The sequence below is a fragment of the Pinus tabuliformis genome, chromosome 8 (genome assembly GCF_031772625.1).
Source record: "Pinus tabuliformis cultivar Carrire ecotype Pingquan chromosome 8, CPIR1, whole genome shotgun sequence".
In the NCBI taxonomy this organism is placed as follows: Eukaryota; Viridiplantae; Streptophyta; class Pinopsida; order Pinales; family Pinaceae; genus Pinus; species Pinus tabuliformis.
Window position 1 is genome coordinate 624,121,170 of NC_142294.1, and position 144,179 is coordinate 624,265,348.

The 144,179-nt window shown below is 36.1% G+C and overlaps 1 protein-coding gene across 1 annotated transcript; it reads right to left on the reverse strand.

The window, feature by feature from the left end:
* Positions 1-9,970: 9,970 nt before the first annotated feature.
* LOC149237044 (putative E3 ubiquitin-protein ligase LIN) lies at positions 9,971-110,393 on the reverse strand. Its single transcript, XM_089369125.1, has 12 exons — positions 108,896-110,393; positions 15,801-16,050; positions 14,770-15,072; positions 14,526-14,632; positions 13,164-14,447; positions 12,118-12,262; positions 11,680-11,931; positions 11,277-11,583; positions 11,013-11,134; positions 10,644-10,757; positions 10,305-10,436; positions 9,971-10,049 (listed from the first exon to the last, which is right to left on the reverse strand). Exons 1-12 carry the CDS (start codon positions 110,149-110,151, stop codon positions 10,044-10,046), a joined length of 4,278 nt encoding a protein of 1,425 aa, XP_089225251.1. The 5' UTR covers positions 110,152-110,393; the 3' UTR covers positions 9,971-10,043.
* Positions 110,394-144,179: the final 33,786 nt, after the last annotated feature.

The following is a 144,179-nucleotide window of genomic DNA, read 5'->3' on the forward strand; positions in this document are numbered from 1 at the left end:
GTGCTCATAAGGTTTTGATTTTGGTTGGGTGGTGGAATTATAGGAACAGATAGACAGAACAAGGCTTTCAAGCCATTGGGCTATGGAGTCAATCAAAGGATGGCTTAACTGGATCAGATCAATCACTAAAGGAAGAGTTCACAGGGCAGGCTAGCAAAGCAAAAGGCAAATCTTCAGGTTCCAATGGATGAGGTAGTCCTAACCAGGGTGAAAGGGCAATGAAGAATCCTTAGACCAAGATCAAGATGAAGAGCAGAAGGAGATCAATAGCAAAGGGCAACTAAGAATCCTTTACTATGGACCTAGGGGGGAACTACGGAAGTAAGGGAGCGATTAAGAATTCCGAGACTAAGATAGTTTAGCAGAAAACATAAAGAAAGTAAACAATCAAGACAGAGAGCATTAAAGCTAATTCTGAAATATCATTCCTTGTTTACCATTCAGATTTCATAGAGACATATGTGAATATTTATAAACATGAAGAGAAAATAGTAATAAACATGAGAGACAATACTTATTTGATTTCCGTTGTGCACAAAAATCATGTGAAATGTCTTTAACTTTATTCCATGATCCAGCAAGCCAATCCAGTCTTGATTACAATAGCTCCTTAACTTGATAAGAAAATGTCTATAGAAATGTCTTTGAATCCACCACAAATACTTCAAATGAAAAAATATTTATACAAATTCTAAACTGAAATATCTTGAAAAAATATCAAGATTGGTTTTACAAATATCTCAAACTGTTCTACATTAATAAAACTTAAATAAAGGACACTCAAAACTAATGAATCTATTTGGCACTATGTTTATGGATTTATGGTGACAAAGAAGAGAAATTCGAATTTGATAGCAACTCTTAAGTGATGATGAGGCTTCCAAGTCACTAACTGCCTCCTTCCTTTGTGCATTTTGCCCCATAAATTCTGCAAACTTAGGGTCCAATGATACGCTTGTATATCTCAATCTGAGATAGATATGTAAAAAGTGAAAGAGTTTATTGTAGATAAGTATGTTATTGAGATAAACCTCTCTCAGTTTCCCAAAATTAAGCTCCAGCTGTTCACAATATTCTCTGCAAAAATATGTCAAAAACAGGACTTTGCACAGTCCAAAAACTAGGCTCTGAAGATACGCACTTATCTCCCTTTTGGTAATACCTGTGTAAAAAGTGAGATAGGTTTTTGTAGATTGGCCTTTTAAGAACAAAAAACTCCTCCATTATCTCAAAATACATCTTGCATTGGTCACAATAGTTTTTGCAAAACTATGACTTAAACAGGAAATTTCTAAAGAATGTATCATTTCTGCTCTGATTTCATCTTTTAATTTTAAATTTCTTTTACTATTTTTCACTTTTACTTTGGATAAACTTCATTGTTTTTGGTGAAAGTGTTTTCATCTCTGTTTAACCCTTACTGCCTCCATGTTTACTTTTACTGTTTACTTTTACTGCTCTGTTTTTTTATTTGTCTTCACTTTGACATGAATCTGTATGCTTTGTAACTGCCATCCCTGCTGTTTATTTTCATGCTAGTTGATTTACTTGAGTTGGTCTTTAATCGGATACTCTTTAACCTTGATACACTTTGACTTTTCTTTACTGTGTCCTTTTACCTTCACTGTATATTTTAGGTTTTTTATTGTCTATTTCAACAATAAATCATTTAATTTCATGTTTCCTTTGCATGTCTTTTAACTGTATTTTTTATTTTCCTTCTCTGTTTGAATAAATTTGATAACAATCTCGGAGTATACAGGTCTTATGACTAGTATTAAGACTGTTTATCCAAGGTTGCGATATTTTGATCGCCTGTATAACAAAACAAACTGTTAGGAAAACGTTGGGTCGACAGGGGGGGTCATTAATGGCTTTATCGAGCTTTATAGGCATATGGAGTGAGTCCAAAGTGTTTTCGGGAGGTAAACCATGCTTGAATTGGTTAGCAGAGGCTTCAGGTGGCGCAGAAGGGTTACATAGGGTTTTACTGCACAAATAGGCAAGAACGAGCAAACCTGGGGTTTTTGGTTTATGCATGAAAGTCAAATTTTGGTGAGTGAGGTGAATAGTGGCCGTTTTAGCGGTATTGGAGGGAGGTCACCCGATGCCATTCATCGGGCGCCACGTAGCATTGGGGCCCAACAAGAAACCACCCATATCGGGGGGGGTAAACGTTGGTCTTCGAAGGCCTTGCGAAATCAACGAGGATTGTTAGATTTAACGGGGGAAGATCGGGCGGTGGTCGGTTCATGAAGATGCACGAACGGTAGTGGGGGGGCCCGGCGAGGGTTTAAAAGCGGCGAGTTTTAATTAATCACGGATTATGGTGGATTAAGGGCATCGAGGGTGATTTCATTGACAGATGGTTTGACTTGTAATTAACCACGGATCGATTAATTATGTCGGGTTTTATTCATAAAGTTTATATTTCAAACTTTCGGGGCGAGGTATTAATATAAGGGTTTTATTGATATATATACGGGAAGGGTTTATATTTCTTTTTGGATTTAATACATATATAAGTGTTAGAAATTAATTTGAAGATGGCAGAGAATGGATTTTTAGCGCTAAGTGTAATGTATTTAATTCATTTGCTTTTCATAAACACATTGTAACTTAGGCTAAAAAGGTAATTTTTGAGGGTTTTTTAAGAAAAAGGGTTTACATGGGAGTAATTGCTTTCTCTTAGGAAAATAGAGTTTAAACCTTAGGAAAAGGGGTTTTATGAGGGGAATGAAGGGGAGTGAAGAGGGGTAAATGTTTATGAGGGGATTTTTTGTACTTAAGGTCTATAAGTCATTAAGCCGAGGGTTCGGTCCCTCCAGAAGTCAGAGAAATACTCTGAGCCCCATTGACTTAAGATTTTAGGTACTTAAGACTTTTCTTGGAAATTAGTTAAGTGAAAAGAGTAATGAGTGAGGGAAGTTAATCAATTTGACTTTGTGGATTTGATACATGCCCAATTATTATCCATACTTGGAACTTTGATGATGAAGGTGATCAACATGCTTTTATCTAACAATCATCACAATTCTGCAACCATTCTTCTACTTACCCACCTACTCATCCTACCATTTTTACTTCTCTTTATTAGGGTGCACTTAAGCTCGGAAACCTTTTATCAAAACTATTCTTTCCTTTTACAATAGAAATCTATCTAAATCTAACCTTATTACATCCAAGGGCTCAGATTAAAAAGTTGAGCTCCTTTTATTTACTCTACCTATCTACTTATCACCCAAGATTAAACAGTTTGGTCAGATTTTATTCTCTATCTCTAAGCACAAAATTGAAAATATGAAATAGCCAAGTTTAAACATTTTGACTATCCATGGATTGTGGCAAAGGTAACAAGCTGCACACAATCTTTTATTCTGCATCAAAAGTAAATAGTAGTGGCATTTTGACTTGCACACTTTCATGGTCTTTTTCTTTCTTGAGGTTCATTTTTTCATCTTTTTTAATCTTTTTATTCTTTTTGTCCTTTGATTTTTCTTTTAGGACATACCCTCTTTACATTTTTTTAATTTTTTTGAGTTTTTGAATATGGAAAACATTTGCAGAAAACAAACGTATGTACATATTACAGTTTTAATCTCAGTCATTAAAAAATTATGACTCCTATTGGTATAGGAACCTAACAGTACAATTATAAGCATTGCATATGGCTAGCCTAGCATCCGTTGAGTATGGGGAGATATGGAAAATGTGTAAATTATAGCAAAGTGAAAGAAATATATATATATATGGAAGTCCAGAATCTTGTAGAAATGTTGTGGAGTTTATAAAGCACAAACAAGTTACTCGATTGCATGTTTGAGGGGAATGGTCGAAATAATGTTGTAATTTGTGTTCTAAAATTAGAGGAAACGTTGATCAAACATAATTTGAATAGGATTGAGACAATAGGTAAAATTATCTTACAATTTATAATTGTTATTTATTAATTGTCTTTGAATATGATTTGCAAATATTTTCTTGTTAGCCTTTTTTATCCCATCAACATATCAATGTTTATGTTGCAAGTGGATCATGGGAAACAAACTCATACGGAGAAGGTAATATAATAGAACTTTTTTTATGTTTTGAATAATGTTTATCATTATTCTAATCCATCTTATTTGTTGTTTATTTGTAGGATTCCACTTCACTTGGGGGTGATCATAAGGATGCCATTTTTATCATCTTGATCAACCATATAATATTAAAACATTATCAAGAAAATGGGTTAGAGAACACTTTAATTTGATGAAAAATAACTTTGAAGAAGGAATTGTTCAACAACAATAGTTGGTGGAAAAAATTAATGACTCTAAGGTAAGAAATCTGAGATTTAATCAACTTCTCAAATTTAATGTCTGCAATTTCTTATTTTTGTTGAATTATATTCAAGACAATATTGCTTTTCATAGAGATTTTTCAAAGAGGATGCCTTAGGCATTGAGAGTAGTGTCACCCCTCCTTTTGCTTGAAGCCTACAGTAGTGATTTTTTTACTACTCTTATGATATTCACTGTGAAGGTAGGTTTATAAGTTGATCTTTGGATGGCCTACAAGTTGTGCTTTCATTTCATGAGAATGTGTATAGCTTGATGATGTAGATGCTTTGGTTGTCTTGGTGATTGCCTTTCATTCATGCTAGTAGGCTTGGTTGTAGAGCCCCTATTATCATCTTGATTGTTGATCATACATGTTGATGTATGACTTCCTTGATGGAATGCTTCAGCACTTTTGGGTTGAGCAAATGTTGCATTGACATCTTCGTCTAGTTGGCTTCATGATGGTGTAGAACACTTGGCATTCTTCCCTTACAATTAATTGATTTGACATTTTTCTTAGGGTCATTTAATATGGTCTAACATGGTTTGTCGTTCGTGAGTTGAATTCCCTTGTTTATATCAAGGGATTATGAGCATATTATGGTCTATTATACTATAGAGTACATCTTCATGTGGAGCGCTCCCCTCTTGTACATATTTCTATGCACTATTTCTTTATGGGGGAGCCTACCATGGAGTGCCGTAGCCTTGTGGGATGCTTTCACACTTGTCATACTCTTCTATGAGGACATGGCTTACCTTAGGATGTTGATTGACGATAATACATGGCTTATTTTGACTCATTCTTCCTTACATCTGCCACTTCACACGTGTTGAGGGATGGTCTTATTTTAATGGTTGATGAGGGGTTTCCCCCTTCTTAATGGAGTTAGTAGAGCATTGATTCCACATGTGTTTTTCATGCACCTTGTTTCATTTACCCACTTGCTAGGTACCTTATTTGAGGAGGACGTCCACCTTGGAAGCTATGCTTCTAAACCATTACTAAGGACATCCACCTTAGAGATGCTATGAGCAATTTTACTTTATCTTTCGATTTAATTTCACGATTTCATAATAATATCTCATCTTGAAGAACTACATATCCACTATTGGAGGGTATTACTTGATCATTACACTATAATCTATGTCATTAAGGAGGATGTTTCACATAAGAGGAAATCGAGGGGGGCTCCAAATCATTGATCTAAGGTTTTCATTGTAAATTTTAGAGGTGGCCTAGCTTCAAGGGCAGTGATCTTTTGATAGAGCATCTGTATTTCCACTAAATCAATGTCAATATATGCAAAGTGGTCATGGGATTTCCAAATTGTGAACATTAAAGAAATTCAACAAAAAATGATTAAGTTACGGTGTTTTGAAAATATTTTGATGGAAAATTCTTGTTGCACTTTAAACACTAATTTTTTAGTAGCACTCTACCTTTATTACTTGAGTGCTTTGTCTCTTTTCAGAGATCATTATTTATGTATACCATGATGGAGAGCACCCAACTCCTAAGGCCATTTGCATGCATTATTGACAAGATGTTTCACCTTGGGGAACTTTATGGAGGTTGTTGCATAACCAACTCCTTTATTTTATTATTATTGGTTTGTCACATGGAGTTGGTTACATGAGAGCATTATTGTATTACTTTTACTAACATATTTTATTGGTTTTTCTTGGAGATACTGATCGTAGATTTAGATTATATTCCAAAGTTTTATGAGCATGATGATTACGAAATAATGGATTATGAAATGAGTTAACACTAGTACAAATGGTACTGCACAATGTGTTCAGCAAGAGCGACAAGAAAATTAGCTTGACACTAGATGTCAACTTTGATGGTGTGAATGATATGCTTTTTGTAATTTTACTCTTGAAATATTATGATGATCAAGAGGAAGCTTCCTTTACTTAAAACCAACTTTAACGATCAATTCTTGTAATTGATATTCTATTCTAGTAGTATATATATTTCTTGAAGGCAATTTCCTCATTATACATTCAAATCCAATTTTTATTGCATAACATTTATGGATAACCTACCTCATTCCAGAGCCAATAACTCTACATATGCAAGCATAACTAATCGTTGTGATTGAATAACCACAACAATCATTTGATTGCATTCCATCATCCAACATCTTGTTTAGGCATTATTTTGAACAATTTGTGGTCAATGCTAGAATCTACACATTTGACATACTTGTCTACAATGCATTGCCCCAAAGTATAAATGTATCTACTTAGCTTGTTATGGAGCCAATTCTATAATCAAATGTATTTCTTATCGGATAATTTCATGGATGCAATATTTCATGTCCATTAATTTAAGATCAAATATAGTGCAAGAATTTTGTTATGCCTTTGGAAGCATACATTTGATTCCTAATAAGGTTCTTGTCATTTACAATTTGAGGAACCTCACCATTCACCATGGATTAAACTCTTGCCATATTTCATTCCCAACATAGGTTTACTAATTCTACTCCAATTAAAGATTGTTGTGTTCCATTTTTAAAAGAAGATTACATTCAAATCCATTCTTTATCAAAAAAATCATGGATCCACAGAGCGCGGTATAAGGCCAATTAATTTGCGGATGTAGGTAGAACATTAATCACCATCACTGACTTGGGCTTTATGGCCAAGACAACTTGCATTTCACTAAGGAATGTCAAGGCTTCATAGGGATGGCAACCTATCATTTAAACATTCTTTTGAATAGCTTGTAGCTAAGTCACATGACACGAGACATGGAGGACACGTAAATACGAGTATTCAATACGAAACGCAACGACCTGGAAACAAGACACAGGGGACACGTTTTATATATATATATATATATACACACACCAAAATATAGTTTTTTATCCATATTAAATTGCATGTTGCAGCTTATTTAATCAAATTAAAATATAATTACTTCTGAAAGTTCATAGTTCACTTTAAAAAAAATAAATAGAATCAAAATTTACTATTTAGAAATTAGAATGTGATATGCTTGGTCTTGATTCTTGAATATTCAATGTTCATTGTTCATGTACAACTTACAAGCACATAAGAAAATAACTAAAGTCTAATCCTATTGATTTCCTCTACCCCTCTTGCGAGAAAATGCCACAGCTTTCCCTTTCCCTCTAGATGTAGATGCTGGTGCTGGTGGAGTTGACAGTGGAGTTTGCTATGCTCTAGAAGCTGAAGAACTAGAAGTAGGAGCTATAGGAGGTAGAGCACGTCCTCTACTGGTGGCAGGGGTAGCCCGGGCAGGTGGTGTCACCTGGAAACATTACAATCTCCCAATCCTGAAATCCTGAAAAACTGATAAGTCTGCTGGATTTTGAATGAAATCTAAAATTCTACTTTCTCCATATGAAATCCAATGAGGCTGGAACCACTCTCAAACATCCTGAGTCATTTCATGGTAATGTTAAAAATTTAAGTAAAAGGATGAAAATGAAGATTAAGGAGAATGTCACTTTTACTTTAAGAATTTAACATTACCATGAATAGCATATCAATACTAGGGCCTATACTTGATTATAAAGCTGCCCCACTCAAAAATTATTTGTTTCTTTCAAAAAAATTGCAGTGTATGCAGACAACGTTTTCTATCAGCGGAATACGCGTTTTCCAGATGCAGGACACGACGAAAACCGGCGATACATTTTACATTTTACAGGGCACAATGAAAAACGTTTTCGACACGTTTTAGGGCTGTTTTCGTGTCCGACACGTAAAATACGGGACACGGGTCCTTGGAGGACGTGTCCTATGACTTAGGCTTGTAGGCAACAAAAAATTCCACATTGAAAATACATGTATACAAATGCATTGCCAATGACAACATCATATTCAAATGCACTTCTCATTATATAATCATGGAGCCACTTACCTTGTTTCAAAGCCAATTCTATAAACAAATGTACTTCTTAGTTGCATAACCATGAATGCAAGTTCAATGACAATTAATTTAAATCAAATAAAATGCAAGAATTGTTATTGTGGTGCTTAAATTTTGCATTTGTTTCCTAACAAAGATCATGTCATTGACAATTTGAGAAAACTCATCAAACCATCATATACTAAGTTTTTGTCACATTTCATTCCCAAGAGAGATTTATTATTTTATCCCAACCACATATGATTAAGTTGTTATTATCTATATCTCTTGTAATGAATTTGGTTCTTACTATGATCTGGTATTCATGTTTCTATCCATGTACTCCATTTGACATTATCACCCGTATAGATCCATCATAACCACAAATATAGCAAGAATCGAGAGGGATCAAATCTTTTGAGATGCAAAGCCCATTTAGAGTGCAAAATTTGAACAAAATGTTTGCATTGTCATATATATATATATATATATTTCATTGTTTAAATTGGATTTTTAAATGTATAAATAGATTAGATATATACATTTTTTTAACCATATATAATATATGTGTAATTGACATTTAAATATTTTACTTAACATGAACATTAACATATTTTATTTATAAACCATATTTTTTACAATAAAATATTTTTTCTGGTATTAATATATTTTTGAATACTTAACCTTCCAAGTCAAAATTATTTTATCAATGCTTTACATTGAATTTTTTATTATTAATAGTATTTTTTGGCTTTTTCTTTTACTTTTTCTCAAAATATACTCATATAGGAAGATGAGATTAAATTAAATTAGTCAACATCCACAGCAGAATAGTTTATCTAATTCCTATACTGAAACATTTTTTATAAGTGAAATAATTATATAACTTCATTTTTTTAACTTTTAATTACTTTATTTATGTATAAAGTTGATACAAAATTACTTTATTTTTTTTTAATTTTAAGTACTTTATTTCTCTACAAAGTTGATACAAGATTATTTCATTTTTTAAAACTTTTAATTACTTTATTTTTTTATAAAGTTGATAAAAATTATGTGATTTGATATGCACATCAAAATATTTTATTTATGGTTGGGTGTAAGTGAAATATCTTTACCTTTTCATTCTTTAGATGGGTAGTAATATCAGCAAAGATTGAGTAAGCACATTAAAAAGTAATATCAACAAACACTGAGTAAGCACAGTGACAATGGAATTATTAATATTTTATAGTATTTTTAATTAAAACTACTTTTATATATATATATATATTCATTTTTGTTTTTTTATTCCATTATTTTGGATATTCATTTTTATTACATTATTTTTTGTTTTTTATTTAATGAACATTTTATTTTTGTTATTTTTATTTTTTTTAAATACATTTCTACTCCTCCTTGTCATACTAAGTCCTAAATAATAGAATAAGCTGGCTCAATCATACTGAACTGTGGAACGAGCCTCGGCTCAATGAAATAGATTATGCTGTGCTCTCTTTCCAGGAAAGTCGCATACACTTGCTAGTTATAAAGGTTTTAGCTTCGATGGGAAACATTTAAGCACTGTTGTCTATAATTTGTGTGCTAATAAACAAGAACAAGAATTGTATCCTTCACTGGTATGCTATAGCTTGCTAACTAAACTCATCAGCCTGATAACAGGAATACATACATAATTCGGATAGAACTCTTCTAATGCTCAGTTTTACGCACCTTTACTCCGTGCCCTTCTGAAATGATTAATGTCAGAAGAGCATTTGCAGAAATTATTTACACCACTTATTTTTTTGCGCAAACTGTATGCAAACAAGGCCTTCTGAATCGAGATTTCAGATCTGTAAATTGACAAAGATTGAGCGTTAGCACCTATGAAGTTTCAGAACTTTCTAGAAAAATGAAGGTTATGCTATTATACACCTAAAATGAAGAATTAGGTTTCTACGAAATAATAGCTGTTGAGTCAGCTAGGCACCAAAGCATGAGTTCCTATAGGCATGATCCTCTCAAGAATAGTTAACTACTTGTTTTGTTCATCACTAACTATACCGCGTCCTCACTGGAGTCACTGCCAGGGAAGAAAGTGTCCATACCTTGATAGACATGTCTACAGATGCACTGAAAAGTCTATCTAATGATTGCAAGAAAGCTAGGCACTTGACAGGACCATTGTGTCCTTTCACCTCAATATTCAACTTTGGCTTCTGAATACTGACATTCCAAACCTTCAGAAGAGAAAATTTGCAAAAAGAATGGATATTCAGGGATGCAGGAAATATCAAGAAGAAAATAAATCTTAGTATATGCCATTATATTCACGGCTAATTTGGACTACAAAGAAAACGAGACTTTCAAATTGCCTGACGAGTCAAGACAATAGATGACTAAGCTACATTTAGTGAAGTCTAAGAAACAAGAAAGCGTTGACAAACCTTGATTGTGCCATCTAAATGGCCACTAGATAGTTTTCTTTTGCCATACTTTAACACTTCAGTTCTTCCATTCACAGAAGCATCCACTTTAGCTACTTCAACATTTACAAAAATCTGTGCGTTAATATAATTCTATTCAACACTTCTCTGTAAGATTCATCATATTATTTCATTTTCTTTATAATGGTCTGAATGTCAGGGAGTACATACAAAGATAAATCCTGTATTTACCTTACAATTAAAAAATTATGAAATCAAAAAAGAAACTTGAAGACAATAAATGCAAGCAGTCATAGGTTCTGTCTGTCTTCTAGCTTCTAGAAAATTATATGTTGACTGCTAAATTCTGCTAAATGCGAAATGACATACTGATCTGAGAGAATCCTTTGTAACAATGTTAAGGACCTCCTTCGCTGTCCAAGTAATCCATTCGAGTCTTGCTAGAGGACCAATTATTTCTTGTGCAAAGTTTGAAAGCAGGGGAATGCATTCTGCAAATTTTTCCAGCATCAAAACAATCGTTAGAAATATCATGAAATTAATAGGGCAGTAAATCTATAAGCGAAATCCTACTGTGATCTAACAAGGGGTAGTTGTTATAACCTTCATAGTGCATTATAGGTGGGTACTCACCTGGGTTTTTCATATAGCTATGAAGTGAAAGGGAAGCAAGTACTCTTTCTTCAAGTTGATAGTCAGGCTGTAAGATTTTAACCAGCTGTGGAAGCAAAATTGAGCAAGCAACAAGTTGCATGCCGTTATCTGGCATTGATGCAAGTGCATCACTGAGCCATGTGGCAGTCACAAGACAGGGTTTTGCTAAATCTGGAATCCCAGACGATAAAGATTTAGCTAGAGCTTCAAATAATGACTTGCCCTTGGTCAATACAACGCCTGTAATTTTTTTCTCCCAGTCACCCGCTGCTTTTTTATCTTCATTCTGCATAATCAATTAACCAACAAATAAGGATTGAAGAAATACTTTATCAGATAACATGTTATGTTATCAAATAACAACGATGTTCCATGACCATACCCATCTCTCAACAGTATCTTCTAAAGTCCCCTGTTCTTCCTTCAAAGAATCTATAAAATCATCTTCGAGGCCAGCCTTTTTAAGCAAAAAAGCTTCTAACAGGTTTCGACCAAGATAGGAGAAGCGCCCTCCCAAAATTAAAAGAGCTTCTGCAGATTGCACTTGTGCCTTTGCATTAGTTTCACAATGCAGTGCAGCTACGATGGACTCTAGTGCCTCTTCTCTATATACACTGTATCGTCGAGGTTGTAACTGTAATCATTTTGTATTACATAGGGAAGACAAATATCAATATACTTCACAAGGAATACTACAGGTTCTTTACCTGAAAAAAATTCTCTATAAAGTTATATTCATTTGAACTTGAGAATGTACAAAATCCCACACATTTTAGAGAAATAATGAAGCATATCCTTCCCTACAAAGAATCATGTATACCAGAAGATCTAGCTGTAATAGCAAGCTTGCAGCCATCGGCTGCTCCTCAAGCAATGCTGTTTGAATGTACACCAAAAGAATGTGCATAGTATTTAGAAGCCCTTTATTTTGCAATTCTCTCAGCAGCTTGTTAATCAAAGCCCTCCTGTAAAGTGCAAAAAAGAAGCAGAGTAAATTAAAAAATCAGGTGGATGCATCCAGCAAAATAAAGCTCCTTTGACCGATACTAACCATATCCTAGGTTTAATAGATGGACTGGAAATTTGACAATAATATTAAAAATTGGGCAGCATGCACCAAGCATGGGCCTTAGAAACTGAAATATATAAATATACTTTCACTTGAAAATGGAAATCACATAGCCCCCCTGGAATAGCTCAATTGGCTATGGAAAACACATAGCTCCCTGGAATAGTTCAATTGGTGATGGACGTGAAAATGAAGTATTGTGTTTCAAGAGATTCTAGGTTCAAATCCCCTAAAATGGAAAACATATAGCTTCCTGGAATGGCTCAATTGGCGATGGACGTGAAAATGAAGTATTATGTTTCAAGAGATTCTAGGTTCAAATCCCCTAAGTTTACCCATGGACGGTGTGGTTCATCTAGAGCTTATAGTGGTAGTGACTGGAATTGATTCCATGTCACGCAAGTACGAGTCTGGCTACTAACTAGAACCGACCCCATATGACGTGAAAATGAAGTATTATGTTTCAAGAGATTCTAGGTTCAAATCCCCTAAATTTACCCATGGACGGTGTGGTTCATCTAGAACTTATAGTGGTAGTGATTGGAATTGACTCCATGTCACGCAAGTACGAGTCTGGCTACTAACTAGAACTGACCCATGTGATGTGATTAAGACTGGCCGAATTGCCAATTCCTCTACTATAAAAAATAAAGAAAGAAAGAGGAAGAAGAGGGAAAGCACATGTAATAGATGGCAGTTCTAAACTAATCCTAGGTATGTGTCCTTATTGCATCAATGAATTAAGATACTAAGAAAAACCAATATATCTCGCTGAGATATGGATAGCAGTCACATACCTTGGTAGACGAAGCAGCTCTGTGAGGAAAACAATTGCAACAGTTCTGGATATGCTTTGGTTATAGTGTAACAGCTGAACAATAGAAGCCCTTTTTATGTCATTCACCAGCATATACCTACATCTTCCATCCGCATGCATGCAGCAGGAGAGAACAGATGCTGCAGTAATCTTCTCATGGAGGTTTCCTAATTCCATTCTGCGTAAAAGAAATGGAATGCCTTCTAGAGCTATGACTTGCTTTGCATTCTCTAAATTTTTAGTATGATCAAAAACAGTAAGAAGTTGTTCTAGTAATGAAACTGCCGCTTCTTGAGGTGTGCAATGCGTAGGATTTAAGTGCTCTAGGTCGGAGGAGTTTTCTGGAACTCCAACGAGCATTGGTATCATGTCAAGCAAATCCAATTGTGGAATTGGAAGCTTCAAAAGATATACTAGGACCACTCCTTGCGGAAAAATGCTACTTTTGAGAATGCGCATGATAATTTCAAGGTCTCTGTCTGCCTTGAGAATTCTCTTCCGGTTTATTTCACTTTTAACTGCTAGCTCCGCCAAAATATAAACTGTATTTTTTAGAACCTCTTCATTCTCAGAAATTGACAGGACCTCCATAAGTTCAGCAATTATGGCAGCCTTCGAAAGGATTGCTTCTACTAAGGGATGACTATTTGACTCCAACCAAACACGGAAAACATTTAGAGCAGCATTTTCACATTCTATTAAATTTTTGGAAGTGCACAGGGTGGCAATAGCTTGCTTCATGTTACTCAGAAGAGAATGTGAAACTGAAAGGGTAGAATCAAATGATTTTCCTGTAATCTGGGTGAAATGTCTAGTCAATGGAAAACTTGGGCTTGAAGTTTCCATGTGGCTGTTTACATTGGGTTTACCTGAACATTGCCTAGGTGATCCCTTTGCAGGGCCACTTAAATCTACTTGGTTTTCAGTTCTAAATTCACATGAATTTGCATGTACCAGTCGTACATTGGAATGGCCATGACCTGTCAAAATTCCCGGATGCTCTGATTTCCAAGCATCCACGACTCGCTTGATCACAAAATTTGTTTTTGGCAGTGCCAAACTTTCCAGTGTATGCTGAGTTACAGGACATGTTGTATTGCCGCGATTCAGCCATTCCTGGATCGCTGCATACTCATAAGTTTGCCCAGTCTCTATTGTTACCGGATCCTCAAATACCTGATCTGTGAGAGGACATACAAAATCCTTGGGGCGTTTTACAAGAGATGATGGTCTGGAATATACAGCATTCTGTATAATTCCTGCGCTGTAATTAAAGGAAACTAAAAAATCAGAAGAAGTACCAGACAAAATGTACAGTGCTCAAAATGAAATGAAATAATACCGGGAAAGTGACTCGAGTGATATGGGATCGCTGCTTGTAGACAGTGAATCTTTCTCTCTTATAAATTCGTCCTCTTGTATTGTACTTCGGGGGAGCTCTGTTTCTCCCTGTTCCATTGACAGACGTAGAAAGAATTTACAGCGTGAGAGCAATGATGAAGAGTATAATGATAGAATATGTGCAATGGATTAATGGGTGTCATTACAGTCGACTATGTACATTCAAATATGGTATACAATTATACCTCTGAATCAGAATTTGGTTGATACATTTGTGTAGAGCATAATGGATTCAAAGGAGAGATGGAATTTTCAAATGTCCTAGTTCGTTGCAGGCGAGGAACAATTTCTGCGACCTTCTTCTGAGTCAATCCATTTCCTTTTCTGTCTGAAACTTTCCAGATAACAGAACAATTCTCTGCAAATTTGCTGCTGTTTGACATTAGTGCCCATGGTTGTAGCAAATGTTCTTTATGAAGGTATTTTCCTTCCAGCATTATACCAGTTGCCAATCCTCTTTCATCTTTCCCTTTTTCTTGGTACTCTGTCTGTACAAAGCATTTCAAAAAGGCCGTAAGTATTGTTTACGGTCTTATCTAACATAAAAAGCCTGGCTCTATATTCTTAATTTCAGTCAGTAAAGATGGTCATTGTATTTCAAATTGCAGAATTTCCAGATAGACAGCGTCAGATCCACAAAACTTACTAAGCTTAATTTTCTAAAGCATTTGCCATTAAGTGGATTTAAGCGTATTGTACTCTAGATTGCTCTTTTACATCTACACTGTGGGAGGTCTGCTTTTTCCATTTTAAAAGAGATAAAACTACATTGTTCCCATCATAACGTTAGAAGGATACATCATAACAAGAAACTGTTTATAATTTCTGTCAACAGCTTATAGCTCACAATACTAATTGTACCCTGGTCCCTCACTATGGATGTAGAAAACATCCATGTAAAGAAGTCAATTTTATAACTGTAGATAAACTAATTTAAGCAAGAACTCCCAACCCAGTGGGTATGACCACTTCAGTCATCTTTGTCCAATATTTACTTAAACGCAACCAAAGTCGACATATTTTGAACAAATTATGCAAAATAAAAGCATCTACTGATAGAAATGGCCATGCATGTACCTTGATTCTGGTGAAGCTATATTCAACCTTACATGAATTTATACAAATATACAATGGAATGATGTTGACTAGATATTACTGAATCGAGAAAATCATTGTAATACAGTCTAGTAAAGAGGGAATTCAATATTATGCTGACCCTTTCAGTGAAGTCTTCTTTCCTATAAGCTGCAATATTTTCCAGCTGGCAATGATCAGGACTTTTCTGCAGTTCTTCCAAGACATTAATGAACTGATTCTTGCGCGAGAATCCTTTTACGCTGGTTGGCACAACTGGAATATCCGGCATTGAAGAGATGGATTTGTTTCTCACTCCCCTGTTCAGTTTCCTTGGAGTTGTTTCATCAAGCATTCCCGTTCTTTCAGGCGTGCTAAAAACAGCTTCACACCTGCGATTGCAGAGCACTTTTTGATAAGGCAGTGCCTATCACTAACTGCAAACCTCACCTTATACTGTTAGTTTATTGTTCGCATTAAATTATTTCATAGAAAGCAGAAAATATATATTGTTCCAAGCATATCTTGGAAAACCAGCATCAAAGATTGATTTCAGGACATATTAACATTCATTAATACCAAGAATGATGCAGATTTCTAGAGAGACGTTGTAGGCTCATGCACTGCCATTACATGCACCAAATTGTGGAAGAAGTGGGGTCACCTTCCAGTTTTACGGAGCTACAGAGTAAAAGTGACATGACTGGGGATTTATCTCGTAGCAGCCAGACCTCGTTAAATTTATGTTTATGATTTTGATAGTATGTAATTAATTGAGAGTTTTTGGGACAGGTGGAGCAAGTTATATATTGTTGCTGAAAACAGATTTATTCTGCGACTGCTGAATGTTTACATTTTTTATGATGGCATGAGAAATGAGAGGGGGTTTCTAGGTCTCGGAGTCTTTTCCCCATAATGTGTTTGTCTATTTGTGGAATGAAATCCTCCCTGGTATGGAAATTTGTTATTTTCTGCTTTGTTGAGTCCTTTCACGTATTTTTGCTAGAGCTACAGTTGTGGGTGCAGAGCTGTCTACATCATATTTGTATCCGACCAACCTCAGAATAATGCAGAGAGGAGTCCATATGAACTGCGGTAGCAGAGGAAGGAAAAATGCAGGGAGCCAGTGGATTATTGGAGAAGAATTACTCAGAAGTTTAGAGACCTTAGGGTCCAGACAGCAACATGATGAACATAAGAACCTAAAAAGCCAGGTTGGTGTGATAGAACTGTTGTCAATCAAAAATGCATCACGGGACAGCAATGACTCCAAGCCTTGGAAATTTGAGCAATAATTAGTAAGCAATAAGCCCAAAGGTCACTAGCTCACTGCTTCTCTATTCATATTGATGTTTTTCCAATTTCAGGGGGGTGTTCCTAGTGTTTATGTGATTTCAGGGAGTGTTCGTAGTGTTTGTGATGGAAATCACTTAAAATATGTGTGTTAATATAAGTAATTTGTGTGTTAATATAAGTAGTCATCACATAGAAAATGGTCCTTGGGATGCATGCAGGCAAACCAAGATTAAGGAATATTGATATTTAAATAAAATGAGAGAATTTCAATTTGCAACAACAAAATATGAGAGGACAGAAAGAAAGCATATGCCCAAGGTGACTGATATAATCAATATAGAGATATGAAAACTGTCCACACCACTGCACAAGGCAAAAATTATTGCATCAAGTTAGAGACCTGCAAGAAAAACATATTCAAACTGTATCTTTGTATTGGTCAAGAGAATGGCTGCATCATGAAGACAAAATACAAGACTGATCACAATCTTATTCTCTGCTCAGAGTATAGACAGCAAGAAGAGAAGAATTTAACAATGACCCTGTGCCCTTCCTTTATAGATTTTTTGAGCTCACTAAGGAAGGTACCTAGCTCATGCAAGAGCTGGTCCAAAATTATCCTAACCATGCACTTCACTCAACCTCCATCATATGCCATCATTAACTCACTTTGAACTAAAGAAAACCCAAAAATAAAGTGCAGTCGTGTGGTCCAAAATTATCCCAATCTCATGCACTATCCATACGGTGTTGACTAGGTTGAAGATAAAATAAATTGGTTGTCTGAAAAAATAACTTCCTCATGCAAGATCCTCTTGTCTAAATATATAATTTTCCTTTTAATAATTTTCTATTTTATCCAAAGAGGTATCTAGAAGAAGGGCACCTCATTTTGCCAATAATCACTGATGAGTCATCCACCTAAAAATATAATTGAAACATGGAGCTAAAGATTAGGCCAGTAGTAAATTTACCAAGAAGGCACCTAGGTTTTCTCTCATGACATGGCACTAGCATTAGGTCAAAAAGCATTGCTACATTCATCCGCATGGTGCCTTCACATGCTACCACTTGAAATCCTGCCTGGCAACCATGCCTACTAATAATAGCACTGCTAAAAATAGTAGCCCCCTCAAAAAATTAGGAAAATACAAAAAAATTGCCAAGAACTACTTGGAGAACCCTGCCAAACATAGCATGCCTAAAGATAGGCACTGCTAAATAGACACTTCTGACATGTTAATGCAATCATGTTCATTTGATTCGTCTTTCGACAAGGAATCTGAATATATGCTCAGAATCATCATATGAGACATGACACTAAATGCTAAAAATAGCACTAGCTCGCATGTCGCCCGAAAAAAGGTTCATTAGCATCAAAAGCTCACAAGGATACCAAATATGTAACCATCTCTAATATGTGGACTTTCAAATTCTACCTCCTAAGAAGTAGGAAGAATACTAAAAATACCAATTTCCTCCAAAACCGATGAATATGCATGCGCTTGTGAAATGAACTCAACTTACTAAAAAACTTGTATCTGATCTCCATAAGAGCCATCCCTAACGTGTGAAAACTGACTTTGAATACTAACCTGATAAAAGTTAGTTGGATCTTAACTCTCCAGTTGCAATAGGCAAATCTGGGGATTAACAAGAACCCATGGAAAGATTAATTGATGTGGTGACATATCAAGGAGTAAGAACAGATGGTCACAAAATTTAGGGGATACTTGAATCCAGATTTGTTCCTAGATTGATGTGGTGACATATCAAGGAGTAAGAACAAAGAGTCACAAAATTTAGGGGATACTTGAATCCAGATTTTTTCCTAGATTAGATACAAGAATTTAAAAACTATTTTGATATGGAGAACATCAACAAGGATGACCCCAAAATAGTGTAAATTATAGCAACAAAAATGAAATCCCAAGCTTCTCTAGGGCAGGCTAATCTTCAGAAAGCAAGGAGAACAAAGGACAAAGAAAAGGTAGAACTTTTACCCAAGATATTGAATCATATGCAGGAAACATTTCTGCCCATAAATTATTTAAGTAATTCCAAAAACTTAGGTATCATCTATGTAAGAATAAATATAACAGTTCATGAAGTTGCAAATAAAGATGGATAAGAAAGAATATGAGAAGCAGATAGGAGCAATATATGTCAATGGGCTACATTTCCAGCTTCAAAATGATTTAGCTCCAATAAAAGTACACTCTATATGTCAATGGGCTACATTTCCAGCTTCAAAATGAGTTAGCTCCAATAAAATTACACTCTATATGCATTGAAGGCTAAAGAGAAATGTAATAGGGGTAAGAACGGAATGGTGGGAAAAGGAGATGGTAACGCTTGAGGAAGAAGAGGTTCTACTAAAGCTACATGTTACCACTTATTTTGGCATAGGGGTACTACTAATGAACTTCTTCACTACTCCTTGTGTTTTTTATGATCCTTGGATAGTTGGGGCAGTTATTTGGTTTCATCATCATGGCTTACGATGAGCTAGAGGGATTGATGACATACTGATGGATTATATGATGTGGCGTGGCTCTTCTTGAGCATTTGGCTTCATCCTAGTCTTTGGGCATCGTCATGACTCCCAAGGTAGTCCATATTCCCCAGGCATCTTCACATATCTCGAAGTAGTTCATGGTTCCCAAGGCATTGGTCAAAATAGTTTAGAATTATTCTTAATGTATCATGACTTCTCATGCCATGCCACATCCTAGATTTTGGAGATCTCACCTCGCTTGCACAGTTTGAGGCATGTGCCCTAATTTGAAAGGACATCCACCTTAGAGGATGCAATATTTAGTTATGAGGGCTTTTGTGTGGCACATGTGGATTTATTTGGTTCGTCGTTGACTTGATAGGGATGTTGGCATAATTTTAGGAGGACTGCTACACCTTTAAGACTTCACACATGTTCTTTGGAGTTGAAGACTTCACACATGTTCTTTGGAGTTGAGAGGCCATCACTTTTTGGTGGAGTTTACTCTTGATTTGTAGGACATTTCACTTTGGAGGCCCGCATATCCACTTTGGAGGAGACCTGAGAGAGTTCACTTGCATGCTTTGAGGGGTTTGTTGAGGATTTACCCCTTAGAGGGCTTTGGAGGCTAAACACTGCAACTTGGACTCACTTTCTTCCTTCATTAGTGGGGATGTCCCTCTCTTTTGGGATTATTTCACATGGATCATTATGCATGTGTGGCTTGACCACCCGAACTTTTAAGTATTTTGACTAAATAGATGGAAGAGTATTATTTTCCCTTTCCCTAGGCTAGATCTAAGGATCTCAAATGAGATATTATTTTATTGTAAAGGAAGTTGAGCAACTCTCCATATAAAGAGTTATCCTTCCTCATTAGCACTTGTGGTTAGATTTTTGAAGCGTTCACTCCTTGAGCTTAATTGACATATCTTTATTGGAGCATATGGTTAGGTAAAGGTTTCTTTCTTTGTAAATTATTGTTGTCAATTCTTGAAGCTTCTCTATCTTGGTTCTCATTTGGTGCATAAACATTCATGGTGAAAAGTTGAACTAGATTGATGCATTGAAGGGTAAATTCCACCACGTAGAAGGAAGACATTCTAAGGTAATTCCTCTCCTTCCTTTGTGGTTTGGTGATTATTTGGTGCCTTGCTTTGTTTATCAATATTGGAACCCTAGCAAGACGTATTAAGTAAGATTATCAAGCCACAATTGACTTTGTTGGTGAAGGTTGTTCCTTTGAGGATCTCTTCTTTTCAAGCCTTGATTTCCATTGTTGATCTTTGACTGGATGAGGAATTATTAACCCCCTACAAACCCCCTAAATGGGGGGCAATAGGATGCCCTCTGACCAACCCATTGTACCCTGCACAATGCACAATGTGTAGAACTAGTTGTGCAAAGAATATAACACATGCCCAATAACATTTCACGTGGACTTGGCTTGAAGTGACTTGAAATAATTTTAGATTCCTTGGGAGGCCCAACAACTTCCTTTCCTCACTCAATGTCTCTTGAAATGTCCCATGACTTGCCTTTTAAGGCTGAATTGGTCCTTTGATTTAATTAGAGATAGCCTCTTCCTTTTTCATGGGCAACTTGCCTTTCACTTTGCAGAAATTGACTTTTCTTGACATTCCAACCTTTCCTTAGTCAAAAAAATTCCTTTAGATTTGTTGGGAAGGCTCTCCTAGTCTCCACACGTGTTGTTAACTCCCTAGAAAAGTGATCCCAAGTGTAGATTGTCAATGCCCTTGCTGATATGAAGATTCTAGAACTTGAGTTCTCCTGCAAAAAATTTGTACATGCCTTTTGATTGCTCACTTGACCCATTTGACCAGGAACAACCTCCAAAAGCTTCTTTGAAGCTGACGTGCGCCACAAAAAGACAACATAACATCTCTCTGGATCATAATTTCTGAAAAGTTCCAAGGGGCACTGCAAGGAGAAATTTTGTTGAATAGTTTGAGCCTTTTGACCAATGACCACTTGGGAACTTGTGTATTGGGATCCACAAATTGCCTTGGAAACCACAAATTATTGGAAAATGTGAGACTTCCATGTTGAAGAACTATGACAAGATGAAGACTCCGAGACCAAGGAATGCTTATAGACTCAACAAGACAACCATGTGGGGAACAAATAGGTGCATAAGGGTCAAACGGATAATGAATGGAAAAGAACAGTAAGTGGTCACCTTTTTAAGGTTAGACATGGAATGTTCCTATAATTCATGAGTCTTACCGCCTCCATAATGCTAGGATAAGACCTCATCATATAAGAATACCTTTCAAGGCAGAGAGTTACCACCCACCAAGGGGATGTCAATAGTGGCATAAAACCAAGCACAATGAAGGTCAATAGTGGCATAAAACCAAGCACAATGAAGATGAAACTAAGAGGACTAGCCATGACTGTCCACCATCAGGAATCTAGGACATACTCTCACATAATCATCATCTCACAAGGATTTATAGGGTTTTAGACTTGCATTCCTTAGGCTTACAATGGTGCTATCAAAAGTGAATCTATGCATATACATATCCCTAGTGAAAGAGGGGTGACAAGGCCATTTTTCAAGCACAAACCCTTGAATAAAAATGTCTAAGAAATATAATAAACTATTAACTTTATACTAGGAGAAAAAAAAGGTTTCCTTTGATTTATAACTGTTGGATTATTTTATGAACAAAACAAAAAATGAAAGGATTTTGAGTTTTAAGGTTTTTGGTTGGGTACAGGGAGAAGACAAAGGTGTTTTCTCCGATTAGGGCTTGTGGGGTCAAGAAGTATGCATCCTTAAGAATTCTTCACTCCTATTTTAAGAATTAGTGGAAGAGATTGGAACTTTATGGTAGAACAATACATTATTTAATTAAGATTAAATATGATGACCAAGGTTGGCCCTACTAAAGGGATTTCTCAATGGAAAACTTTTACCAACAAGATCAGTTATGACTTACATAAACTACTTAAAGTCCTTGTGAAAGAACCAAAAGAAAAAAACAAAAGATTGCGCATTTACGAAACCAATAAAGGAAGATGGAAGAGAATACACTCTAAATATCTCGCCTCCAAGTGGTAGACTTACCCCTCAAGTGCTTGATCTTGAAAGCTAGTAGAAGTCATGAACTATTCTAATTTCTAACAAATATTTGATGCACCAAAAAAAAAACTAAAAAAACAAAGTTCCAAAAAATCAATTGTCTAAAATGACCTTTTTCGCCAATACAATTTCCAGCAATATTGTGATTTTTTTGCTGTTTAAAACACATTTTTGAATGTATAAATAGTTTCAGAACCGTGAAAAAACCCAAAACACTTAAATTTTACAAATTCAATAACTTAAACTCAGATTTTTAAAAATCTCTACTTGATTTTGGTTAAAATTAACCAAAAAAATACCCCAGAAAACAATTTCATCTTTTATTTAAACTACTCATTTCTTATTTAAACTACTCCATATGTGTAAAACATTACAGAGCAGACTGACCATTGCTAAAAAAGTTTTAAATTTAAATTTATATAATTTTAAATTAAAAACCTGTCAGCGATGGCCGGCCTTGTCTGTCATATAATTTGGGTGGATGCTCCACTGCGTAAAATTTGTAAGGTATCCACTATATCTTTCAAACCTAGTCGCGTAGGAACCCACACAAATATCGCGGCATCTGTGCATTGGAAAAAAACCATCGGTGACGCCTGGTCCTCCTCACTCTATAATTTGCGTCGATACTCTCTGTAATCTGAAAAACCATAACCACGCACGAACGTGCACATATATCGTGATATTAGAACATTGAAACTCGGTCAAAACTCTCTGACAGAGGTCGTGCGTGGATAGAATTAGTTTGGACTGCATATTCAGGTGTTGGCCCTCCCTGATTTGACAGTTACAGTGAGTGGCCATTTCCTCTCCGGATTCTCCCATTGAACACATGAAGAAATCAGATAGAAGTTTGCTGAATTTAAACATGGGGATTCAAATTTCAACCTTCAGATGCCGCGAACCTAGTGACTTAGATTTTACAAAGTTTTAAGATTGGGAGTGGGGAGATGCATATAGGGTTTGTTAAGGGAAAGTTAAGGAGGGGATTTGGATGGATTTATTTTAATTATTGATTTCCCAAGCGTTGAGAAAAAGGCATTCGAAAGATTATATATATAATTGAGATATTTCATTATAAATTATAGTATTTATATTAAAATATTATTTTTTTATTAATATATTTTTAAATATTTGTAAATAAATATTATTATAGTTTTTATATTAAAATATTTTTTTATCAATATGTTTTATATATGTATGTGAATAAATATTATTTAATTTTGTACAGCAAAATATTTTATTTATAATTTATATTAAATATTTTTATGGAGTAATTTTTAAGTGTATTTTTTTGGAGTTTATGGTGGATTTTAGTTGAATACAATTAAAAAAAATTGTGGTAAAATCTTGATTTGTGTTGTTTAAATTGATTTTTTGACTAAATATATGGATTCAGCACCCACAAAAATTCCTTGGGCACTTCTATTGTGAAGAGTTTCCCTGCAAGCTTATTATTTCATTGAATCCCTCTAGTTCCAAAAAATAGCCCTTAAAGACAACTCGATAATTTTATTATTAATAATATTTTTTAATCTCAAATATTAATTTTATATTAAAAAATGAATAAATTAAGCATTTTATATGTGTGAAGAAAAAAGTTTATATTGAAATATATTAGTTAACATAAATATTCAAACTTTTATTTAAGTCTTATAATGAAATATTCATAAGGTAAATATAAGATTTTTTTTAACTTTTAATTATTTTATCTCAGATATATGATAGATTTCTAAAAAAATTATTTATAGGAGAGCTAAGTCTTAGCGAGCACCCAACGGACCTTAAACATAGGAGAGCTAAGTCTTTAGCTTTAGCTGAACATGCTGAGAAAACCAATCATCATGTTTGTATTGAGTAGGCTAGTGTTATTGCTAACGTTTCGCATTTCCATCATCGAAAATTTAGGGAAGCTCTTGAGATTGAAAAGAGGCCTTGCAATCTCAATAGGGAGGATGGCTGGAAAATCAGTAGGTGTAGGCTATTATTATTATTATTATTATTATTATTATTTTATTTATTATTATTATTATTATTATTTATTTTTATTATTATTTTTATTTTTATTATTTTATTTTTATTTATTTATTTATTTTTATTTTTTATTTTTTTATTTTTTTTTATTAATTTATTTATTTATTTTTGTTTATTTATTTTATTTATTTATTTATTTATTATTATTATTATTATTATTTATTTTATTATTTTTATTTTTATTTTTTTTAAGGATGTTAACTTTCTTGTTTCCTTAGCGTCTTATTAAGGTCCATTATGACTATTTTCCTTTTGAATACTAATTAACTTATAACTTTAATAATACTTCAATTATTTTTATATATATTTTTATATTACTTCATTTATTTACATTTATGCATATAATTTATTCTTATATTATAAACTAATTTCCTTTAAACTCTAATCAGCTTATATTCTAACTAACCTAACATCTTTTTGATATTACTTTATTTTATTCAGGTCCCTTATTTAACTAATTTTCCATTTAATTATTAATTTACTTATAATTTTTAAAATTATTTTATATATTACTTTATTTATTTGTAGTTATTTAATTTATTCATATATTATAAGGTCTTTTATTTAACTAAATTTCTTTTTAAATACTAATTTACTTATAATTTTTATAATATTTTTTTATCTGAATACCCATTAAAAAATATTTTATATATTTTTAAGATATTGATCCTAGGTATTACTTACTATATTATTAAATAATTTTGACTCGGTCCTAGAGTCAAACTAGCCATTGGTCAAGTTAATCGTTGGAGGCTCTGCTCGGACTATTTAACATGCTAAGCTGGATCTGTTTCTTCAACTTGTCCTGACGATGAACCACACTAGTTGGTTCGAAAATGGTATTCCATGTGATTTTCGCCGAAAAATTTCTCACAAACTTGATATGGATCACAGAAGCCTGAACTCTTAAATTTATTTATAGCTTTGAGAGGGAAAGTGAAATATTTTTACCACATATCCTTCATATTGGGTTGTAATATTAGAAATGAATTGAAATAGCATAATAAGAGTGGGATTATTAATGTTTTATAACGTTTTTAACTAAATCTAACCAAATAGACATATTTATTTATGTTTTTATTATAGACGTTGTCTTTTTTTAGAGTTTTTCCTTTTTTTAAATAAAATGTGTAGCACTGACAAAATCACACAATCACCCTCATACTAGGTTATAGAATGCACATCTTAATGCAATACCCTGTATAGATCTATCTTAACCACAAATGATTAATAGGAAATTTAAAATTTTTTAATTGTTTTAAATAATATATACATATATGTATAGTTTACATTAAACTATTTTGCTTAACATGAACATTGAGATATTTCATTTATAAATTATATTGTATATATTAAAAAATTATTATTTTATTAATATATTTTTAAATATATGTAAATATTTTTTAACTTTGCATAGTGAAATATTTTATTTATGACCATATTGAAATATATTAATTAATATGAATATTCAAACGTTTATTTAAATCACGTATTGAAATATTTATAAGATAAATATAAGATTTTTTAATTATTATCTTATTTTCTAAAGTTGATCTAAAATATAGGCATCTAAATATTTTATTTATACCTTTGAGAGTGAAAGTGATATATTTTTACTACATTTCCTTCATACTGAACTAATATTAAAATGAATCTAGATAAGACAATAAGAGTGGGATTATTAATATTTCATAATGCTTTTAATTAAATCTAACCAAATATATATATCCACTTATGCTTTTATTATAGCTAACATTATTTTTATTTAGAGTTTTTTTTTTAAGAACACATCCTGAGATTATTAATGTTTCATAATGCTTTTAATTAAATCTAACCAAATATAAATATCTACTTATACTTTTATTATAGCCAACATTATTTTTTTATTTAGAGTTTTGTTTTTTTTTAAACATGTCATCACACGTCGCCCTTATATTAGGCTATAGAATGCCCTTCTCTACATAATCATATGGTTCTGTATCTTTAAAATATATAAAAATAATAAAAAAATATTGAAATTCTAAGTTGGTAATCAATTAGGAAAATAACAAAATGGTTTTCGAGAATGCTTTTCTCTAGCCGTTGCTTAATATTCAAGAATCCTTACAAGCATTTGAATGGACATCCTTTGCATATGGGATCAGAGAATTAAACTTAAAGGTTAATTCCCTCTGGAAAAAGGCCCTAGAGATTCTTGTGAAGACCTTCAGTATTTCTGAATTTCTAAATGCTAAAGAGGTTCATCAAATGGCCTTCCACTTCTAAATTTCCCTGTCTATTATCAAATTTCAGTTTTTCCTTGAGGTCTTTAATAGATTTTGTTATCGTGATAAAAAAGAAATTAAATTTCAAGTTGTCCATAAGGAAGGAATGTGTTTTTTTTATATTTTGAGACGTTATATGTTTGTCATAACTTATGAGAAATTTTGAGGTCTTTAACAGATTTTGTTATCATGATAAAAAAGAAATTAAATTTCAAGTTGTCCATAATGAAGGAATGTGTTTTTTCGCTACATGATATATTTTAAGACGTTATATGTTTGTCATAACTTATGAGAAATTCTGATAGAGGCATATTTATATATAAATTATACAAAAACATGTATATTCAAACCATTGAGTATAATTGTTTTTTTCTTATGGAAGAAAAGTAATGATAAAATCTCAATAATAATAATTCATCTCACATAAATTCATAAATTCATTATTGCACAATGTAAAAAACTAAACAGTAAATAGTAATAAATTCAATGTTATAAATAATATAACAATAATGAAATATATTGATTCATAAACCATAAATGAAATAAAAACAATAAAATATTGATACATTGATTTAGTAAAATATTGATATATTGATTTAAATTCATCATTATAAAATCTAAAGAGTACTAAGAAAAATAAAAGATATTGTGGTCTAAAATAGTAAAGAGTAACAAGTCAAACACTGTTTGAGATCATAAATATCTAGAGTCAAGATTTAAAAGTTAAAACTGAAAATTAACAATGAACACTGAAAATTAAATGAGCATCAAGGAGTGAAAGTGAATAAAAAGGTAAATAAAAGTGAAAGTGAGGTAATGTTTTTCTATATCTTGTTTTTGTTTTTTATTTTTTCATTTTTAAACCTTTATAGGAAAAAATTTAAGAGGGACACCAAGAAGCCCCTTTTGTGGGGAGATGCCCAGAAGCACCCCCTTTACAGAGGGGTCATCGAGAAACACCCCTTTTATACGGGGGGGTGCCTAAGAGTCCCATTCTCATTGGGGGGAGGGGGCAGTGCCTATAAGAACTCTTTTGTAGGGGGTGTCTGGAAGCACCCCTTTTTTTTTATGCCCAAAAGTCCCCCGTTTAGGGAAATACATCCCCCACTCTGGGGAAACATTCTCCATTGTGTTTCCTTACATCCCTCCCCAAAAGGGTGATGTGGGGAGCATAGGGAATAAGGGGGAGACACCCCCCACCCTGGGGAACATGTCCTTGTGGAACATTGCAAAAAATTGACACCAACACCTCCAATACATATATCTTTAACAATTGGTGTTCTCAAATGATATCCAAAAATTTAAAACAAATTAGAATGAGAGGAGAGTCGTTATTTATAGATGAGGCTTCTAACTGCTCCTCGTTCCTCATTATTTTCTTTCTCCCTGATATTAGCTTTGAAGAGTAACAAAAAATAACTTGTCATCCACGTAAACAAGAGACCCGGTCCAAATACTAGAAAATGATGCCACATATATGCATAATACCCTCCACGAGAAGGTATGTCTCACAAAAGGAGGGAATGAATTGGTGTAGGAGCCCAATGTTCCCTTGAAAAAGTATGGTCCAAGCCTCCAAACATGGTGTAGTAGCATCCCAAGCAAGCAAAGTTCCAATGTATAGTCTCCTTATGAGAAATGACCTCGTGAAATGGATGAATAAGGCCCTAAAATATGGACATGTCCTCAAATAATGGTCATAAACCCTCAAAATATGCCTCCAAAGTAAATTCATGTGCATATCTCAAGTAAATACATCTCCATGAAGCATGGAAATCACCCTCTAATTCAAAAAATGGGTCATAATACCGACAATAGCTAGTATGGTGCTCAAAAGAGTGTGTCATCTCTTGAATCAAGTGTAAAATAACTCAAAATATGACCAATGAGAAAGCATTCTAGGATCCTCAACATTCCATGTGTAGAGGATGTCTATGCATGCATAAATACCCCATCTATTCCTTGGAGGATGTGACGATTGCATAGAGAAATGTGAACTACCTTAAGATCTGTGAGATTACCTTGAGAAATGTGAAAATGCATCAGCAACTACAAAATCATCTCTAAGAGTATGTGGACAAAGTGTGACAATACATAGGATGGAAAGGTCCATCCTAGGGCACAAGATAACTACACTTCCAAATACTTTTTATGACCTTTACAACATGAGAAAAACTTTTACATAGAAAGAAAGGAAGCGAATGAAACTAGAGGTTCCCCTAGATCAAGTGTCCTAATATATCCATTCCAAGGCAGTTTCTTATCTAGATCATAAATGACTGCAATCATTGTGAGTTACTACCATCAAGAAATAGTTAGCTAGATCCATAAAAGCAATGCATATATTGAAGTGGGAACTAAAGGGAATGCGGACCACAAAGAAGTCATGGATCCCACCCAGGCCAAACACTTTTACATAAATCATCTCAACATGGTCCAATACAATACGTGAGTGCAACAATAGTCACATTTTTGGCAATTTATGATGCAATGTACATGATAGGTCACATTTGTTGAAAAATGCAACAAGAAATCTCAATTTGATTTTTCCTTGATTGAATTGAGAAAATTTGAATTTCCACATCAGCAGACAACTTAGATGTAGTAAACTTGTGTGACATGGCTTGTATCACCTAGTTTACTCAGTAAATTTGAGTTGGAGGAGTTAGCGTTCAATTAAGCATGTGTGATTACTAATTTGTAGCAATCAAGGTCAATTCTCTAAGGTTGTTTTAAGTTAAACTAGTTCCAACTATTGAAGGAATTAGTGGAAGGTCAATTGTGCAGTAGGACTTTAGTCAAACTTAGTGATCATCGAGTTAACTGATCAATCAGCCCTAAAATAGCTAGTGCATGCAAAAAATTTGAGTTACCCAGTTGAGGTGGAGATTCCAAGGCAATGTAACATTAGTTGTAGACTATTCCGAAGTGTACAAGTGTTTCATGCAACTTAATGATTAACCTTGGGAATTACACAATCCATTTTGGAGAAATTCCTAAAATAATTTAGGCCTAATTTCTCAAGGAAATAGGGGCTCAAGCAGAGGCTGAAATCGACTAAGTCTAGGTCAAAGCTTCTCAGTGAGCAGAGAGATAGGTTATTCACTTGTAGGGTGTGCTCTGTTGAGAAAATCAATTGTAATACATCTCTATTCATTAGATTAATGCAAGTAGGCATTGGTGTTTTCAACATATTTCTTTCCCTAGGAAAAATATTATTTGCATGTGTGTGATTTCCTATTGCATGTCTGAATTATTTTTTTCTAGATCGTGAATTTCTTTCCGCAGAGCAGTAGAGTAGGTTTTTGTCTTGTGATTTTGATTAAAACTTCATGAGCAGTTGCAAAGCTACACCATAATTTTATACAATGTCTAGAAAAAAAATATAGGGTGCACTAAAGTGAATCTAATGTGTAACAGAGTGCATGGTCCTTGTTACCCATGTACATATAGGGGTAACCCTAACAGATTTTTTTTCTCAAATGATGCATATTTTGAGACAACAACCTTGTATGCCCTACAAATAGCAACCCCTCAAATGCCTCTCACTCATTATTGGTTAACTTATTCACTTGATCAGCATGCTCTTTCGATGAAGGTGGGTTAGAAACCATGAGGTACATTAGCCATTGTTTCATACAACGTGCTTACACTTAATGTTTTAGTCATCTAAGTAAGGATCATGGGTTGAAGTAAAATAATGGATAAATTGCGCTTGTTGCCTCATTTCACCTTAGTGGTCACCTTTTCCTTCTAGCCTTGTGTAACCACTCTAGGGCTTTTCTTTCATTGTCTAGGAGGGACACAAATATGAGACTTGATAAAGATAGCATGTCCACATCTTTCCATGCTTGACATCTTCCATCTATCCCTTTCTCCATTATCCTCTATTTTAGTTAGTTCTTGTTAGTCAGTCATATTGGTTCCTTATTTGTCTCATCCTATGAGAAGAAGGGATTGGAAACGCCTAGAGGTTGACATAGCTACAAGAAAAAAGAAATTAAGAGCATGTGCCAAATGTCAAAATGAAAAAAAAAAAAAAGTGGAAAGGAAAAAATAATGATTAAAAGCCAAGTTAACTTGAGTTGTACCCCCTCATGTGAGGTGATCACCCTAATCCCATGCATATCACGCCTATCAAAGTAAAAGGGACTTAAAAAAAAAAACATTGCAACCCCCTATGAGCAATGATTTCCAATCTTAAAATGGGATTTAAATGTATCAAGGAAAGATTTTTGAGCAAGCCAATCAAAGCAAAGAAAAAGGCTTAGTAAGGGATGGATAAAGCAATGCCAAGAATATTGTAACTTAATAATACAAATTCTCCCTCCACAAAGGAGTTCATTGGTGATGGTCTTGCATAACCCATGCATAATACTATGACGCCTCTCATGAAATACACCCCAAGCCATATCACATATCACTCACACCTATTGATTGAAGGGTTGGGATAGGAATATCTCCTCCCCCTAGGGTTGGGAGAACCTAATAGGATCATTTGATTATCCACCCATACCTAAATATGGCACCTTGTATAAGGGCTTAAGCTAATATGAAGTTTAAAGAAGGTACTTTGCATGATATACTTACATGGCTTTAATATTGAAAATGGTCCACTTTTTATGCTTCAATATCTCTTGCATCCATGCTACTTGATCTTACATGATGATGATCTAGACATGGTCATGGTCCTTTGGAGGATGTTCATGTTGATTCTCCTACACTTCATGGATTGTGATTGCACACCCTTTGGAGGGCCTTCCACTTCATGATGGACTTTACACATTTGATGATAAGCATTGAGTTTGGTGATGAATTAGCATGCATGTAGAGATGTTCCACCATCTCTAGCACCTTAGACATTGCCCATTAGAGATATGTTTCTCCTACATGATGACATGGCACCTTGTTGTGTGATGTGGGGCTTGAGAAAGTTTACATTAAGTGTGAGAGGGAACCTTTTGATGATGATACATGACCTTTGAAAAGGAGACATGCCCCTTACACTATTCATTACATCATTTGATAGAGATACATGTCTTTCGAGGATGATGTAACTTTTGAGGCCTTTACACTCACACACGTGTGGTCCTTTGGAGGGAAATTTCCATGTTTTATCATTTTATCCTTATTATTTGAGGCTATTTTGGGGGTTGGGTTGATGATCTATCCATCATATATCATGGATTTCGATGTTTTAGGGAATTGTAGCCTAATTAGAAATAAATTGCTTGGTTTCCCCAGTATATAAAGGAAATCACTTGGTTCATTTAGATCATTACATAACTTGAGACTTTCATCTCTTGGATTATTACTCATTTATATAGTTCCCTATGGAGCAATAGTTGGTGTTGGCATGCAGGGGAAATGACCCAGTGATCTGAATTGGAGTAGATTAGTAATGTTGTGCTAGTTCCCCATTCAGAAATAAACCCAAGATGCTTATCATTTGATTTTTCAAGTGCTTAAGGATTCAAAAATTTTGCATAATTAACAGATTCCCATGAGAGTTTCTTGTGTAAATGTTATAAACAGTTTAACATAAAAAAACATATGTTGAATAGCAACAATATAACAACAAAGAACATCAATATATAACACAAAATAAGCAAATGATAAAGGAGTTCACCCCTCCTAGGCTACGTCTCCTTGGTCCAACTTCCAATGGCTTGGGCCTCTCTATTATGCTCAAATTACATCAAAAGTGTGTTTACAATGCTCATATGCCTCTAAAACCTGTCTCAATGAGTTCATGATACCCAAAACTACTAGAATTAACTATTTTTGCATCAAATTTGGATAAGAACTGAAGGAGTTATGACTTCTCCTAGTTCTTCCTCTATTCGTCCCATAAAATTCCCTAAAACCGACAGAAAACTACAAATGAGCCCCAAAATCCACTAACCATGAAATAATTCCTCCACATAGCAGGCCATATCCTGTTGGTCGTATCGCAAATCGCAATTGGCGATGTCTGGTGGTGATAAATTGCGTGATGTTGTGGCCTTTTGCGATTGCGATTTACCGCATCGCAATTGGGGCAGATATCGCATCGCAACCCAACCCTTACTGGGGCTTATTCTTGTTGTTGTTGTGATTGCGATATGCGATCGCATCGCATCGCAACTCCCAACCTTGCCAGTGCCAGGGCCAATATCTGTTCGTCGATCCTTTCCTGCGATTACGATATGCGATATCGCAAATCACAATCGACTCTGCCTGGGGGCCGATTATTAACCCGAACCACTTACCACTGTGATATGTGATATGCGATATGCGAGGGCCAATGGCGAACTTCCACTTGGAGCCTCCTTATTCGTTGAAGACCTTGCCACATCATCCTAATCCTGCCATGTAGGCAAGTTAAATTTGAACTTTGACTTACTCTAACTTCTGCATACGAACTCGGATTTGAGTGTCATTCACACCGTTGGATTCAAAATGACGAGATCTTCAATCTGATGTTGAGTTTGACAAGATTCTGACACCTTGATTTTTGAGCATAATTCTAAGCACCTGATCACTCCTCCCCACTAGAAGCCTTTTGGACCCCAAAAGGATCACTTTCAGTTATTGAACAGATGAGGGTATTGTTCCCTCACCTTCCCCACTTCAATCCATTTGGCCTTTGATGGATGTGTACCTTTGAGACCCACTCGAAGATAATCAATATTTCCCCTTTTAGTTGTTCTTGTCCTTCTATCAAGTATAGTGTCTGGATGAAGCACATAAAGGAATTCTAGAGAAAAGTCTTCAATAGATGGAATTTGAACATTCTCTCCTTGATCTTCAATCAAAGGAGGTTCATACAATCTTAAATTTTCAACATTAACAATGGAATAGATTTACATATATGAATGCAAATCAAGCTTGAAAGCATTATTACCAATCTTTTCCAGAATTTTAAATGGACCATAATGAATTGGTTTCAGTCTTTTACCTTCACCTTGAAGCCTTTCCTTGCTAATGTGTAGCCAAACTTTATCACCTACTTGAAACTGATGATCCACACGATGCTTATCATGCCTTGCCTTATACTTGCCTTGAATCTTTTCTAGTTGTTCTTGAATTGTTTGATGAATCAACTAAATTTGATCAATGAATTTATTTGCTCTGTCTATGTTTCTATGTCCATCTACAGCTACATATTTCTCAAAGATGAAATCCAAAGGTGATTTTGTTAGGGTCCAACCCTAACCCCCTTATTTATGTAATAGGATCGAGTCATAGTTATAGTTAAGTAAAGAGTCAATAAAGCCCATATTAATAATTGTAAGTGGTTGACCCACATTTAAAGATGGGACCACAGTTAGTTGTAAATGGGCCATGGTATTAGATAGATGGTATTAATAAGAACCATGGTATTGACCTGTGGTATTGCATGTATAAATCCTATATAAAGGATAGAGACTCCCCTCGAGGAGCATCGTGTCTTATTTTGTAATTGAGCCCAGCTCTATTGGAGGTTGCCCCCTTGAAGAGGCAAGTGAACATTGCTTTCTGAATAATAAAATACTTGCTGTTATTTCTTAATTGTTCTGTGTTCTGGGTATATTTCTTCGCATATTTTGTATTCTTGCATCTTCTCGCAGGTCAAGAGCATAACAAATTTAGGCAAATAACCAAGACATGCTTCAAAAGGCAAAGTTAGAGTAGAAGAGTGTTTTGCTTGGTTGTAAGAATGTTGAATATAATGCAACTGTTCATCCCACAACTTAGGATGTTTGTTGCAATATCCTCTTAGAAATTGAATGATTGTCATGTTAACCACTTCAGTTTGACCATTATTTGCAAATGGAAGGTTGTACATTTCTTCAACTTGGTGTCCATCAAGTTCCATAAACTTGACCAAAAATTCCCAACAAATCGAGAATCACGATCACTTACAGTAGAAGTAGGAAATCCAAAATGAACCCATACATTTTGAAAGAAAAGTTGAGCTATTTGTTCAGCTGTAATTTTCTTTTTACAAGGCATTAACATGCACATCTTGCTGAACCTATCCAGAACTACATACAAATAATCATGACCATTCCTTGACAAAGGAAGGCATCCTACAAAATCCATAGAAACACTTTCCCATGGTCCTGAAGGCACTGAAAGTGGTGTGTACAATCCTAGTTTCCTATTACTAGGCTCACTGACTGCACACAATGAACAACCTCTTATAAAACGTGACACACTTTCAAGCATACGAGGCCAATAAAAATACCTTTGAAGATTTCCATTGTTTTAGTTACACTGAAATGTCCAGCAATAAGGGAAGTGTGTGCTTCCCTTGTGACATTTCCTCTCTCCCTGTGGAACACAAAGTTTTCCCAAATGATACAACAGATTATCATGTACATGGTAGTCTAATTCCCCAACTTGGTGGCCTTGACTCAAGTTTAAATATACCTCTTGAAAGTCAGCATCCCATGCATATTGTTCAACATAAATTTCAGGCAAAACATAATTATTCTTGAGTAAAATGGCTACATTTACAACCGGTCTATAAAGCATATCAACAACTCTGTTATAAATGCCTTTCTTGTGCCTGATTACCAAGTGGAATTGATGTAAAAATCCCATCCAACGAAATTGCCTTGACTGCTACAATTTGGTTTGAGATTGCAAATATTGCAGAGGCTGATGATTGGTGTGAATAATGGTTTATTTTCCCATCAAATAATGCCTCCATTTCTTCACACTTTGCGCCAATGCATAAAGCTCTTTATCCTACGTAGGATAATTAATAACAACACCGTTAAAATTTTCAGAACTAAATGAAATGGGCTTACCATGCTAAAATTGGGGTTGAACTGATCTTTTGTTTCAAAGCATCGAATGCTTTTTGTTGTTTTCCTCCCCATTGGAAGACAACCTTCACGTTGGTCAACGCATGTAGTGGAGCTGCTATTGAGGAGAAATTCGCAATAAACTTCCTCCTATACTGCGTTTCTCCTAAAAAACTCCTTACTTTTGTAACCGATTTGGGTGTTGGCCAATTCACAATGACCGAAACTTTAGAGGGGTCAATCTTCAGCTCACCTCCTCCAACTATGTGGCCCAAATACACTAAAGAAGTTTTCCCGAATTCACATTTAGACATCTTCAGAAATAATTGTTCTTTTCTCAAGACATCCAACACTTTCCTAACATGCTTGACATGCTCTTCTCATGATTTTTTGAATATCAAAATATCATCTAAATAGACAATTACAAATTCATCAAGAAAGGATCTTAAAACATCATTCATAACTCTCATGAATGTAGTTGGAGCATTGCAAAGGTCGAAAGGCATTACCAGCCACTCAAACAATCCTTGTTTGGTTTTAACAACAGTATTCCAAATGTCCTCCTCAACTAATCTAAATTGATGATATCCACTTCTCAAGTCTAATTTAGTGAAATACTTTGCATTTTTCAACTGATCTAGCAAATCATCTATTATGGGCAGAGGGTATCGATTTTTTATTGTGATCTTATTTAAAGCTCGATAATTTACACACATGTGCCAGGTTCCATCTTTCTTGGGTACCAATACAATTGGTGAACCACATGGCGAAGTAGAAGGATGAATTACTCCTTTATATAACAATTCCTGGACTTGTTTCTTAATTTCTAAACTTTCTAGAATTGACATTCGATATATACCAATGTTTGGGAGTGGACAATCCTGTTGTAGCTAAATTTCATGCTGAATTCCTCTTTTCGGTGGCAATCCCTTTGGTTCTTGAAACATGTCTCCATATTGATTGACCACATCAACCAATTCAGCTTTCAGCTTCACATCATAGCCTGCAAAGGATCCCTGCTCCATGTTATTCTTCTGCTTGATCATGAGGAGCACAAGACTCTTGCCGGAATTAACCAGTGTCTTCATTTCACCTGCACTTACCAAAGATAGATTAAGTTTCCTGCGATGGGCTCTCACAATTTACTCCACTCTTTTTTTTAACAAATGGTATTTGTTCTCAAATCTGTGGAAAACGGCCTTCATGTCATACAAATACGGGCTTCCCAATACAATCCCTGAGATATCCAATGGCACAACGTCTAATTACATTTCATCAATGAAATTAGTGGTGATTGCAAACCTGAAAACACATTTCCAGGTGAACTGCAAATTGGCATCCTTGGTTATCCAACCCAACGGATACGGTTTATGATGGGGCACAGTTTCCAGATTCATTTTCTTAACCAAATCCGCAAAAATTAAGTTGGCATGAGATCCAATGTCAAACAACGTATCGATCTTTGTATGTTTGGAAATAACTCGGATGTGGAATAACTCGATTCGGTTTGCCTCATTTGAAATGTTGTGGGAATTATTTGTTGTGCTGGTACTAGCTACGACTTCCTCTTTGCTGACCTCTTTGCTTGATTTTTCCAAAGATTTTCCCTTGGTGATTGTGGCTACGATTTTTGTTTCATCTCTTGAGTCTGAAACCAAGTCTTGTTATGCACCAGCATTGGTCTTTTGTTTCCCTTTCTTATTAAATTTCTTCGATCGTAATTCTGGATGAAGCTTCCAGCAATGCGCTTCATCATGTCCTTCCTTGGAACAATTCTTGCACATGGGTTTCTCCCCTTCTTTCTTAACAGAAGCAGTTTTCTTCTGCTTTCCTTTAAACTTCTTCCCTTTTTCACCACTCTGAAATGGATTCTTCTTACCTTCTTCCTATATATTTTTCCCTCTTTCTTCGAGGTGTGTAGCTTGAACACAAACCTCATCAAGATTCGTGGGACTGAACATAAGAATGGTATGTCGAAGATAGCTATGCAACCCTCCTATGTATTTCAACAAGGTATCTTGTGACTGTAAGTCTACTCCTAGCATAAGAACTCTTTTCCTAAACTCTTGAGTATACTCTTGCACATTTTGACCTTTCAAATGTCTGAAATTTTGCTAATTCATAATGGCTTTCTGCATATGAGCTAAAGGGTAGAACTGTCTTTTTATAGCAACAATGAAATCAAACCAAGAAATAGAGATATTACCATGTTTTTTGATCTCATCTTGAGTCCTTGCTTCCCACCATACAAGTGTTGCACCCTCCATTCTCAATGAAGCCAACTGAATTTTGATATCATCCTCTTGAAGGTTTTGAATTCTACAATACACCTCCAACTGACGAATCCAGTTATCTAGCTTCTCTGCATTCACTTCACCATTGTACATAGGCAACTCGAATTTAACATCAAGCTTCAGAAAAGGTGATTTAACAACTTGTTTTGAAGAATGATGATGAGTATGAGTAATGGTGGTATTTGTGGAAGAGTGTGAAGATTCTTTCGAAGAAGAAGATGAAGAAGATGGTGGAGATGATGGAGGTTTGCCTCCATTCCCATTACCTCCTTTTCCTTTATCTTCTTTTCCATTACCTCCTCCTAAAGAGCCTTCTCCATTGGGAGGCTTGGAACTTTCTCCTTGCAATCTATTGTTCCTCTCTTCATAGAGGACCTTAACCATCTCTGTCATATCAAATAAAGCCTTTCTGAAGGTCTTCTCATCTTTTGTCATGATAGGTTCTCCTTCATGAGACATAGTCTCTGAAGACTCAACTACAACTTGAGGTTGTACTGGTGTTGGAATCTCAACTGCAACTTGAGGTTGAACTGGTGTAGAAGACTTTGGCAACCTTGCTCTTCTTCCACTTGACCCAACTTCAGGGATTTCAACCAGCTTTCCTTCACCTTTTTTGAGCTTTAACCTTGTAAGCATGACATAAACTTGCAAACAATTAAACCCTTCTTTCACAAAGAAAATCTAGTAAGAAAAAAATAGTGCTCTAATACCAACTTGATCTGAATTGGAGAAGATTAGTAATGTTGTGCTAATTCCCCATTCATAAATAAACCCAAGATGCTTATCATTTTCTTTTTCAAGTGCTTAAGGATTCAAAACTTTTGCATAATTAACAAATTCCCATGAGAGTTTCTTATGTAAATGTTATAAACAGTTTAACATAAAAAAAAACATATGTTGAACAACAACAATATAACAACAAAGAACATCAAAATATAACACACAACAAGCAAATGATAAAGGAGTTCACCCCTCCTGGGCTACGTCTCCTTGGTCCAACTTCCAATGGCTTGGGCCTCTCTATTATGCTCAAATTACATCAAAAGTGTGTTTACAATGCTCAAATGCCTCTGAAACATGTCTCAATGAGTTTAGGATACCGAAAACTGCTAGAATCGACTATTTTTGCATCAAATTTGGAAAGAACTCAAGGAGTTATGACTTATCCTAGTTCTTCCTCTATTCATTCCACAAAATGCTCTAAAACTAGAAAAAACTACAAATTAGCCCCAAAATCCACTAACCAGGCAAGAATTTATCCGCACCACAGGCCATATCCTGTCGGTCATATCACAAATCGCAATCAACGATGTCTGGCAATGATAAAATGTGGGTCTCTGCCGCCTTATGTGATTGTGATATTTGATTGCGGTTTACCACATCACAATAGGGGTCGATATCGCATCGTAACCCAACCCTTACCGAGAATGATTCTTGTTGTTGCTGCGATTTTGATATGCAATCGCATCACATTACAACTCCCAACCTTGTTAGTGCAGGGGCCAATATCTGTTCATTGATCCTTTCCTGTGATTGCGATATGCGAGATTGCAAATTGCAATCAGCTCTGCCTGGGCGTCGATTCTCAACCCGAACCACATATTATTGCGATATGCAATATGCGATGCTCAATGGTGGGCTTCCACTTGGCACCTCCTTATTCGCTGAAGACCTTGCCACATCATCCTAATCTTGCCATGTAGGCAAGTCAAATTTGAACTTTGACTTGCTCTAACTTCTGCATACGAACTTGGATTTGAGTTTCGTTCGCACTGTTGGATTCAGAATGACGAGATATTCAATCTGAAGTTGAGTTTGAAAAGATTGTGACACCTTTATTTTTTAGCATAATTTTTAGCACCTCGTCACCTAGGGTTCTGGAATATGCCGACAAATCCCCCTCAGGTATCGAGATTTTCAACACCCTCGAGCAGGTGAGGTCTCACCTGAGGTATACTGATGGGTTTGCAGAACCTTTGAAGGTTATGCTAGGAGACATGGGAAATGGAGATAACTCTAGCTCTAAGTAACTTCACACAAGAGAGTGCAGTTGCCATACAACACATGCAAACCCATTAAACATAAATACTTTCAAAATCCCTTACTACCTACATAAACATATTTATAACATTAATGATAGGCATTAGTCACACATAATATATGGTTTAACCAGAAAGGTAAATTTCCAACAGGGCTTCATGGCATGCGCATAGAAATAACTTTGACATAAAACAATAAAAGGAATAGGGTTCATTCATTTATGTAGTGACAGTTATTTACAACACAGAGAGTATTCACACAGACACTTTCCAGAAACCTTACATAGACTCCATTATCTCATTCATTGATTCCACAATTGACATAAAACATATAAACAACAAAACCATGAAACTCGAACAAAACCTCTGCATAGGTCATATTTGTATTAAACATCAAAAGTGAAAATATACAACAACTCCATAAGTTTGGTTGCAAGAACTTAGACATCACTATTCATATAGTACCAATTTAGCCAACATCATTATAGTACACAAAGTTGATAATAACAATAGATTGAGGATTGACTTGAGCCGCAACATTATCATTCATAGAACCAGTTAATAGAAGTGTCAAATAGCACCCAAAACTGTTAGATACCAAAATAAAGACTACAATAGGATTGAAAGGAACTTAACAAATCACCAATGAATAGATAGAGCCCAAATAACACCAAATAGCATAATTGTTGATCATCGGCAGTAGCACCTTTTATATCCTTGGCATTCCACATTCAACTATGATGAATCTCCAACCAGCTCACTTTAATTAGTTGTCCTCATTAGGGCTAAACTGCAACTATTTGTTGGACCATACTGAGTTGAATTTCCACCTCTGCCCATATCTAACCAACCTGCACATTTGGAGGATACCCTGTCATCCAAGGAATCTTTTGGATACAACACAGTGATCTTAGCCTCCACCGCTAGTATGCCTGCTAGTATATACATATGCCTCAATATACATATCCCTGCTAGTATGACTACTTATATAGAAAAGCCCAAAGAAAATGCAAATCCAAACACGTGGAGGATGTTGTGGGCAGGAGGTGGGAAAATATCATGCCCACACATGGATGATTATGTGAGAAGAGGTGGGAAAAGGATGTAATCTAGTCCATGAGATCTTCTCTTGCAACCAAAATATAGAGATGTCAACAACCAAGCTCATAAACTTATGATGCATGATGACCTCCGACATATCACTTCCACCATCGTCCTTATTATTTACTGTTGATTTTTTGGTAGCATCGAATGTGCTCTAGCTCCTAAATTTTGTGGAGGGGCTAGAACACATGAGATCTCCAAGACCCAGAATTTGTTTGGTCAAATTCCACCCGAATTGTATTTTATTAAAATAATTAATATTTTTAATTGGGTTCCTAAGTCTAAACTTAGGAAAATTAAAAATATTAATGGGTATTAATGAAAATATGGGTGAGAAGCTTCTAAGAGATGAGGATCAAGTCTAATTTAATCTTATCCGTTGATTAGAGATTAGATCATGACCATTTATTTCTCAACAGGAAAAGTATAAAATGAGGCTTGGGATCAGTTGGAGAACACACACAAAGAGAGCAGCACCTGAGCTAGATCGAAATTTTGGGGCGTGGTTTGCTGAGAATTTCAGAGTAAGCTTATAGTGCAGAGAGGGGAAGTTTGGCAGAGGGACTTCAGTCCAAGGCCGAGAATACATAGCAGAGAGGCAACACAACACTAGGGAGAGACAGCGCAACTCCAAAAGGGTGACGCAGAGGCTAGAGGAGCTGACGCAGTCACTTAGAGGCAATGTTAGGGTTTCTGTGAAGTAGATCGAGCAGCAGTTCAACAAATCGATTTCTGAGCCGAGAAGGCTCACTGGGAGGGTGACGCAACTCCTAGAGCAGGTGATGCAGTTCCAACGCAGAGCTTGGAGCAGCCATCGCTGCACAGCACTGGGGACAGTGCAGACACCTGTGGGTTTTGATCATCGAGTTGATGGATTCGCCAAAATATCTCTCTTGATAGAGGTACTTCTTTCGGTTTTATTCTCTGTTGGGTGAGCCAGATTTGGCACCCTAGTTGTATTCATAAATATTCTTAATAATAAAAACCTCATAATTTGTTGCACCGATTTTCCTGCATTGGGTTTTTCCGGGGACGTTTAGTCCAAAAATAAGTGTGTCCTTTGTGTGTTTGTCTCATTTATTTTTCAATACTTGATTTGTATATTGGTGTAGGCTGCATTGTATTTGCTTTAATATTTTCTTAATACTTCTGAAAATAACTTGTTAAATGAAGAACACAAGTAGGTAATGCAAATCAGTTTACTGTAGTAGGATTTCTGGTTTATTAGATTCATAAATTTTCACATGGTATCAGAGCGATTGCAGATCAAGGAGGACTGAAGCCATCAACGAAAGGACAGAGGACAATCTGGGCGTGAAGACAGTTGTCCCAAGAGATAGCGTAGTTTTTGGCCGAGAGAGCAAAGGAGGGGTGACGTAGTCACCAAGGGAGGCTCACGTAGAGCCTGCGTCAGCCTGATTGGGTGACATTGTTGCTGCAGAGGGCAGCGCAGTGGTTACTGGGACAACGCAAAGACTGTCGAGTCTCGTTTTTCCAGTTTCCATGGCTAGAGTTGCAACGCAAATTTCATCTGGAGTTGCTGGTGGGGTGCTAATTATGTTGGTGTAGAACAGTACCTAGTGGGGCAAAAGCAAAGTAGAGGGAATCAGTTCCTCAGAAGATTTATTGCCAAGAAATCTAGATCCAGTACTGAGAAGCATCAAAGAAAGATCAAAGAGGGGTGGTTCGATAGTGGTTGGCAGAAGGATTTCTGTTACGGAAATCGAAATTCAGAGGGATATTGTTCCTTAGAGGATTTCTAGCTCCAAAGAAATCCAGATTCGAGTTCTGCTGGGGCAAAAACGAAAGAGGGATGATCCGGACTTAAACAGGAACGCAAAAAATTACAGAGATAATCATAAACACATATATGCAGCGGAAATAATACTTCATTTCATTAATGTAAAACACTGAAATATGCGTACAAACAGTAATGGAAATAAACCAGCTAGGGCAATGGTAGCTTATCTTTGAGAAGAGATGTGTGGTGGCTACATGCCTCTGAACTGTGTACAATGAGGCTCGAAGGCCTATTTATTGTTGAGAAACAATGGAAAACCCTTAACATTCCAAAACCTAACCCTAGAAGATGAAATGCCAAACTGTGGGTCCCGTTTGGGTAAATTGGTACATCAACTTCCCGGGGTTGTAATTTTGGCATACAATCTCTGTTTGATGCATACAATAGCTCGTTAGAAAGATCTATCCGAGCACTACCATTTTGGGAAGGGCAACATTCGTCCATGGACCCATGTTGCCCCTAGATTTCCCAAAAAACGTCGTTTAGGGCCTCAAAACGGCTTCGGAAGTTCAGGACCTGAAAAACTACTAAAAATAGTAAGTTGTGCTACAATTAAGGAAACTGAAAATGTTGAGAGAAACAATGGTGGGGGTCCAGGTGGACTTGGCAGGTGGCCACCAATATCCACCTGGATCATTCCTCCCCCCTAAGGAAGCAATGGTCCCCATTGCTTTGAGTTCCTCCATGAGATGACGAAACTTTTGCTGAACTTGGTCCCTGGTGAGCCACTTGCCCTAGTGAAGGAGTTGGCCTGCTTTGACAACTCTATATAGTTGGATATTCTATTGGGGAGTGCTCTTGATCTATGTGTCCATGATCCGATCAGTTGCAGCTTGTTCCATGCAATTTGGATTTAATTCTGTGGGTGTGAGTTGTTCTGCAATGTCGGATGTGTTTAGCAATGGTGGAAAGTATGGCCGAAGGCGGTCCACATTGAACACTTGGTGCAGGCCAAGGAATGGAGGAATGTTGAGCTCAAATGCATTGTCTCCCACAACCTTAGTAATGGTGTAAGGACCATAGCGGATTGGTCTCAGTTTTCGATAGGCTCCAGTAAGGCGTTCCTTTTGCAAATGCAACCAGACTTTGTCGCCCACCTGAAACTTGTGTGGCACCCGATGTTGATCATGTCGCTGCTTGTACTTGGCATTTGATTTCTCTAGAATGTCATGGACCTGCTGGCGAATATGTTGGATGTGCTCAATGAATCTGGTTGCCTTGTCTGTTTCGGACTGGACATGAGCCGAATCTGTGTGAGTAGCTGCAAGTGGCATGGCCACATCAATGGGGCATAGTGGCTGGAATCCCAAGCCCACCTGAAAAGGGTTGTGGCCAGTCGAGCTGTGAAGAGCTCGGTTGTAGCTGTGTTGAACATAGGGGAGGCTCTCGTCCCATGTGCATGGATGCTTTGAGTTGTACATGCGCAGAATGTGTACAATCATCCTATTGACAACCTCTATCTGGCCATCAATTTGAGGATGGAAGGCTGTGGACTTAGTGAGTTCGATGTCCAGGATTGACCAGAGACTGGACCAAAATGTACTGAGGAACTGACTGTCCCGATCTGAGATGATAGACTGTGGGATCCCAAAGTGCACCCACACTCGTTCAAAGAAGAGTTTAGCAGTGGCCTCTACTGTGATATTCTTCTTGCAGGCCGCCATAATGGCCATCTTCGAGAACCTGTCGAAGACCACAAAAACACAGTCATTTCCATGCTTAGTGGAAGGAAGGCCTGACATGTAATCCATGGAGATGGATTCCCAAGGTCAACTAGGGGTAGGCAGCGGGGTATATAGGCCTTGCTTCTTGATGGTCGGTTTGGCAATGGCACAGGCAGTACATGATCTGATGTACTTCCCGACATCCTGTTAAGATTCGGCCAATAGAAATACTTTTGCAGTACTGCCACCATTTTCTCGACCCCGAAATGCCCAGCAGCCCGACTGTAGTGTGCTTCCCAAATCATCTTGGCACGCTCGCTTGAAGGAACACAAAGGTGACCCAGGTGGCATAACAGGGCATCCTGGAGGTGAAAATCTGAAACATGCCGACCCTCCAAGAGTGTCTGGTATGTGTGGCCGAATTCTGGGTCGCTTTTGTAGAGAAGTGGCCAATCAGAAGTCTCGTGCCCACAAGAGTTGAGCACGGTGGTTAACGCCACGATCGATGGTCGACTGAGGTAATCTGCAACATTATTGGTGCTGCCCTTCTTATACTTGATATTTAAATGGAACTGTTGCAGGTATGTAGACCACTTCTGATGGCGATCATTCTGCAATTTCCCTTGGGTCTGTATGAACTGCAGGGGTCGGTGGTCTGTGTGGATGACTGTTTTCTTCCCCAAAATGTAATGCTTCCATTGTCAGCAGGCCTACACAATGGAGTACATCTCTTTATCATAAGTGGGATACTTTTGGACTGTGTCTAAAAGTGTTTCACTGTGATATGCCACTGGATGCCCGTGTTGAGTAAGGACTGCCCCAATGGCATAGTCAGAGGCATCTGTCTCAACCTCAAACGGTTGTTGTAAATCGGGTAACGCGAGCACTAGTGCTGTGTAAAGGCGATATTTCAACTCTATGAATGCCTTTTGTTGAGATTCAGACCAAAAGAATATTGCTTTTGCTCCTCCCTTGGTGACTTGACTCAAGGGCCAAGTGATATGAGAAAACCCCAACACGAACCTGCAGTAGAAGTTGGCAAGACCTAGAAAGCTGCGGAGCTCTGTTAGAGTGGTTGGAGATGGCCAATCCCGAATGACTTGGATCTTGGTTGGATCCACATGCACCCCCTGTTCATTAATAATGTATCCCAAATACTGAACCTAGGTCATGCCAAAAGTGCATTTCTCCAAATTGGCACATAGCTTGTGTTGCCGTAGTGTTTGGAGAACCTGTCAGATGTGGTGGAGGTGCTCTTCCCAACTCTGGATTAAGATCAGAATGTCATCCAAGTATACCACAACAAATGAGTTGGTGAATGGCCGCAAGATATCATCCATTAGCCTCATGAAGGTTGTAGGAGCATTCGTCAATCCGAAAGGCATAACCAACCATTCGAAAAGGCCCTCCTCGGCTTTGAAGGCAGTCTTCCACACATCAGAGGATTTGATTGGTACCTGGTGATATCCTAACCTCAGATCGATCTTGCTGAAATATTTTGCCCCCTTTAGTTGGTCCAGGAGGTCATCAATCCGCGGGATTGGGTACCTATTACGGACAGTGATCTTGTTCAGCGCCCGATAGTCAATACAGAGTCTCCAAGTCCCATCCTTCTTCTGTACCAACATGATCGGGCTCCCACAAGGTGATGAACTCGGACGGATGTGACCTTTCTGCAGCAGCTCCTAAATCTGCCTCTTAATTTCATCGTTCTCCAAAACGGAGCGCCGATAAATTGGTCCATTGGGTAGCGGCGCATCTGGGGTCAGATCGATGGAGTGTTTGACCTGACAATGCAGTGGAACCCCTACGGGGGAGGTGAAGATGTCCTCGTACTCCTCCACGACCTTGTCCATCTGTAGTTGTCGTGCGGAGGGGTCCTGTCTGGAGGCCGTGGCCACCGTCTTCTTCTTTACTTAAGGGCGTATAATCAGGAAAACAAATTTCCTGGTTTTGGAAATGAGCTTACTGCATTGTTTTGTAGTAATCAAAGAGATGGCGGTAGGCAGTGCTACCTCTGGTATCCTGTACAACTTATTTCCCAATGTAATAATAACAGCACGGGGCCTTGATTCATACACAACATGTCGCTTCCACAAGTATGGTTGTCCTAATAATACATCACAAACTTCAAGGGGAGAAATGTCACACAATACCTCATCCGTGAAGGGCTTGATGTTGTATGGAAGGCGACACTGCTGGCTCACGCGAAGATCCCATCCTTGGTGAAGCCACCCGATGGTGTACGGTTGTGGATGTGCTGTGGTCGGTAAGCCCAACCGCTTCATGACCTCTGCCAAAATGAGGTTCTTTTGGCTCCCGCTATCGACAATGAACTGTAGCGGGGAGCCCTTTACCCACATCTAGGAGTGGAAGAGACACTCCTCCTCCTCTGGATCTTCGGGTTCATTTTTCTGGATCTTGGCGGTAGCAACAGTGGTATTGGGATCCACATCAATGATCTACTTCCCTTTGTCATTCCCCTTGTCGGGTTCTGACTCAGAGTCGGAACATGCATTTGATTCTGAAACCTTTAGCTCAGCCACCAATGACTGCTTGGCCCGACACCCACTTGTGTTGTGAGTGGAGCTCTTATGGAACTCACACCATTTTCCCGTGTCCTTTTTCGGCTTCGCGGCGTTGTTCTTTGCTTGCAGCTTTGGCGGATTGTCTTGGGTTGCCCCGCCTTGGCTTTGTCCTTTGTTCTGTGGTTTAGGGGCACCTTTCCCTTGCTTCGGATTCGCAGATCCAAAGTCTCGCTTCTTTTTTTTTAACTTCTGCTCGACCTTGACGACATATCGGTATGCTGCGCCGAGTGAGGAGATGTTCAGGAATTATATTTCTTCTTGGATGTACTTGTGCAGGCAGCCACAGTATTTGAGTATCAAATGCTGTTCTGAATCCTTGATACCCAACTTTGTGCGAAGGGTATGGAAAAGATTGGTGAACTCTGGCATGTCTTGGTCCCTTCCCTACCGCAGCATGGTCCACTTTATGTATTCATCCTCATAGCTTCCAACAGGATAGTACTGCTCCTTGATGGCATCCCGAAATGAATTCCAGATGGGTGCGGCTGAAAATAGTGAGCCAGTATTTTCATCCTTCTGCTCGCAATAGGTTTCCCACCAGTCCTTGACGTGGGGGGCTGCTTTGAGAAGAGCGAAAACAATATTTTTCCAACTCGAAAATTCATGAACAAAAAAATAACCCTCTATCAGATTTAACCATTTATCTATGGCATCGGCGTCTATCTGACCCTTGAATATGGGGATTTCAAAATTAACTTGTACCTTAAAGGGCATGGCGTTTCCAGAGTAGCTGCTGGAAGCCGATGCGTTGCTTCTGGGTAGCCGCTGAAGGATCTAGGTGAAGTTGTCCATCATCGCGTTCCATTGTCGCTCGAGGGCTTCTTCAAGCAAGATTTTGATAGGATCTCCTGCCCCCTCGTCTTTCTTCTCATCCGCCATGGGAGGTCGTCGGGATTTGCAAGACTGGTCTTGCAAAGGTTCGACCAGTTCAAGCCCTAACTCCTTATATCCCGACCTCGTTGGGGACATGCAAAGAAAAACAAAGAAAAAGCAGAATGCTCTGATACCACTGTTCCGGACTTAAACAGGAACACAACAAATTACAGAAATAACCATAAACACATATATGTAGCGGAAATAATACTTCATTTCATTAATGTAAAATACTGAAATATGCTTATAAACAGTAATGGAAAAAAACCAGCTAGGGCGATGGTAGCTTATCTCCGAGAAGAGATGTGTGGTGGCTACATGCCTCTGAACTGTGTTACAATGAGGCTCGAAGGCCTATTTATTGTCGAGAAACAATGGAAAACCCTTAACATTCCAAAACCTAACCCTAGAAAATGAAACGCCAAACTATGGGCCCCGTTTGGGTAAATTGGTACATCAACTTCCCGGGGTCGTAACTTTGGCATACGATCTTTGTTTGACATGTACAATAGCTTGTTAGAAAGATCTATTCGAGCACTACCATTTTGGGAAGGGCAACATTAGTCCATGGACCCTGTTGCCCCCAGATTTCCCAAAAAACGTCATTTAGGGCCTCAAAATGGCTTTGGAAGTTCAGGACCCGAAAAACTGCTAAAAATAGTAAGTTGTGCTACAATTAAGGAAACTGAAAATACTGAGAGAAACAATAGTGGGGGTCCAGGTGTACTTAGCTAGTGGCCACCAATATCCACCTGGATCAAGGGAGAAGAGAACCAGTTTGACATTCTTTGAGCAAAGATGGCCATTAATGGATTATGGGATTAGGACAGCTTGGATGGAGCATCCAACTTCATCATTTGGAAGGCCAGGATCCTAACAGTTTTGGATAAAAATCGCATCAAGGATTATGCTTTGAAGACGTTTATTGATCCAGTTGATGCTGATCCTCTCAAGAAGTATGAGGAGGCTCAGACAAAAGAGAAGTGCATGATCTTGGACGAGGTCAAGGATCATGTGATCCCACATATTGCTGAGAAGGACACAACAAGGGAAATGTGGGAGGCCTTGACCACATTGTACGAGGGAACTTCCGTTCAACGAAAGATGTTGCTTGAGAGTCAGCTGAGACAATTTCAGATCTAGAAGGGAGAAGAAATCGATCCCTTCCTTCTTAGGTTGCAAAGGACCCGTGACTAGCTAACTCCCATAAGGGCTACACGAGATCCTGAATTTATGGTCAGAAATGTCCTAAATGCAGTCACTGAACACTGTGAAACCTTTGTTCGAAGCATATTGGACATGGCTTCTCTTCCTAGTTGGGAGGAGATGTGGGCAGCTCTTCGACAGGAAGAGATCAGGCGGTTGACCAAGGCAGGAAGCAGCAGCAAAGGGGTTAGAATCAAGAAGGAGGAAGAGGAGGATGTGACTCTCGCATCAGCAGGACAACAAGGGTAGCATAAACGAAAGAAGAAGGACATATCCAAAGTCAGATGCTTCAGATGTGGAGAAATGGGTCATTTCTCCACGTAGTGTCCTCGGAAGAAGGGAAAACAAGAGAAGTCTGACTCAAAGGCTACTCCAACACAAGCTGACAAGGAGGAAGAAGATGATTGCGCCATGAGTGCTCATGCACCTCTAGAGAAGAGGTGGGGTGATGTTGAGTTGTAGTCGAGAGGACTACATGAGGGGCAAAATCCTTGAGGTGCCCAAACTCTTCGATCACATACGGCTATGGGAGCCCTTAATGACAGTAACAGAATGAGGAGAATCAGTTGGTGCGAAAAAAAAAAATTGAGGGGGGGGGGTTCGAGAGGACTACATGAGGGGCAGAATCCTTGAGGTGCCCAAACTCTTCGATCACATACGGCTATGGGAGCCCTTAATGACAGTAATAGAATGACAAGAATCAGTTGGTGCGAAAAAAAAAATTTGAGGGGGGCTACCCGCCCCCCTTAAACCCCCCTGTGACCCCCCCGTTGCGCAATCAGTGCAACAACCTAACCCGCCAGTTCACTACGTGGGCTAGTCATGGAAAGAATATAACACAACCCAACATTCTCCCACTTGTTGTTTTCTTTCCACAAGAGAGCTTAGTCATTTATCCAGCCCTGAAACACCCATTGTTTCTTTACACTAAGAGAACTTCTCAGAGCTCACAAATTTTGTTAATGCATTTGTAGTATTCTTCAAAGTGTCCACCTTTACCAGCAACACCTTTTTGTCTTCTATCATATCCCTCACAAAGTGATACTAAACATCAATGTGCTTTGTCTTTGAATGATAAGCAGGGTTCTTTGCCAAGAAAATTGCACTTTGGCTGTCACAGTCTATCCTTATAGCTCCCTGTACTAACCCCATACTTGAGCACAATCTCTGCAACCAAACTGTTTCCTTGCTTGCATGAGTGGCTGCCATGTATTCTACCTCTGTAGTTGATTGTGCCACTACAGATTGTTTCTTACTCATCCAACTGACTGCACCTCCAAATAGGTTAAAAACATACCCACATGTAGATCTTCTCTGATCCAAATCTCCAGCCCAGTCTGCATCAACAAATCCACGAATATCCAACACTTTGTCCAATCCTGGTCTTCCTTGGTAGCACAAACCATAATCACTAGTGCCACGCAAATACCTGAAAACCCGCTTCACTGATGTCCAGTGCTCCTTCCCTGGTTTTGACATAAACCTGCTCAATACTCCCACTGCATGTGCAATGTCTGGTCTAGTACAGACCAACGCATACATCAGGGTACCAACTGCACTTGCATATGGAACACGAGACATGTCCTCTTCCTCTTCTTGTGTCTTGGGACACAGTTCAGCAGATAAATTTAAACCTACAGGAATATGAACCCTCACTGGTTTACTATCCTGCATTTTAAACCTCTGCAATATTATCTCGACATACTTCCTCTGGTTTAACTAGAGCTTCCTCTTTGTTCGATCTCTTTTAATTTCCATGCCCAAAATATAGTTTGCAGCACCAAGATCTTTCATGTCGAATTTGGATGACAAATGGGTCTTCAAATCATGGATAATTTCTTTTTCATTTCCAACCAGCAACATATCATCCACATACAAGACCATATAAATAACACGGTCACCAATTAATTTAAAATACACATAGTGATCTGCTTTGCTTCTGGTGAAGCCAAGTCGCCGTATAAATGTATCAAATTTCTGATACCACATCGTTGGTGACTGTTTTAACCCATACAGAGACTTCTTTAACTTGCATACCAGTTCTTTCTTACCCTTCACCGCAAAGCCTTCAGGTTGCTTCATGTAGATTTCCTCTTCTAGATCCCCATGAAGAAATGTTGTCTTCACATCCATCTGTTCTACCTCAAAATCAAAAGCAACGGCAACAGATAAAAGTAATATAATAGAAGTTACCTTGGCAATAGGAGAAAAAATATCACCAAAATCAATTCCCGACACCTAGGAATAACCTTTTGCTACCAACTGAGCTTTGTATTTCTCCACCTTTCCTTCTGTATTTTTCTTCTTCTTGAACACCCATTTACTGTCAATGGGTTTCCTTCCAGTCGGAAACTCCACCAGATCCCAAGCCTCATTTTTGTGCAAAGATGCCATTTCATCAACCATGGCCTCTTTCCAGAGTTTTCCATCCTCTGAATCTACTACTTCCTTCATAGTTCTGGGATCATCATCAGTAATAGATAAAGCAAAATTTGAACAGAAAGCAGATGGACTATACCTTTTGAGTTGCCTTCTTTCTCGAACCGATCTTCTTACACCCGGAGTTTGTGGCTCTTCATCTTCTGATTCCTCCTCTGCTGTAGAGTCTAATTCTTCCTCCTTTAGCTCAAACTCTATCTTCTCAGGTTCCTTTGGTTGGACTTCATGTTTAATAACATCTTTCACCTCTCTGAACACCACATCTCAGTTGTACATAAACTTCCTTGTTGCTAGGTTCCAAAGCTTATAACCCTTTAAAACATCCTTATACCCAATAAAGATGCACTTTTCCGATTTACTATCCAACTTGGTTCATTTCTCCTTTGGAACATGTACATATGCATCACATCCAAATACCCTCAGATGTGAAAGAGAGGGTTTCTTACCAGTCCATACCTCTTGTGGAGTCTTATCCTACAACGTTGATGAAGGTGATTTGTTGACCAGGTAACATGTTGTCTCCACTGCCTCTGCCCAGAATTCCTGTCCTAATCGACACCACTGAGCATGATTCTTGCCCTTTCCATCAACGTCTTGTTCATTCTTTTTGAAACTCCATTTTGTTGAGGTGTATATGGAGTAGTCTTCTGCCGTGCTATAACACACTTCTTGCATAATTATTCAAATTCCTTACTGCAAAACTCTCCACTGTTATCTGTCCTCAACACCTTTATCTTATTCTCTGTCTGGTTTTCCACCAGAGCCTTAAATTCTTTAAACCTATCAAAGACTTCAAATTTATTCTTAAGTAAATATATCCATGTATTCCTTGAGAAGTCATCTATAATTGATACATAGTACACAGACTTACCCAGTGATGGAACCTTCACAGGTCCAAACACATCACTGTGGACAAGTTATAATATCTGTTTCGCCCTCTTACCACCAGAGGGGAAACTCACCCGATTCTGCTTCCCATATACACAATTTTCACAGAATTCAAAATCCAAAGAGATATTACTCATACCTTCTACCATACCTTTACCATGAAGTATTCGAAGGCCCTTCTCTCTAATATGTCCAAGCCTTTGATGCCACAACATGGTCTTCTCTCCAGAGACCACTAGATTTTCTTCTCCACTTTCAGGAACCACGGAACTGTTGCACCCATCAACAATAGTGCTACCTTGCAGCTTGTACAAAGTTTTAATCCGAACTCCTCACATCAATACCAGTGCTCCCCGAACCATCTTGCAGGTATCCTTCACGAACACTGTTTTTACACCTGCATCATCCAACTTGCTTACAAAAATCAGATTTCTGGTTAATGCATGAATATGCAGAACACCCGAAAGTGTTCTAACCCTTCCACCTTGAAACTTCAACTTTACTTTTCCATGACCAACGATTCTAGCCTTCCTATCATCCCCTAAGAAGACATCACCACCATCGCATTTCTCATACTCGTAGAACCACTCTCTATGGGGAGTGAAGTGAGGGGATGCACCTGAGTCAATCAACCATGCCTCATGATCTACATGTGTACTTGAAGAAGCCAAGTACACATCCCCACCTTCATCTGAGGTGCTTTTCGCCTCTGTAGAAGGAGCATCATCAAATCCCTTTCCTTTGTCAGGAGCTTTAGATTTACAGTCCCTTTTGTAGTGCCCTTCCTTTCCGCATTTCCAGAACACCACCTTTACAGGTTTTCCTGGAGATTTAGATCTCCCACTCGATGACTTATTTTTGTTTCTGTTTTGGGACCGTCCTCGTATAGACAAGGCATCACCATTTTGGCTCTCCATATTTTTCCGTCTCATCTCCTCCGTCAGCAAGGATGAGACTATTTCATCAAACTATAAGGCAGTTGCATTGCTACCTATTGCAATAACCAGACTATCCCACGAATCTAGTAGAGAACACAACAAACTAATGCACTTATCTTCATCTGAAATTTTGATATCAATAGACGATAAATGACTTACCACAGTATTAAATGCATTCAGATGCTCTATCACCGAGTCTCCATCTTTCATCCTCAGGTTATACAGCTTTTTCCATAGGAACAGTTTATTCACCAGAGACTTAGATTGGTACAAGTCCCTAACTTGTCCCACAAAGCCTTAGTCGTAGCTTCCCCTGATACATTAAGCAATACTGAATCTGAGACACACAATCGTATTGTGCTCTTTGCCTTCCGATCCAACTTCTTCCATTCTTCATCGGACACTCCCATTGGTTTAGTACCCAGATCTACTGCGATCCACTAATATTTATCCACACTACGTGGGCTAGTCGTGGAAATAATATAACACAACCCAACAAAAAATGCTTGCTTCGCCCTACAAGCATCGACCTTTAAATTTCAATGAAGGACAAGGGCTTCGTTCTTCCAATGGAGTCACCAATAATGATATGTCAATATGTCGTATGGGGAACAAAACATAAGTTTCTTGTACCCGACAATGGTGCCAAAATGTTACCGCTCAAACTAGCAGGGGACCCAAGGGGGATCCTAAAGGGGAAATGCTAGGCCAAGGGAAACAAATGGAGACTTAGCCCACTGTCACCTCAGCTAAGGCTCCCTTTTATTTACGTACTTTCAGCGATAGGACCAGACCCGGTATGTATGGAGTCACTAATGAAGGATAAGTTAATGGATATGACTGACCTAAATAAACCCTTTCCCAGAAGAGTTTGAAGGATGGAGCTTGCTTTCTTTCTAAGCAAGGTACTATGTATTCTAGGGAAAGGAAGAGAGGATTTGAGGGTTAGGTTTATGGGATAATACTTGTGAAGGAGTTCCCCAATCCCTAAAATCCTTGTTAGAATTGGTATCCTGAATGGTTCTTGAAGAATGATCTTTCAAATTAGCAGAACCGCACGAGCCAAGTGGACCTGATCTAGGGTATGAGGGAAGTATGTAGCAACCAATGATATTATTACCCTAGATAAGGTGGGGGGAAGGATCAAAGAAAAAATTTCCCTTGAAGATGTTGTTTTGACCCTATGAGGTACTAGCCTTAGGGATGTCAGGGAAAGTTTTAATCTTGGAGCCAGGGCTTAGATTTTCTCCAAACTCCACTGTTAGAATGGCTTCCAAATTGAAGGAGAGCTTGAGGAAAGGCCAACGCAGGAGACCCTAAGAGATCAAATTTTTTGGAGGGCTAGCTTGTTGGGAAATTGATGCCCTAGGTATCCCAAATTAGCTAGACTTGGAAGGAGGTGAAAGAATATGATTTTTAGTGACCACCCTTGGTAGATCAGTGCCTTAATCTTTGGGATAATGGAGTCTATGATGAATATGAGTATGATTTATTGGTTCCCAGTCAAGGAGCCCTCAAGATCACTTCACTAGCCTTCTAGGTCAAGGAGAAGCAACCTTGTAGCTTTTATAATTTGATGTGCAAAGGAAATGGCTTATCAAGGTTAAATTATTTGATAGAATTACCCTTAAGAGATTTATCTCATATAAAATGGCCCATACATTGAGAGATGTTATAATAGAGAGAAAATTCCACAATTTTAGCAGTAAATGCATGCAACAATTAGCCCTAAAACAATGAAAATATCAGTCCAACGTATATGACAAAAGTAAACAAGAATAACATCAAAAAGCACGTACTTACATGTAACTGAGTATATCCAACCATTCACAATTGACAAGAGAGAAGCTCCAAGAGAAGATAGACCAATATCCACACATCGAAATTCATCCATAAAGCTTGAATTCATCCACTAAGAAAAAGTGTAAAGTTCTCAAGAGAGAGAAGAGATCCAATCCAAAGTGATGATGAGAAATTAACTCATCTCAATCCTAATTATACATAACTTAGGAGTTCAAATTAACCTCCTTGGCCTACATAAGCCCCAAAAATAAAATAATGTGCTAATAATACAACTTTTGGTGACAATCCCACCAAACTAGCTCATAAATGAAAAAGTAAGCCTCTCCAGAGGTCAAATAATAATCTATCCATGTCGTGGGGCCCTTTAAGAGGCCTAATGAGGTCCATGGATGCCATAATGAAAAATAGGACCCTCAAAAGCAATCAACAAGGGGTTGGCCCCTTGTAATAACATGTGGTGCTACAAATGACATGTGGGAACACACAAGTGTCCTCATGGGTCTCCAAACAAATTGAAGATGCATGTGGATTGCCTACAAGGGCTATGATGATAGTGTAGGTGATAACACACCATCATACAAGTCTTGGATCATCTGCAAAGTGTATGGTGTAGATCTGAGGCCAACTGGGGATGATAGATCAGGTGCATCCTCTTTGTCCAATAAGTGAACCGTGAGCAATCTCTGAAATGTTGTGGGGATCCATGGAGTGAAATATGTTGTTGTGTAGGCCCATGGCTGTCAATGCTCACCCTACATGTGCCAATGTAGCCCTCTAGAGGATTAGGACCTCATATAGGGAGACCAAACCCAAATGAAAACCATATGCAATCCTGCATAAGATCCAATGTGTCCCCTAGCCTTCCAGTACAACAAGTCATTAGAGAAATCGAGTAAATGAGCTTACCTAATCATGGAACACAAGTGGGGACTTCGTAATGTCTGCCCTACCATAATGGGCTTCGAGGTGTGACAATGTATCCTAAAATCCATATGGGGTTAACCAAGCTCTAATTAGGTGGTTTCTGCCTCTAAAGGGGATAATATATTCAAGGCAAATCCGTCAAAAGGTGGTGGCATGTGACAGATGGGTGAATGGAGTAGGGGATGAGAAGGGGCAGCCCTGGGTCACATATTGGGGTACAAGGGTAGCTCATAAGAGGGAAGCCCACACTTGGGTTTATAATGTGTAGGAGGGAGCAATTATGGTACATGAGGTGCCTCGGCCTTAATTTTTCCACCCTTCTTTATATGTCTTTTGCCTTTATATGATTTTCTTTGATTAACTGCTCAGGACTGAAGGGGTTAGAGCATGATGTATAAGATATGGTAGTGAATTCCCCCCTTTTAAGATGGGGTGGTTCATTTCCCACTAGGGGTTGGGACAATCATGGGTTCCTATATGATGAAAAAGGCTCATAGAACTTGTAGGAACCAGGGTGATGGACACGATGATGGGGTAGAGCTCATGTATTGCCTTTTTCCCACCTGATAAATGTTTTTATCCCGACCATCTTATGCATTTTGTGGTCCTTTTCTTATTGAATGTGGCCATATATGCTTTTAACTTTCTTTTCAGATGCATCAACCTTCGAGCTTCATTCTAGGCCATGACCCAAGGTGTGGGCAAGGAGAAGGGGCAAGCTAACCCTATGTGGACCCGATGGAGGGATGTGGACCCAAGTGGGAGAAATGATGGATGGGATAATAATGAATGGAAAGAGGGAAATATAATCGAATAAGGGAGAAGGACCATGCAACCAAAATCAAAGTTTTCCGTAAAATATCATCCTTGAAACCAAATGGTTAGTAAAGGAGATCCGCAAGACTAGAATCTAAGGTTAATTCCTAAAGGGGGTCTAGGGAACAAAAGCAAAAAACTAGCCCATCCTTTCTGCCGAATCCCCCCATTAATCCATGCCTAGAAGTGTCCATGATAAGAAAACTACAATACTCAATTTCAAAATGACAAGGCATAACTTCAGATTCGGGAGGCCCGCCTTCAAACATATGATCATGGCAGATGGGCAAGGGAACACATGGCTAGCTCAGGTGGCGGAGAAATCGCACAATAAGCTAGTTGATCGTTGCAAAGGGCTACTGGCTTCCAGATGAGGACCATCTTGGAGAATTTTTTCTCCTAGGGAGATTACCCACAAAATGGTGGGTAACATCTAGCTCCAACTTGGACGTGATCTCTCGAAGAAGTGGGCGAAGCTACTCGAACGGGAGGTCACGAGAACTCCAACAATCTCTTGGTTACCGTAGATCTGTCACCTACACATATAATAGATGGAAAAACGTGGGGCAGCATGCTTTTGTGACGTCTCATGATCGCACATACTATATGTTAGGCCATAAATCAATAGAAAATAAAATATGCAAATATGCATTTATCTATCACGAGAAATATCATATGAAGTCAGTTCTAATGAAAAAATCAACATGTAATGCATCCTTCCCTAATATGCATGTGATAATTCTAACGCTAAGTGTAATCATAAATCCAATGCAACCAACATATCATCGTATCAATATACATATGCCTGTTAGTATGACTACTTATGTAGCAAACCCCAAAGAAAATGAAAATCCAAACACATGGAGGATGTTGTGAGCGGGAGGTGGGAAATTATGATGCCCACACATGGATGATTATGTGAGAATAGGTGGGGAAAGGATGCAATATAGTCTATGAGATCTTCTCTTGCAACCAAAATATAGAGATGTCAACAACCAAGCTCATAAAATTACAATGGATGACGACCTCTGGCATATCACTTCCACCATCATCCTTATTATTTGTGTCATGGCTTATGGCCTTCATCAGTTCATGATTAGCAGGAAAGGGAGGTCGACGAGATGGAGAAACACAATTCGGTTGCACATGATGATTACATTGGAGAGGGGAGACTATGGAGTGATCGAAACCCCGAGGGTGCGTCCAAGGAGGAAATGTATAATCAGTGATGGGCTTTTCATTGACACTATACTTGGGAGGGGAAAAGGGCTCATAGTTACTTGATATCATATGACCAGGGGTGAGGGAATCACCTGATGAAGACCCAAGATGATGACCAATAGGAAATAGGGAGAAAAAGTATTGTATTCAACGCGTTTTGCTTTCCCAAAGTCAAAATATAAAGGCTCAAGTGATTTGAACATAGAATCATACTCAGGAGAAGTGGGAGCCTTATCAATTTCCTTAGTATGAAAGTTTGGGTCTCACTTAAAAGGAAATTTGATAACTTCCAATTGCCCCTCTTTATGCAAAGGTAAATGAAGATCCTCCTTCCCAAGGATATCAATGGGTATGTCATCATAAATTGTGCATGAGGGGAGGGGAAGACCAATCTCATCCTCATCCTCTTTATCGGTGTCATAAATGGGAGCACAACCAAATTGAGGACCAAAAATTTCCCATTTCTCCTTTTCAATGTGGAAATAATCTTCAATGTCATCTTTCAAGGGGCTAATGGGATCATCTCTCTCAAGGTTTTCAAAAGAGGATTCATCGGGAGTAATATCCTTGAGAAAGGTAGGGTTGGTCTCAATTTCACTTTCCATAAATTCATCCTTCCTAGCACATGTGTCCTTAAAATCATCATTTTCATCATGTGGACCCAAGGAGGACTCGTCTTCTTGCTCATTACCTATATTCTCAATTTCTTGATGATGATCGATGAAATATTCCTCTTGGATGCTTAATGCATGGTGTACTTGAAAATGCGTAAGGAATCCCTCAACCAACTCTTTAATGGATGAAATTCTCCTAGGTTCATGATCATGCATCCATGAGTTGTGACCACCGAGCGCTCCCATGAACAACAACATAAGGACATCTTAGTGGACAACCTTGTCTTTTGAAGTATGTGCATTAAACCTTTCTATGTGGTTAATTGCGAGAGTGGATCACCATCAAACACGGGCATCCCAAGTAGCATCCTTCCTGCAACATGATTAGGATGTCCAGGGATGCTAGCAATATCCAAAGTGGGAAATTTACAAAAGAATGACAACCTATTTGAGGTATACATGAAACATATGTAGGAGTCGCCAGGGTGAAATGAAAGATAACTCGAAAAATGCTTACTTCACCCTATAAGCATCGACCTTTAAAGTTCAATGAAGAATTAGGGCTTTGTTTTTCCAATGGAGTCGACAATAATGATATGTCAATATGTCGTATGGGGAACAAAACACACGTTTCGTGTCCGTGACAACAATGCCAAAGTGTTACCTTTCAAACTAGCAGAGGACCTAAGGGGGGTCCTTAAAGGGAAAATGCTAGGCCAAGGGAAACAAATGGAGACTTAGCCCACTGTCACCTCAGCTAAGGCTCCCTTCTATTTACGGACTTTCACCGATGGGAGGAGACCCGGTATGTATGGAGTCACCGATGAAGGATAAGTCAATGGATATGAGTGACCCAAATAAACCCTTTCCCAGAAGAGTTTGAAGGATGGAGCTTGCTTTCTTTCTAAGTAAGGTACTATGTATTCTAGGGAAAGGAAGAGAGGATTTGAGGGTTAGGTTTATGGGATAAGACTTGTGAAGGAGTTCCCCAATCCCTAAAATCCTTGTTAGAATTGGTATCCTGGATGGTTCTTGAAGAATGATCTTTCAAAGGAGTGGGACCACACGGGGCCAAGTGGACCCAGTCTAGGGTATGAGGAAAGTATGTAGCAACCAATGATATTCTTACCCTAGACAAGGTGGGGGAAGGATCAAAGAAATAATTTCACTTGAAGATGTTGTTTTGACCCTATGAGGTACTAGCCTTAGGGATGGCAGGGCAAGTTTTGATCCCAGAGCTAGGGCTTGGATTTTATCCAAACTCCACCATAGGAATGGATTCAAAATTGGAAGATATATTGAGGAAATGCCAGTGCAGGAGACACTAGAAGATCATATTTTTTAGAGGGCTAGCTTGTCAGGAAATTAATGCCCTAGGTACCCCAACTTGGCTAGACCTGGAAGGAGGTGAAAGAATATGATTTTCAGTGACCACCCTTGGTATATCAATGCCTTAATCTTTGGGATAATGGAGTCTATGATGAATATGAGTAGGATCTCTTGGTTCCTAGTCAAGGAGGCCTCAAGATCACTTCACTAGCCTTCTAGTTCAAGGAGAAGCAACCTTGCAACTTTTATAATTCGATGTGCAAAGGAAATGGCTTATCAAGGTTAAATTCTTTGATAGAATTAACCTTAGTATAATTCTCTCATATAAAATGGCCCATACATTGAGAGATGTTATAATAGAGACAAATTCCATAATTTTAAGCAGTAAATGCATGCAGAAATTAACCTTAAAACAACAAAAATATCAGTCCAACGTATATGAAAAAAGTAAACAAGAATAACATCAAAAAGCATGTACTTACATTTAACCGAGTATATCCAACCATTCACAGTTGACAAGAGAGAAGCTCCAAGAGAAGATGGACCAATATCCACACATCGAAATTCATCCATAAAGCTCGAATTCATCCACTAAGAAAAAGTGTGAAATTATCAAGAGAGAGAATAGATCCAATCCAAAATGATGATGAGAAATGAACTCATCTCACTCCTAATTATATATAACTTAGGAGTTCGAATTAGCCTCCTTGGCCTACATAAGCCCCAAAAATAAAATAATGTGCTAATAATACAACTTTTGGTGACAATCCCACCAAACTAGTTCAAAAATGAAAAAGTAAGCCTCTTAAGAGGTCAAATAATAATATATGCATGTCGTGGGGCCCTTTAAGAGGCCTAATGAGGTCCATGGGTGCCACAATGAACAATAGGACCCTCAAAAGTGGTGGACAAGGGATTGGCCCCTTGTAATAACTTGTGGTGCTACAAATGACATGTGGGGACACACAAGTGTCCTCATGGGTCTCCAAACAAATCGAAGATGCATGTGGATCACCTGCAAGGGCTAGGATGATAATGTAGGTGATACCACATCATTATACAAGTCCTGGATCATATGCCAAGTGTATGGTGTAGATATGGGGCCAACTGGGCATGATAGATCACGTGCATCCTCTTTGTCCAATAAGTGAACCACGAGCAATCTCTGAATACCTGTGGGAATCCATGAAGTTCAATATGTTGTTGTGAAGGCCCATGGCTCTCAATGATCACCCTACATGTGCCAATGTAGCCCTCTAGAGGATTAGGACCTCGTATAGGGAGACCAAACCCAAATGGAAACCATCTGCAATCCTGCATAAGATCCAATGCATCCCCTAGCCTTCCAGTACAACATGTCATTAGAGAAATTGAGTAAATGAGCTTACCTAACCATGGAACACATGTGGGGACTTCGTAATGGCCTGCCCTTCCATAATGGGCTTAGGGGTGTTCCAATGTCTCCTAAACTCCAAATGGGGTTAACCAAACTCTATTATGTGGTTTCTAACTCTAAAGGGGATAATATATTCAAGGTACATCCGTCAAAAGGTGGTGGCATGTGACAGATAGGTGAATGGAGTAGGGGATGAGAAGGGGAATCCCTGAGTCACAGGTTGGGGTACAAGGGTAGCTAATAAGAAGGAAGCCCACACTTGGGTTTATAATGTGTAGGAGGGAGCAATCACGGTACATGAGGTACCCCGAGTTTGATTTTTCCATCCTTCTTTATACGCCTTTTGCCTTTTTATGATTTTCTTTAATTAACTGCTCGGGGCTCAAGGGGTTAGAGCATGATGTATAAGATATGGTCATGAATTCCCCCTTTTAAGGTGGGGCAGTTCATCGCCCACCAGGGGTTGGGACAATCATGGGTTCTTGTATAATGAAGAAGGCTCATAGAACCTGTAGGAACCAGGGTGATGGCCACGATGATGGGGTATTGCTCACGTATTGGATTTTTCCCACGTGCTAAATGTTTTTGTCCCGTCCATCTTTTTCATTTTGTGGTACTTTTCTTGTTGAATGTGGCCATATATTCTTTTAACTTTCTTTTTAGGTGCATCAACCTTCGGGCTTCATTCCAGCCCATGACCCAAGGTGTGGGCAACGGGAAGGGGCAAGCTAACCCTTGTGGACCCGATGGAGGGATGTGGATCCAAGTGGGAGAAATGATGGATGGAGTAATAATGAATGGAAAGAGGGCAATATAAGCGAATAAGGGAGCGGGACCATGCAACAAAAATCGAGGTTTCCCGTGAAATACCATCCCTGAAACCGAATGGTTAGTAAAGGAGATCCCACAATACTAGAATCCAAGGTTAATTCCTAAAAGGGGTCTAAGGTACAGAAGCACAGACCTAAGCCATCCTTTCCGCTGAATCCCCCCATTAATCCAAACCCAAAAGTGTCCATGATAAGAAAACTACAATACTCAATTTCAAAATGACAAGGAATACCTGTCGGCTAAGCATCTCATACATCTCTATATATATTTGGCAAATAAGACCGGCATTTCAATTAATTCTCTCACATCCTGAAGATGAACCATCGTTGCTGGTTCGAAACGTCGATCTAAAAAGAAATTGAATGTGATGGATCCGGAAGAAAATCTACACAAACATGCAATCATGGCAGATGGGCGAGGGAGGACATGGTTGGCTTAGGTGGCAGATAAATGGCACAATGAACGAGCTGATGGCTGTCGGATGAGGACCATCTTGGAGAAAAATTTTCTCCTAGGGATATTACCCACAAAATGGTGGGTAATAGGGCGTACAATGGTTTCCTCCATTAATATTGTCAGCTCTTTTGTGTCAGGTGCAATAGAATCTACCCTAGATGCCTCAATCATAAAACATAGTTGCTCCAATTGTTGTTACTCTAATCTTGAAACTCCCTTTGCTCCTACATGACCTTCGTTATAGCTATGACAAAGGGTGCAATCCTTTGCTATGTCATTTCCTTGAGTTGCTCTGCCAGTTTCTCCAAGCCATCCTCTGATTGTCTTGGCTCAAGACCCATTGTCTTGTTGGCTTTATTTTTCTTCATTGTGCCCTTTTGTTGGCCTAGAAGCGGACTTTTCTCTCCTCATGACGCAAGTTATTCTTCATCTAGGTCCCGCTGGGGCATTTCTGGTGCTCTTGCTTTGTTTCATGCAATGGGCGGTCTGGATGTGTCTTTGGATGTGGTGTAGTCTAGCCCCCTTGTTGACCATTTTGGTGCTTGTTCTCCATCTCAATCTATATTTATGTTTCAATATATTGCACATCGGGTTGCTCATCAAGTGTTGGTACTCGCCATTCCTCCATATAGTCATTAACTATTTGCATCATTGTTTGTTTGTTCAGCTTGTAACTTCACTATAGCCATTATTTTTCGAGGTCATCTCGGGCATGCATATACATATGATGTGGGGTGGCATTGAATTGTGCCATTAGGCGATAGAAAATAACAGTTTGGTTTGATATGTGTAGTACCTTCTTGATTACGTGATTGATTTCCTCCTTCTAGATATAAAACACGATATTATTTTCTTGGTGTTGCTTCTTGTCTACGATATTCCATAGAAGAATCAAATATTGGTGTGATGAAGTCAAGATATTCCATGGGTGGAAATTGGGTGTCCTTTTGGATCTATCACATGATGAGGGAAATCAAGATCAAGAAGCAAGAATAGAGGAAATTAGTGCTCTTATCCTAAGCCTCAATGTAGTCTTTCATGAACTAGTTCAACAAGAATGTGGACCACTTCATGTCTGTAACAACCTCAGGTTAAAAGTTCATGTAATAAAGTTAATAAAGGCAAAAATAAGACCAAGGTCATGGGACACATATTCCAAGTTGAATGGTGGCAAAAACATAGTGATGGGGTATCACTAGTGATTAATTAATGGCTAAGGAAATTGGCAAAGGCAAAGTGGTATTAATTGACATATATTTATGAAAATAATGGAAAATGGGAGAAAAGGAAGGTGAAAGGTCACATAATTGCAAGCGAGGAAAATTGAAGGAAAAATAGAGGGAAATGAAGAAAATAGAGGAGTCAATGATAAAATTATTTTGAGGATTAGTTCAGAACCTTTTTTCAGTTTTAACTTGGAGCTCTCTTCTATTCTCTCTCACACACATTCTTGCACAATTAGAGAATTCTTGGAGAATGCTTTGAGCACTCTAGAATACTTTGGATTTGGAGAAAGAAGTCAAGGAAAAATCAAGAAAGCATATGGGGAGAACGGGATTACCTTGCAAGTAACAGATTGCATGTATGATCTCCTTGTTGATTTATGGATGCATGGTATATGCATGTGATTATTTGGTTATGATCTGTCATTGGCATGGTGTATTGTCTGGATTGACAATGGTTTTAGCCTTGCCGTGTCATTTCTTGGATAGCCATGGTGTTGTGGGTTTTTCCATCTATCTTTTTTTTTATTGGTGCTCATAATTCCTTATGACTGTGGATTGGAACAAACGTTCTGGGGCCTTGGAACAACTTGGGTTGAGTTACTAGTCTTGGAGCCTAGGTTGGACAATCACTTAGGAGCCCTTGGTCGATTGAGTTACTACTCCGGGAGTCGGGTTGGACAAATGCTTTAGAGTTGAGTTACTAGTTCTTAGAGCCCTAGATAATTGGGTAGAGATCGATTTGGATGGTGTTAGTGATGTTCGACCGTGACGTGAAATCACTAGTTGAGGGTCGAGGTGGTTTGGACTTGGGAAGCCCTGGTTTGGTTTTGTTTGGTTTATTTCGTGAGATCCCACATTCACGCTTGGAATATGGCGCAGAGGTGATTGGCTGAAAGAGATATTTGGTTTAGCCCAATCTATGGTTGGGTGGTATGTGGAAGTCCTTGACTTGGTTGCCTTTTGCATATGTTAATAAGAGCTCTTTTCCCATTATATCTTATGAGTACTTGTAATTGAGATTATGTGTCTTTGATGGTTGTTCTATCATGGTTTATATGTTGTTCATTTGTTGGTTATATGATGTATATTGTCTGTGCCTCTTGATATATTTTGATTAGATGATGAATGGTTAATGAATGCATGAGCTAACAAATGTTATTTCAATTATTATGAGAGAGAATTAGACCTTCTTGGTGAATCTCAGATAAGTTTCAGACTACTATGTTCAGATATGCATTCGTGACCTGTAGATTACATGTTCACCATATGTTTGACAAAATCACTGTCATGGTTAGGCTTGTATAGGACAAGTATTGGATCAAGTTTTGTATGAAAGTCTTTGTCTTGATGTCATTTATCATTATGGAAAATCTCACTGAGTTCTCGATAGTGGTCTGGAGACTACCTTGAAATGGTGGCTTAGAATCTGGGACCACACCCTCTAAACTGGAGAAATTGGGTTGCAACTACATGGATGCAGTGTTGTGCATGCAGATGGAGGCTCCCAACCACATGGAGGTATTCTTGTGGGTGTGGTTGTGGGCCTAGGGCTGAGAAAAATATGTCTAGCTCAGGGATTGGCTACCTGGGATGGTTGTTCATCCTATGATTGGCATGTAGCCACTGTAGGATGTGGTGAGTTGTTGGTTTGTCGTCAGTAGTCAACCCCACTTTCTTAATTGGATCTAGGAGGTCGGGTCAAGTCATAGTGTCTCTTCCTCTCATGTTTACCTTGACAGGCTAGTGAAACTAGGTAAATGTGGGAGGGGTGATTACAATGTGCACCCCCTCCATGCAATTCACAACTGTGATTACGCCTGTAAGGTATTGGTTCTTCTTACATTTTCTTAATAGTTTGCATGCCATGAGTTGAGTAGCAAACCACACTTTTTCCTTCTCTATGCCGAAGATTACTATGTCGTGCTCCTCGTGATTTGTTAAAAGCCTCTCTGTGACTTCTCTCACCACTGCCTTTTTATTTTTCTTGTTGAACAATGGATTTAGATCTTCGTCATCCACGGGGGGATCCCTGTAATTTGAGAAATTAACTTGGCATCAATTTAGCTTGGCTTCTCAAGCCATAGGAAACCTCCATGTACATAACTAAGTAGTAGCTTGACATAGATGTTCACTTTTGAATTTCTGTCAAAATGCAAGATATCCAAAAGGTTTAATATTCTTGAACTTTCTAGTCCGACAATGCAATATTGTACTTCAATGACCTCTCGCTAGCCTCGTTGTTTGATCCTTTTGGAATACCTTTCTTCAACAAATTATGGGAACTTCTTTTGATCTTATACATCATGGTCATTATACTTTAGTTTATCAACCATGCCCAACATATCCCCCTCTTGTATAACCCCCTCTGGGATTGGAAACATAAATAGCATATACTTCGACTCTTTGGGAAGTTGAACTTTAGAGTATAAAGTTGTGGAGGTGGAACACCACTAATGCCCTTATGATGGTGGGGAAGCAGGCTTCAATGACAGTCTCGCTAATCTGTTGGCAAGCTCTTCAACATTTTGATCAATCTCCCTTCTTTCTTCTACTGTTGGCACATCAGTCATTAAACTGATGTTTCATTTGTTAAGAGATCCCGTTTTCTTGCTTGTCATAAACAATGGCCTTTCGATAGCACTTAATGAAGGGATGCTTGCAGCATAATAATACAGCCTTCTATAAATCTTATTCTTGGCAGATTACACAACATAATATATGCATATATATACACTCCGTTCACAACCAGAGCTCTTCAAGATATTCTTAAAAGAAACATGCAATTGACGGTCTTACGCAGCCATATATATATAAATGTGCTATGTCATATCAGCCACATATATATTCACTATGTCTTACCTCGCAGCCAATTGTATTAACTACCTCTAACGCTTCAACGCCTCCTCCTTACGCAACAATATAGGCTATATATATATCAGTCACATCCTGTAGTTAAGCGCCGGCATAACAGCATCGTTTTTCCTCACATAAAATATAGAATCTACTCACGCCCACCGCAGGCTTTCCTTGTCTTTATTGGAGATGGGCGATGGTCATGGTCCGTGTTACAAGCACAAAGGCGCCCTTCTACGCTACACCTATTCCCCTTCTGTGTTGGCCGCTTTCATACATGTATATATACGCCTGTTATATATGCACATAACTGTGTCTCGTTGGTAGTTGATCACATACATAACCGGTGTATTAAATCTTCTCTTCTCGGTAATCAAACCACGCAACCAAAACTATAGATGTCCACGCGTGTAGGAAAGCGCAGCTATTCCAGGAGTGACTGTCATACACCTTCACTGGTTAATATATAAATGTACGACTGTTATATCATTGTGCATGTGCTTCAACCTTCAGAGATTATACATCACAAGCTACAACTCCACGTGAACGCAACCCGCGATCCTTTTTACCGAACTCATCAAACAGTTACAGGTCCATGCGCCGGTATAGTCTAACCCCGTGATAAAACTCTTCCAGGCATAGAATTCAGTTATAAAACATGATAATAATCTTGGGGAACCAGATGCACATGCGTAAATTATCAGTGAATGCAGTATATCCTCATGAGAGAAAACTAATTCAATTAATAACGCACCATGATGGCGCAAGAGAGACAAAACTGAATCATTTCCAACACACACATAATTTTATTCCATGGTTTTTATGAATATTTACATTACATAGGACAAAATTGAATGATTTGGAGTGCATAGTTTTTCTCCTTTAAAAGTATGATCAAGGCGCTTTTCCTAGATTTTCTGCCTTTTGTTTTAGGATCAAAATAGGCATTTTATCCTTATCTTTTACAAAAGCCAGCTTTTCCCTTTTTCCCATAATGATTTAAAGCATGAAGCTTTATTCTCCCTCTTATCCTAAATTTAACTGAAAAACATAAAAATTCTATCCTATTTCCCTCATATCCTTTTAGAAAAAGAATATTTACATAATCTGCTTTATTAAAATAACAAAATACTAAAATTATTACGCCCCCCTTTTCATGGTCTTGATGCTCCCGCATCAGACACCCAACCTTAAAATTAATCATGATCTCCTGATCATGTGTTTGGATCGGTGGATGCCTGGATCCCATATCTTGTGCTGCAAGTCATCATGTGCTATTGCTTGCTGTCTTTCTCCAGGTTCCCATATCTTATGCTGCCTTGCTCCGTTAGCTGCACTTTCGCAATCTTCTTCTGTCGTGTTCTTGCTGCTTCTCTTTTGTTTTGCTGGTGTTGGCCTCTTCCAAGATATTGTCATCATCAGCTTTCTGATGCTTTCAATCTCTTGGTCCAATAAATCTCCCAGTTGTTGATTCCTTACTCCTATGCTGGTCTCTGTTCTGACTGCCACCCTATCATCCACCCTCTCTTGTCTCCTGGAATAGAGAATTTCTTTTCCTTTCATTTGACTGTTTAACTGGTTCAATTGTTTCTCAGTACCGGCAACAATACCTGCATTCACAAAACACATGTTAAAATTAAAAACATAAGGCTCCTGGGCCTTATCTCCTTTTAGCACTGATTCAAGTGGTTGTTCTGTTTTGTCCTTCTCTTCTGTCAGCATATCAGCATGCTGATCTGAATTCTTGACACTATCCATGATCCCTTCTTGCTCTTTTCCCTTGTACTGAACTTTTTCACTTGCAATCTCTCTGTCATATCTTGGATTTTCCAACCAGTGCTCTATCAATGCAATTTCTCTATAGCATTGTTGCAGCATTTCATCATCACTTACAGTCCCTGCATTCACACACACACTGTCAGTTTGAAAATCACTGAGTTCAACAGTCTCAACTGTTGGTTCACTTGTCCATGCTACAGACTGATCTACTTCTTCTGCATCCATAAGAACTTCTTCTTGTGCTATAGCAGCTTCATGAGATTGCATGTCTTCCTCAGCCCCTGTAACCACATCAAAAGTATCAGCTATATCCAGCTGATCTGGCTCTACCCAATAACACAAAAACTCATCAATGATCTCCTCTTCATGACTCAACGGTGTACTTATTGTCTGCTCCAGGTATTCCTTTTTTCCAAGTAACAGAGTTCTTGAATTAGTCTTCTGTCCCTGCTCATCTTCTTCTTGCAGAGGCAACAATGTATGATTGATGCCATCCTTCCCAAACTTGTAGGTGTTTCTCTTCCCATCATGCATGGCTCCTCTGTCATATTGCCAAAGTCTTCCAAGCAATATGTGACACACGTCCATAGGCATCACATCACAAACAATTTTATCTTTGTACTTGCCCACTTGAAAATCCACCTCACATTGTTCACTTACCAACAGTTGATGTCCCTTCTGTAACCATGACACCTTGTACGGTGTTGGATGCTTCGTTGTCTTCAGCTTCGATTTCTCCACTACATCTGTAGAGATCAAATTATCAGTGCTGCCACTATCAACAACCATCTGGCAACATTTCCCTTGGACCTTGCACACTGTCCTGAATAAAGCTTTCCTCTGTGGCGGTTCAGCAGCCACCTCCTTCATTGGCTTAAGTAAAACTTTATTAACCACCAGAGATTCTCCTCTTTCTGGTTCATCTTCTTCTTCTGTTACCACTGTTGTTGGTGCTTTTTCTTCAGCTGGAGCAACAATTGCATTCCTCTGCTTTATGTCTGCATTCTCTGGGCACTCAAAAGCTCTGTGTCCCAGCTTGTTACATCTGTAACATCTTATCTCTCTGCCTGCTCCTCTGCCTCCTCTTCCTCTGGAAAAACTCCCTCTGCCTCTTGCATCACCTTCTCTGGGTGCATGCGGGGTTGAGCTACTGCTAGCTCCTTCTTTAGGTGCTGTAGATCCTCCTCTACCACCTTGACTTCCTTTCCCTCTGAAAGTCTCTTTCCCTCTGGCAGACTGCTTCCTCATGAGTTTTTCCTCAGCTTTCAGCGCCAGCTGATAAGCTTCCTCTACTGTTTTAGGAGACAACAAACTGATCTCATCCTGAATGTCCATTCTGAGGCCATTCATGTATCTAGCCACCTTCTCATCTGTGTCTTGGGCTTCACCAGCTCTTATGCTTATTTTATAAAACTCTTCTGTATACTCTTTCACTGTTAAAGCTCTCTGTCTAAGATTTTGCATTTGTCTAAACAACGTTTGCTGATAATTACTGGGCAAGAACTTACCTCTTAACTTTGCTACCATTCGGCTCCAGTTCTTGATTGGCTGCTTACCAAGTCTCTTCCTTTCCGCCTGCACGCCATCCCACCAGAGTGTTGCATGGCCCTTTAACTTGGTGACGGCAAACTTGACTTTCTTCTCATCTTCTGTTTCTTCGTAATCAAAGAATTTCTCCATGCTGTTGATCCAGTCGATCAGCTCTTCTGGATTCAATCCTCCTTGGTATATCGGTACTAACTGGTTCCATGGCCTGGCTGTGGACTTCAACACTGACTGAAAGAACTTCATCTCAGGAGTAAGCTCTACAGTTTCCTCTTCTTCAGCAGCGTCAACTTCAGGCTCACTGACATCTCCATCATCTATATTTCGACCTGTAGTTAAAGCATCCACTCTAGCTCGCAGCTCCTCCATTGATTCAAATAATTCAGCATTGGCAGCAGGTCGTCCTCTTCCACCACGTCCTCGTCCTCGTCCAACTCTGAAAGCCATCCTTCTTCTTCTCCTGAGATTCAGTTCAACGCCAGTTGATGGCTCTGATACCACTAATGATGGTGGGGAGGCAGGCTTCAATGACAGTCTCGCTAATCTGTAAGCAAGCTCTTCAACATTTTGATCAATCTCCCTTCTTTCTTCTACTGTTGGCACATCAATCATTAAACTGATGTTTCATTTGTTAAGAGATCCCGTTTTCCTGCTTGTCATAAACAATGGCCTTTCGATAGCACTTAATGAAGGGATGCTTGCAGCATAATAATACAGCCTTCTATAAATCTTATTCTTGGCGGATTACACAACATAATATATGCATATATATACACTCCGTTCACAACCAGAGCTCTTCAAGATATTCTTAAAAGAAACATGCAATTGACGGTCTTACGCAGCCATATATATATATATATATATATATATATATATATGTGCTATGTCATATCAGCCACATATATATTCACTATGTCTTACCTCGCAGCCAATTGTATTAACTACCTCTAATGCTTCCATGCCTCCTCCTTACGCAACAATATAGGCTATATATATATCAGTCACATCCTGTAGTTAAGCACCGGCATAACAACATCGTTTTTCCTCACATAAAATACAGAATCTACTCACGCCCACTGCAGGCTTTCCTCGTCTTTATTGGAGATGGGCGATGGTCATGGTCCGTGTTACAAGCACAAAGGCGCCCTTCTACGCTACACCTATTCCCCTTCTGCGCTGGCCGCTTTCATACATGTATATATACGCCTGTTATATATGCACATAACTGTGTCTCGTTGGTAGTTGATCACATACATAACCGGTGTATTAAATCTTCTCTTCTCGGTAATCAAACCACGCAACCAAAACTATAGATGTCCACGCGTGTAGGAAAGCGCAGCTATTCCAGGAGTGACTGTCATACACCTTCGCTGGTTAATATATAAATGTACGACTGTTATAGCACTGTGCATGTGCTTCAACCTTCAGAGATTATACATCATAAGCTACAGCTCCGCATGAACGCAACCCGCGATCCTTTTTACCGAACTCATCAAACAGTTACAGGTCCATGCGCCGGTATAGTCTAACCCCGTGATAAAACTCTTTCAGGCATAAAATTCAGTTATAAAACAGTGATAATAATCTTGGGGAACCAGAGGCACATGCGTAAATTATCAGTGAATGCAGTATATCCTCGTGAGAGAAAACTAATTCAATTAATAACGCACCATGATGGCGCAAGAGAGACAAAACTGAATCATTTCCAACACACACATAATTTAATTTCATGGTTTTTATGAATATTTACATTACAGAGGACAGAATTGAATGATTTGGAGCGCATAGTTTTTCTCCTTTAAAAGTATGATCAAGGCGCTTTTCCTAGATTTTCTGCCTTTTGTTTTAGGATCAAAATAGGCATTTTATCCTTATCTTTTACAAAAGCCAGCTTTTCCCTTTTTCCCATAATGATTTAAAGCATGAAGCTTTATTCTCCCTCTTATCCTAAATTTAACTGAAAAACATAAAAATTCTATCCTATTTCCCTCATATCCTTTTAGGAAAAGAATATTTACATAATCTGCTTTATTAAAATAACAAAATACTAAAATTATTACGCCCCCCTTTTCATGGTCTTGATGCTCCCACATCACCTTAGTCCTGGATTTGTTATTAATCAAAGATGATGCCATAGTGAATGTTCCTAACAACTGGAAAACAACTTTGCAACTCACACTTTGAACTTTGAAATTCACTTTGTTCTTTGCTCAAGATTTGGCTCCTCACTTGCAAATCTAAAATAATGAAATTGAAAAAAGAGGAAATACTAATGACTTACAGACCTGACGCACATTTCCAACTGAAATAACTTTTTGGTGATCATAGCCTTATCCTTGCATAACTTGATTGATCTTCACACGATGTGGCTCTCTAAGCGGGAATGTTGTTTGTGGTTCTGGCCAAGTTGGAAGTCAATCAAGTAGCAAGTAAAGTAGCAAGCAATCATCATCAACAAATATATGTTGAGAGGTTGATTCATCAAGAAAAAGCATATTATGAGATGAAAATTCCACTAGATGAGACATCATATATGGCAATCCACCGTAGAAGAGTGAGTCTCCTCCGATCCAAAATTCCATGCCAAACAAAAAACATAAAGGTATATACCCTCATCCATCAAAACTCCATATTAACCATGTTGTAAACCCCAAAATGGTGATGAAAATCATGTGTAACCCTCATGCAAATGTATTTTCCTAAACAACCTATCTATTTATCCAAGATCATCTAAAATCCACTTCAAAATAGAAAGATAATACCTCGAATATACTATCTATAAATGATGAGGGTAACAACCTATGCATGTATCAAATTTCCAACCAAAAAGATGGGAGTCAGCCAAGGGATTTTTCGTAGAGTATTTTAATGTATGTCAATGCACTACGATACCTACCAACATGGATTTTCTTGGAAGTTAAATGGAAACATCAGAAATTAAGAAATCATAGTGAAAGACAACAACTATGGTAGATGTTAATGAAAACATATGCATGAAAAAAAAAAGTACTAAACAATCAATAAGTAAAACAACATATATTATAGAATAACACTCTGTAGAAGGCCAATCTAAATCATCTCAATCCATTACTTATGCACAATTTGGATTTATTTTCAGTAATTGAATTCGTAAAGATCAAAACTTTTTTACCACTTAAAGAGTTGGCTTTTCTATTGAGACAAAAAGAGGGCATCAATGGAGTTTTGGGATTGGGTGTAATGCTCCATGCCTTGAGGATTTCTGAAATGAGAGCTTCGATAAGGAAAAATCCCATCTCCTTAATGTCTTTGTGGAGAATGGCTATAGTAAGCGCCTAGGTCAAAAGGCTTTCCTTAAAGCCTCTAAAAATTCGTTAATTAAAAAAGAACCTAGAGAACGCCTGCTAGGTGTCCATCTTCCCTATATCCAGGGAACCACAGACAAGATTGCTCGAATCCTTAAGAAGTACAACATTCCCTCAACCTTTAGACCCCTCAACACCATTCGTAAATCCCTCCGATCGGTGAAAGATCCCATTGACCCTAAAGACATGAAGGGTGTCTACTTGATCCCTTGTTCTTGTGGGACCCCCTATATTGGGGAAACATGGCGCTCCATCCATCAAAGGATCAACGAACATGCAGCTGACCTAAGACATGGGAGAACCAAGTCTTCAGCGTTAGCGGAGCATGCGGAAAAGACCAAACATCTTGTTTGTATAGAGGAGGCCAAGGTCATTGCCAAGGTTGTGCAGTTCCATCAGCGTAAATTTAGGGAAGCTATTGAAATTGAAATAAGGCCTATAAATCTCAATAAAGATGACGACTAGAAGATCAGTAGCTATTGGATCCCTGCTCTTTCTACTTAGTCTTGCTTTCGTTATTCCCCTTAGTTTCCCGGATCTTTCTCCTTTGAGCCTTGTCTTTTCATTCCCCCTAGGGTTTCTCCTTTGGCTCAGTGGTTTACTTTTCGTCATGTTCTTAACCTTATTGTTTTTATAATATGTCGCTCATTCTATTTATTTTACCAATATTCTTTAATAGCTTATTTTTCCTTTTAATCATCTTATAAAACCCTTTACTTATCCCTAGTGATTTAAATAATTAAGTAAATTTAGTTTATGAAACAACCTTAGAATAATATAAATAAATAAAGGAATGAATGAATAAATAAGTAAATAAATAAATATTTATATTTATAAATAATTAAATTAAATAAAAGAAATTCAATTATTTCCCTATATCAATCATAAAAATAACCCCCCCTTTTACTTATCCCTCGTGATTTAATAAATAATTAAGTAAGTCATTTTAACAACCTTAATAAAAATAATAATAATAATAATAATAATAATTAATATTAGAATTACTTTCTTGTCCCTAAGGAACTAATAAATTAATTTAATAACTATAGATAATCTTTCTTAAACAGCCCCCCCCCCCACCCTTTTTACCATTATATAAATTCAATAAGGAATTAAATATATTATAAAATAAAATAGAATCACTTTCGAATTTAATTTATAATATTTTAATTATTTATTAGAGAGAGAATTTAATTACTATAATTATAATATTTGTTTTTATTACCTTTTGACTAAAATGAAATGGTATTTATAATATAATTTAATTACTATTAATATAATATTAATTTTTAATTTTCAACATTATCTAGCTGTTTTTTATAGTTGTTGATAGTCAACCTAGTCAACCTAGCTATTTGGAGGATCTGCTCTCCCTATTTAAGATGCAGCGATGATCTGACTCCTCAACTTGTCCTGACGATGAACCACACTAGTTGGTTCGAAACGCGTCGACAAAGGTCTTTCTACATGTGATTTACGCCGAAGTTCTTCTTATAACTAAAAATTTAATAATAATAATAATAATAAATAAATTGAAGGATTACAATAAATAAATAAAAGTAACTATTTTAGTAATAAAAAAATAGATAAAATAATTAAAGACAAATTTATAGAAAAATATAAATTAAGCAAAGCTTAAGATAAAAATAAGAGTGTGTAATGGCACGTAGATTATGTACATGGAGTTTTTCCTTCCATTTTTGGATAAAGGAGTTCTATTTAATAGATGAGCAAAAGCATGTGAGGTATCATTTTCTCCCAGAGAAATAGTGGGAAGCAAGGATTAGGCACTAGAAGAGGTAGTTGATTGAGAGCTTGGGGGTGGCCAATGATGTAGAAAGATATGTTGCAGTTGAGCCTTTGGTTGGATGGAGAGTTGTCTACCATAATTTGGTTGTTGTTAGGAAATCACAAGAAAGCTAGTGTCTTCATTTCACAGAAAAGTTTCTCACCACTCACAACTCGTGTAATCATTAATGAAATCCTTTTAATGTTTGTCAATTAATGGCCATGAATTTTTGTATAGTTATGTTGAACTTTGGGACATTACATTGGGTGGTTCACGGATACATATACAAATTTTGTAACATATTTCACCACCATTGTAAGTCTAAGGTCACAAGTCAAAAACATTGTAACAACCATGTGAGGATTTGTATTAGGCATCCTTGCCCTGTGTCATACTATCTGTATCTTGTTGTCTTGGTTAGAAAATGGTTGGTACCTTGTAGTTCATCTTGAGTTCCTTTCATCTTATATAGGATTAGAGGGTCTCAGGTGGGCTTGCTCGAGGACTCATGGTTTTATGGGAGTTTTCTTTTATAGAGGTGATCACCAATGTATGGGCTAGTCCATCATGCATTAAGGTGAATCTATGTCTTATCACATGGTTAGAGTATACAAAGTATATGGGTGGCCTTGGATTTCATGAAGTATCCCTCAGATGGTCAACATGCATGGTAGTCTCATATTGACAAATTTAACAACTCCTGAGGAAATTCCTAGTTTCCAATGCAAAGTGATCCCCGTGGTAAAAAATTCAACTTGGTCTCAATTTTTTTGGATTGATAAGAGGAGCCCATGACACATTAATTGTTTCCAAACAGTGATGACAATGGCTAGGGGTTGCAAAATAGGGTCAACTCTGGGTATTTTGGTACATGCATTAGATCATAAATAATATATAGAATGAGAGTAACAAAACACAAGTGTCAATTCCGTATTCCTCAAGGCATTAGAGAACCAACATATTGGATTGATGATGTGGCAGGGGCAATGAGGGTGTGGCAATGCTAGGAAATTTATGGAGATTTGGAGTTACACCTAGTTCATATCGAGGCATGTTTTAGCATACCAAAGTTTTAGATTAGAAATATTTTATAAGAAGATAGCCACCCCTCTAATAATGGTTGTTGTTTTCATATGAGATAAGTGCCATAAATAAAGAACTTTCATTTGCAAACCCATGTTCATCTTTTTTATACATTGTGTGGGTTGGCTTTTTACTATCATTTCATTTCTTGATTTTTGTTGTATCCATTTAAATCTAATATTTATTCTAACAAGTAGGATAACACTAAGGCTAACAAATTGAACCATTGAAAGGATATATGGTAATGAGGAGGAAGAAAACTAAGGAGTAATCCCACTTTTCCTTTTTGTTTGTAAGTGGATCATTCCAACATGGGTTGAATTATTTTAACAACAAGATTCAACAAGGAAGGGAACTCATACTCCATTTCACACTCAAACCAAAGACTAGAGAATGCCAAGCTAGGGACTACTCCTAGGTGGGTTTGAAAACTGGAAGAAGTATTAATTCATAACTGGGGGTGATTTCTCTTGTAGACCAAGTCCATTTCCTTGACAAAGTGCGATATCAACTAAAGAGGCGCGTGTTTCACAACCCAACAAGTGATGTACAATTATTTTGGTACATGGAATAATTTGCAAAAACCACTATATTTTAAAAACTCAAAAACTTCATTTTTTGTTTTCGTTTAGGATTTGACTTGCTGATTTGCAAGAACTTAAGCCTTGGGTTATTGAAAATAAAAACTAAATTTTGACCAAGAATTGATACATTGAGTTTGATTTAGTATTGGATATTCTCACCCTCTTGCACCAAGTGATTTAAATGCAGGTCTGGATATTTTGTTGGTTGTAACATAAGAAATATTCAACAAATAACAAGGCTTTTAACTCCTAACAAGAAAGTACTTCTCTTTGAACCTTTCTCTTTGACTATATTTTTATTAAGTCCCTATAATACTAGTGTAGCCCCTTATTGTTATTGTTAGTGTACCCCCTCTATTTTTTTTTTGTGCCCTTACATTATTATTGTTATGTCGACTTTGATTATATTGTGACCCCTTAGACTCATATATATAGAAAGGAGTTTTTGTCATTTGAATCATCCAAAAATTGTTCATTTGTGTAATTTAAAAGAGGTTACCCCTCGAAGAGGCTATTTTTTAAGTCGTTGATATATCTTTTCTTCTATTTTGTGAGCTAGTTGCATAACATTTGGTATCAGAGCTTTGGATCTAGGGTTTCACTTCTTCAAACAGGTCATCTTGGAATTTTCGCTATAACTTTTTTTTACAAGGTTTCAGAAGCTCAAAATTTTTACCACGTGGAGTCGAAATTGTTGTGAATTTCGTGTAAAAATTTCGAATCTTGGTTCACTATATTTTAAGAGATATGTTCTGGAGAAGTTAGGTTTTTGATAGGCTCCAAAATTCAGTCTTAAACAAGTGACCTAGGGAAAATCGTCATAACTTTTGTTTCAGGCATCGAATTTGAATTCTATAAAAAGTGGCTAAAAGTGGATAGACTGTAGTTTTTCTTGTAGCAATTTTAGGGCTGAAGGTCGAAATAGTGACATGTGGAACTCCGTACAAGTTCGCTCTACTAAACGAGTCTATAATCAGGTCATTGTGGGAGATCGGGAATAACTCTTTCTTGAAGACTCCAATCTTGGTCTGACTTGTGGGCTTGGAAAGAAGATTTAGAGGGTTACTACAAGATGAAATTTCAGACCTTGGAGATATGAAATTACAGAGATACAATAGATTCAATATCAAGCTCCTATAAAGCAAGAAAAAGGTCTGTATTTTTTTTTTTTAATTTGCATAAGTTTTGTTTGAAAAATTAGTTTGAAGTGATTAAAAGGTCATAGTGAAGCATAAATATCATTAATCGATGTCCCGAAGAAATAAAATGGAAACACCTAGTAAGAAACCTGAAAGATCTAATATGACGCATGAAGAAGAGGAAGAAATGCAACATGATATATCAAAATTACAAGACCAAGTGCAACAAATTTCGCTCTCACAAAGAGTAACAAAAAATGAAATGGAAGCTAAGATGGATGGTTTTAAGAATGGTTTAAAATCAGACATGGAAGGTTTGGAAGCTAAGATGGATGGTAATGAAATGCAACATGGAAGATTTGAAGAATGGTTTAAAAGTAGACATGGGAGGGTTGAAGGAAGGTTTGACAAAGTTGCTACAAGAAATGCTTCCTAATGGCGAAAATGTATTAGATGAAACTCATGATGAGAAAAAAAGAAATGTTAATCATGATTTCATATACTCTAATTTTGGATTGAAGACCCACCATATTCCAAAGATCAATGTGAGGAAGTTTGATGACAAAGATCTCATAACATGGATACTATAGATGGAGCAATATTTTGATCTCCATAATGTGCAAAACACACAAAAGGTACGCATTGAAACTTTATATTCAAAACCCAATCAGTTTGTATGGTATCGATGGCTTTGTTCTCGTAAACAAATTTTTACTTGGTCAATTTTACGAAGGAAATGATAGCACATTAGGAGGATACAAAGAGAAACACCTTCTTTAGCCAATTGATAAATCTCAAACAAAAGGGTTCAATGGTGGAGCACATTGAGGACTTCCAAAAATTGAATATAAGGGTAAATGATATTCCAGAGGAGCATAGGATTGATGTCTTCATAGGGACTTTAAAGGATAAAATCCAACATGAGGTTTTCCTTTGGGACTTGATTCATTGGAGAAGGCATTCAAATTGGCAAGAAAAATTGAAAGAAAAATTATGGAAACAAGGAAATCTACAACTCACAACTATAAAGATAGAAGTTTTTTTGCTCCTAGCCTTCCACAACCTATAAGGTTGACACCACAACAATTGTAAGAAAAAAGAGCAAAAGGGCTTTGTTACAGTTGTTATAGAAAATACACTAAAGTTCATAAGTGTGTTTATTTTAAATAGATTGTGAAGAGGAGGAAGAAAAGGAACAAGAAACTTAAAAAGAAGAGGATATACACTAGGAACCAACCCTAGAGAAAGAAGAAATGAACCCGACAATATCTTGTAATGCATTGGCAGGAATTACCATTCCTCAAACTCTCAACCTAGAAGGACATGTCAAGAAGAAAAATGTAATAGTGCTGATTGATTCAGGCGGTACCCATAATTTTATTCATTGTAAGATAACCAAGGAATTGAATTGCTTCCTATATCCAACACCAGAGTGTCAAGTGATGGTTCCAAATGGAGGAACTATAAATTACTCTGACAAGTGCCATAATATCAAGCTAACCATGGGGGAATATGTATTGAATAATCCAATGCTTTCCATTACAATGGGTGGTGCTGATGTTGTACTAGGAGTCCAATGGTTACAATGTTTGGGTATGATAGCTTTTAATTTTCAAGAACTTTTCTTGAAATTTTTTTGGTAAGGAAAGGAAGTGGAATTAAGGGGTATCGCAGGGAAAACAGGAAAAATAATCAACTTTAATGACATGAAAAAGCTTCTAAAGAAAGAACAACAAGGCATAATTACACAATTATTCTCACTAGAGGATCAAACATCGAAATCATATATTTCTCCAGATCTCCAAAATGCCTTGGACAATCATTCCAAGGTATTTGAGACTCCCAAAGGCCTCCCACCTATTCGTGATCATGATCATGCCATTCATTTGATTCCAAGAAGTCTTCCTCCAAACATCAGGCCTTACAGATATCCCTATGCCCAAAAGAGTGAAATTGAATGGATGGTTGCAGAAATGCTAGAGGTGGGTATAATATAACCTAGTCAAAGTTCTTTCTCTACTCCAGTAGTATTGGTGCACAAGAAGGATGGATCCTAACGCATGTGTCTGGATTATAAGAAGCTCAACAAGCTCACTATTAAAGATAAATTTCCCATTTGAGTCATTAATGAATTATTGGATGAATTGCATGGATCAATTTACTTCACCAAGTTGGATCTTCATTCGAGATATCATCAAATTAGAATGAAGATGGAAGACATTCCAAAAACAACATTTAGAACTCATGAGGGTCATTATGAATTTTTGGTCATGATTTTTGGCCTTACCAATGCACCTTCTACATTTCAAGGTTTGATGAATTCCATTTTCAAACCCTTCCGTAGAAAATTTGTGTTAGTAGTTTTTTGATGATATACTAATCTACAACAAATCTTGGAAGGATCACATTCAACATGTTGACAAGGTGCTTAAACTATTGGAGGAGAAACAATTATATGCAAAAACCTCCAAATGTTTCTTTGGAGTCCAGTAGGTGGAATATCTGGGTCATATTGTATCTCATGAGGGTGTTAAGGTATATCCTAACAAAATTAAAGCCATTAGGGAATGAAAAATCCCTACAACCATAAAGAATCTTCGAGGATTTCTCGGGTTGATAGGGTATTATTGCAAGTTTGTTAAGAATTGTGGGAGAATAACAACACCTCTAACAACTTACTGAAGAAAGATGCATATTCTTGGAATCCATAAGAAACTAAAGCATTTGAAAATCTTAAAGAGGAAATGTGCCAAGCACCGTCTTAGCTACGCCAAACTTCACAAAAACCTTTGTTGTGGAATGTGATGACTCGGGAAATGGAATTGGTGTTGTTTTAGTGCAAGAAGGAAGACCAATTGCTTTTGAAAGTCATCCAATCAAAGGAAAGTATTTACAGAAACCTATTTATGAGAAGGAAATGTTGGCAATACTACATGCACTAAAGCAATGACAACCTCACCTAATGGGAAGACACTTCAAGGTAAAAACAGATCATGATAGTCTTAAATAATTTTTGGAACAAAGGTTATCTTCAGAAGAGCAGCAAAAATGGGTCACAAAGATGTTGGGTTATGACTTTGAAAACATCTACCAAAAAGGGAAGCAAAATGTTGTTGCAGATGCACTCTCAAGAAAGGATGAGGGTGTGGAAGCATTGCTTTGTGCCATTTCTATTATCCAACCAGATTGGATAACCGAAGCAAGGGATGAATGGAAGAATGGCGAGGAAGTGTGGACAGTCATTCAAAAGTTACAACAAGATCCCAATACATATGATACATTTAGCTGGAAAAATGATTCATTGTAGTACAAAGATTGCTTATATCTTTGTAAGAATTCTCAACTCCAACAGAAGATTATTTTGGAATTGCACACCTCTCCCTTAGGAGGGCACTCAGGATTTTTAGAAACTTACCACATGGTTAAGAACGATTTTTTTTGGGATGACCTTAAATTTGATATTCAAAAGTTTGTAGCGGAATGTTTGGTTTGCCAACAAAATTAAGTTGAGACAATTAAGACCCCTGGTCTGCTACAACCTTTATCCATTCCAAGTCAATGTTAGGAGGAGGTTTCAATGGATTTTATCACAGGTTTACCCAAGTCCAAAGGAAAGAGTGTCATCATGGTGGTAGTTGATATACTTACCAAGTATGCACATTTTTGTGCATTATCTCATCCATTTAAAGCAATTACAATTGGTACTGCATTTATGGAAACAATTCAAAATCTACATGGAATCCCAAATATTATTGTAATCGACAGAGATCCCATTTTCACTGGAAATTTTTGGATAGAATTGTTTTCTCGTCTGGGTACCCAATTAGCTCATAGCTCATCTTATCATCCTCAATCTCATGGGAAAATTGCGATAATGAACAAATGTTCGGAAGGATATCTTTGTTTCTTTATATCTGATAGACAAACACAATGGGTCAAGTGGTTACCTCTGGCTGAATGGTGGTATACTGCTTCCTTCCATACTGCAACAAGAATGAACCCATTTATGGCACTTTATGGATATCATCCACCGTCCACCACATCATCTTTAAGAGAAAATTCTAAGCTTCAAGTAGTGGAAGATCACATTGAGCATCAACAAAAAGTTCTCCAACTCTTAAAGGATAACCTCACTGTGGCGCAGAATCGAATGAAACGTTAGGTAGATCAACATCACAACGAAAGAAGTTTTGATGTAGGCCACTGGGTATTTTTATGGCTACAACCATACAAGCAAATATCGCTCAAGAAAGCTAAGAAGGATAATAAATTATCACCAGAGTACTATGGTACTTACAAGGTGTTGCAAAAGATTGGTACAATGGCATACAAATTAGAGCTTCCTGCATCTTCCCAAGTGCACCCAGTTTTCCATGTTTCAAGCTTAAAGAAGGTTATATGTGACAAGCTCCCAATTCAAACAATATTGTCAAAACTTGATGAGGAAGGAAAAATCATATTGGAACCTGAAGCAGTCACGGAAACAAGAACTTTATAACTACTAAATCGATCAATTTCAGAGTCTCTCATCAAGTGGAAGAACTTACCCGCCAAAGATTCCACATGGGAGGTTGAGAATTTTATACAGAAGCATCCAGAACTACTCAAGCGTTGGGGACAACACTTTTTTGAAGGAGAGGCGCATGTGAGGTCCCTATAATACTAGTGTAGCCCCTTATTTATTGTTAGTGTACCCCCTCTATTGTTGTTGTTGTGCCCTTATATTATTATTGTTATGTCGACTCTGATTATATTGTGACCCCTTAGACTCCTATATATACAAAGGAGGTTTTGTCATTTGAATCATCCAAGAATTATTCATTAGTGTAATGTAAAGGAGGTTTCCCCCTCGAAGAGGCTAATTTTTAAGTCGTTGATATATCTTTTCTTCTATTTTGTGAGCTGGTTGCATAACAATATCAATTTTACCTAACTGATTTATTGTTTTCGAGTTTAAAATATACATTTTCTAGCCACATTTAAAGTTTTAATCCAATTTTGGAAATTTTTGGGCACTTTGCATAATGGGACTTGATCCCTACCCATAGAGACAACATTTTCAAGCTTTTTGGAAATTGTTATTTTCTATTGTCTTGGGTTGGAAATTAGTCTCCTAAGGCTTATTTTTCACCCTCCAACCTCCCTACCTTTATATCTATGATCTAAGAGTGCTTTACCATTCATAGGATGGTCTTTTTTAGTGAACCATTTTCTTTTCATTGTTGTTTACTATAGATTTTGCGGTCTAATTTAATGGGGAAACAAGCTAATTTACTTTGTAACCTTCCTAACCAACCATCCAAACTGAAAAATATCATCATTACTAGTTAGCATATTTTCTCTACATCATTTTCAATACTTATATGACATATTTTACATTAATTTGTGTAGTGTGTTATCGTGTTTAGTTTTGAGCTACATATATTATACACAACAATTAGTAGGAAAATCAACATAATTAACTCCTCCACCTCTTCTTGACCCAATTTAAGGAGCAAATATTATTTGGAGTTGGTTGGGGTATCAATTAGAAATCCACACTTGGCCTTTAAGGAGGTATTTAGGCCTAAAAGGTAGGGGTTCAAGTTGAGGTGATAGTGGGCCCTCGCGTTGTGTGTGCTAATTCCAGCAGGTTGCACAAATCTTTCCAACCCTACTAATTGGATTGGTAATAGTTACATTGGTCCATAAAATTATCATCTACATGTATATTTAGGTATGAATACGGTTTATAAACCCCCTCCCTTATATATTCCACTAATGGTTAATATTTTACCACTTAAAACTTATATGCGAGATTTAGGAACCTCAACTAACATAATGACTCTTGAGGTTATGAATGAAATATGATTAATTATTTCTAAACCATATAGAAATGTGTGCGAAATGGACCTTTGATGAGCATAGTTTTGAGGGGCCATTAAAGGACTTGAAGTCCATTAGTAAGATTATCTTCACATAGTCTTAATAATGGATGTTTTAGCGATAGATTTACCTATTAAGTGGGGCATGATTTTTTTTAATATAAAGTAAGAAACAAATGTAGGGGGTTGTATCGATATGGATTGGTCATACATTGATATTCTTGTGACTCAATGTTACAAGGTGAGGTTTTTTTGAGAGAAGAAAATGTTACACAATGTTGAAGATCCAAGGAGATTAGACAATGAACCTCCATATCCTAATTTATCTAAGCCAAAATTGGGTGGCTATCTGCTGATAAAGGAGCTTGAACACCTAGTTATACCACCTAAGATTGTTTGTGTGAGTTTCTCTCATGGTTTCTGGACCATACACATTGATGATGTAGGATCTGGATCAAGATCCGGTGCTAGGGTTGTTTTCACATCCTCATTAGGTAATTTTTTTCCATTTTCATTTCAATTAGAGTTTAATTTCATTAATAATATGGTCGACTATGAGGCCTTGTTGTTAGATCTTGAGCAAGAGTGAAAAATGGGAGTGAAGTTGAAAGTACATGGGGATTCAAAGCTCATGGCCAATTAGGTAAATGATTGTGTGGTGAAAAGAACTCAAGGATTAAAACATACAAGGATGTAGTTTTGGATGAGATTGAATGCTTTTTGGAAATTTCTATTAGTGTTATCCCAAGGTCTCAAAATTAGTTTGCAAACTCCATGGCATCATCCACCCCTTCTTCTTAACCATACATGATTGACCTAATATTTTGTATTTGGTTGAGGTGATATTCCAACCTTCTATCCCTTATAACATTGGTTGTTAGCAAGTATTTGAAGAAAAAAGGCACATGTTTAATTTTTTGTATTGTATTAACCAAATTTTGTCTCATTTAGTTGATTGATGTATAGGAGGGTGACATCAACTGGGATTATCCCAAATGGTTGGGAGGAGGGAATGGAATCCTCCCCACCCAGGTTCAATTCTTACAAGTGACATGATGGATGTTGAAAATATACATATATTACTCATATGGAATATACTGCATTGTACCTATCAAAAAAGAAAAGAGAAAAGAAAAGAAAAAGTATAGGAGGGTTATCCCCTATTGAGCCAATTGTGAACCAATATAATCCCAAGAGGTTTAGTCCCTTTAGAAATTTTATTTGATAATCTAATGTATTCAAAGGAACGTATAAATATAGTTTGGATGAACATGTGAATGACTTGAACAATGGTTCCAAAGAGTCCCCAAGATTTATCAAAATTGGCTGACGTTGTACCTAGGGGACAAAAAGAAGGTTGGAGTCTTTGGTTTGTGAGTATAAAGATCTATTTTCATGGTTTTACAATGAGTTAAAAATGTATGATATAAATGTAATAAAGTAGGAAAAACAAGTCATCCGACTGAAGAAAGATGCCAATAATTTAAAATAGCATCAAAGACACATGAACCCCAAAGTAGCCTCAATCATATAACAAAAATTATGGAATCTCCTAGAAGCTCACATTAGCACACCTGTCAAATATTCAAATACGGTTTCCAATGATGTTCCTATCATGAAGAAAAATGGGGAGATCCAAATTTGTATAAATTTTAGGAACATCAACCTTGTATCTCTCAAAGATAACTACGCCCTTCCTACATGGAACATATTTTGGAAACTGTAACATGGATATGCCATTAGAAAAGTATTATATTTTCAAATTCCACACTTCGAAAGTGAAAATCCAAATGCAAGTAACAGACAAAAACATGTGGGGAATTATAAAAGGTATTGAGAAATCATCAATAGATACAAATAAATTACTGGTATGGTAGAATAGAAATGATAAATCCAAATATATTATTGTCTTTGCTATCTCATACTCAAAATTGCATCAAATCATCAACAAAGCAAAATAAATTAGTGGTACAGTAGAATATAAATGATAAAGCCAAAGCTAGTATTTTCCTTGATATCTTATACTCAAAATTGCATCAAAGATTTCAAAAAATTATCCAAGGTAATCTAGGATGATCTAAATAAGTTATTTGGAGCACAAGTAGTGAATGCAAAGATTCATGTAAAACTATATATATTCAAATTTAATATGTCTACCTAAGTTACTATCTCTAGCCACATAAAAAATCTAAGATCTTTCATCAAATGGCTAATTGAATTCAAATATATGGTTAAAAAAAGATTCCAATGTCATTTTGTTAAATGATCTATCTTATTAATACAACAATGTAATTATTACTCTCAGTCACTTACCTTCTCAAACTCTAGAACATGTGATCACTACTTTCTTAGCTAAAGAAAACATAACCAATGTATGAGAGACCAAATGTGATTCTCAACTTAAGATCGTATTATACTCAATAAACAATCATATGATATTGATTAAAGATAAGTGGGAGATGGAATGTGACTATTGCAAGAAAATGGGTCACACAACTTGGAATTATAGATTTTGGGCCAAAGATGTTCTCAAGGAAAAATTCAAACATGGATCACATGTAATTAATGTAGCCATTGTTGAAGATCCACCAAATACTAACACTAGTGATGATCCTACTAAATTAAGATCATTCTTTGCATTTTGACAAACCCATACTTTGAAGAAATAAATGGATATAGTGTAGGTATACTCAAGATGGATGGTTTCCCAAATAGTTTGCGAGTTTGTGGTTTTTAGGAATAATCCATTATTAGGTTTTTGAACATGTATGTAGATTACTACCTAATAATGACGTTATGAGACACACATATAGATTTCAAATCCATAATTTAATTTGGGGAATTTTGCATTTGATAGTTTAGAGAGGTGGAATCTAGAAATTGGAAATTGAACTTGAGAAATACATCTTTATCAAAATTACAATGTACCTTAATGAAAGTCTAAATAGTTCAAAAATTATTTTTCAAAAAATAAACTTTTGAAAAATATTTAGTTTTTATTATATCTATTGTTTTTTGGTTCAATAAATATATAATGTAAGTCTTAAAAAGTAATGTAAATAATGTTGGATGATAAAATTTACTCTATTAAAATTACAGTTATAACTTTAAGATTGGTTAATACGAATATGATTGTGAATATTTTCTTTTGAAACTTTAAAATTAGTTAATACGAATATAATTGTGAATATTTTCTTTTAAGTTCAATTATGAAACACAACACTATCCAAAGTATTATCGTTCAATTGTCTAACTCATTTTATAGCAATATATTGTATGATCAAAGGCATATCGAATCACAGGATATACTCCAGAATATTGATATACTAATAAGAATAACCAAGAGCCACTGCACTTAATCACATTGTTAAATTAGATTTTAAGCTTCTGTGGTTGTTCTTTGGAGTAGCATGATCCGGATTATCCACAGTATCATGTTCATTCTGTCGACGTTTCAAACCCCAAAGGGGGTCCATCATCAAGACTAATTTTTAGAATATGATTGATAGGACGGTAAAATCCCCTTTCTTGATGTACTGATCAGTAGAAAGGAGGATGGAACTTTGGGACACCAGGTCTATAGGAAGAAGACTCATACTGATAGCTATCTTCATGCTGACTCATACCATCATCCATCCCAAAAATCCAGCATCTTAAACACTCTAGCTGTTAGGGCTCTCAGGATTTCTGACCCTGATCACCTAAATGAGGAAATTGAACATTTAACCTCGGTCTTCAAAAACCTAGGATACAAAGAGTTTAGTATTAGAAAAGCTATAAGAAGAGCTCAGGATAAGGTCCTCTCTAAGAATCCTCCTGAAAACAAGAAAGAGAAAGAAAATTGTGGGAAAGTATACCTTCCATTCATCCAAGGGATTACGGATAAGATTGCAAAATTTTTAAAAAAGAATAACATAAACACTCAATTTACAACATGTGGAACAATAAGGCAAATGATGAGGTCAGTCAAGGATAACATCGATAAAAAACAACTCAAGGGTGTGTACAAGATTGATTGCTCTTGTGGTAAGAGTTATATTGGGGAAACAGGTCGGTCTCTAAGAATAAGACTTAAAGAGCACGGAGCTGATATAAAGAATGGGAGATCCCGTACATCATCCCTTGCAGAACACTCATCCAAAACCAAACATCATATGTGTCTAGAAGACGCTAAAATAATTGCAAGAGAGGATAATTATCAAAAAAGAAAAATCAGAGAGGCCATCGAAATTATGAAATTTCCTCAGAACCTCAACAAGGACAATGGGAGTGAGATTAGTGGAAATTGGCTTCCCCTGATTAGACAAATAAATCCCTTGAAACCTTTAGAAGCATAGTATCTTAGGTTTTCGATATTTAGATGATTAATAAAATTAATTAATTAATTAATTTAATTTTAAGCTAATTAATTTAATTTTAAGCTAATTAATTCAATTAATCAATTAAATTAATTAATTAATTAATTATTTTTATTTTAATTAATTAAATTAAATTAATTTAACTAATTAAACTAAATTAATTTAACTAATTAAATTAAATTAATTTTAAATAAAAATAAAATTAACATTTCATAAAATAAAAATAAAATAAAATTATAAAAATTATAAATTAAAATTTGGAAAATAATAATAATAAAATAAAACAAAATTATGAATTAAATTAATAAAATAAAATTAATTAATTAATCGAATAAAATAAAATTAATTAACTAATTAATTGAATTAATTAATAATAATAAAAATGAAAACAATAGAAAGAATTATAAATTAATTAATTTAGAAATTAATTAAAAATAATTTTTTAGATTCCTAGGTTAAAAAAGAAGAAAGAAAGAAGAAAGAAAATTAACTAAAATAAAAATAAAAGCAATAGAAAGAATTATAAATAAATAAATAAAATTAATTTAGGAATTAATTAGATTAATTAAAATACTTTTAGATTCTTGGTTAAAAAAAATAAAAAAATAAAAAATTAAGAAATTAATAAAAAAGAAAAAAATAATAACTAATTTAAACAATAAAAACTAACCTATAATCAAAGGAAATAAATAAAAACTAACCTATAATCAAAGGAAATAAATAGGATTAATAAGCTAACCATTAAAATAATAGTCAAAATTGAAATAATTAAACTAAAATTATTATAATATTCATATGTCCGCTTCAATATAAAATTTATCAAGATTTAAGTTTATTTATATTCTGGTCCCAAGATTCTTTTCTCAAGGAACTATCAATCATATTCTAAAAATTAGCCCTGATGATGGACCCCCTTTGGGGTTTGAAACTTCGACAAAATGAACATGATACTATGGATAATCCGGATCATGCTACTCCACATTGTTAAATTTGATTCCCTACACAGACATCCTTGAAAGCAATTCCAAGCATAATCACAGGTTGGAATAGACTTGCCACATTTACCAAGGCACCAAAAGTGAGGTAGGGAGGACATTGGCACACTGTTTCATGACCCCTGAAATTACAAATCAAAAGAAATTTTTGGAATTTTTCATTTAGAAACCAAGGCATTTTCACAAAGAATAAGGCAATTCAAGATGATTTCGAATAACTACACAAAATTCTTAATTCAAGATGATTTCGAATAACTACACAAAATTCTTTGTAAGTTCACCTACGGGTTTCTTCTAATGGGAGTTTATGGAACGTCGAGCTTGTCTGAAATGGTTCGTTCTGCCCTCCAAAATCCAATATATTCCTACCAGTCAAGCTTTCTAATTCATGAATTTCATACAAACATGTTGACGAAGGTATCGGAAAAGGATATAGACAGGTTTTGACGTCGAGCATCAACTATTCCTGACAATATGGAGAAAACTTGCCGGTTCTTTCTCGTTGTCACTCATTATACACTTTTTCCAACCTTTTTAGCTATTTCGTTCGTTCAGAAGAACTAACAAATGCATAATTACTCAATTATTGGAACTGTTTCGTGAGTATAATGGATTGCAAATTTTAGAATATTTGAAAAATCTGATAAATACGGATTAAGTTGATTAGTTTACTTTACTCACATGTATCAGATTTTTCTAAATATTCCAAAATCTATGATTATACATTACCGAACATTAAAATGCAGAAATATTCCAAAATCTATGATTATACATTACCGAACCTTAAAATGCAGAAGATGAATTAAAATCCCATGTCTCTTTACACAAATTTGACGCATTTGACAAGGAAAGATGCAAAGCACTTGAAATAGACGGAGTGTCGCAAGCTTGTCATTCTTCTGTGGAGTTTTTTTTCAAAAGAAAAAACCTAACTTCCTCCGTTAAAGGGGAGTTTCCTACATCGTAGGGCGAGAAAGATAGTCCACATAACTCTAAGAGAAGATAAAATTAAGTCAACGGATTGCAGGCAAGACCAAAAAAAACCTGGTAAAATCTATGCAATGCATCGAGGAAACAAAACCACAGCAATCCAGGGAAAAGAAATACAGGAACGCCTCACAGTCAGCAGACCCAAAAACAACCATATAAAATTATTTAGAAATTGTAATTACTCTAGTATGTATGTGACTTAGTTAAAATTAGAAAGTCCTTTAATGGAGTGTTGGAGTGTTGAGAGTTGAGTGTTCATGGATAAAAAGTTAAGTAAAGTTTATATTTAAAGTGTGAATTAACTGAGTTAAGTATGTGAATGTTAAGATATTTTAAGTGAGTTGTTAGTCAAAAAAGTTAAATACCTTTTATTGGATTTATTGTAAATATCTAGTTAAATTTTGTGTTATCAATAAAAAAAACTACACCTCATGGGTTTTGGATGAATTTGTATTTTGGCTCTTCTGCTTTTCCAAAACAGCCCAGCTAAATATTAAAAAAAAACCTATTCACAAACAGAATTTCCAAAAACATCGGCCCAGGGCCGAGTGGATAAAAGAGATGTCAAATAAAGAAAGAACGAGAGACAAAATTTTTGACACTGTGATCCAATTCTCGCTCTCTCGGGTGGCTTTTAAAATATTTTTACTGTTAAAATATTTTTCCTGGATAGATTTTAAGAATATTTTGAAATTTGAAATATTTTGAAAATATTTTTCCCGGATAGATTTTAAGAATATTTTGAAATTTGAAAGATGAGAAAAGAATAAAAAAATTAATTTTTTTTTAAACAAAATATTATGAAAACAATTCAAGTTGCATCCTTTGATATGCCCTTTGACGAGGTCGATTCCTCACTCTATATTCGCCATGACGGCCTGCCCTGCGGATTGTCCGGATTTTGATGCTAAGCGGATCTTCGATCCTTAAATCTTTAATCTTGAGAAAATGCTATGCCGATCTTTAATCTTGAGAAAATGCTAAGCGGATCTTCAATCTTTATAGTACTCGACCGGCAGGTGTGAAAGGCATTTTGACGCTAAGCGGATCTTCAATCTTTAATCTTGAGAAAATGCTATGCCGATCTTCAATCTTTAAATCTTTAATCTTGAGAAAATGCTAACTAGAGGATCTTCAATCTCTAAATCTTTAATCTTAGAGAAAATGGTTGCAGTAGGCACTAAGAATCGACATACTCCATATATGTTGTCCGACACCTCTGAAAGGAATTTCTTCTACTCAGTGCAGAGTCCATGCTTTGCGCAGGTGAACTTGTGTTGATTTCCACGATCGATTCTGCATTTTCTTTAAGCTGCGTGCTCATTCCAGTCCTCGTCGGAAGCCTTTCGAACAGCGTTTTGGATCCGAGTCGTTTGCTAAGGTATTTTCGCCTGAAGTCTTATTCTGCCAGCGATTCCTCCAGACAAGAGAAGCCCTGGGTTAGGTTTGATAATCTGGGAAGTTTGCATTCAATGGAGATTACGCCGTCAAAGGATCGACAGACGTGAGGGCATAGACGGGTGAATGAATGAAGGCCGTGAAATTGAGCTGACATAGTTCACTCAGCATGGATAAAGCACGCCGGAGACGGGATAGGGATATTGGTTGGGTGGGCCCAACTACTTTGCATAAGACATCGACGACAAATTGCATGGAGACGGAGTTGGCTACCAAATTCCACATATAAATTTTAATTTCCGACTCTTATGCCCGTATCCAAAGCTTTCTCGATTCAAAACTAATTGCTTAGCAATTTTGGAATAGGGTTATCAAATATTTAATTTAAGGAGTAAAGTGACTTTTTTCAAGAGTTTCCACAAGTTTTTTTTTTATTTTTTTGGAGTAGTTGAAAAAATTGTGGTTAAATTTTAATTTGTGTTGTTTAAATTGATTCTTTTTAATTGTATAATTCTCAAAAACCCAAATGATTTCTATAAATCTTTCTTCGATTTAAACAAATTAGATCAAATAAACCAGATTTTTTTTTCAAAAAAATACACTTAAAATTACTATTGGTTTAATTTAATCATTATTAATATTTAATAGTTTGGATATTAAAAATGTCAATTAAGTTTAGTTGGGGTGGTTGGGCTAAATGGTTAAGAGAGAAATTTCATAAGTTGCAATGTTTGTGCTCTACAGTAACTATACTATAAATCTCATAAGTTGACATGTTTATGCTATATGCTCTAAAATAAAGTAACTTTATTTCAAATTTTATAAGTTGATATGTTTATGCTCTATGCTTTGGAATATAAATATAAAATACATTTTTTTTTGTTAAGTTCGGCAGGACCATTCCATTTTCTATTAAATATAAACAAGTTTACACCACATAGATAAACTGAGTGGACTCAACTTGCCCTAAAGGGAAACCAAGTCTATTGGTCACCGGTCCGTAGTATAAGCCATCCAAAAACAGAATTGTCTTAGTCTTTCCAACAAGGTTAGATATGTCTCTATGTCATGACCAAACACTACATAACTATATAAACTGATAATTGCAACATGGAAATTAAAAGCTATCTGCATAAGACAAAATTCTGCATGGGTGTTGTTATAATCCTTCTTCTCATCTGAGAAAGATGCAACAGGGGCCGGGTCCTGGGCAGATTCACCAGGCATACCATACAACTCCAGGACGCAAGGGATATGGCGGTCTATTATGTCCAGCCGAATATCCTGCTTAGGCAGCGAAAAGAAGATTTTCTCCATATCCTTCTTGTAATTCGACAATCCTTGTAGTGTCACCACCATCCCAACTGAGATCTGCTCCATAGCCTTGCTTAATAGGCTCTTCATGAGCCAATACAGGTACAAAGTTTGCTTAAACTGAGTGATTCTTCTGCGGGTGTTTCCTGGATCCGGGACTAAGGTCCTCCAGTTGTCCATCTCCTCCTCTGACGCACTGCCTTGTTTCACTTCCTCTTCCCATTCTTCCAGCAGCTTCTGGATGCCCTCATCTGTCCCCTCACGGTAAGCTTCTGCTGCCTCTGTTATGAGGTGTTCGACTGATTTTCTGCCCTTGCGTGGCTCCGACGTGCTCGGCCCCTTATCTTGTCTAGGTGTCGAGCCTTTTCTACCAAATCCATGACCTCGCGCATCACGCACCATACCCTGTTGTCCTAAGCACTGATAACATCCACAGTAAGTTAGTTTGAAACAATACACCACCTCACCCATTCCTTATTACTTGCAGCAGGGTACGTCTTGCCTTGCTTCTCTTCACTACCCGATCTCACCACAATCATGCTAGGGTAGGTCGGAGCTCGCAGCCCCGAGTGGGAAAGGCCTTGGCCCTAGCCCCTTGAAACATCCTTCCCCCCCCTCCAATTCTCGCAGTTGTATGCAAGTTTACTATCCCACACCCATGCCAAGCTCGCAATCCCCCTTTGCATTTTGCTATACCATCTATGGCTCGGGTTCCTATCCTCCATTGTCTCTGCCTTAGAGCTCTTGCCTCTCGTTTTCCCCCCAGCTGGGTCTACACCCATCATTTTTGGGCTTACCCTCACTCCAGCATGGGTTCCAGGTAACCCAATGCTTACTATGTGAATTGCGGGCATGGCTACATCCTAGGACACCTACTAGCTACTTTCCCCTGCCCCCATCTATGCTCCACTGCCCTTCTTGCATTACCCTGCAACTGACAAGCTTCCCCCTCCCCTCCCCCCCTTGATGGCAGAGTGCGATGCTTCCTAGCTTAACTCTGGGCAATTACCCCCCCAACTGTCATGGGTTTCACCCATTTGACATAAGGAAAAGATGCAAAACCAGGCCATGAAGAACAGTTGCCTACCCCATTGCCACCAGCAATTTCCTATCCCCCAGACAAACCCCCTTACATCCTAGCTTAACCACAACAAGACCATAATTACAGGTTTGAGGTGGAGCTAAATAACATACCCGGAGTTCGCAGTTGTTCGACGACGACGACCCTGGTTCTTCACGTTCCGATGCTCGCCACCAACTCTGAGCCACCACCCTTCTCCACAGACTATCGCACTAAGACTGCACGTCAAAATGCCCCTTCGTCCGATATACCTTGTCGTTCCTCCAGTCCCGCCACCTTTCCCACTTCCCCAGCTTGCCATCATGCCAAAGGACACCGCACCCCCTACCTCGAGCATGTGGGGGACGGCAGTATTAAGTGTCCTGGTACCCAACATAACTAAAGCCATGCGCTCCCAACTATCGGCCCGCATCCCGATTGGGATATAAATATCAAATATTTAATTTAATTATTAATAATAATTAATAGAGAGGTAGAAATTTAATATTATGAAATATTTTAAAGATAATTATATCATTTTTTATTTTTTAATTTAATTAAAAAATATGAATTAAATTTAAATTATATAATTATTTATGTATGTGTAAAATGGAGTATAATTTTTTAAATATGTAATATTGATAAATCAAGATATTGACCTATAAAATTGTTATAAAACCTATTTATAAATTGAAAATCTTGGTATATATATAAGATAAAGTTATAATTTAGTTAATGTTAATGATTTTTTAAATTTTGGCAATGTGAGAAGTATCATGAGATAACTTTGTTCAATGTTTACCATGTATTGATGTATATCAACCATTTAATTTATATGGATGTATTACTCATAAGGTATGTGTCTATGCATTTCCAAAATTTGAAATTTATTATTAATAACTAGATAAATTGCAAGAATTAACCTACATATAATAATTTTAGTATTAGTCAAAGTTAGTTGTGCATTTTTTACTTTTCAATATAATTAAAAAAACATTATTTCCATAAATGTTTAATTCAATTTTCATTTATGACATTGAACTTTTATGGTTTATTATTCCTTTATTATGTTTTTTTGTTTTATATATATATATATATATATATTTTTTTTTTTTCAATTCATATATTATTTTTTTAGTTAATAACAACAATAATATCAATTGTAAATGGGGTAGTACTTATCTATGATGAGAACCCTCACGACTTAATTTGCTTAGTTTGTATGAATATTTTGTAGATCTTTTTTGTAATGGTGAATTCTCGTGATTCGATGAAAAAAGACATTTTCTTTTGTTGGTTTAGCAAGATTTTCTTCAATTTTGTACAACTACATGTTGAAATTTGGTTTTGGTCTTCCAGTGGTCAAGAAATTCCTTCCCTCAATGTTCCTGTGGATGGGGAAGCTATCAGTCATGAAAAACAAATTCGAAGCAAGGTTTTGTTTGCAGGTTTAATGGGTTTTGGTCGCGGCTTGTTGATATTCACAAATGAATCTTTAAGACACGAAAGACCCTTTTAACGGATGAATTAAATATTTACCCTTTGGCTAGAGGTTTTTTTTGTTGTGGTTTTTGATAACATAGAGGAAAAGAAGGCCATTTGTAATGACATTAATCTCTACGGCGCTAGATTGGGTAAGGATTATGAACCTTCCCTTCAATTTTGGAATATTCCATTGTTTTCCTCTACTGGGAATTGTTGTTGTCCTGAAACCGCAAAATTTTTCAAGACTACTTATGGCCAAATATGTTTAGAGATGGACTTCAACAAGGGTTTTCCCAGAGATACAACTCTAAACTATGTTTAGGTCCAACAACTCGACTATGAGAATATTTCATTCCGGTGTAGAGCATGCTATGAAATGGGATGTGCGTAATTAAAAATTATCCCAAGCATTTACAGAACAACAAAGATTACAAAAATTTGAAGGCCCAAATGGTGGGAAGGAGCTTAGGGTATTCACCATATGATATTTAAAGAGGAAGTACTTTAGGAAAAAAAGAACCAAAATATGAGGTAGATACGACTAAAGAAATTGTACCAATCATAACACAAACCAAACAGGAAATATCCAATGACAATGAGGATCCTAGACTCAACAAAAGAAGAAAAAAATAAACTCTTGTGGAAAATGGATTACATCCTAAATCCACACAGGTTCTTGTTGGAAAAGTATCTTCTTAGGAAGATTAGGTAGATGAGGAAGAACCTAAATTTCACTTGCCCAAGAATGAAATGTAGGATATAGAAGAAATCAAGAGTTGGATTCAAGTTGGGAAGAAAGGAAAAGATATTTTCCAAGGAAAACAAGAAGTGAAACTAACTCAAAACAAAAGTAGTGAATAATTGAATGTAAATGTATGTGGATATTGGGAGTTTTTTGGAGAATTTTTAGTTGGAAAGACTCTAGAATTTGTGTGTCATGAGGAACTTATTTGAGGGTTTGACTTGAACCCATGTTCAATTTCAAATCTTCAAGAAAGATTGGAATATGTAAAGGTTCTAGCCTAGTAATCGTATTTTTTTTTTAATACAAATGCCTAACCATTTCCTTGAAAAAAAATAACAATCAAATTTAAATAAACAATAAATAACAATAATAATTATAATTATTATTTAGAATAAATTTATAATTGCACTAAAGAGCTCTGCAACCTAGTATGGGGGCAATGTTGTAGTGGTGTAAATGTTTGTAAACATTTACATGTATGCATAATAAAAAATTAAAAGTAATATAGAGTTTAGTATGGAGGAGATGTTGTAGCATTCCTAAATGAGTGTAAACATTTAAATGTTGGCTTAATTAATAATAAAATGTTAAAAATAATAAATTTTAATTTGTTATATGGTAATTTTGTTCTTATTAATGAAATTATGAACAATTTTTTATCATATACAAATGTTGACTTAATTAATAATGAAATGTTAAAAACAATAAATTTTAATTTTTTATATGGTAATTTTGTTTTTATTAATGAAATTATGAGCAATTTTTTATCATATACATATGAACAATATACATATTGATTAAAATAAATAATATATAAATACTAGTTATAAATCAAGGTCCATTTTATCATATAAATTAAAATAATGATTCAATAATCATATTTAAATTTAATTAATAAGTACATAAAAACTTAATACTTACAATAAACTAACAATATAGCAAAACTTCTAGCCATGATTATTCACCCCTGCTTTACCATGGAAATTATTAGCTTGTAAATAGGATTTCTTACAAAACCATGGATTATCGATACCACATACCCAAAAAACATATTCATTTCACAATCAAAATATTTTATACAGCTTGAATGGGCCTAATGGTTAAGAGCATGTGTTTCCTCTTAAGAGGTCACAAGTTCAAAACCAAAGGGGGTAGAGTATGTATGCCTTTGTAGACTTAGCAGTCAAATCGTTGTGCGGAAGTGAGTCTCTTGTCCCACAAACAAGGGGGTCTCATACACCAATTTGGTGTTTGGGGTCAGTCCCTTGTCCCACAAACAAGGTGGTCTCATATACCAATTTGGTGTCTAGTCCCTTGTCCCACAAACAAGGGGGTCTCATACATCAATTTGGTGTTTGGCTTGGCTGTGACCTTAAAATTGGATAATAATAATAAATATTCTCCCTTGTCCCACAAACAAGGGGGTCTCATACATCAATTTGGTGTCTGGCTTGGCCGTAACCTTAAAATTAGATAATAATAATCATAATAATAAGAAATATTTTATTTTAATTTAATTTTATAACACTTCTTAAATTAAATCTAAAAGGAAAAAAGTTATAATTACTCCTCTATCTTCACTCCTACTAAAACATTACATCAAGGTTTTAATAAAATAAAAAATGGGAATATGTGAGAGAGAGAGAGAGAGTGTGTGTGTGTGTGAAATTTATATAATAAGAATAATATTATTAAGAATCAGCATAGATCCATCTTAAGCAATGATCTACCAAGCAATGAAAGGAATCAAATCTCTTGAGGTGCAAACATTTCCTCAAGTTTTGCACTCAAAAATATGTTTACATCTCTAGAGATTTGATCCTTCTCACGACTAGACATATGAGGAGTTAAGATAAATATTTTAATTAAATATTATGTATTTTGTTTTATAATATAAAATGACTTATAAGATATTTATGATTTTTTTTTTTGTAATTTAGGGGTACCTCCTTTCCTTACTTTTCAAAATGTTACATTGTCAACCCAAATATCCATGATGGCCTCAACCCTACCCATTGGGAAACCAAGTCTATTGGCCATCTATTTTTAGAGTATCCAGTCCAACCCATGTGCCTGCAAGAACTGCCAGGATACAGACGTTAGGGTTTTCCAAGTTCGAAAGATGAAAGACTATCTTAAGATTTTTGGAGGGCTAGTGGTCAAAGCCAAAGGCCGGTATTTAGGTGGTATATCTGCGTTACAGAAAGTGCTTTCCCGTAAAAGGATTCCTTTGTGCGGAAGTCATTTTCAAATGATGGAAAAAGGAAAGAACTTAAAAGTATTTAAGAAAATAAAAAAAACAAAAGGTATACACTTCTCATCATTCCACCTATTCACATAAACACTAAAGTCTATAGTCAAAAGCATAAGAGAAAAACTATTAATTTGATGAGTCTATAAGTGCCATATTTTTGGCACTTGATCCTAGAGACGCTAAAGGTGATATGCAAAACATGTGCCTTTCAATCCTTGCCATCTATTTATCCATCTGAATTAGTTGGAAACACATGTGTTGATGTTCTCTCCAAATTTCTACTAAATTTTCTATAGTAGATTGCCTCTCGACCTGTCCTATATCCATAATTTTAGCCAACAACATTTTAATCCGCCAATAGAGGTTTAGAGTCTACATATAAAGTTTTCTTCATCCTCTTGTGTGTCATGGGTCAAGATCTAATGTGTCGAAATTTGTGATTAACTTATGCTCTATAGGAATATTTGACTCTCTCATTATTGTCTCCTCAAACCTATGCATCCTCCCCCTTGTGTCCTCTGAGGTTGTTGCATAATGTTTGGCCTTGGTCTTGCACTCCTAGTTCTAGGCTCTGCTTTAGCCTTGACCTCTCGCACCTCTGTTATTTACCAACCCCCTATACCCATGTGTGCTAGGTTGGGCGACTTTCACTAAACTTGTTCACTGGATCATCCCTGGAGCACTATGATCATGGATACTATATCTTCCATTGATTATCCAAGGTCGAATATGGGTGTAATAATCTATTTGCATGCACCTATTATGAACAAAAGTCCTTAACTTTTGGGTTGGCGGGTCTGGGGACCTTTGCACTTGATTGTCGTGGATTCCATCTAGCTTCCAATTATTGGAAAGGATTATCCATTGTGGGACCACACTAGGAACAACTACAGTTGATTTGAAAACTTGGAATTGACTATTAGGATTGTTAAAACAAAAAAATATACAAAAATTGAACAAATCAATTCACCACTCTAATATCAAGTTTTTTCCTTTCCACCCATCTATACTAAAAAATGTGTATCCAAACAAAATAACTACAATGAAACTTATATCTACGAACCATAGGCGGGTTAATTTTTTCCACTCCAAGAGTATTGTGGTCATGGCTTTGAACGACTTGCCCTACCAGGGTTTAGGGAGATTGGTATACACAACGACCACAAAAGTGGGGTTCCTTGTTATACTGAGAAAAAAAGGATCAGTAGCTTTCAAAGAGTCATCACTACCCACACAAACTAAAAACACAGTTTCAATTTGGCTTAACACACTAACATTCAAGGTCGAAAGCCCAGGGCTATAAAATAGGGACCCTTTTAACAGAAATCCTTCAGGGCTAAATTCACTTTACCCCTATGAACAAGATGTTGAGAATTTTCGAGACCAAACTTGTACTTTAGATAATCCAATGTCCAAGCTATTGTCCAAACAAATATTTTATGTAGGAGTCTTTTGTTTTTTAGACTTAGCACCATAATCAGGGTTCCATCTTATAACAAAACAAGGGCTAGAGTGGTTGTCACTTACATACCCTTTTCCACAACTGAGTTGGGACTTTTTGATCTTGGTCGACATCAAGCAGTGTTTCAATGACGGGGGGCTTGGTCAAGCGAATTGTTTCTGATTTGGATTGCCCTGCGATCAATTCCTAGTCTTGGTGCTTCTTTCCAGACATTGCTCGCTTTTATGATCCATGGAAGGAGGTCAGGCTCACGCTCAAGTACCAGATTAACAAGCCTCCTATAAACTCTGTGAATTGCTATTCTGCACCTTTTCCATATCCTCTACACTATATTTTCACTGAATGACTTCTTACAGACTAGGTTGGTCGTGTGTTTTTGGGGGTGGCCTCGCCATCCTCCATATTGATTGCATTTCATCAATCAATGTTCAGTGCAAACACAGATCCCACCATATACACCTACCATTCATCCACCCCAATCAAGGATGTTAATAATTATTATAAAATAATATTTATCAATATTGACTAACCATTTTATTTATATGATTATATTAATTATATTATTATTTAATAAATAATTATAAAAACAATTTTTTTAATCTTCTCTTAATAAGAATTTGATTTGGAAAGAAAGTAAGCAACACTTTCATTCAAGTACTTTATTGTTGGTTGTAAAAAAAGGATTTTTGAATATCTTACAACTATCCATTATACATTTAATATATTTTATATCAACTAGAAATTGAATTTGGATATAGATTGTTTACATGGTACAATTGCTCAAGATCACTAAAACACAACACAATTCAATCGATGATATTAAATTATTTTATTTTATATCAAATTTTTTATTCTCAAATTTTATATATTTATTTTGATTTGTATATTTTGCACATTAATTTGTATATTTTGCACATCGTTAATGTTTATAATTTTTTTTCCAAATAGTTATTATTTCTATTACCATTATAATTACAAGCATATATTTATCATTTTTCTAAAAGTCTTTAGTGTAAATTGTTGTAGATTTATGGCTAATCGAAAATGGGTGATTTTTTTTATAAGTGTCTAGTGCTAACTAGAGTCATAGTTGATTAGAGTCATAGTTGATTGGAAAATGGATTATGGAAAATACTGATCATAAGATTGGAAAATAAATTATGGGAAATGGGAAATACTTATCACAAGTACACATTGAACATTTTTACAAAATTCCTTAGAGCGAGATATTGTTTCATAACTAGTTGGAGAACGAGTAAAACAATTTTTAAAAAGTCCTTCGTGCTAATTGTTTTATAGCCATGCTTAATTAGAAAACGAGTTAGAAAAAGTATAAATGACAAGATAAGTTATATTTTTCACTCTAGAAAGCATGTACATGAAAGGAAGAAAACACATGTTGTCTAGGTCACGAGAGAGGAGATGAGACCTAAGCTCAACCATTATATTGAGCAACAATGAAAGGAAAGGAAATAAACAAATGAATTAAGAAGGAATCCATGGAAATGAGGATCATCCATTAGAATGGTTACATTTTAAAGATAAACAAAAAGCATCAAATAAGCACAGGCTAAAATAAGCAATAATGAAGGGAATGGATTACATGAAGAGTCATGCTCTAATCCATAAATTCATAAGTTTTTGGTTACTTAAACATTTCTTAAAAAAATGGACATTAATGACATGGAGGGTGAAATATCATTAATGTAGATTATACACCAAAGGTTTATTTAAGCAATTTTGGCCTATCCATAAGACAAGAGTTTTCAAGATCGGAATTTGCTTCCTCAACTTGATACGAAACCAACTCTATTTATTTGGAAAATAGCAACCAGCCTCCCACAAATTTATAAATTTCAAGGTAAATGAAGAAATAAATAGTATCCTATGAACATGGTCAACCAATGTTGAAAATAGCAACAAGAAATGCTAAAAATAGCATTGCTATAAATAACATTTCAGGTATCAATGTGGAAAATAGCAACAAGGAATGATAAAATAGAAATGCTAAAAATAACATTGCTATAAAATATCATTTCAGGTACCAGTGTGGAAAATAGCAACAAGGAATGATAAAATAGAAATGCTAAAAATAGCATTTCAGGATAGATTCCAATTTTAATTAGTCCCTAAATTAAAATTGAGAATTAAAATTCGAATTTGATCTTAGCAGCTGTTTGTAAAATAATTAATTAATTTATCTTGAGTTAATTATTTGAAGAAAATCAAACATAAAGTCTTTGTGAAGACATGCAACAATTATCCCTTTGATTGAGGAAGTTATCCCTTAATTAAGGAGATAAGGATGAGTTGTACTTTGAGTTGTAATTAGTTAGCCCAGTTAACTGAGTTAAGTCTAGTTAGATTAGTTCCAACAATTTTTGGAACTGATTGTGAGTTTAGTTAGTTAATGCATGCATGCATGTAACTAGTGTACTTCAGAAAACTAAATATTCTCTCATAAATAACTCATGCATGTCAGTTCAAAGAAAACCTAGTTGAGATTAAAGGAAGGGACAATGTACTATTAGTTGGAGGAATTTTCCTATAAAGGAAACTCATCCATGCAGAAGGAATTATCTCCTTCAGGATTGCGCAGTTATTTCTAAGTTTGGTGAGTTTTGTGAGAGGTGAATTCACACAGGTGGCAGCCAGAGGACCCAGGAGAAACTGCGCAAGGAAATAGGAGGCTTGGAGGACTGGAGGAAGGCATATGTTGTGTCTATTCTGTTTATGAGCAGCAGTGAGGGATTTTACTGAGAGCTGGATAGCTTGTGAGCTAAAGCTTTGTGTAATCCTGAGATATTTCCACTTGTATGATAATACAGATAGCGGGGTTTTCAGCTGAGACTTTCCCCAGAGTATTCTTCTATGTTTCATGTCTGATTGAATCTTCTTCTCTGTTATATGTGTTGTGATTAATTTTGCTCAAATTGATTAATATTCCGCAAAGTTGATAGTAGAAGTAGATCAAGTATTTTGCTTTAGTATATTGCATTATCAGGTGATCTGCGGTGAAATTTCTACAAGCAATACATATCGTCTAGGATAAGAACAATACTTGGTCAATGAATAAAAGGTGAACACCCTTATAACATATTATTCACACTCAGAAAAATCTACTCAACATTAATGAATATGCTTTCATGAAAAATTAGAGGGTTTAATGCCTCAAATAAAAGAAGACTAGTCAAGTAAATAATAGTTGTAAAAAAACTAAAATTTAATCTTACTTTACAAAACAAAATCTAGTCCCAAGTCAATGAAAAGGTATGCATAGAACATATGGAATGGATATGAAAATAAGTTCTAATTGATATGAGTGGGGCTTAGTCATCCTATGGGATCCTAAAACAATGTGTTGGAAACAAGGAAGGAGACAAGCATTGGATTTCGATATCATGTGCAAGTAAATGATAACAATGTAAATTATGCCCACTTATCACAATCCAAAATAAATTAGAACAATAGTAAGATTTTTTTAAAAGTATATCATGATGAAGTTTGATCGAAAGAACCATGGGTTATAAGAGGTTTTAACACAACATTTAATGCATTGAACAACTCGAGAACTCGAGGAATTAACAAAGAAAAAAAAACATAATAGTTCAAACACCTACAATTAGTAGGTCCATTACCCAAAAATAATTTTCTTATAGAAATAATATATTGATTTCGTGATAAATGGGTAGATATACCATAACAATGGAATATTTCATCCTTAAAGGGAGTATGATCTCACCACTAATCATTTTTTAGACATCCAAATAATTAAAAACCTTAAGATACTTACTTTTAAGTTCGACAAGATGTGGACAAAGCTCATGAAAGTAAAAAAATAATACACAAATGACAACATTCAAGTGGACCTCTTATCATAAAATAAGCAAAGATGGATATTTGAAAAAGGATGTTTAAAAGACATGGACATGAGAGAATGGAAGAGAAGAATCTTTGAGGATACCCTCAAAAGAGACAACTTCTTGATGAATAAATGAACGTCTAAGATGAAATATTTCACGAGGAATCAAGCAAAGATATTGCTAGAGAGGAAGTCACCCTCCCTCAAGTAAATAGGGAACAAGGAGCTACAAGAATAAATATTTTTTAAACAAAAGTCATAAATACAAGGTTAAAAGGAAGGGGAAATGAACATTAGAATTTTGTAACATATGATAATGAGGAATCATAATTGCAATAGAATTTAGTGCACACAAAAACTCTCAAGGGAACATATTCAATGCAATATAAAAAATTAATGTTGAGATGCTCAACCATTTCAACTCACTTATAATGTACATAAAACCCAATATATCAATACCAATTATGTTCCCATATCCACCCGTTAGTGACAAAGGACTAGTGACAAGCGTTTATGTCAGAAGGTAATAAATGAAGGGGTGTTGAAAACATTCTTACTAAATAATGGAGGAATAAAAAAAAATAAAAAAAATTTCTTCACAATATTTAGCGCCTCCTTCATTACTCTCATTCTCAAGGAGGAAGTGATTTTCTCACACAAGTTTCAATTAATATTATTTTGCATTATATATACAAAATAATCACTAAATTTATGGTTAACGTACCCAAAATAGATCACACCAAGCATAATACCAAGGTGCAATGATGGTTTGTTCAAGGTAGAAATATTTTAGATGGAATCATCATAGAATATATAAGTTAATTCACTTTATGAAAAATAATAAAAAGAAAGTAATGTCAATTCAACTAGATATATATATATAGAGAATATGATATATTACATTGGACCTTTATACATCAACATTTTTAGGTCTTTCTGTTTGATGAGGAACATATCTGGTGGATTTATAATTACATTTCCATTGTTTTTTAATTATGATTATAATAAATAGCACTCCAACAATAACCTTTCAATCAAATAGATGAAATAAATAAGGAAACCCCCTACACCCATAAGATTGGTAATTGGGAAAAAAATATATTAATAAGATTGGTAAATGCATGATAATAAAGGAGATATATTAGGGGCATCAAGGTGTCACAAAATACAAAAACAATATCGCACTTGAAATTTGTGGATCTTGACAACACGTTCCCCAAGGGTGGCTACAGTAAGGGAAGAAAAATATTTCCAAAAAACCCTCAAAACCTTCCCTAGCACCTTAGGAGGCTACATTAATTATGACAAGTTGTAGTTTTCCTTTTTCAATACCCCAATCCATGTTCAATAACACATCAATGGATTGCTTAACCTTGCAAGAGTTTCTCGTTCAAGCAAATACTTGGGGACAATGTGGTAGCCAAGGCACTAAGAGAAATAAATTAGGAAGAACAACTTTATTAAGGAAATAAAATTTGACATGGATGATTGATCTAATATCTCTCTCTACTATAATAACAATATTAAAATTGTCCCTACAAACCCTACAATTATTCATATTCTTAGTTATAGGAATGCCATGAATATTTCCAAACAAAAAAATATAAATAAAAAACTCTATAGGGAGAACAACAATGATCATTAAGACCTTGGAAAGTGATAGGAACTTTAAAGGAGTCAAGTAATGCAAGCACCCCCAAAAAAATGCAACATTTGACATAACATTGTTAAATGAACTAACTCAAATATGGTATAAAGAGTGATGAACATTGAGTACTCAAATATTGAAAGAAAAATAGGCTCTAAATGTCTCATTGTAAGATATCCCATGATTGACATGTTTCCAAATTGTTCTCACATATGGAAAATCATGAAGAAAGTAATTACTTTTATTGCAAAGAATGGGTTATAGGAAACTTAGGATGCAAAATTGACTCTTTTATGGGAAGATCCATGGAACCAATTCCCACATTGAAGGGGATTAAACAATAAGATATTCAAGATCAGATGTATGTATGCATGAATTTTTGGAGAGCTCAATCCACCCATTTGACTATGGTTGCAAAGAATTATAAAAATTAAAATATCTAAACTTATGGGACATGTCCTTAAATATAGAAAATACTAAGGTTATTTGAAAGAATTAGAAAAAAAGTAATTGAGAGTTTAAGAGGGACTAGATGTACTCGGATGTGGAAAACATGGAGCAAGGGAATTTTCATCAAATATGTTTATAATCAATCAATGCACATCAACCATCAATTATATCAAGACCCATATAGAACAAAATATGTAAGAAAAATTAATGGTCCAAAATATCAATATTTTTATGGCAATTAGCATGGAAAATGAATCTCATGGAGAAATAAATTGAAAAATATTCCATTCATGGGCCCTTTAAAATGTGCAATTTCTATTTCTAATGCGGAATCTCTCAACTACTTATCCACAAGGGAACTAAAAATATCATTCCCCAACAAAAAGATATAATAAGATTTATGTAAAAATGGGCAAAGGACACTCCCAAACGTAAAATAAGCCTAAGATGTGAGAAATTATTCTAGAAATAGTGACATGGAACATATGGTTGGAATTGAAATAGAAAAATAGTTTAATGTAAGATAAAATTTCTCAAGCAAATTAAGGAGAATGTATACATAAATCAAATATATGTGGTCACATCAAGAAAAAAATGACCTTAATTATAAAGAGAAACCAAGGAGGGTTGGTTTTTATAAGAAATTAGATTATTAACTCCCTAGACCAATCCTCATGGTTGGATCATTCAATTATTATAACTATCTAATAGAAAGCACCAATTGAACCATTCCTTTAACAAATCTTTATTGGGGCTTCAAGAAAAAACTCATGTAGAACAACTACTAGGGGAATCTTTTGCAACTATCATAAAAACCCCATTAGGTCATATGCATGGACCATAAGAGAGGACACAAATTATTTGATATTAGTATTCACATTGAGAAAGGGTTTGAAAATGATTTATAATAAAGGGGAATTCCATAGTTTTCATAGAATTATGGCAAAGTGGAGTCATGTAGCATTAGTAACCAATTTCCTTTGTCTAAAAGTCATGTGCTTGATTTAATAATCTAAACGCTCAATTCCAAATCTCAATAAATCAATGCCACTTAAAATATCATAAAAACAAAGTAATACATCTAATCCTTACATAATGACAAGATCTTTTGCATTAAGTAAATATCAACAACTAATAAATTATTTAAAGATCCAATGAATTCAAAGATATAATCTTAGAAATGTACTATCAACTTGATTATTATAAAAACAATCACTACAAATTATTCTATACCATAAAAAAACAAATCAATAATTTTAATAAATTGTTTCTTAAATGTAAAATAAAAATTCAATTTTAAATTTTAAAATTCAAATTTATAAAAACAATTTTAATAAATTGTTTGTTAAATATAAAATAAAAATTTAGTTTTAAATTTTAAAGTTCAAATTTATAAAACTTTTCTCAAATTTATTGTTAGAGAAACATCTTCAACACCTTATCCTTTAAATTCAACACCTTATCCTTTAAATTAGTAATCTAAAAAGTAAAAACGAGATAGTATCTAGAAAATTAACCAAAAAAATAAATAAATAAATAAAACAATCCTTTAAATTAGTAATTAAAAAGTAAAAACAAGTTAGTATCGAGAAAATTAAAAAAAAATAATAATAAATAAAACAAATTAGTATTGAGAACATTAACAAAATGAAGCCGCTATACATATATTATTACGTATGAGCGAAAGTTTTGATAGTTCTTTTACAATCACTTTCACAAGCTCCCGGATTTTTATCATAAACATAACCCTCTAACTACATCAAAATTTTATTATAAATCTAAACCCAAAAAATCCTATGTAAAATGTAATGTATAATAAATATTATAAATCCTTTACTCATAAGCCATATGAGTAAAATCATCATATTATCGTGACATTTACTTGCAAAGTATCACCAAACTTTACTCAGTAGGGTTAGGATGTAAATTTATTTTGATATGTAAATATCAAATCTTTTCTTCTAAGTTTTAAATTTTACAAGGGGTAAGCTAAATTGTATAATAATTTGATAAGTGTTTTATCATTGATCGAAATGTTTGTGAGGTTTAAAATGGTTTTGATAAACAATTGGGAAGTAAGTCTTTCATTCTCGAGGGAGATTAATTTTGTTTTAACAAGGATTCAATTTTCTTTAGAGAATCACTTCAAAATAATAATACTAAAAAGGATTTAATTTTCTTTAGAGAATCACTTCACAATGATAATACTAAAATTTAGATATTTTTAATTTTAATTTTAATTTTTAAGAATTTTAATAATGAAGTAGTGATTCATAGTGTGATTGAGTGTTAAAATTTGGTCGAAAATTTGAAGTAAAATCTTGATTTGTGCTATTTAAATTGGTTTTACATGTTATGCATAGATTCAACACCATAAAAAATCTTTAAAACATTTCTATTGTGTCAAATTTGTGATTTCAATAAATTCCTATCAAGATTTTAGAAAAATTAAACCAAAAAAACTTAAATCTTGATTTGTGTTATTTAAACTGGTTTTAAATGTTATATAGATTCAACACTATAAAAAAGTCTTTAAAACATTTCTATTATGTCAAATTTGTGATTTCAATAAATTCCTATCAAAATTTTAGAAAAATTAAACCAAAAAAACTTAAAAAAAAATTCCATCAAAAATTTAGAAAAATTAAACCAAAAAACTTAAAAAATATGGCCAGAGACAAATCGATTATCTGCATCACTAAACTTAGAAATATAACTTTCGGAGGATATTGGAAATATGACTTTCAAAGAATAAACCATCAAATCTGATTTCAAATAACAAAACAGAGTGATGTATGAGTCCACTTACAGGCTTCTTCTAATTGGAGTCGGTCGAACGTCTGAATCGGTGTACGATGAATCATCCCACCCTGAAAAATCCCAAACAACCCGGCCTGCCGGGCTTTCTGTGCTGTGAATTTCATACAAAGGTGTCGATGGAGGTTCCGGAAAAGGTTCTGCGCGGACTTTCACCCCAACCATCAGCCATTCCTTGTAATACTGAGCGAACTGGCGGGTTCCTTCGTCCAGTAGCTCATTATATACTCTTCCCAACATTTTCAGCTTCCTGGATTGTTCCAAAGGACAAGCAGATGCATAATTATCCGATTCAATGGACTCGTACTGATCGTTATACCAGACCTTAAGATGCAGAAGATGAGGCAGAAAAAGATAATCCCATGTTTCTTTACAGAAATTCTGACGCCCTTGATACGGAGAGACATAGAGCACCTGCAATAGATGTTGTGCCGCAAGCCTGTCATTCTTCTGTAGCTTATAAGCCATAGCGAGGTAAAAATGAGCACAGGCGGCCAGATGCGAATCCTTGACGCCGCGATTCGAACCCTGGCCATCAAGCGACGCCGCTATGCTGAGCATTTGCTTCGCCTTCTCGAGAGATTTAGCGGTTTTTGCCTCCTTTGACGCGATCCCTGCAGCGCTCGCAGCGACGGCCTCAACAGCGTCGATTCCCCGCTCCAGATTCGCCACTACGGCCTGTTCTGCTCGGTCACTTGACTCGCAGTATTTGAGGCGGAGGCGCGAAAGGCATTTTTGACGCAAGGCGGTTCTTGATTCTTGATTCTTTAAAAAGCGGTTGCAGTAGGCGCCGAGCACCGATATGAGGCCTTCGACCGCCTCTTCGTCCAAGGCCAATGGTGACGGCTCCATGGATGTTGTCCGACACCTTTCAAAGGATTTTCTGGTACTCGGTGCACAATCTATTTTCTGCGCCGGTGACCTGGTGCTGGTTTCTGCCATTAATTCTCCATTTTTCTTTAATCTGCCGGTTTGTTCTTGTTCTTGTCGGGTGCCTTTGGAACGCTGCTTTTCGAGACGATCACAGGGTTTGTTAAGCGATCGAATCTCATGGCCACTGGAATCCGATTTTCTACTGTTCGATTTCATTGGAAGCTCAACAGATCTAATGTCTCGACAGATATACTTGGCCAGACTAGTCGCAGCGCCCTCCTGTCTTGATCGGAATGAGGTCAGGTGTTCGAATCTTGAGCCCTGGTGCTTCCGCTTGAAGCCTTCTCCTGCCAGCAATTCCTCCAGAGAAGCCATGGCTTATGTTTGGTAATCTGGGAACTCTGGTTTCAGTTCAGACTGGGATATCAAAAGATGCAACACAGGGAAGTCTAGGCGCGTGAATGAATGGAACTTACCGAGTGCATGGATAAGGACGGGCGGAAGAAATTGGAGATTGGTATCATAAAGGTGAACCAGGGTATTCGGTATGTCGGGTTTGAGCGGTCCTTGGTGAACCAGGGTATTCGCTTGTCAGGTTTGTGCGGTCGAAAGGACACCGCAATAAGCGAGAAAGTGAGGGAAAGGACAAAGTGGAGGAAGCCGTCTAACCATGGTGAGACGTTTTTTTATATTTTTGGTTAAGCGGTGACGTTTTTATGAGATTGTAATTCAATTTTCATTTAAAATGGGTTACATTTTAAGTATATAAATGGATTTAAAGTTTTTAAAAGAAGGTTCAGAAGCATTTCAATATAAATGGACTTACTATTCTAAAAAATCTCAAATTATTTTGTAATTAATATATATTTAAAAAATATAAGTATCACTTAGACAAGTAATTAAAGATGAACCTCTTTCCCAAAACAACTCAAAATCAAATCTCAAATATTCAAAACTTCTTTATATAAACATATTTTAACATCAGCACTTAGGTGCGTGATGTAACAGTCGGCGCTGTGCAACGTGATGTAACAGTCGGGGCTGTGGGTTTGCACGCCCTCGGTCGAGTTCAAATCCTATTGAGCTGCATCCTAGGGTTGCAGCGTATTTTGTCTTTACTTGATATGTCCTGTTTACAGCGATTTTTGAAGGATTTAACTTGAGAGTTTTCCTAATTACTTTAAAACCCCAACCAAGATCTACTCCTTTGTAAGAAATTAAAACTAATGCACATCGGAACTTACTTTCCATCTTCAAAGGCTCCTGGTCTTGACTTGAGTTATTGGCTCTTGAATCCTTCCAAGAACTTGCAATCCTTTTCTCTGGCTATCCTAAATGACAGAGTATCCAGTCTTCAATGGAGCAGACAATCTTTATGAGATGATTGCAAGCCTTGGAGACTCAGCCCTTTTATAGCAGTGCAAAACCCCAATCCTAGGGCAGCTAAAATTTAGCTGAAACAAGTCTGTCAAGAAATCTGAAATTTCAGATTTTGAAATCAATCAATCAATCAATCAATCAGATTTTGATTTCCTTATTCAACTCAAATTTATTATTGCTATTTATTTTAATCAACTATAATCGGTCCATTAACAATTATAATTGATTAACATTATTCTACATGTATTTGTATCCAAATCCTTATTTTAAATACGTTTAATGCCATGACTTAATTAATCACATTATTTGGCATATAAATGTAATCTTGCTGACAGTATTTGACATTATAATCACAATGCACGTATGTCCAACTTAATATTTGTAATTAGACGTCTCTAAATCCAACAATCTCCCACATGGACAAGTGCAACCTTTTGATTATATATCCTTAACTTTATTGCATGCAACTTTTCTGTCTTTACTTGTCGTATTTCTTAAACAATTCCGTCCATCAATTATGCTAACAAAGGACTTAAGCGGCATTTGTCACATTTATTCGCAACTAAACTGACATAAACCACGCTGCCAACATAACTGAATGACATGAATCTGATTTGGACATATAGTTTAGAAATTACACGCAAGTGTGATTAGACGTGCCTATTTCTAATTGAGTCACCTTTACTTTACTGTATGAGGCCAAAAATTTAAACTTTAAAGAAAGAAATAATGAAACTGAAACTGAATGCAACTTGTATATATCATCAAAAATTGTTTACAATTGCATTACATAGAACATCAAAAAACAGAACTTAAAACATATTCAGACTCCCACATTTTTCTAATTATCCTAAACAGATATCACACCCATACAAGCAACATGTTGGTGAAACTTCTTGGGTGGTAATCCTTTAGTAAGAGGATCCGCAATCATGGAGTCTGTACCTATGTGTTTTATACATAATTCATTATTCTGCACTCTCTCTTTTACAACCAAAAACTTAATGTCAATGTACTTCGACTTTGACGAACTTCGGTTGTTGGTTGCGTATAACACTGCTGAATTGTTGTCACATAATAATTTGAGTGGTTTCTGAATAGAATCCACAATTTTCAGACTTGTGACGAAGTTCTTCAGCCATACGCCATGATTAGATGCTTCAAAACATGCAACAAATTCAGCTGCCATAGTGGAGGAGGCTACCAATGACTGTTTAGCGCTCTTCCATGACACAGCACCACCTGCCATCATAAAGATGTATCCTGATGTTGACTTCATGCTGTCGACACATCCTCCAAAATCAGAATCGGTATATCCAATGACCTCGAGTTGTTCCGATCTCCGATACGTGAGCATATAGTCCCTTGTTCTCTTTAGGTATCTCAACACTCGCTTGGCTGCCTTCCAGTGTTCCATACCTGGGTTACTTAAATATCTCCCTAGCATTCTGGTAATGAACGCAATATCCGGACGCGTGCATACTTTTGCATACATGATGCTACCCACGGCTGAGGCATAGGGAATATCTTTCATGAGGTTTTTATCTAAGTCAGTTTGGGGACATTGTTTCAGACGAAACGTATCTCCTTTTGATATAGGGGTATCTCCTGGTTTGCTGTTTTGCATGCCAAATCTTGTTAGAATCTTATCGATATAGTTCCTCTGGGATAACCTCAGAATACCTTGAGATCTATCTCTAAGTATTTCAATCCCTAGAACAAATGATGCATCACCAAGATCTTTCATTTCAAAGTTCTTAAATAAAAAATTCTTAGTTTGATGCAACATGTTCTTATCGTTACTGGCAAGCAATATGTCATCTACATATAAAACCAAGAAAATAAATTTACTCCCACAGAACTTAAGGTATATACATTCATCTACTATGTTAGACTCAAAACCAAATGAGCTAATAACTTGGTGAAACTTATAATACCATTGCCGAGATGCTTGTTTTAGCCCATAGATAGATTTCTTAAGTCTGCAAACCATAGACCCTGCATCACCTGATACAAAGTTTTCTGGCTGCTTCATATAGATCGTTTCATCAATGTCACCATTGAGAAACGCCGTCTTTACATCCATCTGATGAAGTTCTAAATCATAATGTGCTACAAGCGCCAATATAATCCTTAAAGAGTCTTTCGATGAAACTGGAGAGAAAGTCTCTTTATAATCAATGCCTTCTTTCTGTGTGAAACCTTTCGCAACAAGACGTGCCTTGTATTTTTCAACATTGCCTTTAGAGTCCCGCTTAGTCTTAAATATCCATTTGCAACCAACGAGTTTCTTGTCTTTAGGCAACGGAACGATATCCCAAATGTCATTGTCATACATAGATTTCATCTCTTCATTCATGGCATTAATCCACATTTGAGAGTTAGAGCTTTCCACAGCTTGTTTGATATTAACAGGATCATTTTCAAACATGCCAATGTCAAACTCATGTTCTTGAAGATATGCATAATCCTTTGATTGTGTAGATCTTTTCTCTCTAGTAGATCTCCTAATTGGCACAGGCTCTAGATTTTCTTGAGGTTCATTTACAACTTGATCTTCAACAGGAGGAAGAACATCATTACCAACTTCTGACTCTCCCACAGGCCCTAGGCCATCAACATTTGTCATGTCAATGTGAGGGTTTGGGTTGGGTTCAGGTCCATTTGTGTTCTCTATTCCATGTTGAGTTTCTAACTGAGTTGTTTGGGATGATGAAGTTTGCACATTGTCAAAAGATGTATTTCTAAACGCAATCGGAATTTGAACAAAACTAGGACTTTGGTCCATAGTCTCATTTGCATTCGTCTCTTCTTCTTCAAAAATACTATCTTTTTTCATATCTCCCCCCACAAACTCATTATCCTCAAAAAATTTTGCACTTCCTGACTCGAAAACTGTATGTTCTGTTGGATTATAGAATTTGAACCCCCTAGATCGTTCAGAATAGCCTATAAAGTAACAACTAACGGTTCTTTCGTCCAGTTTCTTTTTGCTTGGCTTATAAGGCCTAGCTTCACATGGACATCCCCAAACTCTCAAATGATTCAAGCTAGGCTTGCGCCCAACCCATAACTCGTAAGGGGTCTTGTTAGCTGCTTTAGTAGGCACTCTATTAAGTATGTATGCTGCAGTCTTTAAGGCTTCTCCCCACAAATTCTCAGGTAGAGTTGTACGAGCAATCATACTTCTCACCATGTCTTTAAGGGTGCGATTTCGTCGCTCAGCAACACCATTCATTGCAGGCGAACCTGGCAACGTATACTGAGGCACAATTCCGCATTCCTCTAAGTATTTTGCAAAGGGACCTTGACGCTGTTCTCCTGATCCATCATAACGACCGTAGTATTCAGCACCACGATCAGAACGAATGGACTTTATACGTTTGTTAAGTTGTAACTCAACTTCCGTTTTGAACTTTATGAACACGTCTAATGCTTCCGCCTTTTCTTTTATTAAGTAAATATGACCATATCTTGAATAATCATCTATGAATGTGATAAAGTAACGGTCACCATTTCTTGTAGCCTTTGGAAAAGGACCACAGATATCCGTATGAATCAATTCTAAGACATCATTACACCTTTTTTTGCATCATACTTACGTTTATTAGTTTGTTTTCCCTTTATACAATTTACACAATCACTTAAGTTTGTAAAATCTAAAGGTTGGAGAATTTCATTAGACACAAGACGTTCTATCCTTTTCATAGAGATATGTCCTAATCGCTTGTGCCATAATGTTGCAGATTTCTCGCAAGTTAATTTACGTTTTCTATTATCTATATGCAGTGCCTCTGAATGTGAAGTGTCTATATCTAGAAAATAAAGATTATCATAAGAAGACAGGATACCAGAAGCAAGAAGCTTAGAATCTTGACACAAACTGAAATTTCCATTACCAAATGAACATACATAACCATTTTTGTCCAAATAAGATATAGAAATTAGGTTCCTTCTGAAAGATGGAACCACTAAAGCATCAAAACTTAAATAAAATCCTGTCTTACATAATAATCTAAATTTTCCTATGCTTTCCACTTCTACTTTATTGCCATTTCCTACGTAAACGTAGCGCTCTGCCTCACTTGGCTTGCGATGGCTTAGGCAACCCTGCATCGACATACTGATGTTAGTCGTTGCACCTGAATCTATCCACCAAGTATATCTAGATACAGAACTTAAATTAACTTCAGAACAAACCAAAGCAAGAGACATACCTTTCTTTGCCAACCATGCATGATAGTTGGTGCAGAATTTCTTTGTATGTCCTGGCGCTTTGCAGAAAAAACAGTTCCTTTCTCCTGCTTTCGCAGAAGTATCTTCCTTCTTGCTTTTCTGCGCGGCATTGTTTGCAGCTACCTTGGTAGGTCCCTTTTCCTTGGCAGTAAACTTGCGCTTCTTGCCTTTACCCTTAGGATTAGATGTTACTACATGAGCACTTTCTCCCTTAGTCATTTTCTGTCTCTCTTCCTCCTGCACCAACCGAGCCTCAAACTCAGGTAATGTCCACGTCTCTTTTTGACAATTATAAGTCATCTTGAATTGACTAAAGTTAGACAGGAGAGACAGAAAAATGAACTCAATGAGAACCTCATCAGAGATGTCATAATTATGCCCTTTCAAGGCACGTTGAAGTCTTGTCATCTCAATAACATGCTCTCTAACCCCTTCTTTTCCCTTGTATTTTATTGTTGCCAACTTCACAAAGAGTGTACTCACATCAGTCTTTTTACTCTTTGTGAATTTTTCTTCAAGGGCCTTAAGGTATTCAATAGCGCCTGTCTCTGTATCAGGTATGATGCCTCGAAAAGTCTCATGGATCGTTTGCTTCATCACCATTATGCACATGCGATCTGAATGCTCCCATCTAGCAATATCAGCCTTCTCTTGAGGAGTTACCTCACTCTCTTTATTAGGCTTGGGGCGATCAAATCTCAGTGCTGTGTCCAATTGCATGATCCCTAAGACTAATTTTAGCTTTTCCTCCCACTGTTTGAAATTGTTCCCCATGAGGGGCTTAATCTGACTTAGACTTAACATTATGTTTGGATCTGAAAAATTCAAGAACAAGGAAATAATTTAGATACGATGCGTCACGATTTAATCATAATTCTAAAATCTATCTAAAGGCATGTGTAAAACTATTTGCTCAATTAAAACTTTAGCCAAAACACCATTCAGTAATGAAACACCTTTGGGTGCAATCATTACCTTCAGGCAACCCTTATGCACCAAACAACTTAGCAGGCACCAACCCTCCTTTGGGAAAGCTAACACCCACGTCCATTGCCAGCGCGTTACTTCAACTTGTCATGAGTCATCCTTGCAATCGTCTTACAGAGAGCGGTTCGTTTGCGAACATCAATGCTTGACTCATGCGAAAACAACACATGTATACCAAACACCATCTTTAGTTAGATTCCAAAATTATGTCTAAAACCTAATCTAGGACGTACCTATAGAATCCACTCGTCCTATATAGAATACAGTATCTCATAACTCTTTTAAATTTAATATGTCAACTATATTCATCAAAATAATTATTAGGTTTTAGTAAAACTTTAACAGTTTCTACAATGATTACCTTTTAGAAATGCTTCAATAATTTATTTAGAGAATACTAAATAATTTTATGGTTGCCATGATTAGCATCATTGTGATAAAATCCGAATTTAGTATTATATTAATAATTAACGTTAATACAAATTTTATGCTATAATTAGCATTATTGTGATAAAATCCGAATTTGGTATTATATCAGTAATTAACGTTAATACAAATTTTTTTTATGCCATAATTGTGATCAATTTAGAATTCAGTATTATACCCTTTAATTGGTGTTAATACCAATTTTAAATAATATCTAAATCCTAATAATTAGCCTAAATATAGCATAGTAATTATAGTAATTATCCTATAAATGTGAAGTGATCACTGCATGAGTTATTTAAAAAAAAAATATAATGCTAAAGGTTTTATATTTCTCATTGTGATTCGATTCATAAATTTAAACCGATAATTGCTTACGACCATAATATTTCTGATTATGTTTCGATTGATCATTTTGAAGATATAATTACATGAATTCTATGAACTATGAAAAGGCAGCTCAGTGCTTAAGGATCACGTGCATAATCCCAAACAGCTTTAGTGGATATCAAATAGAATAATCTTTAATTAAAACACGGCCGAGAATGATTCATCAAATTGGCTTAATATGCCTTTCTATTAAATTCAAATTTTTTTTTTTTTTTTTTTCCGCATAAAATTTATGTGCAATCTTTCAAATTTTTCTAATAAAATTTATATTTGCACTTTTTTTTTTTTTTATGCTTTCTTTCGATTTCTCTAAATGTACAAATGGACCGATATTCTATCCAAAAATTTGTTTTAATGGAAATACAACAAATGATTCCTTACAAACCGCTAAAGTATTTTAGCTGCAATAAAATATCTCTGTGCAGAATGAGCTAAAAGAAAAGAAAAAAAACTTCCATATGTGGGTTGTTTGAAGTGGCATTAATTGGTTTACGAACTTAGCTTTGCAAGTACTAAAGCCCTTAACAACTAAAATGCGAGCTCTGGAAATGAGATCATGAAAGAAATTTAACTGGATACCGCCAAAAGAGATCTGGATGAGTTTCCATGAGACTGACGAAGGTAACGAAGTTTAATTCATGCAATAGAAATGGGGGTATCCATTTAAAAATTACTGAGACTTAAAGTTAACCCGCATTCAGAGTTATTCTAACCTTACACATCAACCATCCAATATATTCACACAACCATCACAAAACGTTTAAGTGTTGGTTTTAAAGCGTTTTCATGCCTCTGTATTTTCCAGTCAGTGATCAAATAATGATCTATAATGACGTTCAACGAATTTCCATCGAAGTCCCCATTAATAAGTGGCCAGGGATGGTAAGGAGCCAATGCAGACTTAGATATTTGTTATAACCATTCAAAACCCAAGAAAATGAGGTCCAAAAAAAAAGAATAGAGTTTTCAATTTTTCAAACACAAGACATTGCTTGCAAATAAAGAATAGCATTTCCGATCAACGCTATCTCCGATCAACGCCAAAAAAAAAAAAAAAAATCAAGGGCTTGTACGCAACCACAGAGTCAGCGATTTGAGACAGCACAAGGATTTCTTACATAAGGGCGCTCCGATACCAATTGAAGGATTTAACTTGAGAGTTTTCCTAATTACTTTAAAACCCCAACCAAGATCTACTCCTTTGTAAGAAATTAAAACTAATGCACAGCGGAACTTACTTTCCATCTTCAAAGGCTCCTGGTCTTGACTTGAGTTATTGGCTCTTGAATCCTTTCAAGAACTTGCAATCCTTTTCTCTGGCTATCCTAAATGACAGAGTATCCAGTCTTCAATGGAGCAGACAATCTTTATGAGATGATTGCAAGCCTTGGAGACTCAGCCCTTTTATAGCAGTGCAAAACCCCAATCCTAGGACAGCTAAAATTTAGCTGAAACAAGTCTGTCAAGAAATCTGAAATTTCAGATTTTGAAATCAATCAATCAATCAATCAATCAGATTTTGATTTCCTTATTCAGCTCAAATTTATTATTGCTATTTATTTTAATCAACTATAATCGGTCCATTAACAATTATAATTGATTAACATTATTCTACATGTATTTGTATCCAAATCCTTATTTTAAATACGTTTAATGCCATGACTTAATTAATCACATTATTTGGCATATAAATGTAATCTTGCTGACAGTATTTGACATTATAATCACAATGCACGTATGTCCAACTTAATATTTGTAATTAGACGTCTCTAAATCCAACAATTTTATGTATGATTTGATGGTTTGTCAATTCAGTCTGACAGTATATTGTAATTAAAAGAAGGCCATAACAATATATTGTAATTAAAAGAAGGCCATTACGATTCCCCTGGAAACTAACCCTCCAATCTTAAAAAAAAAAAAACATATTTTAACATCAATAGCTGTTTATAAAATTTGTCACTTTCAGGTTCAGACTCAAATTCCTTCCTTGGCTTGTTTTCTCAACGTTCTAAACTCTTCCATGCACTACCGAGATTGAAAAATAAAAATTTTAAACTCTTCAATACAACACTAAAATTAAAAGATAAAAATTTTAAACTCTTCAATACAACACTAAAATTGAAAATAGAAATTTTAAAGTAATTACAATTAATTGTCATTTCCTACGCACAATCCCACCAAATTTTCATATTTTTTTTTTATCAATTGAATTGGATTTAACTATAATACTAACTATTCCACCCAAAAAAAATTCACCACTAAAATCTCTGACCATATCTATCAAAAATCAACAAAAATATTCCCCAAAAATTTTGGCCAAACCTATAAAAAATAAACAAAAATATTAACGGAAAAGAAAAAGAAAAAAACATCTAATAATACGCGGCGACAAAGTGCATGGAGACAACGCCGGACTAGGCGAGGAGAAAGTGCATGGAGACAAAACCGGCTCATGGCTGCACTGTCACCGAAGGATCAGACTTACATGACTCGTGATTACCTCATAGAATCTAAGTTACGCTCTAAATACGATGCATTTCGTTTGCAGATATTTCAGTGAATAATACTCCACAGCAGTAGTTTAACTCTTGTGTTTTGAAAGTTTTTTTTTTTCAAATTGGTTTAGAAGAAGTGGGAATGTGTTATTTCAAAATTTTGAAATTTGATGAATAAGAATGGTTTGAGTATGTTTTAAAATTGTTTTTTGTTTAGTTATGAGTTTGCTCTTTTCGAATATTAATAGTTGAAGATTTAGAGACATTCTTGTCTCTTCACAGATCACTTGGGGTAATTACAAGTTCTGTGGTTTTCCTAAGTAATAATGATGAGTCAGCATGCATGATCACTGTCCCAAGTTGCATCACATATTTAGAGGGGCTGGGGTAATTACAAGTTCAGTGGTTTTCCCTAAGTAATAATGATGAGTCAGCATGCATGATCGCTGTCCCAAGTTGCATCACATATTTAGAGGCATCCCTGTTCGGAGAATTGCAAGTTGAGTGGTTTTCCCCAAATAACAATGATGAGTCAGCGTACATGATCATTGTCCCAAGTTGCGTGGTTTTTCCCAAATAACAATGATGAGTCAGCCTGCGTGATTGTCCCAAGTTGCGTGGTTTTTCTCAAATAACAATGATGAGTCAGCGTGCCTGATTGTCCCAATTTGCGTGGTTTTTCCCAAATAACAATGATGAGTCAGCGTGCATGATCACTATCACTGTCCCAAGTTGCATGGTTTCCCCCAAATAACAATGATGAGTCAGAGATTTAGAGGCATCCCTACCCCTTTACGAATCACCCAGATAATCACAAGTTGCGTGGTTTTCCCTAAATATGATGAGTCAGCCTCCATGATCACTGTCCCAAGTTAAGTGGTTTTCCCCAAATAACAATGATGAGTCAGCCTGCATGATCATTGTCCCAAGTTGCGTGGTTTTCCCCAAATAACAATGATGAGTTAGCTTGCATGATCATTGTCTCCATTGCTAATTTGACAACTGAATTATGATAAGTTTTCCAACTATTTAAAAAATAAAAAATAAAACAAATAGACTTTAGCTTTAAGAAGAAGGTTATAAATATAATGAATATTTATCAATTTGAGAAATCAGATTATTTAATTGTGTAATTTTATTTTTCTCATGTTAAATAATTAAAATATATACATTAAGAAATTAAAATTTTTTACATGTTTAATAAATTTAGTTTAAGATAAATATGAAATAAATTTATTTTGAATTAGAACATGTAACTTTTTGTAAGAAAAAGTATGCTCTTAACTATTAGACTGATTCAAGTAATATTTGTTTATTTTTATGATTTTTTAATCTTGGTAGTGTGAAATGTGTCATGAGGTAAGTATCTTGGTGTTTTCCTATATGATTGTGTTAGTTATTAGTGCAAACATATATTTTAAATGGTTGGTAAAAGCCCATAGACATCAAAATGCTTACCTCACAATACATCTTATTGGCAAGATTAATTAATTAATTTTTTTTTTAAATTATAATTTTATTTTAAATTAGTATTATTAACTTATAAATAGGTTTTGTTATAATACAATGGGTCAATACTATAGTTTATTAATACTATATGTCTAAAAAACCATAAATCATGTTCCCACTAAACATGTTTATATTACATTTATTTTAATTAATTAATTTATGTTCACACTAAACATTTTTATATGGCATTTCTTTTAATTAATCAATTTAATTAATAGGAAAAAATTGTAATAACTACTTTTGAAATAAATTTCAACCTTGATTTGTAAATACTAATAAAAATATTCTAAACTATTCCATTAAAATGAAATACTTATCATCCACTTATTAACATTGATAATTGAATTAATTATACAACATGACAATATCTCCCTTATACTATACTACTATACTGGGTTATAAAACCATCACTATATTAACATAATAATAAATATTATATAAGCTCAGCCTGGAGTTTCCAGTATAGCCATCCCTACCCTCTCTGTCAATCCCACGGGCCTAACATGACGATAGAACCATAAAAGAGATGGAAGGACTCACGAACATATTTCAGCAAATGCTCTCAGGCATAACTTGTCTCCATTCGTTTCGTATCAGCTCAGCCTGAAGTTTCCAGTATAGCGATCCTTACCCTACGAGCTACTATAATATATGTTCTCAACTTGATATCTATAAAGATAGATGGATCATCCATATCCAATTTGTTGTCCATCTACCATAGTAGACTCACTCTTTCATATATGACGAGGGGGCCCTTTTAACTCAGCGGTAGAGTAACGCCATGGTAAGGCATAAGTCATCGGTTCAAGTCCGATAAAGGGCTCATGTTTCCCACGAAGAAAGAAGGCTCGGGTGTCCATTTCTCATCGTACGATCCACGTCTTTTCAAGATGAAAACCCTTTTTCAGAGACGAAAATTATCATTAATATGGAATGGATAACACTCCTAAACTCAACGATTAACGATTAAGTTTAATTGAAACTACACCCAATTAAGAATGTCCCAAAATTATTTGTACTCCCAAATCATAATTTTGATTTATGTTATTTATAGACATACATATAAGATAATGAAATTATGGACCACTCTATATTGATATTTCACCATAAAATTAAAAGATGTGATTTGCAAAACTACAATAAAATTTATAAATGCAAGGAATATAAATATATAAATATCAATAAATAAAAACTATATAGTAAATGAAAGGACATATCTTATACAAAGGATATGAACTATCTTTTATCATGACCTCTTGTCGATAATTAGTCAATATTATAAGTACACCACACCATCACATGATAGTGTGTTATCAATTTATTTCTCAATTATTGAATATATTTATTGCTTATTTTATATGGAATTTAAGTTATTGTCCTTTTTTATGTTATATATTTAGTAAATGAACTTTATTCATATTCTATAAATTAAATGGCACACTTTATATCAATTTATTTCTTATTCATTATTTAATATATTTATTGCTTATTTTATATGGACTTTAAGTTATTCTCTTTTTTATTTATTTATTATATATTTAGTAAATGAACTTTATTCATATTTTTATAAATTAAATGGCACATCTTATATATGATTTACACAAAACATGATTTTTTATTTATTATGACTAGTCTATGCTATAAGTACACTATCACTTGGATTTGTATTATTATTCGTATTATTATTTGATCTTTTATTCATTGTTCAATTTATTTACTATTTATTTTATAAACTTAATACATTTGAGTTGTTGAGTATGAGTAAATATACATGACACTACTGGGAGACTCAAGAGCAGAGCAATATGGCTATACCATTAAGTTTTTCATAAGTATGCGACCCATCGCAAGCATTTCAATGCAATCTAGCAGATTGAATCATTTGAAGGACATTTGAAAAACACCACCTATGAGATACAAGAAGAAGCAGTGAAATTTTTTGAACATTTCTACAAGGCCAGGGAGGATGTAGTATTTGATGATCAAATCTGGGCTCTAAACCTATACTCAACTATGTTTGATGACACTGCTAATGGTGAACTTTCCAGTCTTGTCACCTTGGAAGAAATTGCTCAGACATTGGGGTCGTTTTCCAAGGATAAAAAATCCAATTATGATAGATGGGCAGTGAAATTATTTATACATTTCTTTGAGTTGATGGACAAAAGCCTCTTAAAAATTGTGGAAAAAACCAAAACCGGTGGAATGATTATTGACACAGAAACTAAAAAATAACACAAAACAATGTATTAACTTCAATATTTAAAGAATATTTTGAATAAACTTAATGTTTATCAAATTATACATACTCAACCACTCAAATATATAATTCTAATAATTTGTGACAACTAAAATTGATTAAAAATTTTAACAAAAAAACCAAAACGCAAAATAAAATGTTCAAAACTATCGTTAAGAAAAAACTATTTTTCATACTCATGATAGAAACTTCATTCACCTCTTTAAGATATTTGAAATTGATTGCCTTCCTCTTCAAACCAAACGTTCTATAATTTTTTAGGATTATTACTAGCAATTGCACCAAATGTTGCAAAGGAAACGCCGTAAGGAAGTGACATAGGAAAGAGTAGCATTAACAATGAATGTGTCACCTGCAACAAAAATCTTAGATGCAGTTAATACTCAAAACCAATTTAACGATTTGAAACATTTTGAAAGCATACAAAATATTAAGAACTATGTTTCTTTGTTGTATAATTCAAATACAAAACAAAAGAGAAAAAACAAAAAAATCAGTAAATTGGAACTACAATGCATATGGGCCAACATTATTGCATCTGCACCATGTCATCATATAGTTGAAATTTGAGTGTTTTGTAGGATGTCGTTTTCCATTTACCGAGAAGGAGAAAAAAAATATAAAAAACCCTAAGAGTTGAATACCATACATGTTACTTCAACAAACATGAAGTAATAAAAACTGCAACATGTACTCGAATAGAGAGATTCTTCATATAAATCGAATAATTGATTGTGCCCAGTAGAAATGAGGGCTTATGGAGTCAAAGTGTCAATATGAGTGCATTTTTTGTTACTTTTTAACATTTGAGCTATAGATGTTGATAATGGGCATTCACATATCTATTACACATTATCATAGAGTTGTAACACATGAAGCCCAGCAATACAGGATACTGACAATATTGTCAGGTGGTAGTATGATCCTATTGTGCCTTCCATCATCACTTGCAATACCATTTTTTTCCTCTGTTTTGATATCTATATAGAGGAATCTAAACTAAGGTTGCGGGTGCATTGAATTTAAAATAGATGCTAGCGCAAAATATATCAAAGCCATCTAAATTGAGGTTGTGGGTGCATTTAATTTAAAATAGATGCTAGCATAAAAGTTGTGAGTTCAGAATAGATACACATTTAAATGAATAAATGTAGTGTGTCAGAGAAAAATTTGCGAGTAGTACAGTTGATAGATTAGCATACATTCCTCTTCACTCCAATTCTATTCTCTTAACTCAAATTGTAGTGATTTTTTTTTTTAAATCTAAACCCAAAAAAAACAACTACAAACTTATGACTAATTATGATCTATGCTAGTTTTTTAATATATTTATTAGTAGTTTTCTCTTTTTAAAATGTTTGATATTGAATTTTGTTGAGTTTGAGATTCTATGTGTTTATTTTACAGTCACATCTCATACACCAATTATGAATTTTTTTCACAAGCAACTTCTAGTCCAATAAAACCCAAATTGTGGCCAGCAAGAGGTTTCCTGGCCTTCTCCAACATAGACTGCATGTACTTACCATGAGCTTTAATTAGGAGTTGCAAATGTTGTTGTACATGTTTCAACCATGTTAGATTAAGAAAAAGAGCAGAGTCTAACAACCCATCACGATTTGTAAGCACGCCATTCCCTACAGTGATCAAAATTATTAAGGCTGAAGGGTGGTGATGACGAGGGTGCAGGCCTTAGAGACAATCTCCCTAATCTGTCAGCAAGCTCTTCAATATTTCGATCAACTTCCCTTTATTCTGCTCTGGGCGCATCAGTCATTAAACTGATGTTTCATTCTTAAAAAAAAAACCTCACTATCAGGCTTATTAACAAACAATGGCTTTTTCGGGAGCTCTTAAAAGAAATGTCCAATTGGCGGACTTACGCAACACAATATATATATGTGCCATGTTATATAGTGTTTACACCTCAGCTCACATATTCCCACTATCGCAAGCAATCCACATAAAACCAAACCGCTTACGCACACATAATTATATATAACAGTTATGTTTCCCTTTGCTCCTTGGCCTGATGCGAGATCGCATCGGCGATGATTAAAGGTGAGGCCTTACCGTGGACAAGGCGCGGGTATATATCGCACCGACGGCTATATATATCTCCGCCTCTATGCTAGTTTTGGGTCAATATATACATAAGTCGCATCACCCAAATAATGTTCTTCGTCCCTCCGGAACCGATATACTTCTATGCAGCATTTAATACTTCGGCGATTCCGCTATTCGGTGGTTGACTCAATTTAACAATTTCTCGCCTCCGAAACGACAGACTCAATGATATGGATATATTGCAATTTATATTAATTCGGCTCCCAATTTCAGAACTCGCCCTTTGTCACGCTATGGCTCCTTCCCAACAGAAAAGCCTTGTAAACTGAACACACGACTACCGTTTTAAAGGACCTCTCGACGCCTATATGGTCTCGGAACCACGAGGTAAGAACTTACAGTTATAAATTTCCAAATCCGCTACAGTCACTTAATAGAATTCGCAAGAGTTCTTGGGATGACAGAGATGCATGCGCAATTGTAAAATCAAGGCCTATATAAACATAAAATGAAAGGAAATTAATTCTAATGATCAATACACATTATTTGCAGCGTGTGGAAATGGAAACTCTTCAACACCATCGCACTATCCAATAATCTGTGTATACATACTACAGAGTCATTAATAAGAGATGCTGAGAGAACAAATTTTTCAAAATAATACTATGGCACTCGCCCCTCTCCTATGTCTGATGAGGGCTTCGCTGCCTCTTTATTTATAACTGAGGATAGGCCCTCTCGGTCCTTATCCGATACAAAGAAAAGCATGCTTTACAGGATGATTTAAAGCTTGAAAAGCTCTGTTACAAATAGCATGATTTATTGCTAGACATTATTCTATTTTTAATTAAGAAAGCATAGAAATTGTAGGCTAAAGGACCCCACTCCCTTGCCTGTAGAATTTTTTTTTTGTATTTTTGAAATAATTTGGAAGATTTTTCCCCTCTGAGTTACATGCTCCCGCATCAGACTCCTGAGGACAAAATTCTTCATGGGCTCCTGTCCATGAGCTCATCTACAGATTTGCCCAATTTCTGTAGAATGTCTTCTGTAGTCCAAGTAGCTTCAGCAATCGGCGGTCCCTTCCACTTCACCAGATACTGGAAATATTCTCGTCCCCTTGTCTTTTTATACACTTTCTTGTCCAAAATTCTTTCTGGCTGTAAATTCTTTGCTGTGGGTAACTGTTTTACCCAGTCAATCTCTGGAGTCTCTTGATCCTATGCTGTATCATCTGCAGCTTCATTCTCATACTTGTACAAGTCTGCAACATTAAAAATTGGTGATATTCCCACACCAGGTGGTAATTCAATCTCATAAGCATTTGCAGAGAATTTCCTCAATACCTTACATGGTCCAATTTTCTTGGATTTTAACTTATTATACTCTCCCTTTGGAAATCTCTCTTTTCTGAGGTGTGCTAAAACCAAGTCTCCAACTTCAAATTTCATTTCTCTTCTCCTCATGTCTGCTCTGTTTTTATATTGAATGTTGTTGTCCTGTAGCTGTTGTTTCACCTGTTCATGTATCGCCTGCATTCTTGAAGCAAAGTCTTCACCTTCTGCACTTCTTATTTCTTCTTTTCCCAAGTTCCTTAATTCAGATATTCCCCTTGGGTGCATTCCATAAACAATATGGAATGGGCTCTGTCCTGTGCTCCTGTTTGGTGAGTCATTATATGCATATTCAACTTGTGGTAACACTTGATCCCATTGCTTTGGATGTTCTGCAGTAAAGCTCCTCAAAAGATTGCCTAAACTTCTATTCACAACTTCTATCTGTCCATCAATTTGTGGATGATAGGCAGAACTGAAATTTAATTTAGTTCCCAACTTCTTCCATAGTGTTCTCCAGAAATGTCCAACGAAATTTGAATCCCTGTTTGAAACAATGCTTTTGGGCAATCCATGTAATCTTACAATTTCTCTAAAAAACAAGTTAGCAATGTGAGAAGCATCACTAGTTTTATAACATGGAATAAAGTGTGCCATTTTTGAAAATTTGTCGACTACAACAAAAATTGAATCATAGCCTCTTTGAGTCTTTGGCAATCCTAGCACAAAATCCATACTTACCATATCCCAAGGCCTATCTGGAATTGGCAATGGAATATACAACCCTGTGTTCTGGCTCCTCCCTTTTGCATACTAGCAGACTTTACAATTTCTTACATATTTCTCTACTTCAGATTTCATTCTCGGCCAGAAGTAAAATCTGTTGAGTTGTTCAAAGGTCTTCTCTCTACCAAAATGTCCTGCAAGTCCTCCACTATGCTTCTCTTTGATTAAATTCTCTCTCATTGAACAGTTGGGTATGCACAACTGATTTTTCTTAAATAACAGTCCATCTTGTATAAAATAATCCAGCCACTTGCTCTTGTCTGCCAAAACAGGATTTTTACAAGCCTCAAATGCCTCCTTAAAATCTGAATCGGTCTCATATAATTCCTTAAGAAAATCAAAATCCAACACTTGGATTTGACTTTCTTGCAGCAATACACTTCTCCTACTTAAGGCATCTGCGACTTTGCCTGTCCAGTTATATGCTTCAACACAAAATGAAAGCCTTGAAGATACTCTACCCATTTAGCATGTCTCTGGCTGAGTTTTGGCTGCTGCATTATAAACTGCAATGCATGGTTATCTGAATAAAGAATAAATTCTTTCGACATTAAATAATGCCTCCACTTCTTTAGTGCCTGCACAACTGCGTAAAACTCCTTATCATAAGAAGAATACTTCCTTTTTGCATCATTTAGCTTTTCACTGAAATAAGCTATTGGTCTATCTTCTTGGCTTAAGACTCCTCCAATTGCTTCTGCGCTGGCATCACACTTAACTTGAAAAGTTTTGTTAAAATCAGGTAGAATCAAAACAGACTTTTCAGTTATTTTCCTTTTCAACAGTTGAAAATTTATCTCTGCTTCAGCAGTCCACTTAAATGGCTGTTTATCTTTCTTTATGGTCTCAATAATAGGTGCATTAATCTTACTAAAATTGTTAATGAATTTTCTGTAAAAACTAGCAAGACCATGAAAACTCCTTAGCTCAAAAATACTCTTGGGTGAAGGCCACTCCACAATTGCTTTGATCTTTTCTGGATCCATCTTCAATCCTTCTGCTGAGATAACGGATCCCAAGTACACCAGCTCCTCTTTCATAAATAAACACTTCTTCAGATTCAACAATAATTTTTCTTGCTGCAGCTTCTGTAAAACATAATTTAAATGCCTCAAGTGTTCCTCCTTGGATCTGCTATAGACTAATATATCATCCAAATATACTATTACAAATTTACCAATGAATTCTTTAAGAACTTCATTAATAAGCCTCATGAATGTACTTGGTGCATTGGACAGCCCAAAAGGCATCACTCTCCACTCATATAATCCTTCATTGGTCTTAAAAGCGGTTTTCCATTCATCCCCATCTCTTATCCTTATCTGATGATAGCCACTTCTAAGATCTAACTTTGAAAAATATTTTGCACCAGACAAGCAATCCATTAAATCTTCAATTCTGGGTAATGGAAATCTGTACCTGATTGTAATCTTATTGATGGCTCTTGAATCTGTACACATTCTCCAGCCTCCATCTTTCTTTGGGCTCAACACTGTTGGCACTGCACAAGGACTCAGGCTTTCTTTAATCAACCCCTTGTCAAGCAATTCTTGCACCTGTTTCTTAACTTCTTCATTCTCTGCAGGAGTCATTCTATATGCTGCTTTGTTAAGTAGGCTTGCTACAGGAATCAAGTCTATATGATGACTGATTTTTCGAATTGGCAGTAATTCGTTAGGCAAATCATCAACAATAATATCATAATAATTCTCCAACATTTCTTGAATTTCAATGGGTAATTCAGAAATTTTAGTAGAATTCAATATTACCTTGGGCTTGCAAATTACAGCAAAATTTACCTCATTTTCTTCAATCTGCTTCAAGTATTCCTTCCCTCCAAGTAACATAGTTTTTGGATTAGTCTTCTGTCCCGGTACATCTTCTTCTTGCAGAGGCAACAATGTATGATTAACACCATCTTTTCCAAACTTGTAGGTGTTTCTCTTCCCGTCATGTATGGCTCCTTTGTCATATTGCCAAGGCCTCCCAAGCAATATGTGACACACGTCCATAGGCATCACATCACAAACATTTTTATCTTTGTACTTGCCCACTTGAAATTCCACTTCACACTGTTCACTTACCAACAATTGATGTCCCTTTTGTAACCATGACACCTTATAAGGTGTTGGATGCTTCATTGTCTTCAGCTTCAATTTCTCCACTACTTCTGTAGAGACCAAATTATCAGTGCTGCCACTATCAATGATCATCTGGCAACATTTCCCTTGGACTTTGCACACTGTCCGGAATAAAGTTTTCCTTTGTGGCGGTTCAGCAGCCACCTCCTTCATTGGCTTAAGTAAGACTTTATTAACCACCAGAGATTCTCCTCTTTCTGGTGTATTTTCTTCTTCTGCTACTGCTGCCACTGGCGCTTCTTCTTCAGCTGGAGAAACAATTGCATTCCTCTGCTTTATGTATGCATTCTCTGGGCACTCAAAAGCTCCGTGTCCTAGCTTGTTACATCTGTAACATCTTATTTCTCTGCCTCTTCCTCTGCCTCCTCTTCCTCTGGAAAAACTCCCTCTGCCTCTTGCATCACCTTCTCTGGGTGCATGCTGGGTTGAGCTACTGCTAGCTCCATCTCTAGGTGCTATAGATCTTCCTCTACCACCTTGACTTCCTTTTCCTCTGAAAGTCCCTCTCCCTTTGGCAAACTGCTTCCTTATGAGTTTTTCCTCAGCTTTCAGCGCTATATGATAAGCTTCCTCTACTGTTTTAGGAGAAAACAGACTTATCTCATCCTGAATGTCCATCCTGAGGCCATTCATGTATCTAGCCACCTTCTCATCTGTGTCTTGGGCTTCTCCAGCTCTTATGCTTACTTTATAAAACTCTTCTGTATATTCTTTTACTGTTAAAGCTCTCTGTCTAAGATTTTGCATTTGTCTAAACAACATTTGCTGATAATTACTTGGCAAGAACTTACCTCTTAACTTTGCTACCATTAGGCTCCAGTTCTTGATTGGCTGGTTACCAAGTCTCTTCCTTTCCGCCTGCACACCATCCCACAAGAGTGATGCGTGGCCTTTTAACTTGGTGACAACAAACTTTACTTTCTTCTCATCCTCTGTTTCCTCGTAATCAAAGAATTTCTCCATGTTGTTAATCCAGTCGATCAATTCTTCTGGATTCAGCCCTCCTTGATATACCGGTACTAATTGGTTCCATGGCCTGGCTGTGGATTTTAACAGTAACTGAAAGAAACTCATCTCAGGAGTAACCTATACAGCTTCCTCCTCTTCAGTAGCTTCAATTTTGGGCTCACTGACATCCCCATCATCTATATTTCTATCTGAAGTTAATGCATCCACTCTAGCTCGCAGCTCTTCTACTGTTTCCATTAGTTCAGCATTTGCAGCAGGTCGTCCTCTTCCACCACGTCCTCGTCCTCTTCCAATTCTGAAAGCCATCCTTCTTCTGCTCCTGAGATTCAATTCAATGTCAGTTGATGGCTCTGATACCACTAATGATGACGAGGGTGCAGGCCTTAGACAAAATCTCCCTAATCTGTCAACAAGCTCTTCAATATTTCGATCAACTTCCCTTTCTTCTGCTCTGGGCGCATCAGTCATTAAACTGATGTTTCATTGTTAAAAAAAAAACCTCACTATCAGGCTTATTAACAAACAGTGGCTTTTTAGGGAGCTCTTAAAAGAAATGTCCAATTGGTGGACTTACGCAACACAATATATATATATATATATATCTATATATATATATATATATATATATATATATATATATATATATATATATATATATATATATATATATATATATATATATATGTGCCACGTTATATAGTGTTTACACCTTAGCTCACATATTCCCACTATTGCAAGCAATCCACATAAAACCAAACCGCTTACGCACACATAATTATATATAACAGTTATGTTTCCCTTTGCTCCTTGGCCTGATGCGAGATTGCATTGGCGATGATTAAAGGTGAGGCCTTACCGTGGACAAGGCGCGGGTATATATCTCACCGACGGCTATATATATCTTCGCCTCTATGCTAGTTTCAGGTCAATATATACATAAGTCGCATCGCCCAAATAATGTTCTTCGTCCCTCCGGAACCGATATACTTCTATGCAGCATTTAATACTTCGGCGATTCTACTATTCGATGGTTGACTCAATTTAACAATTTATCGCCTCCGAAATGACGGACTCAGCGATATGGATATATTGCAATTTATATTAATTCGGCTCCCAATTTCAGAACTCGCCCTTTGTCACGCTATGGCTCCTTCTCAACAGAAAATCCTTGTAAACTGAACACACGACTACCGTTTTAAAGGACCTCTCGACTCCTATATGGTCTCGGAACCATGAGGTAAGAACTTACAGTTATAAATTTCCAAATCCGCTACAGTCACTTAATAGAATTCGCAAGAGTTCTTGGGATAACAGAGACGCATGCGCAATTGTAAAATCAAGGCCTATATAAACATAAAATGAAAGGAAATTAATTCCAATGATTAATACACATTATTTACAGCGTGTGGAAATGGAAACTCTTCAACACCATCGCACTATCCAATAATCTATGTATACATACTACAGAGTCATTAATAAGAGACGTTGAGAGAACAAATTTTTCAAAATAATACTATGGCACTCGCCCCTCTCCTCTGTCTAATGAGGGCTTCGCTACCTCTTTATTTATAACTGAGGATAGGCCCTCTCGGTCCTTATCCGATACAAAGAAAAGCATGCTTTACATGATGATTTAAAGCTTGAAAAGCTCTGTTACAAATAGCATGATTTATTGCTAGAATTTATTCTATTTTTAATTAAGAAAGCATAGAAATTGCAGGCTAAAGGACCACACTCCCTTCCCTGTAGATTTTTTTTTTATTTTTTGAAATAATTTGGAAGATTTTTCCCCTCTGAGTTACATGCTCCTGCATCAGGTGGTAAGCAGAAATCCTTTGAGCCACCCAAGCTTGGCCTGTACTTAGGATTTCACTTATTCTATGGACTTTCTCATTCTCAAGACACACAGTAACTGCAATGACTGTGTTGCAAAATGCTTGCAATATAGAGGGAATTGAGTTGTAGATCTTGAATCGATTGATAATGGTGTTTCCAAGCATCTTAGCTACCTGCTTCCGTGATGGAAAATTGTCCCCCTCCATTCCATAGCTTACACCAATTCCAGGGTTCGGCTATTGTGATGCCTCCACCTCATTTCCCCCTGCAATGTGCAATACCAAACAACATACAACCATAACCCACATTAACCCAATTTTTAGCCTTAATGGATGCAGGAACCCTTCAAATTTCAAAAACCCACATTAACACAACATGAAACCACTGATGCTTCAAAAGGCAGAGTTTGTATATATATGAAATGAATAATGAAGTTCTTAGATCGAGTTCTTACCTATTGAAATCCAAAGAATAGAATTATAGACAACAACCAATAGAGTTTTACATGAATGTAGTCTTTGACAATCCATCTTGAACAAAGATATAATCTCAAGAACTTCAATATACCTCTAGACTACTACCCTTATTGGCTTAGAATGATCAATTCTTGCATTCTTTGTGCATTACACCCATACCAACTTCTTTGTCTGAAATTTTCTTTTGAATCAGAGACCAAGATACTGTCTAATCTAATCCACCCACATGGATGAGTAAATTACCATAAAACTTCCTCCAGAACAAGCCTCTGGTCTGAATCAACCAGGTGTATACTATCTAATAACATGAACCCTACTAAATCTCTACAAAGTTGCTACAACACCATACACACCACATGGATATCTACTATGACTTTTTCTTTTACCTCTAACGTGCCACACAACCATTGTATGTAGATATTCAATCACAATTATGTATGATTGTCATACAGTTCTCCAAAATGTTAAGATTATTGAAACCCTGTGAGCTTTCCTCATGTTCCAACGCAGTAGGTTGAATATTTTTGTTGTTACAGGCCACAAAACCAAAGCTCCCAAGGCTCCTAGACTACTTGCAGCCTCTCTCCTTCAAACATCAAATACTTGAGCTTCATAGTGATGGGTAAACTTCAGCATACAAATTTCTCTACTCCAACCTCTCCCCTCATCGAAAATTTGAACCTTTATCATATGTAATATGTATATGAATAGAAATATGTATATGGATTTGAAACCAAACAACCTGTAATAATTAACCACATAAATTGTTGGACTAGGGTGTCTTATCTTTTAACATTATTGTACTGCACTCCCTTTACATATTGGGATGCATTTTTTCATTATCCATGTTTCTTGTGATAGATGACACTGATAACTCTAGTTGTGGTGATGCGATGTAATCAAAACATGAGCCAACTCCCATATATTGCAACTCAACATGCGACTGTTGTCAAACATATAGTTTATTGTCATTTACTCCTACGAGGCAACCAAAATAAGGAGTTGTCATGAATTTTTTGATAAAATTACAAGCAAGTCCATGAAGTATGTTATCTCCACTTTACAAAATGGGGCACAACCAATGACATAAAGCTTTACTTGCAAGACTGTTGATGCGGCACCCAAAATTTCTTGTCCTTGAGTTAGAGCTTGATCATAGGGTATTGGAGGAAGCGTGTACCACCTATATTTTTTTGGATCTAGTGCAAGCCACTGGTTGTAACTACCAATAAGTTGCCATATTTTTTTCGAGGCAACTAAAATAAGGAGTTGTCATGATTTTTTTTATAAAATTACAATCTGGTCCATGAAGTATCTTATTGCCACTTTACCAAATGGGGCACAACCAATGACATAAATATTTACTTGCAAGACTGTTGATGCGACACCCAAAATTACTTGTCCTCAAGTCAAAGCTCAATCATAGGGTATTGGAGGAAGCATATACCACCTATATTTTTGTGGATCTAGTGCATGCCACTGGCTGTAACTACCAATAAGTTGCCATATTTTTATTTGAGGCAGCCAAAATAAGGAGTTGTCATGATTTTTTTTATAAAATTACAAGCAGGTCCATGAAGTATCTTATCGCTGATTTACCAAATGGGGCACAACCAATGACATAAAGCTTTACTTGCAAGACTGCTGATGCGGCACCCAAAATTGCTTGTCCTCAAGTCAGAGCTCGATCATAGGATATTGGAGGAAGCACATACCACCTATATTTTTGTGGATCTTGTGCATGCCACTGGCTATAACTAGCAATAAGTTGCCATCTTTTTCTTTTAGCTTGGCTCCTCTCAAAGTGCGGTGACGTTCCAATATCAAAATAGAGCTAGTCCTCATAACATCCATACAACTTCCTTGCTCCAAGAACTCGTAGCTATCATCATGGGATAATATAATACAAAATCCACAAAACAATCTTGATTCCTATAGTGGCAGAGCTCAAGTGAGACAATTGTATTTTACAATTTAAAACTATCTTTGCAAAATAAGAAGTAGTTTCATAGCGATTTAAAAAAAATAGAAATTATATATTATTTATATATTTATAATTTGTATGTAATACAATTCCTATATTCATATTAAATTTTTAATGACATTAATAACCATTTTCTACTTAAGCATTTTATTTATAATAATATAATTATCTCTTTGTAAGTGTGTAAGAGTGCAATCATATTGTCGTATTATATAACATGAATATCTACAATCTCAAGTTTGATTACTTATGAACTAAAATAATTAATTTTCATAAAAATATCATAGCTTATTCCAAATTGCAAGTTAGATGCAAGTTAACTAGCAATTAGTTTCCTTCTACTAATTAAAGAGAACCACATTGATGTTTCGAGGACTCCATTATTAAAATAAATAGTCTCCCTATATCTCTTTCTTTCTCATGGTTATGCATCTGTAAATACCTACATAGCCTTTATAAATACCAACATGGCTTCAAAGTGAAAAGGTCCTAAATAAATAAATTAAATATGAATTTACAATTAGAGTTGTTTAGTGTTCATGTGCCAAAGATTTCAAAAGCCTAGGCATTTTAAAGTAAAGATTTTTGTTGGAGAAGAGTTATTTTGATTTTATAAATCTTTAATCTTACCCTTATTGGGAAATTGTTGATATTTAAGTATTTGATGAAAAATAAGTTTAAAAAAGGGAAATTTATAAAACAAAGAAAAAGCAAAAGGAGCGTCTATCAGAATTGGAAAATAGTGAAGTCGTGGAAGAACATAATACCAAGGCCAAAGCAGGTTGTTAAACCATTCTGACCTAGCGTTGAAGGGAACATCTGCAAAGTAAATGCAGTAATGTAGAGCTCGAAACTTGCAAAATTTAAGGCGGAGCCAACAAGTGACCACTTAGAGAAAACACGAGGAACAAGGACCACACAAACAAAAGGCGGTTGAAAAACCAAGAAGATAGTCAATATTTGAACCCAAAGTCATTTTTTAGAGAAATTTTTACTGTCACAGACCCGCTTTAGTAGATAACACGTCAAAGGCATTGGCTAACCCAAGAAAAGTTGGAAGTCATTTTTTTCAACATTTTTTACTATTGCAGATTGTGTTAGTAGAAAACATGTCAAAGGCAGTGGCGAATCCAACCTGAGTTGAAATGTGAAATCAAAAGTCAATTTTGTGGGTAAGTTTTAATGTTAGACCTGCGTTAGAAGAGGAAACATCCAACTTAAGAGAAGGAAGCACACTATTAAACTGAAAAATATCCAGACAAATGACGTGCCCTTTAAATGATGAAAAATCTGCCCACATCATTGGCTTCGAGCCCAAACTCCTGAAACTATAAGCCGAATAGTGGAGGGTCCATGTGGTATCTGGTTTAATGCTTTAACACAAACACCCACTTAGGACAACCATCGCTCCCATGCTTTAAAAGGAATCCCCTCTCCCGTGCTTGCAAAGTTAACTTACAAGGGAAAGACCTATTAGGATAGTATCAGGAATAGAGCATTTCCATTTGAATACCACAAATATTAAAGGCCTGTAACTGATATGATGTGTGCCCCACCAAGAGCCCCTGAAGAAACACCATCGTATGATTGAAATGCAAGAATTTCACCACTTAGTAGGAAGCAATAACAGGGATAGGGTAAGTTCACAAAGCCTGTGTTTATAAGCTAGAGTAGTATAAACTATCCCTGAGAGTAGTTGTCCTACAAACATAGCAGTCTTCAAACTACTGGTTGTATCAAAGTAGAAAATACATCACCTTAAGGTCACCCTTACCTGTCCACCAAAGTCGCCCATTCTCCTTCTGCTTTAGGCAAATGTCTCCTTCTGCTCATAAGTTTCCCCCATATACAAGCCAACTTCTGCGTTCCTTCCAGGTATATCCAAGCTTTTCTCTACTTCTTTATAAGAATCAAAAGAAGAAAATATGGGTAATATGGCGTCTTGGGTAGGAGTTTTCATAGGCATGAAAGACGAGGAGGAAACTATCTAGCTAGTTTGCTTAGATGGCACCCTTCAAATCCTTCAAAAACCCCTCACCGCCCCCCATATCACGTAGGAATTCCCTCAACATTTGGTCTGTCACTCCGATTCATTCTACATCGGCCCCAGAAGATGCCCACTCTTTCTCCAGATGAGCAATTGAAGGTGGGCAACAAGTACTTCCTTCTACCACTACACTTCTTTCAGTCCCCCTTATCTCTCCTATCACTAGCTTCCTTAATATCCCTGCCACCGCCCCCAAAAGCTCAATCTAATTCCGCCTCTCACCTATCAACTCTGCTTCACCTCATCGAACGTGCTGTTGTTTTCTGCCAGCCTTTTGAGATTCAGAAAAGTGATGTCGGTGGAGGCCTTCAGATCAGAGTCTGTCGGGAGTTTATTTCAAAGCTTTTGGAAGACATAAGGCTTAACACTGATGAATGTGGCAAGTCAATGGGCGGGGATTCTGCAGACAATGAGTTGGGTAGGCTCTGTAATACTCTTGAATTTCAAAAATATTATGTTCAGTTGGTGAAGTGCAGAGGCCAATGTTGGAGACTGAAACTTGAGACAATCATGAAAAATCCACATGAATGCATCCTATTATCTTCTAAGTATTTTATATTTTAGAATTACACTCTGAAAAAGGAAGGTTTTATCAGATGGGGTGAATCATTGGATCATTTAAGAGTTTTGGATGATAATGATAGATTCTTTTCTTGATTGATAACATCACATCTATACTTTGTAAAGGTAAGAGTTTGTTCATAAAATAAATAATTCAGCAAGATCAAGTTTTTCCAAAGAAATCATGCTTACTTTGATACTCAAATGTCCTAATTAGTTCTTTAACTTCTCCTACTTATAGAAGCGAAAAATAAAAAATATTATCAAATATTTTATTTTGAAAAACTAAAAGTAAATACTTCTTAACCTTTATTCTCCTAAGAATTTTAAAGGGGATATGATACAAAATTAGAAGAGGTTATCTTCTAGGAAAAGTATTTCTTGATAATTTTCCCATTAACGCACAAGGAATCCATCCTTCCTGATAAGTATTGTAAAGGAAATGTTGATTGACCAATTTTTTTAATGACTTGGAGAGGACCAAGCCATAGTCTTTGGAATTTGGTATGTTTACCTTTTTCCTTGTGTGCTTTGTCCCATTTCAAAACCAAATCACCTACTTCAAATTTTTTATGACTGGCAGAGGTTGTATCAAAAGAGGCTTTGACTAATTGTTGATGATGGAAGTGGATTTCTTTGGCCTTTTCTTGTTCTTCCTTGAGTTTAAGAATCTGGAATTGTCTTGCTTGCGGGGAGGAGGAAGGGTTTTCATCGATGAATTGCACTAGGGCAAGAGATGGAATTTCTATGTTTGTGAGAAGAACAACTTCTTTTCCATAAACTAAAGCAAAAGGAGAAGAACCGGTGGAGGCCTTCTGTGTAATTCTATCTGCCCAAAGAGCAAATGTCAATGCTTTGTGCCAATTCCTATGATTTTGGTCAATAGTCCTTTTGATGATTCTGATGAGGTTTTTGTTTGTTGATTCTGCTAGGTCATTACCTTGTGGATAATAGTTGGCTGAATATTTTAATTTAAAACCTCTCTTCAAAGAAAATTCTACCATTGTATTTCTAGATAAATAAGATGCATTGTCAAACATTAAAGCTGTGGGCAAGCCAAACTTGGTAACTATGTACTGATCAATGAAGCTTGTAATGCTTTCTGTATTAGCTATCTTTAGGGGGGTAGCTTCCACCCATTTTGTAAAATAATCAGTAGCTATAAGGATGTATTTACACTGCTTGGAAGAGTTAGGAACAATCTCACCAATTATATCCAATCCCCATTGTTCAAATGGTTGTTGGATGTTCACTGATTTCAAAGGGAATGTTGGCTTCTTTTCTCTTCCAGCTGTAGTTTGATAGGTTTTATATTTTCTTGCATATTCATGCTTATCCTTGAATAGTGTTGGCAATAAGAACCTGCATGGAGGATTTTGCGAGCTATGGTATTTCCTCCAAAATGTCCTCCAATTGTTCCATCATGTAATTCCTGCATGACCTTTTCACCTTCAGGTTTTACTAGGCATCTTAAAAATATTGAATCAATTTTTGTTCTAAACAATACATCATTGATTAATTCATACTGATTTGATTTGAAACTTAAAGCACGCTTTGTTTTATAATTGAGATGCATAGGGGAATATCCATTCTTCAAATAAAACTTCAAATCAACATATTGGGATTGTGCATCATTGAGGCTTACCTCTGATATCTGCACTTCATTACCTTGGCATTCTTCTGTTGATAGGTGGGAAGCTCCAGTCAACATATTGCAAAAACCTTGGCCCCTAATAATTTTAACTGGCCAAATTTCTACATTGTACTCTTGAAGCACAGTAACCCAATTGGCTCTTTTCTCCCCTACTTCTCTTTGAATCAATAATTGCCTTACTGCAGGGTAAGGTACTATTATTTTTGTATGGGTTTTAAGAAAATGTTTCAAGGTTTTGAAAACAACAAAAGTCTGTTTCTCAACAGCTGAATAATTTAACTCGGCACCTTGCAAGTTAGAACTAAGAAAAGAGATGGGTGCGTCGATATTTTGTTCATTCAAATGTGTTAAAACCACTGCATATGATGTATCGGATGAAAAAGTGTACAACACAAAAGGTTTGAGAAAGTTAGGGGTTGTTAAAGAAGGAGCATTGATAATGGATTTTTTAATCAACTCAAATGATTCTCTTTCATCTTTACCCCACTTGAAGAAAACGTTTTTCTTATCATTGCTTGAAGGGGTTGGACAGTCTGTGAAAAATATGGAACAAATCTTTTTACAAAATTAATTTGGCCTAGGAACGATTGCATGGTCTTTTTGTTATGCGGGAGAGGAATTTTTTTAATCCCTTGGACTCTATCAGGATCAATGTAAATCCATTTCTTGGACACTATAACTCCAAGGAGTTTTCCTTCTGGTAAAGAAAAATAAGTTTTTTTTGGATTTAAGGAAATGCCATATTTCTTGCATCTTTCAAAAATATGCTTCAGGTCATTTAAATGATTGTTTCTATCCTTAGAATAGACTGTGATGTCATCTAGGTAAATAACAACTGATTTATTAATTAGACCTTTGAAAGCAATATCCATAGCATGTTGAAATGTAGCACCTGCGTTTATGAGTCCGAAAGGCATCTTCTGATAAGCATATGTTCCCCACTTGGTCCTGAATGTTGTCTTTAATCTATCATCTAGATGTATAAGAATTTGATTGTATCTTGAAAATCCATCTAGAAAAGACATTAATTCGGAACTTGCAACTGATTGCAATATTTTCTCCATAGTAGGCAGAGGAAAGTTATCCTTTTGACAAGCTCTATTTAGATTTCTAAAATCAATACAAATCCTAATATCACTGTTCTTTTTCCTTACATGGACCATATTTGATACCCATTTTGAGTGTCTAACAGGAAAGATTATTTTGGCTTTGAGGAGCTTGTTCAATTCAGATTTGATTTGACTTTCAAGGTTTGGGTGAATTTTCCTAAGCTTCTATTGTACTGGCTTTTCATTCGAAGTCATTGGTATGGTATGTTGAATTACAGAGGTATCATAGGTCTTGAGATCTGCATAATCCCAGGCAAAGACACCTTTATACGTTTTTAACAACTTAATGAATGATATCCTTTCTTCAAATGATAAACAAAGACCTAGGTTGACATTTTGAGGTTTTTCAGTTGACCATAGGTTTACCACTTCAAATCTCAGAGTGGGACTCTGAGTTTTGGAGTTGGTAGTTTTCTTGAATCTACCCTTTAAATCATAGAGATCTTCCATATTAACTACAGACTTTAGAATTGGGTTTTGATCTGGTTTATGGTTGATTTGTAGATCATGATCATGTTCATCTATGGTCTGTTCCTCATAAGACCCTTCTGATGTAAGGAAATCGATTATATCTGCATCATTATTAAACACTCTCCAATTTTCACATTATCAGCAGTGGATGGCCTAAAAACTAACTCTATTGAAATTCTATCTGGACTATATTCTTCAGGAGGTATAAGCTTGGATGTCACATTAGCAAGTAGAACGACACTTGCATTTTGTAACCTGGGAACTAAAGAAATGTTAAAAGCAATGAAATGAGAAGTAAGATTCTGGGCAAGAGATTGATAATGTTTAAGGTGTCCAGACACACAATGAATTGTATTTCTTACCCGTTTAACAATTATTTCATAACCCCCATATACTTACAAATATTTGACATTAAGGCCAATGGCTTTATACAACCTTTGAATCAATGCTTCATATTTCGCGGTATTGTTGGTGCATTGAAATTCAAGTCTGCAAGCTAACATGGTTTTCTCTCCTTGCGGGTTGATTAAAATACATCACGCACCTGCACCATCTTCATATTTGGAACCATGAAAAGAAAGAGTCCAAAATAATGAATTATCTACAATTTTATCTACTATATTAACACACTTTGAAGCATCTATTTGTGAAAAAATCTCTATTTAAGACACTACAACATCATTTGGAAAACGGGACCTTTGAGCATTAAAAGATCCTAGAAATTACTCAGCTGAGTAATTACCAATGATATTATTGGTGAAGGTAACAGGTTCATTACTTCCCTCAAGATCAGTGAGCATGTATTTAATGAAATTTTCTCGGTCTACTCTAATTTGATGTGGTTTACCATTGTGTGGTACTCACATGTGAGACCAATCAGTTGCAAAGTATCCATGCAACTTTTCAAACCAATCCCTACTTAGAATTAAACCATAAAATTCAGGGATATCAACCACTAGAATATCGATTATTTGTGAAACTTTTGGATTAGAGGAAAGCCTAATTGAAACTGATGCTATTTCTCCAAGTACCTCTACTTTTGTTCTGTCCAATTGAACTATGTGTACTGTAGATTTTTGAGGTGTAATATTCAATTTGGTGCACACGGTCCTTGGCATAATATTTGAAGAGGTGCCTGAATCAACAAGGCAATTATGGACATTTCTGTTGAAAATCTCATAAGTAAGAAGAAATGGAGGAGTATGAGAGATAGACCTATCACCTATCAAGACTAAATCTGTCAGATTTACTTTGTTTGAAGATGAGGGAGGTTTTCCCATATCATAAGCAGCTTGAGTAACTACAGTGGATGGCAGAGGGGATACAGGAACTGCTTTTAACTCTCTTAAAATAATTTTATGTTGTTTCTTGAGTTTAGTGAGTTCGTCTAAAGAAATTTTTGCCCTCGTATTTTTCATATCTTCGACTATGTTATATTCAATTGTATATAAGATTACCAATGTTTTTGAAGCATTTGTAGAATCTAGTGGAATAGGATCAATTTGAATAGTCTTAGAATTCTTAGTTACTATTTTCTCCTTTACAGGAGTAGCAATTTTCTATTTTGATTTGTGATAGACATATCAGGAGAGTTTTTACTTCTTTTAGTTACTGGCATAGCTTGTGCTTCTTCTTCAGTTGGGAGAATGAAATCCCACATTCCATTTAATTCAACTTCTTCTTCTGTTTCGGCTTCCTCTTCGGTTGGTGAGTCTTCTTCTGTCTCTGGATCAGATTCAACATTTGAAATAATATTTGGTGGTTGTGATGCACAATAAGGGTTTAATTTAAATGAGTGAAAAGGTTTCTTGGGAGAAGAGGATTCTACAACCTGCTTCTTGATTTTGACCATTTCATTGGACATGGTTTTTAATACTTTTTGAAGGCCTTCAAGATCGAAAGGGTCCTTTGAAGTTTTATTTTTTGAATCATCCTTAAATGTAACTTTCTTTGACTTCCTTTCCCCTATCTGTGATCTCTTTTCTAAAGCAATAATCCTTCTTTCTACAGACGAGGCTTCTTTCATGTTTTCTACAAGGGTAGCCTTATTGGCTCCATCTACAAAAACTGCAATATTAGAAGGAAGAGAGGATATGTACCATTATATTTGTACATCTACTGCAAGTTTTAAGGCAACTGGGATTTTGGTTAGTAACTTGTTAAATCTAGAGTTGAACTCTTTGATTCTTTCATTTGAATTTGCTTTTAAGTTAGAAATATCATTGATTAAGGTTGTAATGGTCTTGTCATCACCAAATTTTGCAAGAAATACTTCTTGAAAAGTATCCCAGTCTCTTATTGAACCTGCTGGAAGGGAAAAATACCAAGACCCAACAGATCCTTGGAAAGTATAAGGAAACAGTTTAATCACAACATCTTCATGCACAACTCCATTAAGATTCGTGGCTAACATAAAGTTATTTAGATGTTCTTCAGCTGGAAGACCATCATCAGGATTGAACTTAGGTAACCATTTTTATGGGTTTGCTAGGAGAGCATTTGGATTAGAAACCAAAACAATGCCAGGATTTGTCCAAGGTTGAGCGGGTTGATTGGCCATAGCTTGAGTTGGACACTAAAAGTATGGGAAGACCAGTCCAGAAGTAGTTATAGATGGCGAAGAACTTACTATTGGTCTAGTACTACTCGTAGCAGTACTAGTTGGAGAAGTGGATAGTTGGGAAGTAGAGGATTGAGTAGAAATGGATGGAGAAGTGAATGGATGGAAGGGAGATGTGATCTCGCTAGTATCTGATTCAGATATTGATGTAATAACTTTCTTGCGTCATGGAGGGATGGGAAACTTAAAAGGAGTTACTCCAAGCTTTTCACTTTGCAATCTAGTTAATACATCAGTTTCTCATAATAAGGAAGTAACACCTTCTTTAGAAGCTTCAGGCCTCTCTGGTCTCTCAGAAAAATGTATATATGTTCCAATTTTTGTATCATATAATGGACTTCAGGAGACTCGGGAGTGTAATCTGTAGAAAGTGGTTGTCTTACTAATTTAGGAGACAAGGGAGATATTTCTATAACTTCATATTTATGATCTGGAGATTTTGAACAAGATCTAGAAGGTGTAGAAGTGGTGGAGGGGTTTTGAATCTTACAAATGTTTTTCGATTGATCTTTAGATTTATATGCCATTCATAGTCGGATGCCCTCCTTCTAGTGCCAAAATATTGAAGCCTCAGATTTCTGCTGCTCGAACATGGGGGATAACCACCTAGTCTGGACCTTAAGACAACTCCTTTTCCATTTAAAGTGGTGGCTCTGATTGGG

What these genes read in the sequence shown, in the direction of transcription:
- LOC149237044 (XM_089369125.1), bottom strand. Translation starts at nt 110,151, where the DNA reads ATGGCTTCTCTGGAGGAATTGCTGGCAGGAGAAGGCTTCAAGCGGAAG. An exon ending in AACCAAATTCTGATTCAGAG is followed by an intron (nt 14,633 to 14,769) that starts GTATAATTGTAT and finishes TCAATGGAACAG; the next exon opens with GGAGAAACAGAGCTCCCCCG. An exon ending in GAGCTGCTTCGTCTACCAAG is followed by an intron (nt 12,263 to 13,163) that starts GTATGTGACTGC and finishes TGCACTTTACAG; the next exon opens with GAGGGCTTTGATTAACAAGC.